General features: G+C 37.3%; 12 protein-coding genes, 2 long non-coding RNA genes and 1 pseudogene across 16 annotated transcripts; 5 read left to right on the top strand and 10 right to left on the bottom strand.

Annotated features, from left to right (window-relative positions):
* The first annotated feature begins 28,203 nt into the window (after positions 1-28,203).
* Positions 28,204-29,553, top strand: LOC125468718. Its single transcript, XM_048564981.1, has one exon. It carries the CDS (start codon positions 28,204-28,206, stop codon positions 29,551-29,553), a length of 1,350 nt encoding a protein of 449 aa, XP_048420938.1.
* Positions 29,554-34,414: 4,861 nt separating this feature from the next.
* LOC125468738 lies at positions 34,415-36,836 on the bottom strand. Its single transcript, XR_007251125.1, has 2 exons — positions 36,370-36,836; positions 34,415-34,911 (listed from the first exon to the last, which is right to left on the bottom strand). It is a non-coding gene; the product is annotated as an uncharacterized LOC125468738 (long non-coding RNA).
* A 1,594-nt stretch (positions 36,837-38,430) lies between these two features.
* On the top strand, positions 38,431-40,726 carry LOC103948441 (peptidyl-prolyl cis-trans isomerase FKBP20-1). The gene is made up of 6 exons (XM_009359475.3): positions 38,431-38,588; positions 39,064-39,200; positions 39,337-39,470; positions 39,557-39,636; positions 40,144-40,236; positions 40,395-40,726. Exons 2-6 carry the CDS (start codon positions 39,092-39,094, stop codon positions 40,543-40,545), a joined length of 567 nt encoding a protein of 188 aa, XP_009357750.1. The 5' UTR covers positions 38,431-38,588; positions 39,064-39,091; the 3' UTR covers positions 40,546-40,726.
* Positions 40,727-42,714: 1,988 nt separating this feature from the next.
* On the bottom strand, positions 42,715-45,784 carry LOC103948442 (E3 ubiquitin-protein ligase SDIR1). Its single transcript, XM_009359476.3, has 9 exons — positions 45,489-45,784; positions 44,940-45,082; positions 44,660-44,714; positions 44,524-44,576; positions 44,176-44,404; positions 43,907-44,021; positions 43,707-43,752; positions 43,403-43,528; positions 42,715-43,003 (listed from the first exon to the last, which is right to left on the bottom strand). The coding sequence occupies exons 2-9, from the start codon at positions 45,015-45,017 to the stop codon at positions 42,878-42,880; spliced, it is 828 nt and encodes a 275-aa protein (XP_009357751.2). The 5' UTR covers positions 45,018-45,082; positions 45,489-45,784; the 3' UTR covers positions 42,715-42,877.
* Positions 45,785-47,252: 1,468 nt separating this feature from the next.
* On the bottom strand, positions 47,253-49,152 carry LOC103935634 (aspartic proteinase PCS1). Its single transcript, XM_048565731.1, has one exon. It carries the CDS (start codon positions 48,895-48,897, stop codon positions 47,608-47,610), a length of 1,290 nt encoding a protein of 429 aa, XP_048421688.1. The 5' UTR covers positions 48,898-49,152; the 3' UTR covers positions 47,253-47,607.
* A 7,799-nt stretch (positions 49,153-56,951) lies between these two features.
* On the bottom strand, positions 56,952-58,865 carry LOC125468897 (probable E3 ubiquitin-protein ligase RHC2A). Its single transcript, XM_048565583.1, has one exon. It carries the CDS (start codon positions 58,670-58,672, stop codon positions 57,470-57,472), a length of 1,203 nt encoding a protein of 400 aa, XP_048421540.1. The 5' UTR covers positions 58,673-58,865; the 3' UTR covers positions 56,952-57,469.
* Positions 58,866-68,695: 9,830 nt separating this feature from the next.
* Positions 68,696-70,962, bottom strand: LOC103942961 (glycerol-3-phosphate acyltransferase 5-like). Its single transcript, XM_009353159.3, has 2 exons — positions 70,179-70,962; positions 68,696-69,737 (listed from the first exon to the last, which is right to left on the bottom strand). The coding sequence occupies exons 1-2, from the start codon at positions 70,749-70,751 to the stop codon at positions 68,811-68,813; spliced, it is 1,500 nt and encodes a 499-aa protein (XP_009351434.2). The 5' UTR covers positions 70,752-70,962; the 3' UTR covers positions 68,696-68,810.
* Positions 70,963-78,291: 7,329 nt separating this feature from the next.
* Positions 78,292-85,874, top strand: LOC103942960 (pumilio homolog 1). Its single transcript, XM_048564939.1, has 9 exons — positions 78,292-79,208; positions 79,956-81,433; positions 81,525-81,666; positions 81,815-81,922; positions 82,406-82,618; positions 82,778-82,888; positions 84,059-84,253; positions 85,061-85,235; positions 85,415-85,874. The coding sequence occupies exons 1-9, from the start codon at positions 78,606-78,608 to the stop codon at positions 85,456-85,458; spliced, it is 3,069 nt and encodes a 1,022-aa protein (XP_048420896.1). The 5' UTR covers positions 78,292-78,605; the 3' UTR covers positions 85,459-85,874.
* LOC103943010 (thaumatin-like protein) lies at positions 85,614-87,250 on the bottom strand. The gene is made up of 2 exons (XM_048564940.1): positions 87,052-87,250; positions 85,614-86,923 (listed from the first exon to the last, which is right to left on the bottom strand). The coding sequence occupies exons 1-2, from the start codon at positions 87,110-87,112 to the stop codon at positions 86,235-86,237; spliced, it is 750 nt and encodes a 249-aa protein (XP_048420897.1). The 5' UTR covers positions 87,113-87,250; the 3' UTR covers positions 85,614-86,234.
* Positions 87,251-91,601: 4,351 nt separating this feature from the next.
* On the top strand, positions 91,602-95,321 carry LOC103942959. Of its 2 annotated transcripts, none has more exons than XM_048565859.1 (5): positions 91,602-91,748; positions 91,939-93,744; positions 94,320-94,521; positions 94,625-94,821; positions 94,918-95,321. In XM_048565859.1, exons 2-5 carry the CDS (start codon positions 91,950-91,952, stop codon positions 94,995-94,997), a joined length of 2,274 nt encoding a protein of 757 aa, XP_048421816.1. In that variant the 5' UTR covers positions 91,602-91,748; positions 91,939-91,949; the 3' UTR covers positions 94,998-95,321. The 2 variants fall into 2 exon arrangements, with proteins under 2 accessions (XP_048421816.1, XP_048421817.1); XM_048565860.1 differs by having other exon boundaries at positions 91,619-91,748; positions 91,948-93,744.
* A 594-nt stretch (positions 95,322-95,915) lies between these two features.
* LOC103943009 lies at positions 95,916-100,433 on the bottom strand (annotated as a pseudogene).
* Positions 100,434-107,274: 6,841 nt separating this feature from the next.
* On the top strand, positions 107,275-108,031 carry LOC103943008 (LOB domain-containing protein 33-like). The gene is made up of 2 exons (XM_009353194.1): positions 107,275-107,553; positions 107,648-108,031. Exons 1-2 carry the CDS (start codon positions 107,275-107,277, stop codon positions 108,029-108,031), a joined length of 663 nt encoding a protein of 220 aa, XP_009351469.1.
* A 14,664-nt stretch (positions 108,032-122,695) lies between these two features.
* Positions 122,696-123,976, bottom strand: LOC125468906. The gene is made up of 2 exons (XR_007251256.1): positions 123,436-123,976; positions 122,696-123,342 (listed from the first exon to the last, which is right to left on the bottom strand). It is a non-coding gene; the product is annotated as an uncharacterized LOC125468906 (long non-coding RNA).
* A 5,582-nt stretch (positions 123,977-129,558) lies between these two features.
* On the bottom strand, positions 129,559-131,350 carry LOC103942958 (AT-hook motif nuclear-localized protein 15). Its single transcript, XM_009353156.3, has one exon. It carries the CDS (start codon positions 130,525-130,527, stop codon positions 129,592-129,594), a length of 936 nt encoding a protein of 311 aa, XP_009351431.2. The 5' UTR covers positions 130,528-131,350; the 3' UTR covers positions 129,559-129,591.
* Positions 131,351-137,739: 6,389 nt separating this feature from the next.
* Positions 137,740-143,225, bottom strand: LOC125468734 (ARF guanine-nucleotide exchange factor GNOM-like). Of its 2 annotated transcripts, XM_048565053.1 has the most exons (3): positions 143,047-143,225; positions 141,832-142,801; positions 137,740-141,682 (listed from the first exon to the last, which is right to left on the bottom strand). In XM_048565053.1, exons 2-3 carry the CDS (start codon positions 142,564-142,566, stop codon positions 138,005-138,007), a joined length of 4,413 nt encoding a protein of 1,470 aa, XP_048421010.1. In that variant the 5' UTR covers positions 142,567-142,801; positions 143,047-143,225; the 3' UTR covers positions 137,740-138,004. The 2 variants fall into 2 exon arrangements, with proteins under 2 accessions (XP_048421010.1, XP_048421009.1); XM_048565052.1 differs by having other exon boundaries at positions 141,832-143,225.
* Between the last annotated feature and the right edge of the window lie 413 nt (positions 143,226-143,638).

Here is a 143,638-nt window from a genome sequence, read left to right as displayed (position 1 = left end):
ATTCTCTTAATTTAATTAGTTAATTTGTTTAGATTTCTCTCTCGATCTTGCTTAAAAGTTGAATGAGTTTTGGTTGCTACTTGGTTGTTGTTAATTGTTTTGGTTTATATTGTGTTTGTTTTTTAGTTTTATGTGGGTAGTGGTCATAAGCACATGTAACTCACATGGAGATAGATATTTATCTCTTCCCACTTGATCAAATTAGACAAGGATCTAAATGTAATTTAATCACCATTAGAAATAAAATCTTGCTATGTTTATACAATAATACCAATCTTCCCAGGCCAGAAGCATATTCTTGAACTTCTGATAAATAGATATTATTCTTAATCTAATTAATTAAATTGCTAAATAGGATGCGACCGAATAGGACAACATATAAATGTTAATTAATTTGAAACAATCACATTGTTACTCAGTCAAACAACGCTATAACTTTGTAGAAAACCATGTTCTGATATAATATATCTTGTAAATCCTGGATATATAAAAGATCATTATTATTATTATTATCCACTGTTGCAATTACTTTTCAAGTTTGCAAATATGCAAATCAATCTCAGGGTATACATATCTTTCGTTTAGCTGTTTGAGTTTTTCCAAGTTGATAGCATGCAGTAAGCATAAGCAACTTTTCTGTCAATCATTAGCCCTAATCACTAATTAAGCAGAAAGAAAGATAGCATGCCGAAAGATTTGAAGGGTATTATCATATGTTCCCTCATCCGATTAGTAACATGGCATAACTTAAGGGAGCTGCTAATGATTTTGGTGCCTGAAAAAGGAGGGTCCAACGAATTGTTTGCAACGTATCGAACTTTTGGTCCATGGAAAGTAATCAATGCAGGATTTCTTTGTTGTAATCAAGAAGAAGGTGTTGCCGCAAAAGAAGATAAAGATTTGTTCAAAGAGAGATTAATCAACTTGTTATTTGTGTGTGCGTTTAAAGCTATTGAATAAGTAGAAATCTCTGTTTGGGATTAGGTCCATGTGAGTGAAAGTAATTGATCTTATAAATATGGAGCGCAACTGAATCCACTTGGAGGGACACAACTCAATTTTTATGTAGGAGCTGGTAATGATTGAGTTTGCCGCAGAAAATGGTTCATGGAAATTAGGAGTAGTCTATGCAGAAAGTGTTGCTGCAAAAGCAGATAATAATGTTTGTTCATAGAGAGTCATCAATTTTTGAGTGTATAACCAATGAGTGGAAAAATTATATACATCTTTGTCTGGGATTTTGGTGCATGTGTGTTAAAGTACCACTAAATCAATCAATCAAGATTCCCAAAAAAAATCTGACTCTTGGAGGGAAGCAAAGGAAGCTTTGCTTTGCTGCTTCACTGAAGCTTTGACTTATAAACAAATAGTAAACTACGAAGAAAGTTAGGTTTCTCCATACGGAGAGTAGCTCAACGTATTTTAAGCCTATTAGGTCTCTCATGCCATCAACGTGGGACTCATTTTCAACACGCATTCTCACTTGTGAGGAATTTTTAAGCTTAACACATAGGACAACCTTCTCTGATATCATAAAGAAAGTTGAGGTTTTACCATAAACCCAATTGGCAATATTAGGTGTAGCATAACTTACTTATAAACCCATGCAATGTCCCGTTTCCCATCAATGTAAGATTCATTCTCCACAAACTAATGCCTGGCCTTAGAAAAGACAATGCGTTCTTGTTTCATAATTGGGAGGAAATTTGAGAATACTATGGGTTTGAGTACATTCAATTTCACCCCCCCCCAAGTGCTGCAGATACAGTCACTTCGTTGAATCTGCTTTCTTTTGCTCACTGAACCAAAGGTGCCTGCTTATGCTTTGGAGTGCAGAAATTGCAGTGTTTTTATTAGTTCTTATTGCTTACAACTGGATCAATTGTTTTGCCCTGGCTTCTTCAGAAAACTCTTGAAAAGTAATCACATTGCAAATATTGTCACAATATTGGCCACAAATATCGATGAATTTCATCAAAAAATAAATTAATAAATTGAAAAGAAGAACATGCAGCAAATCTTAGTGAGAATTGAATTAGGATCAGATGATACAATGAACATAGAAATTAAAAATTTTAAACAAATCATTGTCGTGATTATCATTAAGCCAGTAATCAACCTTGAAAATGAAGTTATCGGAATAGAAAAATTGTCTGCAATCGACTTAAATGATTTCCTGCTGATTCATATGTTAATTTAAGCAAAGATAAGTTAGTCATTCTCTTACTTTCTTTGTCTCTCTGTAAAAGATTTCAGTATCTACATAGCTAAACACAGCAGAGGAGGTAATGCTGGAAGCTTATTGACCCAAGACATATTTTGCAGCACTAATTAAGAGAGAATTATTAGTTTTTTTTTACTTGCAATGATATCTTTCTTGTTTTGTGGTAATCTGTATAGCAGACAGCTAAACAACATGAAGATATTATCATATATATATATATATATATATATATATATATTCCTATTCAAACAGATTAAGACTTCTAATCAAATCAAAACATTTCTGGTGCAGCTGCTGACTTGGCGGGTCACGGCAAAAGGAAATAGTAGGGGGAATTACTTGGGGAGGGGACAGCTAGGGTTTTACAAAGAAGGGGAAACCTAAATGAGTGATATCATATTGAATTGTAATGTGTTAGTTTCATTGATATCATAATAGTACAAATATATATTAGTCAATTGGTTTCATACATGAGATAATTTACTCTGATACCATAAAGAAAGTTGAGGTTCTACCATAAAACCAATTGACAATATGGAGACTAGCCCCACTTGCTTATAAGCCCATGCAAAATCCCTCATCTCTTCAATGTGGGACTCACACTTAACACGCCCCCTCAAGTGTGGCAAGTTTTCAAGTCAAACACGTGGACAACACAACGAGGTGACGTGAAGTGTGTGTGTGCTTATAAGTAAGTTGGGCTAGTCCCCATATTGCCAATTGGTTTTATGGTAGTACCTCAACTTTCTTCATGGTATCAAAGCAGGTTGTCCCACGTGTAAAGCCTAACGGCCACACGCAGTTCACGTCATCCCGTTGTGTTGTCGACGTGTTAGACTTGAAAATTCACCACACGTAAGAGGACGTGTTGAAAGTGAACTCGACATTGATGAGAGGAAAGATCTTACATGGGCTTATAAGTAAGTTTGGTTGCTTTCCATATTGCCCATTGATTTTACTATAAGACCTCAACTTTTTTCAATTAGATGTCGCGCTCATATGGTATAGATATGAACATCGACATGTTCCTTGTGACATGTTGTCATATAGAATTAGTACTGTCGCGATATGTTATATGTATGTATATACACACTTTACACATATTAAACATGTATGCTTTGTCCAATTCACATGTAGTAATAATAAGAAACCATATATAACTTCCGCATAAAATATTCAAAGATGTGATTTGCAACGATTAGGAGGAATGGCATCTTTAAACACCTGGCTATATTTATGCATGACTTAGCAAAAGATGATCTAAGAAGGGGGAACAAAATCTCCTTCAATATGATCATAATCAACCATAAGATCACGCAATTGTTAGAAGAACTAAATTAAAATATTATAACGCATTCACTTATATTAATCATAATTGTAAGATGATTTCTTGTTGCTCCACTTCATTCTCATTTAAGTTAATATGTTAACAAGTAGTCGACAGCAATATGAAAATAAGTTTTCATTTCAACAATAATATGGGGAAAGGTGTCTCATGTCCCCTTAGCATCATCTCTCTCTCTCTCTCTCTCTCTCTCTCTCCCCCCCCCCCCTACACACACACACACATAAATATATATATATATATATAAGTTGACTGAGTTTTGCTTGGTAGTTGTTTTAGTTCTTTTGTGTTATGTTAATCCCCGGAGCAATTAGTCGCTTGCATCTGGAGAGGTTTGGATTCTTTGGAACATGTAGCTCACATGGTGTCGTCTGAGATATTCTAATCTTTTCCCATTTGATTAGAATCTTAAGCAAATAACTAATGCAGCTAAGTAAATTCCAACTTGAACTCATGCATCATTAGGAAGAAATTCAATCTTCTTCTCGTAATTAATTTAGCTCATGTAAATTTCAGCACCCTTTGCTTCTGCGAAGTTAAACACTAAAACTAATTAAAGCAATAAAAGGAAAATGAATGCATGGGAATGTCCTTTGCTAGCTCGTGACTAATTCACTTTCAAACAAAAACACAAGAAAAGGAGGAGCGAGCATATGATGCATGATTATTTAGTTAAGTAACAATTATAAATAATTAATTAATCTGCTATAATATCGCTACACCAAAAACATTCATCAACTTCTGTTTAAATAGTATGATTCCAAATAGCCAAGTAGGACATGACCAAATCGGACAACATATATAAGTGCTAATTAACTTTAATCAATCAGAATATTTAGTCAAAAAATCCTCAAAACTTTGTGGATCAGTTAGAAATTAGACTATTCTGGTATATATGAGAGATCTGTTTATTAATTTTACAGTCTGCACAGCACTATGAAAATCAACCTAATGGTACGTATCGATCAGTATCTTTCATTTAGCTAGCGCTATGAAAATCAAACGCTTGGTACGTATCGGTATCTTTCATTTAGCTAGCTGTTCTTCCTGTTCCTAACTCCTCCTAGGGTACGTAGTTCCCAATTTTTGGCACTTTCCATACTTCGTGGGTGCAACATCAATAAAATTCGCTCATGATCAAGTTACAGCTGAGATCTTTCCAAGTTGATATATAGCATAAACAACTCCGGTGACATATATATGTCAATGATGAGCTCTCATCACAAGCAATAAGGAAAGATAGCAACACATTTGGAGCTGCTATTCCATTTGATTTTGGTAGAGGAAAAAGGAAGGATCAATGGATTGTTTGCAACGTATCGGACTTTTGGTTCTTAGCAAAGTAGTCTAATCAAGATTTGTTTGCAATAATCAAGCAGAAATTGTTGCTGGAAAAGACGATAAATGTTTGTTCAAAGAGAGAATCGTCAATTTGCATGAAACTAATCAATGAGTGGAAAAATAATCTCCTTCTGGGATTAGTTGCATGTGTGTAAAAGTATCATAGTGCAATGAAATCAATCTAAGAATTCCAAGAAAAATCAGCCCCTTGGAGGAAAGCAAGGAAACTTTGCTGCTTCACTGAATAAACAAATAATCAACTAATACGCCTGGCTTCATACAGATAATGTGTTTCGTCCGGTACATCCAATTCGGATGAAAGCTGACACTAAGTTGAGTACGACTCCGCGCCACCACCCACCCCCCCCCCCCCCCCCCCCCCCCCCCCAAAAACAAAGTGAACGCTTCAGTTGTTTAATTTGCTCTCTTTTTTTTGCTCACTGCGCCAAAAAGTTGCACTTCTTTTATTGGTAAAAACTAGATCAGTTGCTTCTTTAGAAAACTAATGAATCAAGTAATGACAACGTTGTCACAACATTGTCCACGAATATTGATAGTTAAATCAAGTTAAAAAAATGAAAGAAAAAAAAATTCCGTGATCTATAGAACAACATGCAGCAAATCTAGTGAGAGCATTTGCATCGAGTCTTTGCACATGATTTTTAATTATGTGAAGATACAAATGAACATGGAGATTCAAAATCTCAACAAATCATCGTCGGAATTATCATTAATTAAGTCACATAATCAACCAAGAAAGATAAGTTTTACTTATGCATATGGTATTATATATATCTGCAAGGTTAAACACAGCAAATCTTTTATTGTTTTGGGGTAATTAAAATTGTAGAGGTGTCTGCAATTTGTATGGCAGACAGTCAAACAACGTAAAGATACCAATTTCATATATGCATATATATAACTAAGAACTAGTACAGTAATCTATTTCTGTTCAATAAATAGAATAAAAATTTGGTGGAACGATCAGACATGCTAATAATTAAACAGAAAAATAAATATTAATTTGATGAGAAATGGAGACAACTGAGGATCATATCAATTAGAAAACTCTTAGCCAATTAAGCTTAATTTAGAGGGCAAGAGGAAGCAGATTAATGCATTAATCAAATCAAAGATTCCAACTCTGCATTTGTTAAATTGGCTCTTGGAGTACCATCCGCATGTGCATGGCATATTTGTACATAATTAAAACGTTTTTTGGTGATGAATACTTTTGACTGGCCTCGCGGCCCTCCCCACCATGTTAACTATTTTCCAAGTCAAATGATGAGGTACGCATAAGGTCCATATGAAAATAAATAAATAGATAAGAAAAATATTACTTGATAAATATTTTTAGAGTTCTAGTGTTCCCCCTCCCATTAACATGGCATGCTAGAAGGTGGCTGGTTTGGCTGCACTTTGTTTTGCAACTGTTGCATATTGTTTTTGCAGATATATCATATATATTATTTGGTATTAATTTTCAGACTTAATAAAAGACTCTGATAAGGGTTTTGTGGAATCACATATGACAAGAATTCCCTCTAAGCATCGGCAATTTATTCGTAATTTTTTTTTTTTTTTTTTAACAAACAATAGTATTTACATTAAGGGTGTGGGGGAGTGGGTTAAGTCTTACAATAGGCTTACCATAATAATGTGGTTTAACTTCTCCTTTGGCGAAAATCGAACTTAAAACCTTTCACTTACAAGTGAAGAGGAATATTACTAGACCGTGGTACTAAGTGATAATTTATCCATAATGTTGATATTGGAAAAATTGATAAGATATTGATAACATGTCGAACGTTTTGTTACTGAAATATTAATTATATTATCAAATAATGTTAATGGCAATTTATCGACAGTCCGGCCATTAATTAAGAACGGAATTATTGATTATAATTTTTATTTTACTCTTTCTCACTAATTTGCAGCTACCTTGTCCCTATTAATACTGTTTCTCATTCTTATTATTGGATTCAAAATTCAATACAAGAATCCAACGCACATGTTCAACAATTCGATCAAAAACAACAGCAATATACATAAGCACATCTTAGAAAAGAGGAATATATAAAATCTGTACCACTATTTCCCTCCACGAAAATTGAAAAGCTAGCATTATTAGTTCCCAAACCTTAAATTAAAAACAAAAAATTAAATAGTAACAGAAAGGACAAAGGACCGAGTAGGACAAACTGAGTTAATCAATTCTAAAACTTGATTAATCAAGTCTAATAAGGATTGAATTGACTAACCCATGATCCTAGATGCCCTCCTACTGGTTGCTGATTTAGGTTCTAGAATCTAGACATTTTCATTGGTTCTTATTCCATGTGGGAGGTATATGGCTGCATGCATGTTAGTACCTTTCTGAGCGGCGGCATGCATTAATATATAACAATTCTTATTATTTACTGGTTAAGTTAATATGTTTCATGGAAAAGCAAAACAAAGATACTCATGAAATCCAATGGAAGAAAAGCTTAAGAAGTATTTTTATAGCAAGCTGTTCCCCATTTCATGAACATGGCATGTTTAAAGAGGGGTTCTGCATGTATAACAATCAGAATGGTCATTGGTTATGGTACTTCTGCGCTTAAAAAAACTGATATATGTCGATATGTATTTTTTATTGTGTCGTTCATGTATTTTGTTATTATCTCATATTGATTGTGCTTAGCAAGATATAGAGTTTGACAAATTCACTCTAATGTGTCACTGTATATTAATTGAACGAAACTGTCAACATTCAATTTACCAATCATAAGTTCAATTATTTCTCAAAGTTCTTTGTAGTTTGTGACTTTTGAGTTTCAGGATATGTATATCATAATAAATACAATATGATTTACAATGCTATATATTGAGTTCAGCTTTATATTCTTCTAAGTACAAAGCAATATGGGATAATAACAAAGTACATGAATAACATACTTAGATAATTAACAATCAAGGATAATAATCGTTTATCAATATGAATGAGTTCAGTTGACCTTTTGTTGATGAAATAGTTGGAGAATGTACAACGTGGAGACATTCATCACTGTTCATACAGTAGCGAATGTAACAAGCACTAGCAGGTAAAGATTTTCATGTTTTGGCCATGAAAGGTTTTCTGAGACATGAGATATATATACAGAGAGAGAGAGAGAGAGACATATATATATATATATGCTGCTTATTCATGAGAAGTAGATGTAACTTTTCATACAGCATGAATATGTGAACACTGTTCGTCTACATGCACTTAACTTAATAACGAACTCGACCAATATGTATGAATACAATGATTTTGTTGTACACTAATATTAGGGTATATCAGCCCTTGATATTTGGGGTTCTATATCTAACCCTAAAATAAAATGAAGAACAAAATTACCAAATTGTTGAAATCAATAAAATTGGAAAATAAAGGAGTTTACCTATCAAACAAACTTCATAATGCACCAAATGCCCTAGTATTAGGGCAAAAAAGCCATTTCCTTGTATATTCAAAACAGTGTATTTTGCATTTAAATCGAGCTTCGGAGTGGAAGACTTTAGAAACTCAAAATATGATTTTTAGACTTACGCTTGTTAAACTGTTGTAAAATCTGATTCCCTAATTGTTCCTATAGATTTAGATTAAAAGTTTAAAATTTTGACTTCATAATTCGTATGGTGGTTGTATATAATCTATTTTTCTTAAACATATACGATCCATATGCATATGCATATTGGGAGAAAAAATATTATATAGACAATTATAAGTAATTTTAAAAAAATAAATAAATAAAACAATTGGTGGCAAGTCACGGTTATTCACTCCTTTCGAAAATCGGAAAGATTCACAGAGATATTTCAGCATTTCTGGCCACAAATTTAGCTTCCACACTAACCGATGATTTCAAATCCGAAACTTCCAGTAATTAGAGCTTACAGACTTTGCCGCAGCTTTGATTGACGTAGGAGCCGAGAAGGAATCATACGGTTTTTAAAATTTAATTTTCATGCCCTTAAAAATAAAAAACTAATCTCAAATCTCCAAATCCATGTTACCATTTATGTGCACGTGTAGGCAGCAGATCTTCTCTCAGATGAAAACGTTGACGTTTGACCAAAAAGTAAAGCCCAGGAGGGAGTTTTGGTCCGACCGACACGTGTGCAAAGGGCATGAGCAAACTCAAATTTTAACGTACAAACAACCGTCAAAACACGGCCCACTCCATGACACTGTTGCCATGTGCAGCATGTGATCGCACCCTATCCTTACTACTAAAATAATTAACCTATTCTCAATTTGCCTTGCACACATTTTCTTATCTAATTTTTTTTTGGAGGCATGGGCTTGTGGGGTAAACAAATCCGACCATTTTAAAACAAATCATTTGCCCATAAAACGAAAAACCCAAAATAAAAAATAAAAAAAATCTAACCACCACGATATGGTTTAATAGTTGGAGACGAATTTCAGGATTGTATTCTACACAATACGTCTTGGATTCAATTTATTGCGTTGGTGAATCACATGATGATGGCTAGTAAACTGAAATGCCTCTGTAAAAATCTTTGGACCCACACAGTACGTCTTGGGTTCAATTTATTGCGCTGGTGAATCACACGATGGTAGAAAACAAACCCACCCCAAAATTTTCCCACCCCTGCTTGCAACAAATAATCCCACATTTTTTAAAACGTTTTTTTCCACCCCGCTTAAAACCATTTTCCCTTTTTTAATTTTGAAAACGAAAAGATTTTGTTTTGTTTGAAAACAATTTAAAAAAAAAAAATGAAAACGCACCCATGGTGGCGGTGGCGGCGGATGGGGACCGCCACCGTAGCTAGCACCATGGGCGGGAATGTCCCAAACCCGACACATAATAAATAGGACCCACACGTCTTGGCAATTTATTGTGCTGGTGAATCATACGATGGTGGCTAGTAAACTAAAATGCCTCTATGAAAATCTATGGACCCATAAAAAGAATGAAATATCGTGACAAAACCATCAGCTGATCTTCTTAAAAAAGAAAAAGAAAAATTTAATATGTTACCAGTAGAACATTGAGACGTGATTGTAAATTAATTAATTAATAAAATCATCATTTACTATAAATGTGTATTATGCAAAGATAAAGAAGTAAAGTAGTTAAAGGGATGACATATAAAAAAAATTTAAAAATAAAAGCCTCAACCTCCTATGCCATTTATAATACAAATTCCTTTGTATCATTTACACTAGAAATTGTACATATGTTGTCTATAATCCATAAATAATAGTATAAAAGAAGGCTACATTGTAAGTGGTCGATTGTTTTAGTAGAAGGGATATTCTTTTTTAACTAATTGCTTCTTGAATTCAAAGTCATGTCCGCCTCTTAGTGTCATTTAAAGTAGTATTATCATTTGTAATAATAAAATTAAATGACTACATTGGACATATCATTTATGTGACAACTGATATCGTTATATATCAACGTAGCTCATATAAACGAATTTGAACCACATTATTGCTAACTCATTTAGGCTAAGCATATCCTCTTCCCCTTAGTGTAGATAATATCATTTGTTAGAAATTTAAAAAAAAAATTAAAAAAAAATAAATGAATGAAAAAAGAAGAGGTAGATCATATGGTAGGAAAACCTTCAATGACATTGTTCAAAGAAATCTTGTTTGAGTAAATTCTAACTCTTATAATATTATTCAACACAATGTATAAGGTTATATACAATAGCTATGACGCAATTGATGCTAAACTAACTCCTACAATTAAGCTAGCATACCACAAAATAGGAAAATATATTACAATTAATTTGATATCAGCTAGACTGATTTGTTACTTGAATCGTGCTTTTCCTTCTTTAATACCCCCATCAAGTTAGAGTGTATATTAATCACTCCTAACTTGTTGAGTAATACTGCAAATTGTGGGCAACCTAGCGCTTTGGTAAACAAATCTGCTAGTTAATGATGTGTTCAAACATGAGCAGTCTTGATCATTCCTTCTTAGAGCTTTTCACGAACTAAATGACAGTTGATTTCGATGTGTTTCGTGCGTTCGCGAAAATCTGGATTTGAAGCTATGTGGAGGGCCGCCTGATTGTCACAATGAAGCATAAATAGCTGCAATTGTTTGACATTTAAATCAGCAAGTATGTATCTCAACCAGGTGATCTCGCAACAAGTGGATGCCATGGAACGAGAAACTGTGGTTTGTTTCTTAGTCTTCCAAGAAATTGGTGAGTGACCAAGCAAGATGCAATATCCAGTGACTAATCTTCTAGTGTCTTTGCAACGTGCCCAATCAGCATCACAAAAGGCTATTAATTGAAGTAAGCTGGAGGCGGAAAGAAACAGCCCTTGTCCCGGTGTTTGTTTGATGTACCGCAGAACTTTATGTGTAGCAGCAAGATGTGGAATACGAGGTTTGTCCATGAATTGGCTAAGAACGTGTACCGCATACACCAAGTCAGGTCTCGTAATCGTCAAGTATATTAATCTTCCAACAAGTCTTCTATACACAGAGGCATCATTTAGTAGTGCACCATCAGTTTGCGTGAGTGTGAGATTCAGCTCCATGGGAAATTTCGTAGGCTTTGCACCAAGAAGGCATGTATCCTCCAAAATTTCTAGAGCATATTTTCGTTGTGAAATCGTAATGCCTTTGTCTGATCGTGCAACTTCTAAACCCAAAAAAAAATTTAACTTTCCAAGATCCTTAAGCTTGAACCATTCAGATAAGAAGCACTTTGTTGACTCGATTTGACGCAAATCGTTATCGGCCAGGATGATATCATATACATAAACAAGCAGCGCTGTGAATGAAGCACCTCATGTTTGGATTAACAATGAATAATCTGCTCGTGATTGATGATAACCAGCAGATTTAAGAGCTGTTGACAACTTCAAGAACCATTGTCTAGACGTTTGCTTAAGTCCATACAACGATTTGTGTAATTTTCACACTCGAGTCTCCCTATTTCATCCAAAACCAAGTGACAGTGACATGTATACATCCTCATGAAGGTCACCATGAAGAAATGCGTTATTAACATCGAGTTGGTGTAAATGCCACCCTTGGACAGCGGCAATGGCAATGAGAAGACGAACTGTACCGAGCTTGGCAATAGGGGCAAAAGTTTCACGGTAGTCGAGGCTTTCTACTTAGCTATAACCCTTCACCACCAATTGGGCCTTATAGTGTTCAATAGTACCGTCAGGATAGAGTTTAACCTTGTAAACGCATTTGCACCCAATGACCTTCTTGTTGGGTGGTAGTGGCTGGAGCGTCCAAGTCTTGTTGGCTTGGAGGGCATCGATTTCATGTCTCATGGTAGCTCATTCCCGTTCACTCATCCATGTCAATGAACCCAAAACATTTTCTCTAGCCATGCATGATGAACATTTTTATCCCTGCACGTGATGCATGAATAGGCTTAAATTGAACTGAATTTTGACTGAAAATCCAGTTCGACTAAGACTATAGTTGCAAGCATAATCACTAGTGTAAGGCTAGTTTGAGATTCCAACGCTTTTTAGAGAGAAAAAAAAATGTTTTGGATGTGATTTAAGAATAATTATATATAAAATAAAATAATTAATCGTTTGATAAACTATTTTAAAAGTGATGTGAGTATAAAAAACAATATAAAATTGTTTTATAATTTAATAAAAGTGATATTAGTGTGTGTGTGTGTGTGTGTGTGTGTGTGTGTGTAATGATAGATATAAACATGGTAGTGAGGGTGGTAGTAGTGACAACCGTAGCGAGGACCGTGATGGTGAGGGTGGCAGTGGTAGCAGTGACAACAGTAGCAAGGACCAAGGGTGGCAGCAATGGTGATGGCAACAAAAAAGGTAGGAATACGGTGGTGTCAATAGTGAGAGGTGGTGGTTAGGGTTTAGAGGTAAACAATGATATTATGGAGGATGGCAACAACAATTGTGACGGTTGTAATTATGTGGCATTGGGAACGACTGTCGTCATGATAGCAATGATAACGATTGTCGTCATGATGGCGATAGCAGTGATGGTCGTGGCAATGATAATGGTTGCTCGATCGTAATAATACAAGGAGAGTTATAGAAATACAAAGAAAGTTATACGTCGATCATAGAGAGTTCTACTTAAAGCAGTCGAATGATATTTCCCATCAGCTGACGAGACTTACGCTAGATTGCTGAATTCAATCAACGTGTATTTTGCATGCGGTTAAGCTGGATCTATTGATTCATCAAACCTTACCTGATGACACGTCGCTACAGGTGATCTCAAAGCCTTTTTTTTCATTCATCCAGCCATACAAAAGGACATATTTCTGGCCCCCGACGCTTACGTAATGTCACATCCCTACACAAGCATTTTAATTAATTTGTACCCACTTCAATTTACTTTTGAATAAAAAAAAAATAGTAACTTTTTTTTTATTTTATAAATCAATGAGAATTAATAAATATAAATTAACAAGAATGTGTAGAAGAAAAGAGAGTGTGTGTGGAAATCATTTCATAAGAAAAATAAAGATTTTAAAGCATCTACAAGCAACTATGCATACTCAAATTTATTGTGATGCGAACTTTGTTGTTGTACGCTTTGTAGCGGTTGGACAGAATTCCTCGAATGCTTGTTTATGGGTGCATTCTCTTCACGTGAAAGCTCAGTCGGCTTGGTGTTGGGATTGTCTTTCTTTTGTTTGTTCTATAAGTTCTTCGTTGTAATTTTTCTTAAGAAAAAATTACAAAATTATTTATGTCTTTTAATTCTAAATTTCGGGAAAAGGATATTTTAATTTAGAGAAATGAATGAATTGAACTCAAATGCAAAGTACGGACATATTAAGTTTTGGATCTTGGATTTAGCATGTGAAAGGAACCCAAAAATGCATCTGTCTTTGGCAATAAAGATGTTGGGGACTCTCAGATTTTTGTGGATCCCATAATATGACATAAATGGTGTCAAATTCACAAATTTTTAGGGTTCGTTGTCTCACACTATATAATTTTCTGCATTAGAAGAATAGACACAAACCATACATATGCACTTGAATCTTGTTTCTTTGTTTACATTTTCTGCATTATTTACAAATTATCATCAAAATTTATTATAAAATCTCCATTTTTCTTGATGTGTTATATCAATTGGCCAAATAAATGTGCTGATCTCCTTTCATGCAAATTCGAATTACCATTTTAATAAGTTCAAGTAGTATAAATACCGTCATCTAAAAATTCACTTTTCAACTTAACTTTTAGGAAAGGTGTGCCTCTTATTTGATCTACATTGGTTTTTTTTTTATTTTTTAAATTTATTATATTAGGAGAGTTCGATATTATCCCAACAATTTAAAAAAGAAAGAGTTTTAAATTAAAAACTCATGGAAAAAAGCTAACATCTTATCTACGTAGATGTTTTCACTCTATCTCTCCATAGATCTTTTTAGCTTTGTCCACAAAGATCTTATTTTCCCCAAACCCTAGAAATTCACAGTTTACTGTGCCAAGCTGAGATTTGCTGCATTTAAGTTCCCTTCCCCTCCTCTGTTTCACTGACCTAAACAAGTCCATGACGTGTGCTTTGGGAACCCACCACATCACAATAATATTATCTTCCTAATAAACAACCAAAATATATTATTAAAAAGCAACAAAAATTTCCCAAAATTGTAACTTTAGCAATAATATAATGTTATTCATATCATATTTTTGTACCATATTTTCATACTACTTTAAGTGATATTTGATGTAAACAGTTACATCATTTGAATTAATCAGATTTTTAAATTTAATTTATTATTTAATAAACTAATAATTAAGAAAAATTAGTTAATTAAATAATGATTGTGGTATACGAAAAATCTTTCTTCTTCATTTCCTTAGGTTTTACAAATTTTTCAAATGATGTGGCTGTCCACATCGGATACCATTCAAGGTGGTATAGAAATGTGGTATAAAAACATGCTATGAATAACATTATACTCATAATATATTCCCTAATTTTATAATCTTTACTAATTAATAAAACACTCATTATCAACCAAAATCCTATAAAATTACCAGTTTAACTTTCTAATTAAAACAATATGAATAAGAGTATGAGGTAGAAATGTAATTTCTCACAATCAAATTTTGTTGTTTTTATTTTTCAAAACCTCATCTACATATAATCCTAACATATATTTAATTAACATAATATAAAAAAATAAAAAATCTTCCCTCTCTCACATTCTTTATCACTCTCTTTCTCTTTCCTTCAATTTCAAAAACAAAAATAAAAAAAATTTCTATATGCTATTGAGATTAAGAAAATCAATTATGGTGGACCTCTCGAGGCACAGAAGGCCCCAGGTGATGCCCACTGCCACACTCATCTGCAACCTCCTCAGTTTTTCTCCTCCACCTCCTTATAAATACGAATCTCACTCACCATTCCTTCCCAAATTTACTCACAAAACCCCTCTGATTTTTCACTTGTGATCTTCTTTTTTTCTCTCTCTCTCTCTCTAAAAACCCAAGCGATCAGAATCACAAAAGATACCAGCTTTTTAGAGAAATGGCTTCTGTTTCTGTACCTGCTGCTGGCGGCAGTGCTGCTACTGCAAGCGCTTCTCATCACCATCCGCCTCCCTTTTACTTCGACGAGAAGTGGAAGCTGTCGAAGAAAGAAGCGTCGTCGAGATCGAGCCGTTCATCTTCTTCTATCCATCTCATGAAGAATTCATCGCGGTCGAATCGACGGTGCTCGTTTTCCAGAAAGTGTGCGAGGTTGGTGAAGGAGCAGAGAGCTCGGTTCTACATCATGAGGCGCTGCGTCACCATGCTCATCTGCTGGCACGATTACAGCGATTCATAAACAGAGGGAGAAAGGGGAGGTCTAGAGAGAGAAAGTCGCAATCTTTTGCCTGTGTTTTTGTTAGATCTTTCTGGGTTTTGTTTGCTGCAGAAAACCCAGTTCAGAGTCAGCTTTTTTTCTTGAGGAACGAGCAGGAGGAGAAAGATTTAATACTTGTACATAAATTTTTGCTCTGTTTTTGCTTTTATTGATTAGATTTTAGATTTTTTTTTTTTTTCCCTTTTTTTTGGCCTCTGAATCTCAAAGCAGATGAGATGGCTGCTTGAAAACCATGAGACATATTTCAATGAAAATAGAGCTTTTGAGGTCTAATTCTAATTTCTTAGTCTTCCCTTATTTTCCTTTTGATTTTCTTGCCATTTATGGTAAAGTTCTTGCTTTTTCTGGGCTTGGGCTAATCAGGTGATCTTGAATTTTGAGTTTGAAGTGATGGGGTTATGGTTGAAATATTTTATTTAGCATAATGAGAGGGGGAGATTCTTTTTTTCAGTAATTCAACTGTGTTGCAGGCTTTGTAGCTGATGCAATTGTGGGATGTTCTTCTAATCTAAGGATGAGGATTCACATGATCAAGAATGAGGATTCACATGATCAAGGAATGTGGACCGTTGAATGAAAATCTAATTGTTTATATTCCTTGATTATGAGGAACCTCGTCCTTAGATTAGGAGAGGATCCTGGTCCGCAATTGTGGATCTGGTGAGCTAGGCTGACACAAGTAGGATTCATTTTTCCTTGAATTTGTATTTTATTAAGAGGTGCGCTATTCACACATCTTATTTTACTTATTACACATTCTTAGTTAATTTTTATCTGTTGATCTTTTTCGATTTATTCGATTCAACGGCCAAAAATTAGAAAAATACATGAGAAGTAAAAAAATGCGTGAATATCACATTTCTTTTCTTAATTGTTAATGTGAATCATGGATGTTAGAGATTAATATAAAATTGGGAAATTCTCAGTGGAGGATGGACCAACATGGGAGAGAGAGAAGATAGAGAGGGTAGAACAACTCATGGATGACGGTGATTTTCACACTTCTAGTCTCTTCTCGTGTGGTTGTTTTTTGCTCTTGATTTTCATGTTCGCGAACATACAAGTGAAATTCTAAATTACGGAAAAGAAAATTCAAGGAGGAAATTTTGAATTTTTTCTCATATTACAATATGATGGTAAATTGTAAACTACTATAATTTGCAGACACAAAATCTCACGCTCGAACGTCTAGGAAAATTTTGAATTTAACGCAACCACAGTTCACTTTCTATATCAGAAAGCACGAAAGATGCCCTATTTTTCTTGCATTACAATTTAAATGTCGTACGAAATGTGGTAAAAAAAAGTTGTGTGCAACCAAAGCATAGTGCAATCAGCCTGTCACTTCTACCTCCCATGCTTCTGTAAGTAAAATGACCAATTTGCCCCTAGATATTTTAAATGTTTGACCAGTAGAGGACCACTTTGACCACTTATCTAGTATGGCTGGACAGGGGCAGTCTCGGAACCTTTTCCTGGCTTCATCGTTCGTATATATATTGCTATTCAGATTCCCAAACTGCTCTTCTAAACATGTGAGGGAGTCTGATTACCATGCATGTGCGGGGGCATTTGCGTCAATTCAGAAGTTTACAGCTGGCTTTGTTCCTAGTTTATTTCGTTTCAGTGGGGGTAATGATGTCCTCATGGATCGGACAATAATGTTATCCATACCATGTTTTTGTACCATATTTTTATATCATCTTAAGTGACATTTGATGTGGACAGCCACATCATTTGAATTAAGCAGATTTTTAAATTTAGTTCATTATTTAATAAACTAATAATTAAAAAAAACTAGTTAATTAAATAATGATTGTGGTATACGAGAAGTTTTTTTCCTTCATTTCATTGGGTTTTGCAAATTTTTCAAATGATGTGGCTATTTACATCATTTATCATCTAAAGTGATATAAAAATGTGGTATAAAAACATAAAATGAATAGCATTACTAAAACAGGTAATGTGCCAAATACCTGGTTTTGAGTTTGACATAATTTTCTAATACGTTGTGTATTTTGTGCATTAAGATTTTCAGGTGTTAAATCCGTAGTTAATGATTTAATCGCAAAAATTTAACATCTAAAACTCCTAACGTATAAGTTATACTGGGTGCAATATTTAGTGACCATGCTTTTGATACGGAAGTAATTCACACAAACAAGCATTAATAATAGAGAGGTTTAACAAAACACTTCTGGTACTGTTCACTTTTAACGAAAAACAACATTTATACATTTCCCTAATACTATTCACTGTACCTTTAAAAGGGGTTTTTCATTAAAAATGAAGTTTTTTTGGACTTTTCGTTAGTTTTCCTTTAATAATAATCTCCGCACACAACACAAGCACAAGCATCACCTGTATAAATCTGTTACAAAAATAGCATATACAAAAGTCCTATACTATAGTATACGTAATGTCACCGCTAGAAAGCAAGACCACATCAAACCACTGACAAACAAGACCACATTAAATCATCGTTGACAAGCGAAGCTACATCACATAATCACTCACAAACAAGGACGGATCCACATAAGGACCTGGGAGGTCCCAGGACCCGTCGGCGATCCTAAATCACTGCTATAAATTTTCCGAGGACTCCTCGTACTCGAGCATGAGGTCTGTGTAGGTTGTAGGTTGTAGGTTGCAGTGTCTGTCTTCTTCTTGGAGAAGATGACCGCGCACGGATAAGAAAGAAAATAGGGACCCTTCCTGTCTCTCTCCTCCTTGCTTCTACCATGGTCTCATCCGTCGGTGCCTCCCACTTCTCCTCCAACCTTTCTTTGTCGTCTAGTGGGGGCAATACATAAGCCCAAATTTCCCCAAATTATTTCAACCATCTTAGTAATTTTTCTTATGGGTGAAATTTCCTTCATAAGGTTAGTAAGATGGATATGATCTGTCATGGGTTGGTGAAATTTGGGTGTGGAGCTGCCATGGCTTCGGGAGAATGGGGAGGAAGGCGGTTGGTGGAGGTATGGCAGCTTTGTTCTTAGTGAGACAGAAGGTGGATGTTTGGAAACTAGTAAAAGAAAAAAATGGTGTGTTTGGTTAGAAAGATAGTGGGAGTTTGAGGAGAGTTTTATTTGACCGGTGTTTTAAATTTAGTGGTTCATATTAGATAATTAATAATTTAGGTACTCCCTAGTAACTTATGAAACCTCGTAATAGACGCCTGAATTATGATTTTATAATTTGTAATATTGTTTTGCATTTAATTTTTGAATAAAATGTATTATATTTAAATTTTCAAAGTTATTTTTGTTCATAAATTTTTTGACCTTTGTAATTAAAATCTCTCGAATTTAAAATCCTGAATCCGTCACTACTCACAAACGTGGTCACATCGAACCATGGGCCAAATTTTCTAATCAAGCAGGAAACTTGAATTAGAAAGTACCATGGGAGGGAGTGGCAAGTTGGCACACTGGCTGACAAGGCATGCCGAAGCAACATCTACATATGGTTCACACACTCAAAGTCTTTCCTTGATAAGAAAGAGGGAAAAACAAAGACAAAAAGCACGAATTTTGCTCTAAGTAGATAATTTTCCTTTCAGAAAAAAACACGAATATTGTTTCTCGTGTTCCTGTACACATCGTTTGAAAAGCAACGATGTTTACATTATATTTTGGGATAAGGATTGTATGCCCTTCCACTTCCAGTGCTCTCCTGTGTTTTTTTGTTTCTGTGGTCACGGTTAAGCTACATTAAAATTTTATATTGCTATTCATTTTTGTCTTATTATCTCTATAAAAAAAACAATATAAAATGTTAACGTTGCTTAACTGTGACCACAGAAAACAAGAGAGTACCGGAAGTGGGAAGGCAGACAATCCTGTGCTATATTTTGAGGTAGGGTTTTGTAAAATACTAAACCTAATCATAACTCATGCATTACCACCATTTCCCACGCTTCTTTCCATCTGCTTTTTTGCTATTTCTTAGGCTTTTCTCTTCCTCTATCTCTCTTTTTTTTTTTTTTTTTTTTTTGGTTCTTTTTTTCCTATCATTGTCTTTTATTATTGTTATTTTCTGATGGTTGTGTATGATCTATATATATTGGTCGAGGTGGTCAAAGAGAAAGCTTTGCTTTGCTAAAACCTTGATCCTTTTTATGCACTTTAATTAGAGGCAATCAAACAACCATCAATTCAAAAGATCATGCTTTATTAGGGTTTTGACTGTTAATCATTGGGATTTAGCTTGGCGTGCCGAAGGAGCCGAAAACGAACAAAAAGAAAAGGAAAAAAAGGATCTCGCATTGGACTATGGAGAGGTAATCCGAAGGACCCAAGAGATTAAACAAAGAAAAAGTGAGAATCAAATCTTCACACAAATCTAAATCTTTCGTATGATTAGAAATGCTAGTGAATTTTTGGATGTCCCTTGGACCATAAACTGAATGATTCGTCCTTTTTATTCCATTTCGTTAATTTTTGTTTTACCATACACATTTGATGTTGAAGCATTGTTTACTTAATATGAAAAGAGAACTATATGATATCAAAAGCTAGAGTTTTGCAGAGAATATGTTAGTAGTTTTAAGCAGTTCTTGCGTTTACTTGGTTCACTTGCACAAAATTGGTTAATAGCATTAGGCAAAATGTAATGCATGATAAAATGTATATATGTGCGAAAAGGATTGAAGGCTCAAATGTTCTATACGTTCATGCAATTTCATGCTAATTTAATTTATATTATATGTATTAGTAGTTAAGCAAGATTTTAATTAATTATCATGCCACGTTAAACAAACAATTCCACGCCAAGCAAAAGTGGTGCAGACCTCAAATGATAAGGGGAGAAAAAGTCTATATTCACAATAAAGCCCAAGTTGCTATGTCGCCGTTCAACACTGGAGAGTGTACGCAACTCCCTGCCAGAAAGTTAAAAAGTCATTCTCTGATGGCTGCTATGACTGCTGGACCTCAATTGCGTGACTTAAGTCCACCCCAAAAGATAAGAAAATCTTGAAACTTTATCTTTCACTGATTTCACTTCATTACTATAGGTTTACAGAGTCAATTGAATGTCTATCTTTAATGCATGAATTGCTCGATATACATGCAAAGCATGCTTATGATACAAATTGAGATCATGTTTGTAATTATATATGTCATGCCATTCATATGAGTTTTGATTGGAGTGTATTAATTTCTTTTGTCAAGGAAGTGCTTAAGCCTGCATTAATTAGTTCTAGACACTTACTTATCATGCCTAAATATCATTGAATAGTTAAGTACGAGACTTTCACTAGTAAAAAAAAAGTCTTGTGCGACAAAACACATATGTCGCCCAAAGTCACTTTGTGCGACGAAATTTTGTACGGTGAAAAACACATCGTCGTGCAAAGTTACTTTGCGCGACAAAACAACATTGTTGCACAAAGTCTTGCGCAATGAAAACACATCGTCGCACAAAGTCTTTAGAACAATAAATAATAAAAAATTTTAAATCTTTGCACGACGTAATTCAAATATTTCGTCGCCTAAACCAATTTATTTTTATTTTTTATTTTGTATGTATCTGATTGCAAAATAGGGGAAATCTGCCACATTAAAATTACCTTCGGGGAGGTCCGTTTGATATCCAAAAACTGCTCAGCAACAGTCGGACAAGTGGGGAATGTTGGGGTGAACCAGAAAAGTTTGGGTAAAGCCGGATCTAAATGTTGGCTGGGTAAGCCGAATCCATTAGTATGGAACATTTTCTTTTCCAAGTGAAATCCCCTAGTATATGAAAGAGTGAAAAAGTGCTTTCGTTGGTGTGGAATAAGAAGTCTTCGTATCTTAATGCATGTATTTATTTTATTCAGAGCTATTAGAGCGGGATCCACTTTTTGGGGAATATGAGTCGAAGCAATAACAAGAATATTTATAGTGGAACATCTTTCACAATCCCTTATAAATAAATAAAATAATTCTTATTTTTTCATAATAATTATTTTTTTTTATAAAATTATTATTTAAATAGCTGCAAGATAACATTTAAGAAATTGAACGGTATATATATTTATTAAGTAGCTTTAAATTTATTATTGTAGTTCGAATCGGGTTTTTGTTAGAAAAATAAATTATTGTAGTTCGGATCGGACTTTTGTTATAAAAATATATTTTAAATTGACGATCGAATTTGTTCATTATATTCATATAGGGTTAAGGAGTGTAGCTATAAAAAATCATCAAAATTGGAGTTGAAATAACCGTTAAATCGTGATTTTTCGTTTATAACTGTCGAAAAGTTTTGTCTCATTCCTTGATGTCTAAATGTTTGTTTTTTGCGATTTTTGGCGTATACGATCTCGAAGTATATACAAACAAGTTTGACGGTTGGATCGTTGAAACTAGTTTCGTAGAATGCGTATCCCATCAAAATAATAGATTCACTTACACTTAAGAGTTTATTTATACTTTCATCAAGTATGACATAAGATTTTGTGGTATCCACTAGTGTAAATATTTTAAATTGAAGAACGAATTTAGTCATTGTATTCATATAGCGTCAAGGAGTGTAGCTATAAAAAATCATCAAAATCGGAGTTAAAATAACCATTAAATCGTGATTTTTCGTTCATAACCGTCGAAAAGTTTTATCCCGTTACTTGATCTCTGAATGTTTAGTTTTTGTGATTTTTGGCGTATGCAATCTGAAAGTATATACAAACAAATTTGACGATTGGATCGTTAAAACTAGTTTCGCAGAATGTGTATTCCATCAAAACAATAGATTCACTAACACTTAGAGTTTATTTATACTTTCATTAAGTATAACATAAGATTTTTTGATATGCACTAGTGTAAATATTTTAAATTAAAGATCGAATTCATTCATTGTATTCATATAGGGTCAATGAGTGTAGCATCAAAATTGGAGTTAAAATAACCGTTAAATCGTGATTTTTCGTTTATAATGGTCGAAAACTTTTGTCCCGTTACTTGATCTCTGAATGTTTATTTTTTGTAATTTTTGCGTCTGCGATCTCGAAGTATATACAAACAAGTTTGACGGTTGGATTGTTGAAACTAGTTTCACAGAATGCGTATCTTATCAAAACAGTAGATTCACTAATACTTAGAGTTTATTATACTTTCATTAAGTCTAACATAAGATTTTGTGGTATCCATTAGTGTAAATATTTTAAATTGAAGATCGAATTCATTCATTGTATTCATATAGGGTCAAAGAGTGTAGCTGTAAAAAATCATGAAAATTAGAGTTAAAATAACCGTTAAATTATGATTTTTCGTTTATTCATATATATCAGTGTAGCTGTATACATGCATCACACAAACCAATTTATTTTTGTTTTATATTTTATTTTATATTATAAATTTTAAAATATAGTTATTTTCGTAAGTTTTTATTATTTTTTAAAAAATTTGCACGACGAATATCAATATTTCATCGCCTAACCGTTATTTACTTATTTTTTATTTATTTTTATATTTTATATTGTTAAACTAAATTATTTTTTTATTTTTTATTATTTTCTTTGCGTGACGAATGCACATTTTGTCACATCTCGACCCGGGCCCCAACCACATTCCAGGCTCGACTCCATCATAGCACAATATTGTCTGTTTTGGGCCTCGACCACACCCTCACGGTTTTGTTTTTGGGAACTCACACGAGAACTTCTCAGTGGGTCACCCATCATGGGATTGCTCTCGCGTAAACTTGCTTAACTTCGGAGTTCCTACGGAACCCAAAGCCAATGAGCTCCCAAAATACCTCGTGCTAAGTAGAGATAAGAATATGCATATAAGGCTCACAGGATCCACTCCCTTGGGCGATGTGGGATGTAACACATTTGGTCGCCTAAACCTTATTTATTTTAATTTATTTATATTTTAAATCGTAAAATAAAATTATTTTCTTTTTTATTATTTATAAGAATTATTTTTATAAATTTTGCACGACAAACCAATATTTTGTCGTGCATAATCCTTAAATTTGGATGGGAGCCAAAAATGGGATGTGGGAACTTAAAAAAAAAAAAAATTTTTTGAAGACTTTGTGCGATCAACACTTCGTCACGCAAAACTTTGCGCGACCAACACTTCGTCGTGCAAAGCTCTAATAATTTGGGTGGGCACCAAAAATGGGACGCGGGAAATTTTTTTAAGACTTTGCGTGACCAATATTTTGTCGCACAAAGTGATATGGCTTTTAAAACCAAAATAACTCCTCCACCATTTTCTCAATGTCTTTCTCTACTCTTACCTCTCCTCTCTCTTTCCCTCTCCCCAAATCCGACCCTCTCTCTTACACTCACTCCTCTCACTTAATCTCTCTTCACTATCTCTCACTCTCACTCACTCTCTCATCTCTCTCACTATCTCCTCTAATTCTCTCACACTCACTCCTCCCTCTCATTCTCACGCACTCTTAATCTTGCCAAAAGGTATATTCTCCCCAAATTTTAATTTTTTTTTCATTAATATGTGTATTTGGAGTTAGTTTTGAGTTTGGTGCAGGGTTTAGGGTTGAGTATACGATGAGGAGTGGAGTGTGGGGTCGGATTTGGGGTATACCAATTTTAGGGGAGATGATGCCAATTTTTTGTTATTATTTTTTGTTATTTTTCTATTATTTGACCATATATTTTTTCTGTAGAGAATCGTCGAGACTTTGATGGCTAAAGTTGAGGATTAAGAAGCTATCGTAACATATCCCCACCACTACCACAACAATAGACTTGTATTAGGATTTTATTATTGTACTTTGTTAATTTATGTGTACATTTTGAATATATTATATATATTGGATAATTTGATCACTATTTTTCATATGTAAGTTTATTTTGAATATGTCAATTTAAATTAAAGTAATTAAAAAAATAAAATCATACAATTAAATTAAATTAAAAAGGTAAAAATTTGAAAAATCTTGCGGTACCAAATATTTTGTTGTGTAAAAATCAATATAAGAGAAATAATAAAACAAAAAGTCAAAAACCTTGCGCGACAAAATATTTCTTTGCGCAAAATATTAAATTAATTTATTTTAATTAAAAAAATTTTAAATTAAAAATATTTTGTCGTGCAAAGTAGCTTTGCACAACGAAGATTAATTTTCATCGCACAAACTCTATCATCACGAGCTTTGCGAGACGAACCATGTGCGATCAAACTTTCGTCACGCAAGGTTTTGCAAGACGAAATTGTACTTTGCGCAACAAACTTATTTCGTCGCGCAAATTACATTTTCTAGTAGTGATTGCTCGTTCTATAGATGACTCCAACATAAATGTGACTTCACTAGGGACTAGCCCATTACTCTTACAATGGCTCTCTGCCTTAAGCTTCTGGAGCACATGCTGCCAATAAAATTAAACAAGAGAAGTTTCTCTCAAATTTTATTTTAGTTATAGACTATAGTTTCTTTCAAATAACTATGCATAAAGATTACTTACCCTTTATATAGGTTTATGCTTTAGATGTCTACCATCAAGAAAAACGAATTTCTTGACAAGTCCTTTTTAGTGGTTTCAGAACTCATGGCACTTGGGTGCCGAAAAACTCTTAAGCAATATCCTCCTTGAGTCACAAAATGGAGTAACGTTCGAGCAATTCGTCGCATTTTCTACCATGTCACCTCACCAACAATTTCCGAACTCAATCTTCAAAGCACCAGACCAATGAAAATTACAGACCCAACAACTTGGGGGCTCCGTGCCTGTACAAAAAATTCCAGCATGCTCATCTCACTCTTCTATAACAAGATCCAAGGACACCACCATTCTCGTCTCCTCTATCATTGTTGTTCACATGCTTCAGGTCCTTTTGGGACATTGACACCACGATGTCGTTGCCGCACTTGGCGTTTCCTGCAATATCGTTGGACTCCGTTGAACTATTGAGACTGACTAATTGCCTTGCCTTGCTATTTTAAACTGTTATATTTATGTTTTCTTATATTTTGTTAGCTTGTTATGGAAGACTGCACAAGCATATTGGTTATAATTTCTTGACGAGGAATAGTTTTTATCTCATATAGACTTGAAATAACACAACAATGTGATTGTAAGATTTTGCTAAAGACAAATGCTTATGAACAATTTAGCATATGTTTGTTGTGCATGCGCATGCATTAAAAGTTACCGACGCAAACTATTTAAATGTAAATTTTTATTACTGGGGACCAATTTCATTAAAGGCCGGTAAATGAAGTTGGTCCAAAGAGCCATAGGAAGCTTGTACGAGATTCTTCACACTTTGCAATTACAAAAGCTGACCCACTCTTATCCTTTCTTTGGGGCACTCTATCATTAAAACCATACTAAGTACTTCTAGTACGACATTTGGAACGAAAATGATAAACACATTATTTTTAGCTCTTTATATAATTTTGTTTGATGTTATTCGTCGTTTTTATTTGCAATCCAATAACGGTAAATAAAGAAAAGTTACCCAAGCATTGTTGATTATGCTTTTCCCAATCCAAATTCCTAAACATAATATCCAAAGTGTAATTATCAGCAATTAGCATGGCTTTGATTATGCGCCGGTAGAAGAAGAACAATCGGGAGTGAAACTGCGTTTGGTCAACCGTCACATCACGCACACGCCAGCCTGAAGGACATGATCAGCTCCGTGGGAATCTGATCGGAACATAAGTTAATCAATACGTTACGTCCTGTCAACAGATAATCATCCAAATCACGCTCTGCGCTGTGGAAAGAAATCTCTCTTTTAAAAGCCTAAAAATCAAGTGATTTAGGTTTTTGAAATTTAATCTAAAGGTTAAAAACAGAGAAGTTAATAAAAAATTTTAAAAATTATAATAATTTTTAACCATTTGATCAAATTTCAAAAGCTCCGATCATTTGATTCTTGAGCTTTTGAGGAAGAGATCCGGAGGATCTCTCTCCCTACGCCATTTTGGACTGTTGCTCACGTGGAGCTTCGTCAGGACCCCACAATCATGCGGGAGAGGAACTCCTACTTGGGTTTTGACTCTCTACCATCTCATTAACTACAGTTTTACCACAAATATTTGATGTTGAAGCATTGTTTACTTAATGTGAAAATAGAACTATATGAAACCCCCAAAAAAGTTGAAACTGTGATGGATAAAAATACTTGTGGAGCGCCGTCGTCTTCTCCAACATCCACGAAGGCGGAGGATCCGAGGCCACTACTACCATCGCAGCTTCTGTTGCTGTCAGCACACGGGTGACTGTCTTTCGACCGTTGAACGGACGAGATTACTGCAGCCGGAGGATCCTGATAGAAGGATCCAGCGAGGATCTTGTTCCCTTTGTCGAGATCCAGACGGATCCGAGACTCCGATCCGTGGCAGGAGTACTTGATAAGTACACCAACTGAAGATGTAAACTCGGGATAGCGTTGTAGACCTGCGCTCGCCGGAGCTCCTTCCTAAATCTCGGATCCGAGCTTTACTACATTAGATCGGCAAAAGTACGGAACAGGAAAAAAAAAAAAAAAAATCTGCTTCCCTTTGCTCGTCGACCTCTCTAGACTGGATCATGTCCGACTAGTTTCCGATGAGGATGAAGACCATGGGTGAGTTCTGGATCTGACTCTGATCGCCCCTGCTGTTCCTCTTTTGGGTGCCCGATAGGTCGCGATCCAGACGGATCCGAGATTCCGATCCGTGGCAGGAGCAGTAAAGAGTAGTTAAGAGAGCAGGGTGAGGATCAGTTTGCTGCGTTATAACTCAAAACAAAGGAGTTCACTGCTGCCTTCCTGTCTCAGTAGTGGGGTGGAGTTCTGGATCTGACTCTGGTTGTTCAGCTAGCGGCAAGGCTGGTGAAGGACCCGATTTTATCTTGGCGAGTGAGATCGAGCGCGGCGTGGCTGTGGAGGAAAAGATTGGTGAAGTGAAGTCTATGGCTTGTGTCTGGAAGATGATGGCAGAGCCGATGAGGTCGCTGTGACCGGCTATGAAGATCTTAGCAGACTTGTTGGAGAGGAGGAAGACTATTATTTGGTCACGGGATTAAAGCATGGATTTGTGTTTGATTGGACCGGTTCTTTGTGTCCAAAAATAAGCCGTTTTCTGGTCATTTTTCTCTCCGGGTGTGAGAGTGTTTGCTCCTCCGTGAGTTCCGCCTCTGTGCGTGTGGTTACAGGTTAGTTTCGATCGTGTGTTTTTGTGCTTTTCAGGTTAAGATCTTGGGGTGTTGGGTAATTGAGGCTCTGAAAGCAGGATGGCGTGGGGTGACAGGGCCTAGGGTGTCGGAAAGGATCTGGGGTTTTTAAATTGGTGTGTTGTACTCCTCGAGGGTTACAGAGGCTATTGTGTTGATCTGATTGGGGGTTTTTACTTCTGTCAATTTGGGTTTGTGGGATCTGTGCACTTGGGGGTTTCTGCTATTGTGGTTTGTTTGGGGGGAAGGTGGAATCCGTCAGCTGGTATTCCAGTTGTGGTTCTGTTACTTTGGGATGGCGACAAGTGGAGTGGATGAACTGGTGGTTCAACTGAACCAAACACTGGAATTATCAACCATGGAACAGGGAGTCAAATTGGTTGGGAAAGTTCTTACGCCAAAACCATTGAATAAGTGGGGAGTCAGGAATATTCTAAGAGCGGCTTGGAAAGAATTGGGTGAGGTGGAAATAAAATGGGTAAGGGAGAATGTCTTTATTATTTCAGTCAAAGATGAACATGTAGCTTCAAAAATCCTTGAGCAAGTTCCCTGGGCAGTAATGAAAAAGGTGTTCTGTGTCGTGAAATGGCCTCCGGAGCTCGCTTTAGAGGAGCTGGAGCTGGATGCTGTTCCATTTTGGGTTCAAATAAGGGGAATTCCGCTGGGCTTAGCCTCTATCGAGAATGTGCAGCGTGTAACCAAAGAGGCTGGGAAATTTATAGCCATGGAGGATCCCGGACACGCCCGTGGTTTTGTGCGAATCAGAATCTTAGTGGATACGGAGAAACCACTATTCAAGGGATGCTGGATTCGAAGGGATTCAAATAAGGAAACCTGGGTGGAATTTCGGTATGAACGTCTTCAAGATTTTTGCTACAGGTGTGGACGGATTGGGCATATCAATACTGAATGTTCTGTTGAGATATCTGGAGATGGGGAGGTGGCGTATGGAGAGTGGATGAAGGCACCGCCGGTAAGGGAGGTGGCGATATCGACGAGAGTGGAGTATGTGAGCAGGGGGGAACGCCGACAGGCCGGGGCAGTGCGAGGATCGGGCATCGCGGCTGTACAGAATCAAGGTAGTTTACGGATGTCGAAGGCTCAAGGAATGGAGTGTAATCAAACCATGGAGTCAGGGGGAGCATCAAAGAGTCGAGGCACAGGTCAAAAAAAATGGCGTAGAAGAATGCGGGGGGAGGCAGAGGATACGTCTTCCTGCTCTGAAATGGAAAGCATTAAAACAGTGGGGGAAGGAAGGTCGGGCGAGGTCCAGGGGGGTAATAACATTCTGTCCACCCAGGATGAGGAACCTTTATGGGGTAGTAAAAGAAGTGGGGAAGTACAGGATATGATGCTAAATCAAACTCCTCAGAAAAAATTCAAGGGCCCGGATACGGAAGAGATTTACCAAGGAAGGGGGGCAGAGACAGGGAGGAGGTTAAATTGCAAGGAAGGAGAACTATCGGTGGATCGAGCGGGCCGTATGACGGGTGCAGATAAGGAAGAAATAAGTGAGAATCTTGGAGGACAGGAAGTACTGGAAGGGGGGTCGGATATTGCTAAAGAGAGGATGGTGACAAGGAAGGCGGGCAAGTTGGCTCGGGGCGGTGGCGGCTGGCCTTCTACAGCCGCAGGCCAGCCATGAGTTATATATTCTGGAACTGTCGTGGGCTAGGGTCGGACACGACAGTCAGGGCTCTCCATGGGCTTATTCGAAAAAAGAGACCCTCTATGATCTTTTTATCAGAGACTAAGATGAAAGATCATAGAATTCTAGGTGTGAGGAGGCGATTGGGTTACTTACATGGATTTGATGTTTCGCCAATTGGAATTTCTGGAGGGTTGAGTTTATGGTGGGAGGACAACCTGGAGGTGAATATTATCTTTTCGTCCAAGCATATTATTGATGCTGTGATGAGAATTAAAGGGCAAATGCAATGGAGTAGGATTACGGGTGTGTACGGAACGTCGTATAGAGCTGAGAAAAATCTATTTTGGGATTGGATGGTTAACCATTTTACCCCCACAGACATACCTTGGATTTGTGGTGGGGATTTCAACGAATTCCTATGGGATTATGAGAAGTCTGGAGGAGTTGAGGTCTTGTACAATAGACCAAGATTCTTAGAAGAGTTTCTGTCTTCCTCTCAGTTGATGGACTTGGGTTTCAATGGGCCAACATTCACGTGGAGAGGGCTGAGAAAAGGGGATTGGGTGGAGGAGCGATTAGATAGGGTCATGGCAAATGAAAAGTGGCAGCAACTCTGGCCGAACTCCCATGTTATGCATGAAACGGTTTTAGCCTCGGATCATTGCCCAATTGTTCTTAGTTCCATATCTGATGGGCAGAAAGGAAGGAAGATGTTCAGATTTGAGGCGTTTTGGGTCTCGGAGGAAGAGTGCAAGAAATTGGTGGAAATGAGCTGGGACCAGCGGCATCAGGGTAGCCCTGTGAATAGGTGGGTGAGATCTTTAAACGAATGTCGTCATCGTTTGAGCAGGTGGAATCGTACCAAATTTAAGGGGCGGGGTAGCAGGATCCATGATCTCCTTTCCCAGTTAGACTCACTCCAGCGAGACTGGGGTCCAAACTATGGTGAGATAAGGGAGATATCTCGGCAGATTGATGAGTTAAGACTCCAAGAGGAGAGTTATTGGTGCCAGCGATCGAGGGTTAAATGGTTGAGGGAGGGGGATGCAAACACTCAGTTTTTTCACTCTTCAACCCTTCAGAGGCGTAGGAGAAATAAGATTGTGAAGCTTAGGGATGAGAATGGGAACTGGGTGGAAAATTCGTCTCAGGTGCGTCATTTAGTGGATAATCACTTCTCTTCAGTTTTCAGCTCGGCAGGGGATCGTAACTGGGGGTCGCTGCTAGATTGCATTAATCCCTCGGTCTCGACAGAAATGAATGAGGCGCTAACTGCACCGGTTACGGAGGAGGAGATAAAGGAGGCTGCTGGTAATATGGGAGGTCTTAAGGCTCCTGGCCCTGATGGATTCCAGGGGATCTTCTATCAGACATACTGGGAGATTGTGAAGGAGGATGTTTCGGCTCTAGTCAGAGAGTTGCTTCAGGATGTTGCGGGTTCGAGATTGATAAATCAGACTAACATAGTCCTGATTCCCAAAGTTCCTAATCCGGAATTTGTGTCGCAGTTCAGGCCTATCAGCCTATGTAACTATTCATACAAGATACTGTCAAAGATTCTTGCTAACAGGTTGAAGGTATTATTGCCTAAAATCATATCGCCATCTCAGAATGCTTTTGTGGCGGGTAGACAAATTCAGGATTGCATTGGCATAGCCCATGAGATGTTTCATTATTTGAAGGGAAGGAAAGCCAAGAATAGATTTGAAATGGGGATTAAACTGGATATGCAGAAGGCGTATGATAGAGTTGAATGGGACTTTTTGGATGCGGTAATGGAAAGAATGGGGTTCAGCAGTAGTTGGAGAGCGATAATTAATGGATGTGTTTCGTCTGTGAAGTTCGCTGTTCTCCTAAATGGGCAGACTGGAGAGTCTTTTGCTCCCTCGCGGGGTCTCCGTCAGGGGGATCCTCTTTCTCCTTATTTATTCATTTTGGTGGGGGAAGTTCTTTCCAAACTGTTTCAGGGTGCGGTGGACCAAGGTAGGCTGGAGGGGGTGAAGATTGGTGGATCTGGACCCGTGATTTCTCATCTCTTCTTTGCGGATGATACCCTTCTGTTTTTGCGGGCAGATGTGAAAAACTGCAGGAACTTGAAACACATTCTGGACAAATTTTGTGTGGCGTCTGGGCAGAAGGTTAATTTGGAGAAATCCAGTGTTTTCTTTGGGGCAAATGTTCCGAAGGTGAACGCAGATCAGATGGGGAATGCCCTTGGTATGGCGGTGGTTAGCAATCCGGGGACCTATTTGGGGGTCCCTGCTATTTGGGGTCGGTCGAAAAGGCGTGGTCTTGCTTATGTGAAAGGAAGAGTAATGGAAAAGCTACAAGGGTGGAAACAAAGTACTCTATCTCGTGCTGGTAAAGAGGTTCTAATTAAGGCTGTTATCCAAGCTATTCCGGCGTACCCAATGTGCATTTTCAAATTCCCCGCCGCCGTTTGTCAGGAATTGGATGCGTTGGTGGCTGGATTTTGGTGGGGTTGCAAGGAGGGAGCCCAAAAGATTCATTGGGTCTCAAAGGAGGTTTTGGGTTTGCCAAAAGACTTGGGTGGTTTAGGCTTCAGAAACTTTATGGAATTTAATGATGCTCTGCTCGCTAAACAGTGTTGGCGGTTAATCACGGAACCGGACTCGCTGTGGGCTAGGGTGATTAAAGCCCGGTATTTTCCCCATTGCTCGATATGGGATGCAAAGAAAGGTGGTAGGGCTTCTTGGGCATGGAGCAGCCTCATCTGTGGAAGGGACGTGATCAAGGAGGGTTCCCATTGGCAGATTTTAGGCGGTCAGGAGGTGCGGGTGTGGCAGGATAGGTGGCTTCCATCCTTGCCTCTTGGACATCCGGTGCCGGTTGGCCAGGTTGCGGTTACTCCCAGTTTGAGGGTCAGTGCGCTTATCTGTTCGGAGTCGGGGCGGTGGAATCTTAGGTTTTTAGAGCCATTTTTATCGGGGGAGGCATTGAAGGCTATTGAGGAGACGCCTCTGGGGGATCTAAGTCGTAATGATAGGCTTATCTGGGATTTGAGTAAGAACGGATCGTATTCGGTCAAGTCGGGTTATAGATGGCTGCAAGGTAGATCAATGGCCAGGAGGGACAAGCGTCGGCCTTTTGTTCGTGGGGTTCCTAAGGAGTTCTGGAAGGGGATTTGGAAGCTGGAGGTGCCCCCCAAGTTGCGTCATTTCTTGTGGCTTACGATGCATAATTGTCTTCCTACTCGGGAAGCCCTGTACCGACGACGGTCCTCTCTGACCTCTACTTGTCCTATTTGCTGCTGCCATGATGAAACCATTGAGCACATTTTCCTTTCTTGCTCTTGGGTTGAGCCAATTTGGTTTGGTGGGGCTTTGGGGTATAAATTGGATCGTCTTTCTCTTCCGTCTTGGCTGGAATGGATTCAGAAGGTATTCTCTCCGAATTTATGCAACTTTGGAGATACAATATGGAGACAATCATATATTGTTTTTACCTGTTGGTGTATTTGGAAAGCTCGCTGTGATCTTGTTTTCAAAGGGATGTCTGTTAACCCTTTAAAAGTATTGGCTGATGTATCTGCGGCTATGAGCTCATTTATTGGTGCTAAGGCTATGGTTGGGGTGAGGGGAGGGTGTGACGGGAGGAGGGGTACCCAGGTGGCGCAGTGGTGTGCTCCGGCCTATCCTTTTGTGAAGATTAATGTGGATGCTAGTTGGTCCAAGGCCTCAAAGATGGGATTTGTTGGATTGATTGCGCGGGACATGGAGAGAAAATTTGTGGCTGCAGCGCGGTATGCTATTTCTGCTCCTTCTGCTGCTGCAGCGGAGGCTTATGCGTTGTTGCACGGGTGCAAGCTAGGTGAAGACCTGGGTGTAAGGTATGTAATTCTTGAGTCGGACTCCCTTGAAGCGATTAATTGTTTATCTAGCTCGCTGTCTAGGGGTAGTTGGGAGGCATTCCCGGTGCTGGCTCAGGTTAAACAGCTGGGGGGGAAGTTTCTTGATTGCCGATGGTCTTGGGTGCCCCGTTCTGCTAATGGCGTGGCTCACAAGATTGCATCGGGTAGTTTTACGGAGATGAGTGATGTCGTTTGGGCCGTTAGGCCCCCATCTTCGTTGGTCTTTGTATTGAATAATGACGGGCTACCTTGTCCTCATTAATTTGTTTTGGTGGTGTCGGGGGTGACGCTTCTACTTGGTGGAGGGGTCTTTGTGGTTTACCCCTTGTCATTGCTTGTTATTGTATGTTTGTTTGCCTCTTTGTAGGCCTTTTATGATATGGTAACTGGTGTTCAAAAAAAAAAATAGAACTATATGATATCAATAATCATCACATGCGTGCGGTAGCGAAGCCAAGAATTCTTGTGAAGAGGAGCCTCTCACAATGTAGAAGGAAAAAGGGTAGTGTCTATAAAATCACTAACCAAAATACCATATAATACGTATCCAACGTAATCATATTCATCTTCGAGGAGTTTTCACATTTTGAAACAATAACATGAAAACCTCATCATTTATACTATTGAAAGAATTATTGAACTCAATAGGGAGAATCAAGAAAATGTTTAGAAATCCTAACACTAAAGTAAGAGATAGAATAGAGTAGAAACGAATAAAAATTATAGACAATAATAGCGATTTACAAATCTTATCGTTACTTATTGAATAAGTTTGTAACTTTTTTTATTAGTTGAATGAATTTGGAATTTGGAATGACAAAAAATATGAAATCTGAAATTTCGAGAATGAGATAGGAAATAGCTCTCGAATCTCTGCATTGTAACGTGAAAGAAATCAGATTAGAGTGTGAGGCAAGATTTTTTTATTTTTATAAGTAAAAGTAAATGATGGGTTTGATTTTAAAGGTTTGATTTGTGATAAAGGACCATAACAAGAGATAATGATTGAATTTATCTGAAGTGTTGAACAATAGGAGGGTTTTACAGCAACAGAAATGGGTAGACAAACACACATATATATGTTTTTTTCAAGATCACGATAGGCCAAAGACCACCATGGTCCCTTGATGCCTCCGCCAGTGGTTATAAGCGGTTCATGCATTGTACAATTTACTTGGTTCGGATGCACAAAATTGATTAGTCACATTAGGCAAAATGTGATGCATGATAAAGTATAGATGGTTGTAAGATTTTGCCACGGACAAATGCTTATAATGCACAACTTAGCGAATGTTTGTCGTGCATGCAAAGAGGCATATCCAGTGCCCAGAGTTGGGTAGCTTGTACTGAGATTCGTGACACTTCGCAATTATAAACGCTGATCCACTCTTATCCTTTCTTTGAGGGCACTGATCAAGGTTTTTCCATGCCTTATGGGTCCATCATAAAAACTTTCATAAGTACTTCTGCTAGTATAACACCTAAGCGAAAACAATATCAAATGGCAAAATGAGAAAAATACATGTTTTTAGCTTCGCATACAATTTTTCTAGGTTTATAGTGTGTTCGTTTCAAACTTTGAGATCTTTAACAACTAACATCCTCCCGCTGACGCAGAAAAAGACTTTGCATTTTGACTCTTCTTGTTGTTTAATTTATCTAATTTGACGATTAAAAATAAATAAATAAAAACTGTGCGTCAAAACCGCTTTCCTGTCTAATACTATTTTCTACTTTTGTTTATACATTATGCAACCATATTAGTCACTTTTGTCATTTAAAAAACAAAAAAAACATGCGTTACATTATTTATGATTTTTATTGAGATTACCCAACCATTGTTCATTATCCTTTCCCAATCTAAATTCCTAAACACTAGCCTTTACGCGTGCAGAAGACATTTTTTGAATTACGACAATAGCACTCAAATTGAGTTCCTTTGTTTCCCATCATTTTCTCAGCAACCAAACAGAGAAAAATTGTGTTAAACTAAACAGGTAGCAGTTATGAGTTGGGCTTCATCTCTTTAAATTCGTAATATTTTTAACATGCATGTCCATCATTATTTCTTTAATTTGTTTTCGAAATGGGGTAAGATCATGTTGGTTTAAAACTATTGTTAACATGTCATCATTCAACTAACGTTCGTAAACCAAAAAGAAAAAAAAAAAAAAAAAAGAGAAATTGATGGAAAAATTATTAGTCTAACACTATAAGTTGCAAAATCTATATCGCCAAATTGTTTTGGCTCAATGATAAGAAAAGCCTAACATGACTAAGTTGTAGTGCAAAGAATCATCAGTCTGACTCCCTTGAATGATGAAAATGTTTATAATCACAAAGTTCTCTGAATTTGGAGAAGATATATCAAACAAAACAACGAAAAGTACGGAAAACTAAACCCAACCAAGTGGTTTTCTTAGAGCAAGAACTTGGAGCTAACACAAACAAAATCTATCAAATTACCAATATGCAATCAGTGAACAATTTCATAACAAAAACAGCTAAATAGACCCAAATGAGATTAAAAGTTAAGAATTCACCAAACCAATTGAAAATCTAATTCTAAAATTCCAAACACCCACCAAATGATTTCGAATAAAGTTCTAGAGTTGAATACATGTTACTGATACATAAGGGTATAAAGAATGAGAAGTAAAGTATGAAAATTTTAAAATGAAGGGCCAATCCTACTCTTTGGGAAATCACATTTTGAGCCTGGCTGCTTTTCAGTTTCACTCTACCCTTAGATTTGTTCTTCTTTATGGGTAGACTTTCCAACCAAACATCAGTTCACAGATATAATTGTCCTTGGGTACACCAACACATTCCAAAATCATATATATTCTCTAATATAAACTAATTCTTACCTAATTAACATGTTCAAATCCTTATTTTCTCATATGATTATGTACCAATAGGATTAGGCAAATCTTTACCTTTACCAAACTGATGTCTGGATGCACGTCATCCAGAATTTGATGACATTATACCTGAATCAGAAAATTAAAAAAAAAAGAAAAAGAAAAAAGAAAGAATTTGATGAGATTATACCGAATCAGAAAATTTGAAAAAACAAAAAAAAAAAAAAGGAATTTGATAACATTATAACTGTAAAACCCAAAAAATCAGTATATATCACTTCCTGTAAAACCCCTTCTTGCGGAGGCTAGGGATTTGGAGCCTCTGAGAGAGGTCGAGAAATCTGTGGAAGCAAATGGAAGGGCCCTGCTTTTCCATCTTTCTTCCGTTTCAGGATGAGCAACACACGTATAGCAGGAAGAAAATCCAACAAAAAGGCACACGGATGAGGACGCATGGGCAGCGTTGTGCACAGTGAAACAAAAAGCAGAAAAACAGAAGGAATAAGGTGGAGCAACGAGGGACACGTGGGTAAATTTACAAAATTACCCTTGTATTATCTTATGCATTCATTTTTTCTGTTTTGATTTTTTTTCGGCCGAGCGGCATTTTTGTCATATTCTTTTTGTCGAAGTCATGACATCAAAATTAACCTCCGGCTTTATATATAAAAGATATTTACTAAAAAAAATTATTATTAGCATTTCAAAAATCTCATTTAACATTCTAAACTTTCTTTAATTAAAAAGAAAAATACTCTTATAAAAAATGTAAAATGAAATTTTTAAAATGCTAATAACAATTATTGTCAGCGATGGGTCTGATTTATATGATGGTAGATGTAGAACACTCCGGCTTTATATATAAATATCTTTTACGTTTTGGTAAACTGTGCTGATAAGTAGCTTGGTTAACGGTCACATCACGGACACGCCACCCTGAAGGACATGATAGGCTCCCTGGAATCCGATCGGAACATAAGTTAATGAATACGTGGCGTCCTGCAGATAATCATAAAAATCAGGCTCTGCGCCATTTTGGACCGTTGCTCACGTAGAGCTTCGTCTAGGACCCCACGATCACGCGGGAGCAGAACTCCTACGTGGGTCTCTCCCGTTGCATGCTTCGTGCACAGGGATGGACCCAGAGTTTTAAACGCCGGTGGACTCAACTTTGAAGACAAGAGGTGGAGGGAGTGAAAGGAGAAAAAGCCTGATGTGGTGGGGTCTAATCTGGAAATTGGAGGAGTAATTTGTTTTATCTCTGCTCATGCTCATGCAGTATCCAAATCATCAATGTGAAATGAAAAGGGCTGGTTGTTCTTGTTTGTAACCGAACAGGAAAAAGAAAAGGACCGGTTTTGGGGCTAGAGAAAAGAGAAACGGCAGCTTTTAAGTTTTCAACATGAATCCAACTACCATTAGGACTTTTTTTGGGTAGGAAAGGGTTTTTCTTCGGATCTCTTTCTCTTAATTCATTAAGTTCAGAAATCGAAATCGTTGAAATTTGATCCAACGATTAAAGTTATTATAACTTTTTAAAGTAGGTTCCTGTTTGTAACCGTTGAATCAAATTTCAACGGTCCAAATCTCCGAATTTGGTGGATTAGGAGGATTTGGTAGGCATGATGTGATGAGTTATATCCAATTAAATTGGACTTATAATCAAACTGATGTTTGTCGTTTTGAATTGAACATAACTCAGCCGACGTTTGTTGTGTAAGAACGTAACTTGGATATAATAGGACAAAATAGGTTACGAATATCAAATAGAGTGAGTTATCTAACATGTCTCATGGTCTCCCACACTTCAACGTCGTCAAACAAATTCTAGCATGTTCTCTCAACTTCAGTGACAAATTAATATCAGGTTTTTGCATGTGTGGTTGCTGATGATTAAATTATTAACTAAGTGTTAATTAACGTACTTATTTTATTAATGATACATCATATCATTTATAATTTTGATCTAAAAAATTAATCTAATTGATCTCCTTAACATTAATCGTGGTACGGTAAAAACTTTGAGCGGTACTTTATGCTTCATCCAATTATACTTTTCCCATCATTTCAGCATCTGCTGAATCACACGCTACACGTGCGCGTGGGAATTTCATTATCATCATCGAGTCATCGTTATATAAAGACGCCATCTTTCCGCGTCGAGCGCATTCTTCATCAGACGCCGATGGCCACCGAAGCTCCCGGCTATACCACCCGATTTATCGTCTCCCTTTCAACCCGACGACCCGATTGCCCCTCTCCGTTTCCGAAGCTCCTTTATCGCCTCGAAACGGGTCAGTCCAACTCCAACTCTCTCACCCTCACTCCCAAAATTACTGATTTTTGTATTTTTTTTTAATTTTATTTTTTCTCACCTTGTTAATTTGAGATTGAAGTAATTGGTGGATTTTAGTTAAAAACCCTAATTTTATTAGTTTAGCTTCAATTACTTGTTAATTTCTGTTTAGAACAACAAAATTTAAAACTTTTGGGGGGTTTTTGTTTGTAATTGTATCAAAAACCCGCTAGGGTTTTGAATTTTTTTATTAATGTCTTGCAATTTATCATTAGTTAATGGAAATTCCTCTAGGGTTTTGAAATTTTTTATTAATGTCCTACAATTTATCATTAGTTAATGGAAATTTTTTTCCAAAGATACAACCTTTCTGGAGGGTTTTTTATGCTAAGTAATGATGTGGTGGATTTGCCTTTTTCATATCCATTGTATCATGTCATGGATTCATGTTTGTATGTCTATGACATGACCAGAACATTGAAGATTGCAACTGCTGCAGCCATGAGTGATGCAATTGATTTATCCGGGGATGGCGGTGTTCTCAAGAAAATTGTAAGGCGTGCAAAGCCAGATGCAATTGCTCCGACCCAAGACCTTCCGCTCGTTGATGGTAAGGGCTAGAGTGTTGTTGCTGATCATATTTATTTTTCGTCTGTGCACTGGGAACATTTTGTGATTAGGTTGAGTGGAAATACCTAACAAACTTATGTTCAATTTGTTAATAATCATATACATTATGTTGGCAGTTCATTATGAAGGCATTCTTGAGGAAACCGGCGAGGTCTTTGACACGACACACGAAGATAATACAATATTCTCATTTGAGATTGGGAAGGGCAGTGTGATCAAGGCTTGGGATATTGCAGTGAAAACCATGAAGGTTAAAATAAGCTTCTCTTTGAGGCTTTTTTTTGTGAATTTTTTAAGTCCCTTATTACATGTTTTCTCTTTTGATTGTTTCATCAGGTTGGGGAGATTGCTAAGATCACTTGCAAGCCAGAATACGCCTATGGAAGTGCTGGTTCTCCACCAGATATCCCACCCGGGTAATGCCTTTGTTCTATTCATTATTTTTCTGTCAAATTTTTTTTATTAAGGGACACTAGGAGTGCTAGTAGCTTTGTTAAGTTAAAAATATGTTTGCGCAGCGAGATGCCAAAACAACACTGTCCAGACATAATTATCTCCCAAATGTGGATAGTAAATGCTTATAGTAAACAATTGCATCTTAGTCTATGATTTAAGAGTTATTTGGTTGGTGATCTTCGATTCCCAACTATAAACCAAGATATTTGTTGAATAGATGTAAAATCTCCGGAAGCATGTTGAAAAGAAATGTACATAAATTCCAGGTGGTAAGACAAGGGAGGGCCTTGACGCTCGGTACTTGCCAATTTGTGCATTAAGTATTCTGGTGTATGACTGTATCCAAGTGTTCGTAAAAGTCTACATCAATTTTCTTGGTTAATCATGTTTTATTTCTTGTTACAAATGGTGTCGCTCTACAATGCCTTTGGAATTAATTCATCGTCCATTACAAATTACTCCTGCAGTGCAACCCTTGTATTTGAAGTGGAGTTAGTTGCTTGCAATCCCCGGAAGGGATTAAGTTTGGGTAGTGCTTCAGAGGAAAGGGCTAGGCTAGAGTAAGTCCATTTACTTTCATATTCTCCATAACTTATATTCCAGATACATAATGCAAGTCCTATTGTTACCGTTGAACTTTTTGTTGGTTCCATTGAGATCTACCAACTTTTTTGTAACCAGTATGATTGATTGAATTTTGTGTTGGTCCTCACAACAGAGAACTGAAGAAACAGAGGGAGTTAGTTGCTGCAAACAAAGAGGAAGAGAAGAAGAAGAGAGAAGAGGCCAAAGCTGCAGCCGCTGCTCGTATTCAAGCAAAGTTAGATGCCAAGAAGGGCGGAGGAAAGGGAAAAGGGAAAGCAAAATAGGCACTCGGTCGCAGACTCGAATATTTGCATGAGCTTGATCCTTCGTATTTAAGTAGCTACAATAAATAAATTTAATTCGCGAGTTAGACCGAACTGTGTCCTCCATAAATAAGTTATTTTCGGACCAGAAAAGATGTTATTGATGTGTTATTGAAATATGAGGTGTTGAATTATTACATAATCCATGCTTTTATTTATTTATGCTGAATTATTGCATTTCTTTACTGTGCTGCCTGGAATTAATCGGCCCGATTGAAATTTCCTAGATCGGAAATTCCGATTCTAATAATTTCCGGCTGCTAAATTCTTGACAAAAGTTCCAAATTCGGGAACTTTATGAATCACAAGGCTTTAACAAGGAGATTTCAATCAGATACACAAAACTTGTATTGCAAGTATCAATTTCTTCACCATTGAATGACAAGGTCTCGTAAGTCTTTAGATTTTTAGCCTCGCCTCTCAAATCATGAGTAATTTAGGAGACGCTGTTGAAGATGTAACCCTTCTGCCTGACCCCCTTCTGTGACTTCATCAAGTCTTCCTCTATCTATGGCAGTATCAAGCTCTCGAAATCCAGGCCGTTCAAGTTTATCTGCCTAGACATCTCAGTTACAGCAGCTGGCAGCGGAGTAGCATCTTCAGTTACACTTGATGTATCTACTGCAGAGGATACACTGCAAGGAGGCAGAACATTGCGTACATTGCATCCTCCTCGATCTACTTATAACTTCAAGGATGACATGGAGGTGTTCTACCCTCTAGTGGATGTTCATCCAATCACACGTACACTTGACAAGCTGTGGGATGCTGACAGATCAAACAAGGATCATTTGTTTGCTGATAAGAAGCCACCTTCATCACTTTTGTTTCCTTGGCCCGGTAGGATCTTTAGTTTTCTTGGAGGAAATGAATGCTCAATGTCGAAGTTCTGAATGATAATTTGTGTTATTCCTTGGTGCAGGATGACATACAATCGTTGTTGTTTGCACTATCAGATTCAACTCCTGCTCCATCATCCAAGAGTGAAGACTCATCCGTCACCCTTCCAGAAGCTTGGGGTTGTGAGAGATTTTCTGTAAGTATAACCGCCTGCGGCGTCTGTCATTCTCTTTTCCATCTCGCATTGGGAAGTGACCTCAGAAATCAGGTTCAATTTTATCTGGATTGCCAGAACGCATATCCTCCAGTGCCATGCTTATTATGTCCCCCCGGTTAACAAAGGCCTTTTGGGACAGGCTAAACCTTGATTCACCAACATCTTTGGCCTTTCCTCAAAGATTCAATCTAATTATGCAGAGAGAATTATCGCCACATCAAACTTCAACGACAGAACGTCCATGGCAGTGGGTTTGCCGGAAACAAATTAAGCAGCAGCTGAAGGCCGAGAAGAGGTGAACTGTCGAGTAGCTTGTTGTCCAAGTCAGACACATCAAACTGCCACACAATCAGGTGCTCTTCCACGCAAGAAGAAACTCTTGATTCTTTTCGGAATTCCACACAAGAAGATATTTAAATTTTAAGAAAAATTCATACGCGAGAGGTACGCATCTGTTATCTTCTTGTTCTTTTTTTAAGTTTCTGGAAAACCAAAAGCTGAGCTGATGAAGGAAGTTAAGCCTCTTCGGAAAGAATACCAGCAGCACCGGCAATTGCTTTGAGCGCCCGTGAAGATTGTTACTCTTTCTATTTTTTTTTTTTTGTGGATTTGGGATATGTATGTCGCTTCAAGAGTTATAATTTGCAATTTCCCCCAACACTGTATTACTAGAAAAGCCTTAGATTTATGAGTTTTTCAATTTTAATCCAATCACAAGCGCTAAAAAGGCCACGTTCGTAGGGAACGGAGATGTTATCGCTCTCCAAAAATTCATCCTGCACTCCTTGGTGAAAAATTAATCCAACCACAACAGCCACATGAATTGGGATCCTCTCCGGATCTCTATGTCTAGAGCTTATGGACAAAGAGATCCGGACTGTTGAAGAGAGAAATTCAGACCCTTAGTTTGTGTAAGGTGAGCCGCAAGATTGGCTAATAGGAGCCACAAGATTAAAAATGAGTGGTTGGGATCTCTTGGTCCTTTAGCTCTGGACACAGAGATCCGGAGAGGATCTCAATTCCCGCCATGTCATGTGGTCTACAAAGACCATTTTTTTATACGGATTTCAAAATACACAAAATTTGTTGTTTTGAGGGCATAATATATTCAGCCAATTCAATGCCTAAATGTCAACATAATTACAGCAATGCCAATGCTGGGCATAACCCTTGAATCTGATCCATCAGTGTGCCTAACTATGCAGGAAGGTACATCTACAAGTTACTCTGTTATAATTAAACCATGTAAGAAGCATCCGTTCCAGCTTCTCCATTTTCATGCCACCCTGATCCTGCTCGGAATTTACATACCGGACAGGTTCCCTGCTGCCTCAGCCATGGATCAATGCAACTAGCATGGAACTGTAGCAAAACAACAGAAAGAGACAATAATAAAACGAGATTTTAGAATACCAGAGCACCATTACATAAAAGTGTCTTCTATCACAACAATGCACCACACAAGGTTTGGAGTGCAAAATGAGACTCCTCTAGTCCAATTAGCTAGAGATGTGTTTTAGGTTCATAATTTGCATGAGTGAGAGAGTGTGCGGTGTGGGGACGTGTGTGCACGTGTGTGTGTGTATGTAGGGTCGAGCAGAACTAGATGCATTTTGTAGTTGGGACCAACCACACATTACTCCGTATCAGAAGAATTTCTTAGCAAACATTTTTGTTCAGCAAGAAATCCTAAAACTTGCAACTGAAAAATACAGGAAAAAGAAGCCTAAGAATGTCAAACCACTGAAAAGAGAACCGAACCTGATGCAAGCATGGAAGGCTGCGGATTAGTTCTCCCACAGTAACTTGCTCCAGGCAAACAGTACAAGTCAGTTCATCTTCCACTGCTTTTGTGCTCCCAACTGTGTCGACAGTTTCTTGCTTCTTCTGCAAAATAGAACAGAAAGATACAATGCCACAGAATAAATGCACTGCTATCATATCATACACAAAATTTCTTCTGGCTGTACTCATACAAAATGAAATGCAGGAATCTCTTTACTCTTATAGAGTGACAGAAGGGTGAAAAATACAAAAGGAAAGAGGGATAATATATAGCCAATACCTCAGCAGGTGCTGAAGATGAAGCTTGTTGCATTGATGAAGCACCACTGCATACAGAACAAAACCATGATAAAACAAATGTATTCAACATGAAAAGGCTAAACAACTATAATTCAATTCATTCTTCCATTTGTCTCAAAAATTCTTGGACTCTTTATGTCTAAATCAATCACTCAAGGAAAAAAAAATTAGAGAGCTTACATTTGAGGACCTGGCACCTTGTATTTATGGACCGGAAGAGCATTTATCTCTTCCTCACTCATAGAAGAAGCTGCTGGAACATTATCAGAATCCAGAGCTCGCAAAGTTTCATAATCTGGTATTAAACAGTAGAGTAATTTGGCATAAAACTAAAGGCTATAAAAAATACTAAGAGACAAAGCTATGGTTTGGCTAGTAAAATTTTTATAACAGCCATGAATGGGGTTTCAAGATGTAAAAATCATTTTCAGACACATTTAACCACTAACCTAGGTCATCAAATTCCCGGTCAAGAAGTGCAAGCTGAAGCCTGAGGCCTTGAAGGCGCCCTCTTGTTGCTAGGGCTATCGATGGTGGCATATGCAACCGCAATTCAGTATGGCCAAGAAGGCCACTTCCTGCTGCAACATGAGCCTGTGCTTGAGCTTGAAGTTGTTGACATGTTGCATACATCCTTAATGTTGTAGCCATCAAAAAGACACCAAGAACTAGCCAGAGCTACATGCATAAGTTTAAAAGAACGATGTTTAAATTTCTCATAAAACAACCTAAACGAACAGCAACCTGGACCAGTAAATGTAGCAAACCAATTTAACAGACTCAGAGAAAGACAATACCAGAAAATTTGGTGACATCTGGTGTGAGTTCAGTATCATGAACAGCAAAAGAACTGGCCATAAGACAACACATAAACAGATATCAGTACCAACCAACAAAATTACAAGACTATACAAAGGGTAATATTATAGGCACCTGTGACAAGAAAAGCAATTGAGTTGGAATTGACAGAGCGTGGTGGATGAACGCGCTGAGATAAAACAACCAATATCAGTACAAATTAATGAATAATAATAACTTTGCCCCTGTTCCCTAGAAGGTGCAATTAGGCCCAAAGGGTATTGGCAAATGAGAAAAATAGAAAATTGCATACACACTGGCCATGGATTAAAACATGAAATTCAAACCTCCACCCTTGAAAAAGGTCGAATTAGGGCCAAAGTCAATGGAAATATGTGAAATACAAGAAATGTACCACTGCACGCCGCTCTGTTATAAATTCCGGGAATCCACTTTCGATATCCGCCCTGGAACCCCGGAATACAAAACTCATGTCTGTAGAGTTCCAAAGCCCTCTCTGCTCAAACTATGAAGTCACTGACTTTCCAATTCACTGAACTGAAACACGCCAAGAAAACACATACAATCAGTAATCCTCATAATCCACACACAAAAAGAAGCAAAATACTGGTAAAAAGTAACTCAAGATTCCCAATTGACATGCAGTAAGAAAATCACCAGTGAAAAAAATAAAAAAACCAAAACCCAATTAATTCCAAATTCCTGATACAAAATCACAAATCAATAAGAACCCTAATCCCTAAATCACGTTCCCTTAGCTATGCAATTAACCACAAAAAATTATTCTTTGAACTTTAGTGATTCAGGTCGCAATCGAATGCTGTGAGAGATTAAGAATTACAGAGGCATATTAGAAGAAGCTTTCGTAAGCTACGATCAAGAAAATCAAAGCAATCAGAAAATAAACAAGGGACTGAGAAACGCGAATAGACAAAGGACTCACAGAAAAGAAACGACTTCGGATGGCTCAGATCACAAGAAACGGCAGCGTTTTTCACGAAAACGCCATGCAAGCGCTTCTTCGTTGGAAGAAAGGGAGCGAGTTGGAGCGTGCAGAGATCTGAGTCGACTCGGACGCGTTTTGCCGCTCCTGTCGGAACTGTTTGGTTTGTTTAACAACTCTACGAAGATTTTAGTTCAATTAGTGTTTCGCTACGACACCGTTTCCCTCCTGGTTGGTCTTTAACGGCTGCTTTGACTGCGAAATCTCGGAGACTCCTTTTCGGTTTCAACTTTCGGGCTTCCACAATCAGCAACCAGTCCTAAACGCACCGTTCTGATCAACAAGAAACCAAACAACACAACCAACCAAGAAACCAAAATTAGGTTGTCTATCAAAAGTGGTGAATTGTCATGTTCGTTACAGTGCGTTTACAATCTATTATGTTCAAGGTTTAAATCATTCATTCTCTCATTAATTTAAAATAATTGAATTTTCTTGAGGGAGCAATTTCAATGTAACAGGTTGAAAGAAGAAAATGAATTAGGTTTTCTATTGGTGAATCTCTTTCGAGTAAGTCCCTCTAGTTTTAAGGGCCTCTTTGGATTGATTGTGGCCAATTAAAATGGACTTGAGTCCAGTTTCTTGTTTGTTGTGTTAAAATGCAGATGGGCAAGACTGGACATGATAGGTTATGAATCACAATAGAATGAGTTATCTAACTTATCTTTATACATGAGTTACAAGTCATGTCTTACATGTCCATGCCAATCCTATTATATTCCTAAGGCTCAATCTCATCTAGCTCACCAAACAGACTCTAAGACTACGTCACCAATGTGACCACAACAATAAAACAAACAAACAACGTAACTCTAACTGGTTCTAAGATTACGTCACACATTTGACCATCATAATAAAGGCCGTCATAGATAAACAAAGGGAATTGTTATTGGTACTCCAAATTTCTCATTCTACACTACAAACTTTCTATACTTAGAAAGAAAAATACACTTGTAAGAAGTATAGAATGAGATTTTTGGAGTGCCAATAACACTTCTCTAAACAAATTCGCTTTGACTTTTGTTGTGGTATAAATAGGCCACATTTTGTTTTATTTATGATCACTAGGGGAATAGTTTGTTTATTATAGAACTTAAAAAAATATATACATAGGGGAAAGGGGGAGGGTTTCGAACCCAAAACATACAGAGAAAAACTCAACATCCTATCTAGTAGGATATTAGATCATCTGCATTGATTTTCATGACTTGATCATTAAATTTTAAAAACATATTTGACGAACAAGGGATTTAGTACATTGTGTATCAATTTCAATGAAAATTTGAGACTATGGAAATTGCATATTATCTTTTATCACATATGTAGGGTAAATTGAGCAAAACATGGGGGAGGGAGACAATTCAAGTGCAAATTAATGTATGATTTTATAATATGTGCAACTCTTGATAGATTAGGCACCCTTCACCATCCTCTTGGGTCCCACGGAAAATCCAAACTCCGCCGTTGGAGTTGGAATCTTGAAGAAATTTTTAGTTATAATGGGAACACGGATAGTGCATCATATGTTTTTATGTAAGTGATAAAAAGTTTTAATTTTTAAATTATTAACCTTTTAACACACATATCTCATTATTTATATAAAAACGTAATGTATCATCTTGTGTGAATGTCATACTGAAAAATCTTTTGGAATCATGGGCAATCGAACCCTGCAACATTCTACCCCTCCTGCCCCACCTGCTGTCACTAAAATACATCTTCATTGCCCAACACAGAGTTACAGAATCTCACTGTTAAAAAATTAAAATAAACTACAAAATTACTAAAACAGAAAAGTTAAACTATTCAAAGTACCACCTAATTTTTAATATTTACGCAAATCCCCATGACCACATAATATCTGAACAAAATGGGCCACCTATCTTAGTACCAACAACTTTGTTCGGCCCACCATGGTCCACACAATCACCCAATGAGACAAGTCTTACCCTTCACCACTCATGTCCGAGGACGTCATTGGTTTGAAATACCTTCACCTTATCGTATTGATTTGTAAGTCACCAAAACTTTGCCAGCTCAGACCCAGCCCGGGTCCCACTTAAGCACCTAGGCCAAGCTTTTGACCAGCAAGATCACACCTAACCTCAGCCACTCCCACCCTAGATTTCTCCAAATCAAATTCCATCCACAGGTTCTGCTGATGATAATGACCAATCACAAACGCCTCTATGCCCAGCAAGTCAGAGTTCCCATATGTGAAGCAATACACCTGATTCCCGCCCCTCACCATTCCCGCCACCCGATACAGCAGCCTCTCCCCCGACACGCTTATCTCGGCCCCCCGAAACATCAGCGTCACTGTCGGCAACTCGGGCAGGCTCGGCCGGTTCGTGGGGACTTGGAAACACAAATCCATCGCTCCTTGGAACACGAAATTCGGGTCGTCCAAAGTTTTCAGAACCGGTTTGGTCTGCTGAGCGAATTCGTTTTTCAGCGCGGTGTAAACCGGACCGAGTAGGAAAGTGAACTGGGTCCCCGAGTCGACCATTGTTTGACCCGCCCCGGTATGGTCCGGTACGAAAACCGATTTCGGGAGTGGTAACACCTTACCTCCAACCCGGATCCCTTCCAGCTGGACCGAGTACGCGACCCGGTCGAAGTACGGTAATGGTGTCGATATCTGAACCAGAGGGGTGTAATTTAACGGTTTGAGCCAACCGAATTTCGCTTCGCCGAAAAGCAAAATACCGGACGAGTCGCGATCCGATATGCAGTAGGAAAATTTCGGAAATCCCATCTGTGTTACGAAGGACAATGACCCGCGGTTCATGCCCATTAACCCGGTTGTCTTGGCGTCCTCGTCGGCGTTCGAACTGGACCCGGAATCCATGCACCCGAATATCGTACCGGGTTGGGCTGACGACCCGAGATTGAAAGTTTCCAATGCGAGGTTGCCTTCGATGGAGGAACCGTCGGCGTAGGAGAGAATGGCGTGGCAGAGCTTTTTCGGGTCGCAGGAAACGGGATTGGGGAAGTCGCTAGTCCGGGTCCGGCAGACAGGAGAGGAGCAGGGGACTGGGGAGTAGGACTTGGATGCGAGAGGGTTAAAAACAAAGTTGAAGTTGGGAGCTTTTTTGCAGCGGAGCCAGGAGAGCTCGCTGCCGGTGTCAAGGACCATGGTGACTTGCTGCGGCGGTGAGCCGACCGAAAGGGAGATTGTGAGGGTGACGTTGTGGTGGAAGGAGAGCTTGTTGGTGGATTTTGGGAGGTACCCTTGAGGGAGGGTTTGTGTTTTGAGGGGTAGGATTAGAGTTTCTGGTTTTGGAGCAGAGAAACAGAAGGTGGTGTGGAGTTGAAGAAGAAGAACGAAGGGTAGGAGAATGAGCATGGTTTTTGGTGAAACTACGAATTGGAGAACTGAAATCGAATGGAATGTATATTTTTTTTTTGTTGGATTTGGGATTTGAATGCGTTGGTGTTGCAGGGGAGTTTGAGAGAGCGAGAGTTTGTGGCGGGGTCTTTGTATTTGTTGCAGGTGTGCGTGAGTGGTGAAAGGTACGATTTTTGGTTTCTTATATGCTACATAATGTCTCTCTCTCTCTCTCTCTTTCTCCCAAAATTTGGTTTAAGAAAATTTATACATGCAAATCACATGATTATGTATTTGTACCTATAAAGAGATGTTATCTAATCAAAGTTCTGATTTTATTGCAAGGGGTTTGTAATTAATCAAGCTCTTAAGAACATTTACTTCCGTAATATTAAACGGTTAAAAGCATTAACTTTTTTAACCCGTATCCATTATATATATGATAAGGAAACTAAAAAACAACTGCTGATGTTAGGAAAGGAATGGGAAATTTAGGAACGAGTAAGAACTTTAAATACTTGGGGATACAGAAAATAAGGAATAAGTCTCATTCATAATTTTTAGGATATTGTATTACTAATTTTCTTAGAAAGAGACGATATTTTTCTTCTCATACTCATTACTGATAAGTAAACATATCTTAATGTATTTTTTATCATAAATTTGTAATAATATTAAAGCGCGCTTAAAAGCAGTTATATTGTAATTTGTATCCGAGAACTATGTTTCATTCCCTTCTCTCGTTTTCATTGTCTTTAACGTAATTCTTTCTCATACGTGCTTTTTGTCTTTGAAGGTATCGGGTTTTTGGTGATGGAGTCTTCCCTTTTCACGTACGTATGTTTTCAGGTTGAAGTAGGTGCATTCCTTTACTTATAATCTAAAATTGTTCGTATATAAAAATTGGTTTTTACTCTTCTGCTTTCTTTGCCTTGCATGAACAATTTAAAGGTCAAATTTTTATATTCTTACCTCCTAAATTTCTAATGTGAGGGCGAGTTTTAGTGCAACAAAAATGTTGTTTCTTTGTGATCGAAAGATTACGAGTTTAAGTCGTGAAACAACCTCTTTATAAAGCAAGAGTAAGACTGCATATAATAGACATTTCATCTGACCATATGCTTTGCTATTTGCTTGTTTATTACGAGCCATGAATATATTAGTAGCTAGACTGTGCTTAACCCTTCCCTTTCTGATTGATTAAGCTTCGAATCCAACAGCCCAAAAAGGTGATTAAACTTTGAAAAGAATTATTCACCTATTACTACTCCTAATAATCTTGTTCATAAATAAAGTTTCAAATCAAATCTCCTTATGGAGAAAGCATCACCTCAATTATGCTATGATTTTCTTCAATTTTTTCTGTACTTTGCACTAATCAAACAACTTATTTCCATTGTTCATGATTTTTTTTTAATAGTTTTTCATTTAATTTTTTTTTTGTAACGTTTTACCACTTTTTTTAGTTTTAGTAAGATATTCATTATTTTGGTAAATAATGACTAAGTACAAAGACGATAAAAACCCTTCAAGGATTTCAACTCGACCCAAAGGAAAAAAAAAGTATCCCACATGCGTTACTCTGTAATGTTAATGTTTTACTACTTTAGTTTTTTCTTCTTTCTTGTTCTACTGCAACTCATTGTTATTGTATTAATATGAAAATGAAAGTTAATGAATTTCAATTATCTCTCTAATCTTAATTAGATGAGCTGGTGATTAACAACCAATCTGACCTATGTGAGCTAGAGATTCGTGAATTGCCGACATACCCTTTGAGAAGGCATTATCTGGAAGGTACAACTGGAGACAAAAATGTATGTTGCTCGGAGATGAGAAACTTATATTATTAATTTAAGCCTTGACTCTTAAACCTTTTTAGTAGACAATTATTTGATTAACTACTGTTAAGTATGTATTATATTGTCAACCCGGCCCTAATATTAAACAAATGTTTGAACTTTCGGCATACATGTAAACCCTAGACTTTGGTCCTGAAGGCAGCCCCCTCCCTGGAACTGTTTATCAGTCAAATTAAGTGTCATTCAGAACCTTCTACTTTATTGAGAAATGCTTTATTGCATGACAGTCTTGACGTACCATATGCCATTTTAGTCAGTCAGTCAATCTAACTTCTTGTTAATTTGAGTCGCTGGTCATTTCAGTTATTATTCAAATTTATAATCTGAACTCAAAGTATAACACAACATATTATATTGTTAAATTGTTAATTTTGTGTTGTCTGAGATTGCCAATTTCAGCCACGGATCATAGCAGTTTTATTCCTATCTGATGTTATGTTTCATATTCAAGTTGCGGAGAATAGTTATGTTTACTAGTTAGTGGGATTATTGGACCAGTCATTTAGTGGAAAATGATTTTCATTTTAGATAAATCAAGTTATTGTTAGAATGTGTAATCTAAATTCTGAATACAATGACATAGTTACAAATCAAGTTATTTTAAGAATGTGTAAATGTATATATCATAATTGATGAATAATGATTGGTGTACCCAATTAGCTACCAAAAAGAAGATCCATGATGCATAATCTCATCAACAAGCTTGATTACCGCTTAATAAATATGCTGGTTCCCACACGGATTAGGGGTCAAAATCTTCAAATAATGTGAAGCATACTAATACCAAAAAGATTGTGACTGAAAGGGAATCGTGCGCGTTCTCTGATGATGTTTACCTTCCCATCACAATACCTAGGCATGCAGCATGCTTTGACAGCAACTATGACAAAACTAAATGCCTCACAGGAAGGACATAGCTGCGATCGATGATAATCTTCAAACCTAATAGTTTGAAGGCTTTCAAGTTACGTGCATATATATTATCAAGTCAAGCACTCAAGCTTCCATGGCCAACCACATGTCCCTGTGTGCGTCCATCAACTTGTTTTTGTTCTTGTCCATTAGCTTAGTTACCCTTAGGGACCATCTACATTGTCAATGCCAATGAAAGCGCCCTCACTGTCTAGAGTTTGAAGTTTTCTTCGTTGAATGCAAAATACCAAAAATTATTAGCATACATGGGCAAGTTGATTTGGAAATATTTCAAAAGTCTTCAACTCCTTAATTCCTAGACAATGGGACAAAGAGTTGCCACATAATTGGAGGAAATTTTAGCATACAAAGTGAGAAAATTTTAGGGGAATTTCGTTAGAATTCAACTTTTCATTATTTCCTGTAGATTATCTTGTATGTTATAATATTAAACTATGAATTAAGATGATTGAATGTTTAAGATGATATTAAACTGATATTTGCATTTACAATTTGTGCATTATACGCATTAGACAAGATATGTATGGTTATCAAATAACATGTCAGATATTCGACAAAAAAATTGAACTTTAGTATTTATATTATGAGAATAAAAGCTTCTAGTATCCATTTTTTTAGCGATCTTTAACGAAAAGTTTCCGGTATTAATCATTTTAACAAAAAATCATATTTTTACATTAAAAAGTCAATCATAGTACTATTCATTTTATCCTTTATTTTGTCATTATCGTTAAATCTCAAAATTTTCAAGTTATTTTCATTAGTTTTTTTTTTTTTTTTTTTTTTATAAAGAAAAAGAAGGTCAAAGTACGTAGGTAAGTTGCTTTTGATTATTCTAGTGAATTTGAGGTCACTAAAGATATTATCAAAAGCAAACATGATAGTTACTTGTGTGATTGAATAATGATGGTTAGCTTTAACAATGCTAGAGAGTTGGAGGAGTCAATAGAACTAAACAGTTGAATTAGGTATGCTTTCTCAATCAATCAGACAAACTCAAGGGACAAGAGAGGAAAGATATGTTGCATGCAAAGCTTTTATATACGTGACGTGAGTTGCATTCTTCCTCAGTGGACGACTCTTTTTCAATTTCCAAGTGCAAACGCGGTTTGGCAATCGGTCACCAACTAATTTGTTCTTTCTCCAAGTTTTGTTACTCTTAATTCTGAATAAAAAGAGTACATTGCATTGAGAGTGTGAATTTTACGCCGAAAAGTTTAGAGATTTTGTATTGGTATATTATAAGGAATCGAGTCCTTTTTTCAGATTATAAATTAAATTTAAAGTGAAACCTCAACTTTTTTTATGCTTTAGAATAAGTTGTCCAAGATAGTAATAGCGTCGTCTTGCCCACACATGAGTGCGTGAGTTAAAAAATATTGAAACTTCAACTTTCTTCATGTTGTTAAAAAATATCTGACATGTTATTGGCTAATTAGTTTTTTATTAAAACTTCATCATATTGAAAGTGTGACTCCTACAATGGGATCTCTCCCACTATTTTCTAATTTGCCAATTAATTTTAAATTGAAACTTCAACTTTTATCGTGTCATTATAAAATATCTTATGTTTCTTGGAATAACATAAAAAAAAAAAGGACAAATGAAAAAACCCCTAGTCAAGGATTGAAATGATAATGTTACAATTATTATAAAAGATCTTATTTTGTTTTCATAAAATCACATCTTCATGAAGTGTTGTGTTGCATGGGAGAAATAGTGTTATATAAATAATGACAGTGTAGAGTATTTGCCCACCATATCTAATTTTATGGGGTTGTTGACATTAGGTTTAAAAATCTATGGCTTAACTTAAAATTGATTAAGTACCAACCGACTTTGACGAAGTATGAAAGTAATTAGCTCGACCATGATGTCCACCGTCTTCAACCAGCTTGTTAAATATTGCAGTGTCCCACATTTCTTTTATTGAATGACCATTGCTGTTTCGTCTAGCACGAAAATGAAATTCGAACGATCTCTTTTAAAATTGAGAAGATAAGTATCAGTAAGTAAGGTCATCTCCAATAAAAAAACTGGCCAGACGGCTCGTTTTAGCCCTATGACTATCCAAGAAATTAATATTTTAATGAACAGTACATAGCCATATTTGCTTCCATCTCCAACCGAGGGCCAAAGGGCTATAGGATTCGCTTTAGCCCTGTCACAAAAAACCATCTCCAACCGAGGGCCATAGGGCCAAACATAATTTATTATTTAAATTTAAAAACTACAACAACTTAAATTTTAAAAACAACAACTTAAATTTAAAAACTACAACTTATATTTAAAAAAGATAAATTAAATTTAAAAACTACAACAACTTAAATTTAATATCCATAATCAACAACTTAGGTATTTATAGGGAAAAAAAATAGAATTTTTAAGAATTAAAAAAAAAAATTTGGCCCAAAAAATTAAAAAAAAAAAAATTTTGAATCCAACGGTAACTGGAGTCAGCTAGCCGTTGGATTCAAAAATTTGTTTAAGAATTGTTGTCAGATATAACCGATAGGATTAATAACAATGTTGTCAGTTATATCTGACAGCAATTCTTAAATTTCTGGCTAGCCCTTTCAGATTTTGTGGGGCTCATGAGCCCTTTGGCTTAGCCCTTGGTTGGAGACAGTTTTTGGGCTATTTTCAGCCCTCTGGCTCTCTAGACCTTTGGTTGGAGATGGCCTAAGAAACACGATTAACGAATCGGTCTAAATAGAACTTTCCAATCAAAACTTGACTAATGTTCTAGGCCTAGCCAATATTAAGTAGGGCGTCATTAACCGTGGTTCGCTATCAGTTGTTAAGAAATTTTCATTGTGCTCGGAATACTAATGGCACACTATGTGTTGTTATTATATGAAAATCCAATGGTCTTATTTCCATTTTTTCATATTTTGTTTTGCAGGGTTGTCAGTAAGTAGAGGAATCATCATAGCAGCAATTCTGGCAGCAGCTGCCTTCACGCTGCTCTCTCTCTCTTTGCTGCCTATGCAGGCTATGCAAAATTGGCACAGATTAAACAAGGTACAATTCCCCTTCTTTAGTTTTTCTAGGTGATACTCTCTTTAAACTAATTTTAAGACTAAAGTTAAAAATTCAAACTCGAATGCATAAAGAGAGCGTATTTACACTAGTCAATGTGGCTGCGGCCACGACTCGGAATTTAGATTTGTATTTTATGAGATTTCATACTAGATGTTTTAACGTATGCCATGTTTTGTGAGTCACATTATTTATCCAGAGCTTAGCAATGCAGGCCTGGCTGCAACATGCATCAACGAGTACTCTAGCTTGAAGTTCAAGTATGAAACCCTCGAAAAGGTCACTAATTATTTTTTAAGTTGTTAATTTTTTAACATAATTATTTCACCACTTGTTTGGTGACACGTAGTGTCCCATCATGTGTTTCTAGCACACTCAAAATCGAGTCTGATCCCAAATTCCCAGAACAACCTTGCATAATACTGAAAGCCCACAAATCGACAAGGGTTGAGGGCAGATGGGCTAACTCTCTTTTCTGAATTATGAGAAAAGGGTTACGGGTTGCCGTGGGAAAACTCTTGGCCCCTTTCCCATACAAGTGAGAACAGAGAAGGGAAGCAGAAATTGGGAAAAAAATTGAACCTCTCAGGTATTCAAACAAATACAGGTTTCAACGAATCTCTTACTACAACTAGTCAAACAACTCACACGTAAGGCGTCTTACGACAATTTAATCAAATGAGTAAATGCGTGAGTCGCTGAATGCGCGACAAGAGTTGATGGATATTTGTTATGTAACTAAAATCTGTCAACTCCTATCTAACAAGAGATTTTTCAGTGTGATCAGTACACGGAGTGGTACAACACGTGTTATTATACAAATGATGGGATACGTATGTTAAAAAGTTAATAACTTAAAAAATAAAGTTTTCCACAACTTCTATAAAAATACGTGGTGTATCATCCGTGTTCCCGTTAGTAATATCCACCCAAATCGAAATAATATCCATCCAAATCGAAATATGTCCATCCAAATCAAAATATGTGGCCGAAGACAGAAGGAACTGAAACAACACAAATCAGCGGAGGATCGAATCAAATCGAGTTCCAAATCCCTTCAAGATATTTACCGGTTTCGATGGGGATACTGTTGGGACCAAAATAGTTAAAAATTTCAGGTACAAGTACGTCCGGCATTTTCTATGATTTGTTTTTTGAGTAAATTGTAACAATGATCATTCAACTTTAATCAAATTGAAGTAATGTTCCCTCAACTAAAAATTCATTACCATTGGTCCCTCAACTCATCAAAATGTGTACTATGATCATTTTAGTCAACTTCGTCAAAATTTTGTCAAAATGAGTTATGTTCCATTGCTAGAATTGGAGTCCCTCAACTCTTCAAAATGAGTTATGAGAGAAATTTCCAAAAATCCATGAATCAAGAACTGGAAACCATAGTTTACTACATGAGAGATATGTTTTGAAACCAATGTATAATCTCAAAGGTGTCATCGCCCTTGAATGCTGCCATGTGTTTAAAAATTACGATTATCCAACAAATATTTGTCATGCAACGTCACGCGCATGAGAGTGTATCTAATACTACAGTCATCGATGACAGAACTTGAAAGAGAAAAAGGAGATCGAGTGCATCAATCAACGTTTATCCAACCCCAAAGAGGGAATACAATCCTATTCAGATTCTTTTGTGAGGATTCCAGGGATCATTTTTTCGTGTTTGCTTATCGTACATCGTGCGGCCATAAATCATTTTAAATTTTTTATATTTAAAATTGAATACAAATCGTACCTGACGAAAACTGACTGCATGATCTATGATGAGTGGATACAATAAAGTGATCTTCGAGATCCTCACAAAAAAAATCCGAAGAGAATCCTTATCCCAAAAGAGTAAGGGCAAAAAAAAAGCCTGAAAACCCAACTAAGCCTCAACAGTAAAAAGTGACCGTTTCCCCACTTCCCCAGTGGGAAAATTTGAATTATCAAACGCAGCATTGTATTTCTAACTTGGATAGTGAAAAAACCTTATCTTTTTTCTTTTGTCACTGTCCTATGGAGTTCATTGGCAACCGAGTCACCGACAAACGTACCCTCAATCTTTGTCACTCATTTGGAACACATGCCAAATCCAACAAGATAAACCAACATTTCCATATTTCCAATGTGATTTCGGCAAAGAATTATTCCGGAATGATTCCTAATTGTGATTCCAAGTTCGCGTATGACATACGTCGCATATCAAACAGTAAATTATGAGACTGATTAGTCGTGTATAGTTAAACTATTATATATATTACATAAACAATATTGCATACATTGTCGTATGGTAGAATTTACCGAACAAAAAATGGTTATACCTTAGGCATTATACATTTTTTGAAAAAATAATGACAGGTACTATGCTAGGAAGTAGGAAGGGAGTATTATGAAAATAACAAACTGAGTCTACCTAAAAATTACAAATTCATGAAAATTGAAAGACGTTTTTAATAGAATACATCTATGAAAAAGCACCAAATCTAAATTCTGATTTTAGATTTCAGTCCCTGAAAACTTGAAATCTCAACTGGAGGTCCTTCTCCATTTTTTTCTGCTTTTCTCTTGGATTTTACTTTAACTAGCTTTAGTAATTTCTTGGGGATTTTCAGGCCCTTTTCCCACAGCTCAATTAAACGTCAATTAATCGGCCAAATCGTGAGCTCAAAAGGTCCTTCACATTCACTCGTTTTCCCCCCAATATTTACAGCACGAGTGAATCAACCAACGGAAACGACTACATTTTCCACGTGTCACCATCTCACAATACCGCTATTCACCTCCATAGACCAAGTCCTCCGCCGCCTTGGCGTCGACGTCTCCGCCGGTTCCAATTCCATAAACCTCAGTCTTTGATGACTCGTCGACGGAGGGGGCGTCGGCGCCCCAACCCTCATTTCCGAACCCGAAACCAAACTCGCTGCCGACGACCCACCCCCGTTAAAACAACCAAACAGATTCATAAAAAACCTCCTCAACCCACCGCTCTGTCTCCGTCTTCCACCATTTCTCGTCCACGAAATCCTCCTCGGAGCTCCGCCGCCGCTAAACCCGCCGTCCATCTCGGTATACACCACCGGCAGCTCTCTCTCGGCGCCTCTTCTCCCCCCGCTATATCTCCCCACCGCGAATCCGCCCCCAGGCAGCCTCCAGATCATAAGACCCGCGTTTTCGTCTTCCTGCTGACCCGTCTCGGGCGACGAATCGGCCGGCAGCTCGTGTCTGCATACAGGACACGAATTCCGGAGCGCAAGCCACGGCAGTATACAGTCGGAGTGGTATATATGTTTGCAGGGCATTTCCCGAGCTTCCGTGCCTACTTCGAACGCTTCTTTGCACACGGCGCAGTGATGCTCCGCCGTTATGTGAGCGTCGTCGAGTTTGATCGTCGGCATCGAATCAATCGCCAATCTCGACGCCGATCTCTGCTCGCATCCGCCGATTCCATTGATCTCAATCTGCGACAGCTGTTCGAGTAGGCGGTCGAACCCGGACCCGAGTAAAAACTGGGACATGCTTGCAGGCAAGGGCCGGAGCCCCGAGCCGCTGCCGTCGTCGTAAAAAAGGTCGAATCCGCGGCCTTCCTCGATGGTGGCGGCGTTGTCCGCCGTTGTTCCGCGGAGGACGATGACTGGATTGAACGGTGAGCGGTCGCCGTTGTTTCGTCGAACTCTTCGAGGTCCCGAAGGACCGGAAGCGGTATGATCCGGATTGGAACCGGAGCCATTGTTGGCTCCAACCATGTACATCGCGGCAGCTGGGAACCTCCTGCTGCGGCGCGAGTCCACGTTTCCGAAGCGGGTCGGGTTGTTGATCTCCTCCACGAAGCCACTCTCGCAGTCCGGGCACAACACTGAGGAAGATACGGCGGAGACGGTGGAAGCGTCGGCGTCGTTGAAGACCCTAACGAAGCGGCTACATCTGTAGCACCAGTAAGACGGCGTCGCCGCGGACATGGAGACGGCCAATCAACGCTCTCGAGATCGGAAAACAAAACACTGCCGCTGAAAGTCCGAACGGGATCGAATTTTCGCAATCGTAAAAGCCCGGTTTGGGAAACGGGAAAAGAACAAAACGCCGAGAGAAAAATATATAAAGGGTTTCTTCGGAAGGTCAAATTTGATATTTTGCGCGTTGAAAAGACGAGGACGAAAAAAGATTTATGGTGGTATTAACGGCAAAACCGCGTCGTCTTTGTTAGCGTGGTGAGGACGCTGTAACTCTCCGACACGTGGGGGGTTGATCGGCTGAGCGCATAACGACGTTTAGTAGCGTTAGATATCAATCGATCGAGTTTTGGAGGAGACGACGCGTTTCCAAGTGGAAACGGAACGGAGTTTCGGAAGCCGCGGGAAGAAAGGGCTGCGCCGTTTTTCAGTTGTTAGTTGAGCTATGCGAGCTGGTGCGAAAAGTTAGAGGCTTCTTGTAAATAGGCCGACGTGGCAAGACTTTTCTTATTTTAGATTTTTTTTGAATTTATATTTATTTTTCTTTTCCTATTTATGGGAAAACGTGTTAGGTAAATGAAACAAATTAAACTCTCTAATAAGACAAAGAGGAGAAAATTTTGATTGTAACGGAAACATAGTTCGTACATTACGTGTTTTTATATAAGTGGTGGAAAATTTTGTTTTTTAAGTTATTAATTTTTTAACATACATATCTTATTATTTATATAGTGATACGTAATGTATTACCTCTTGTATTGATCACACTGAAAATGTCTTGACAAAGAGTTAAAGATACAAAAATAATTAGATTACTTGTCTCACATGGCTTTTGGGCTTTTGCCCATATCTTCAAATTAGCACATTGTTTTGATATTTTTATGTTTACTATTTTTATTTTTATTTTTGGAATAAAAGAGAAGAAAAAAAATTGTCGTTCTCAATCCGACTCCATTTACTTCTACTCATTAGTTTATAAGATCGAAATAGAACTATTAGACTATCTCCAATGGTTGGGCTAAAAGCCAAATATTTTAGCCCTGAAAATTTAGCTTTTAGCCCATAAACAACTTTTCTGCTCCAACCGTTCTAGCTTAAAATTTTAACCCAAGATTATTAAAGAATGAACTTAGGCTATTTTTTTTTTAAATTAATTTTTTTTAAATAAATATGTAGACTATCGTAAATTAATTTTATGAACATTTTAATCTAAAAAATTTTAAATTCCGATAAATATTGGGTGGAGTCCACTCCAATTTCTGGGCTAAATTTTGGGAGGAATTTGGCCTTGGTTTAGCATTTAGCATTTAGCCCAAATTTCCCCCTTAGGTTGAAGTGGGTTTGGGGGGGAATTTTGGGAGGTAATTTGGTTTTTAGCCCACCATTAGAGTTTGTCTTAGACTAATGAAATATAGACAACCATAATTTAGAAATTTTAAATTGAATTCTTGTTAAAAATAAATTTGAATTAAATTATTATAATTAATTTATTACGAATTTAACCACTCACTCACGTAAACTAAAAAGTTAGATCTAAGTTGTTATGAAGTCACTAAGACTCCCTTCCATCTCTCTTTACAAACCGTGTGAAATTCTCTCTAGTTTCTTAATATGCAATCACCCTTGCAGTTGGACCTAGCCTTTGGCCTGGGTTCTAGTGGCTACCTTGTCAAATCTTCTTCCCCTTTCCCTCATTCTCTTGTTTCCTTTCTCTTTTTTTCACTTTTTCCCAGAGATTTTTCTCAGCTTTCATGAGCTCTGTTTCCAATTTTTTCGTGAATTTGTCACACCTTTGGGCTTCATGTCCCTCCTCTCCTCCCCTCCCTAGCCTATGGCCGTTACTTTCCATACTCAAAACTCCACCTCCCTCACCTTTTCCCTCTGCCTCCCTTTGTTAGTGCAAAATTGGCAATTCTTGACAAAATGCCTGACTTTCTAATAACTTAGATTTGTTACACATTTTCAATTGTAATTGTTTAAGTCTAAGGATGTCTCTCACACTTTTGATGCAAAGATGTTACGTAAACAAGATACTTATTCAGGTACGTTTGCACGTATGCATTCAACTACATTCACCTGTTATCTCATGTTATTGTATTTGGAATAGGACTCTTGACCATTGTGTGTTTTATCTCTTTTAAATGACTTATCATTTCTATATTAATTATTAAAACACACTTTCAAAACAATCTGATTGCATTGGGACTTATCTGATTGCATGTTGGTGAGAGTCATCTGATTACATGGATTGCGTTCTTATGGTTTGCATCATGGGGTGATTTGAGTCTTTATAAGAGATGTCAGAGTCCTGTAGAAGTCAAGCCGCATATGCATGAATATTTGGTTCTTTGTTAAAAGCATCGGCAGCAGCTTTGTGTTTTGAAAAGATGAAAAATAATTTTTATGTTGTTGCCATCTTGTGGTTTCAATAGCATGCGTGTTTAAAGAGAAAATATTGTTTTCATGCTATTTTCATTTTAAGTTGTTAATTGAATGTCAATTATGAAAATGTGTTTTGTGATTTTCGTAATTGATTGTTTTTCAAACAAACACTTCATCATATAAACATTTTGCATGATTGAGTTTGTATCTTGCAAAGTTCGAGGAAAAGGTGATTGACGATCGTGTTAGTATTGTGCCACTTCAACTTGAAGAATGACGAAAGATCGAATAGCAAAGCGCGAAGACGAAACTTCCAACTAGTATGGTTGTCTAGTTGATGAGTTATTGTAAGTATTTATGTATTCTTTCTTTCTTAGTGCTTGCTGGCTTGCTAGCCCGAGGATTTTCCCAATGGTGGGTTTTGCCTCATTAAATCCTACATCATGTGCATACTCCTTATATTTATTCTGACTATTTGTGTAGGATTTAGTTTGCATAACTGATTAATTTAAACCTTAATTTGGATTAGTTTTAAGTTGGAATTTATTAATATTTCTAGGTTAAATTAGTACCCATCCTAGGACTTTCAATTAGCACCAGAGCAGGTCACTATATATATTTAGTGAGATCTGTTGGATCACTAGGATGAATCATACAATGGGGTCGATATCCCATCCACCACACTTTGCAGATGACAACTACGTTGCATGGAAGGCAAAAATGAAATCATTTCTTTGGGTGCTTAACGACAAAGTGTGGCTTGCGGTTGAAGAAGGTTGGGAACCTCCAACAATTAGAGAAACCAAAGGCGAAGAACAGTCTTCTGTAAATGTTTCTATGCTTAAGCCTAGAAGGGAATGGAGCGAAGATGAACGCAGCTCCAGCACATTCAATGAAAGAGCATTGAATGCGTTGTTCACTGTCGTTTCGCCTGAGCAATTTAACTACATAAGTAAATGCACAACGGCGAAAGAAGCTTGGGATATTCTTGAAGTTACTCATGAAGGTAACTTCACTGTCAAAGAATCCAAGCTTCAAAATCTCATCACAAAATTTGAAAATATCAAAAATGCTAGATGATGAGAGTTTCTCCGACTTTTATGCTAAGCTTAGTGTAATTGTCAATGGTTGTCACAATCTTGGTGACAACATTCTAGAACATAGGATTGTTAAGAAAATTCTAAGATCTCTTCCTTTAAGGTTTCATGTGAAAAGGACAGCTATAGAAAAATCAAGAGATTTAAACACTTACAAGTTGGAACAATTAATTGGATCACTATAAACAAATGAATCTGACTTCACTGAAGTTAAGAAAGGAAAAAATGTGACGTTCAAAGTCAATAATGAAAAAGTGAATGAGGATTCATTTGAAAACTTGACCCAAGATGAATTTGCTCTTCTCACCAAACAGGCAAGAAAATTTTTGAAGCTTAGAAGTTCCAGGGGACGTGAACATCGAAACAATTTTGATTCAAACTCCAAAGTTTCTTGTTCTCGAGATGTCTCTAATGGAAATTCCACTAAGTTTGTGAAACTTGGTGAAAAGAAAAGTTCAAATGATAAAGACAAGTGTTTTGAATGTCAAGAGTATGGACATCATGCTCATGAATGTGCCAACACTCTTAGAAAGTTGAAGGATGAAAAGAACAAGGCTTTAACCTCCACTTGGAGTGATAGTGATTCAAAAAAAGAAACAGCATCTGAAGATGATGACGAAGTGGTTGCGTTTATTGGAATTCTTGATGGATATGAAACTGATGACTCGGAAGTTGAAGAACCTGATTCCATAGAAGTCTTACAAAAATATACTGCACTTTATGATATCAAACAATCTGATCATGTATATCGATTGAAAAAAGCTTTGTACGGTTTGAAACAATCTCCTAGAGCATGGTACGAAAAACTCTCAACTCATTTGTTACAGAAAGGATATACTCGAGGAGCTGTTGACAAAATCTTGTTCGTTAAAAGAATCAAGAATGATGTAACGATAGCTCAAGTATATATGGATGATATAGTGTTTAGTTTAACATCTGACATCCTTGTAAAAGAGTTTACTGAGGTTATGCAGAGTGAATTCGAAATGAGCATGTGTGGGGAACTGAATTTTTTCTTGGGATTACAAGTCAAACAAGTTGAAAACGGTATTTTTGTCTTTCAAACAAAATATGCAAGTGAGCTAGTTAAGAAGTTTGGTTTGAATTCTACAAAAACAATCTCTAATCCTATGGCAACAACCACAAAACTTCACAAGGATCCAAATGGAAAAAGTGTTGATCAAACACTTTATAGGAGTTTGATTGGAAGTTTATTGTACCTTACTGCTAGTAGGCCTAATATCTTTTATAGTGTCAGTGTTTGTGCACGATATCAAGCTGATCCAAAAGAATCCCATCTGGAAGCTGTCAAAAGAATCATCGGGTATGTGAGCGGCACGGTTGATTTTGGATTACACTATTCTTTTGAAACCAATTATGAAATTGCTGGATTTTCAAATGCCGATTGGGCAGGAAATGCTGATGATCGGAAAAGTACTTTTGGATGATGTTTCTATGTTGGAAATAATCTTGTTGCTTGGCATAATAAGAAACAAAATTGTGTTTCTTTATCCACTTCCGAAGCCGAATACATCGCTGCTAGTAACTGTTGTACACAATTGCTTTGGATGAAGCAAATGATTAGTGATTATGGCATTAATCAAGGCACTTTTTCTGTTTTCTGTGACAACACTAGTGCTATAAACATCTCCAAGAATCCTGTTCAACATTCTCATACCAAACATATTGACATTCGTCACCACTTTATTCGTGTTTTAGTTGAAGAAAAGGTTTTAATATTGGAGTTTATTGCCACTGAACATCAACTTGCAAACTTGTTTACTAAGCCTTTAGACACTCATCGTTTCGAAACTCTTCGAAAGGCATTAGGAATCTGTCGTGTTCTTTTCTTTTTTACTTAGTTGTTTTTTTTTTTTCATAAAAAATACGCAAAAGAAGTCCAATTTTTGTTAGTCTACAAAACTTTTGTCTACCGCATTATCTAATTCGTGCTAAACATAATATGTTCTTGCTTTGGTGGTTGATACTATATGTATGTTTTCTGATTAAACATGACTACTTACCTGCACCTCCGCACCTTGTGAGCTTTTGAGCCTCCAGTTAGTGTATGCATTTTTCACACACTTTTAATCGATTCTGTGTGCTCTATCTTATGTGATTTTTAACTCTCTAGAACTTGCTTTGCGATCTCTCGAGGCTTTGTATCGCTCCTTACTCTTCTTTTGAGATGAACGTAAGAATTACAATTTTTTTCATCATATACACCAGTGCCTTATTAATTTTTCCCTGTCCACATTATTGAGCCTCTCCTTCAGTTTATATTCCCTGCTTCAATTCTTATACTCTGGTTCTCACCTCAGTTGCACAATCCAAGCCAGTTGAATCAATATTTTTTTTTTGGCGAGAGTCCGAGATTGTTTCACCATTGCAGACCAAATATTGTGATGACAGAAACTTTCCAAGTCAAGAAAAGCTACCTAATAATAAAAAAAAAAAATCAAGATTCGTGTGTATGACACACATGGTAGTTGTTTATCTCATAATCCATACCCTCTCGGTCATTTGCTCTGATCTGCCGACACTAGGCCGGATATGGTTGCCAAGTTTGATTCTCTCCTTCATGTTCCTTCCCCCAACCAGCACATCGAATTTCCCTTGAGGCCAAATGTTTTGCGGTTACAATTAAAGTAAGGGTATTTTTACATACCCCTTAGCCTCACCTTCTATCCATGTGTTACTTTGTTTATATATATTTGCAGGGATTGGTGAATGGGTTTTGGATTCGGTCACTGTCTCTTGGTTATGCATCCATGGTGAAGAAATTTGGATGTGGTGTGCTTTTGGTTGCAGGTTTAGTACTTTGGTGTGGCGATGGGCGGAGCCAGGATTTTTTTCTTGGGTGGGCTAGCTGAAAATAGTACCATAAAATCATATGTTTATTTTTTTGCTTATATAAAATTATGTAATAATCAATATAAAAGAACAACAATACAATATGAACTATTCTTAAAATCATAACCCTAACCAATAAATTCAAGGATCGTATAAATAATTAACCTACTAATTAAATCAAGAATAAGTAAATAAAGTGATTAAGAACGTACCAAAGGTGACATTCATTGGAAAATCGCAACAGAAAGTAAGAAATTGTGGAGATAGAGATTTAATTGTGGATTTAAAAAAAAAAAATTCTTTTCTTGAGTAAGAAGCACAAAGGCTAAATTACATATGGTAAATAGTCTTTTTCTTTAAAGAAGAGGATAAAAGGGGACCATAAATATTACTAATTTATAATTTTTAGCATAAACGTATTATTTACTACATATCCTCTACTAAATATACATTAAATAATAATACGTATTGAAATTGAGTAGGCTATAAGCATAAGTTTACAAAAGAATAATTCGATTCACAAACCCATTTTTACGTCCAACACAGCCTTATTAATTTTTTGTCTATGATAATTTTCAATTTATTCGATCCCAACAACTAAAAATTGAGAGGGGTGTGTGAGCAGTAAAAATGAGTGCATGGATAACAATACTTTTACAGAAAACCTCCCTGAGTCCCTGGGCTACAGCCCACCTTAGCCTTGTGGGTGGCTACACCGTCGATGTCTTGGTCGGTTTCACCACTCGATCATTTTCTTTAATGTTGTAGCTTCGGCAGATGTTGCCATTACTTTTGTGGTGATGACGGCGTCGGACGCTACTTTGTGCGGTTGGAGATTATGGATTCGGATTTTTGTTTTGCTTATTTAATTAGGTTGAGCTTTTATGTATCTGATTTTCCCCAATGTATTTAGAGTATTTTACCTTCATCTGTGTTAGCCTGTAACCTTCTTTCGATTTAACGAAGTTTACATTTTAGATCAAAAACAAAATAAACCAAAAAAAAAACCACTCACTCTCTTGGAAGGTAAAGATGGGCCTAAATGGGCGAGCTGGAGTGACAAGCGGCTCGGCTGAGGATGCGAATGTGTTACGGCTAACTAGCTGAGTCATGATTTGAACTAGTTCGTTGTCCAACACGTCATCATCATCACTTCGTCACATCGCATGCTTCTTTGTCTTATTTTCATTGAATGCCTGCGCTTTCCATTCATACATTCATTTTGTATTTTAATTAAAGAAAACTAGTAAAAAAAATTTGAAATTTTTTAATTTTAAAGTTAGATGTAAAATTAAAAGTAAAATGAATAGTATTATAATTAATTTTTTTAGTATAAAGATATAATTTTAGTTAAAGTAAACAGTATCAAAACTTTTTCGTTAAAGTTCCTTTATTTATATCGTATTGATTAGTGGATCAAGTAAAAATTATTTTAACGAAAAGGCATCAGAAAATTGTAAATATTTTACAATATTCCAGCAATTAATGGTCGGTTTGTTCAAATTATCAGCATCAAAAGAACTCGTCCCACAGTTGCAACCAAAACCAGAAGAATCTGGCGTTTTCAATTATTCTCTGTAACCCAATCGAAACCCTGGTTCTGAATTTCTATATAAATTTCTAAGCAAATTACTCAAAGCATTTTCCTAACATTTTTTTGTTACTGAATAATGTATAAATGATTTGACGATATATCATGGAAACATCCTTTTAAATTTTTCATACATCTCTTTATTTCTAATCAAATAGAATCAACCGTCACATTCAAACAAGGATGTGTAAGAAACTAAATAAGATGTGTGTTTATCATTTCCCTATATCTTAATCCTGTTAGAAATAGATCAAATTTAGAATTTTACAATTTATCATAGATAATATTATTAGTCATAATAAATCAGTATAGAGTAATTTTATTTGATTTTTGACTATACAAAATTGATAACAAAAAGGCTTGATGTGTAATTTTTTGTATGTGAATATATTTTTCTTTATAAAAATGAACACTAAGTTCAAGTAAATTGCGGATAAAGATATTCGAACTTTAGTGCAAAAATGACAAGCCAATTCATAATTTTCGAGTCCTTATTAAGAATAACCCATTTTATTGAAATAGGTTCGATTCCTTGAGTTTAGGATTATTATTTATTTTTATTATTTTTTTCTTCTTCTTCATGTTTTAAACACAATTCATAATTTTTTTTATCTTATAATCAACCCATATTACATACTAATTGTATTATGTTTTTGTACATTTTATCCTATATTATGCAGGTGAGTTTATGTTAATTTTAGTATTTTGTTGGAAGTTATTAGAAAGATTGAAAATAAACTCATTTTTAAATATTCAAATTAAAAAAAATGCATGAAATTAGAATGTTTTAATTTAGTTTTAAAATTTTAAAATGAGATACAAATACTAGTGAAGAAAAGGGAACTTAACCTAGTAGCTACTCAGTTCTTTGACGCAAATTTAGATGTCCTAATTTTTTTATTCAAATTTGGACTGAATTTTAAAGGAAGTTTACAAATAAAATACAAAACAATGTTTTTGTTACGACATTAATTAAAAAGAAAAATTAATGAAAAGGATTTGAAAACTTTGAGTTTTAACGATAAGGACAAAATAAATGGTAAAGTGGATAGTAACATAATTGACTTTTTAGTTTAAAAATGTGATTTTTCGTTAAAGTGAATAGTACCAAAAACTTTTCGTTAAAGTTCTCATTATTTTATAAATGGAAGAAGTGATTTTCGCATACATTCTCTTTTCGGTGTATATGATTGTTTATTTTTATTTTCAATTAAGAAAGAATCATGGTAAAAAGAGAAAAATTATTTTGGGTGCGGACTAAGCCCAAGAAATAAAATACTAGCTAACAATATCACGGCCCAAGGTCTGGCCTACTGTATAATCCTCCAAAATAACATCACAGGGCTTTCAGTCATATAAAAAAATCATGCATAATATAACCACTAATCACAGTAAATATCATTGATCATCAATCACAAAAACAGTAGTCTGAGAATCACATTCCACTTCCAAATATCTACAGCCTGAAGAAAGTAGCCTAACTTAGGTATAAACCTATGCAAGGTCATTGTAACCACTAATCGTAATATAACCACTAATCAAAGTAAAGATCGTTGAGGTTTCACCGTAAAACCAATTAATAATATGAGAAGCAGTCTAACTTAGGTATAAACCTGTGCAAGGTCCATCCTCCATCAATATGAGATTCATTCTTAACACGACCTTTCACTAATGGCGAATTTTCAAGCCTAACACATAGATAACACAACTAAGTGATATGAAGCGTGTGCGGCCATTTGTCTTCACAAGTAGGACAACCTGCTTTGATACCATGAACAAAGTTGAGTTTCCACCATAAAACCAATTGACAATATATAGAATAACTTAACTTACTTATAAGTCCCTGTAAGGTCCATCATCTCATCAATGTGAGATTCATTCTACAAAACAACCTTCATCCCAAACAAGTTGAAAATAGAAAAAAAGAGAAATTGGCAACCAAACACCTTATCAAAGAGGTTAATTACAACAAAAAACCCAAAGTAAGCACATGGTTAATTTACACCCAAACAAAATCATCATATACTTTAATTAACAATTAAAAAAAATTCCCAAAATCAGTTAAAAACAAAATGATCAGCATTTACAATCATATACCTTATTGAACAATTCAAGAAATAATAATTAATTAACCAAATATAAAAAATAAAATTACAAATTAACCCCGACGAAATTAATATTCATTTGTACATCCACGTACGGCGGTCCTAGAAACAACGAAATCTTATTCTTTCATTGTCTTAGGGTTAAAGATGCTCACCATCTTCTTAAACTGATCGACAAACGAAGTATACGAAACGGTACCATCATTCCCTGCAAGCACTTTGTACTTGTCCTTCCTTGTGAAGTTGGTGCACTCAAAGCCTAACGTGGAGGCCAAGATTCTTTGCACGTAATTTGCAACATCATGAGGGCTTTTTCCAGACGAACACGTGGCTTCCACAGGCAACTGGTTCAAGAACGTGACTTCGTAAACTGGCCTAGGGTTCATGAAGAAGAATATGGGGTCCAAAGCTTTCCAGCCCTTGGCTGTCGTTGCATGGAAAAACCCTACCCTGTAGTTCATGGCCACCGGGACGATTCGGTTTGTAAGCTCAGCAAAGAGTGCACTAAACCTCAAAAGAAAAGGTTCACGACACGTCGTTCCTTCGGGGCAAACCACCAAGTCCCCTTTGGTTAGTTCACGCTTGATTCTCTCAGCATCGACGTGCCGAACACGAGTTAATCGAACGGTGGGGATTGGGGATAAGAGCTCTGATAGTCGAGAGATAGAGTATGTGACTGCTGGAATTCTACGTTTAAGTACGGTGGAGAGTATAACGGGATCCATTAGGGTTCGGTGAGTGCAGACGAAAAGCACGCCGGAGTTTCCACCGGAGAAGGGCGGTGGGGGTTTGCCTTTCACAATGACTTTACCCCCAAATAGTTGAGACATGTAGGGTATAGCCCTCATCGGCAATATCAGTCCCATGAATAAGCGAATGAAGGCAAGTGAGATGCCTAGGGGCATCCATAGGAGGATTAAGAGAGCGGTTGTGGGCGTAGGGCGCTTGACTAGTCGACCGTCATGGAAGATCACTGGGAGTGGTCGGAGGACTTGCTGCTCATCATGCTTTTTGTTGGTGATCATAAATGGTGGGTGGATTTCTTTCTGCAGAGACAAGCCATGCAGGCATAATTAATTTACTGCATTAGTACGTACGGGACCAAATCAATTTACTTAATTATTTAGCATGCACCATTATGTTATATGGAGGCAGATTCTCTGCCCTCCCACTTCCCATGCCCTCCTGTCTATGTGGTCACGGTTAAGCCACGTCAACATTTTATATTACTATTCCTTTTTGTCTTATTATCTTTATAAAAAAACAATATAAAATGTTGACGTGGCTTAACCGTGACCACACAAAACAGAAGAGCATAAGAAAGCAAGGGAAGTGGGAGAGCAGAGAATCTGCCTCCATGTTATATATGTGCTACTTAAGTTGATAATGAATAAAACAAACGGTTCAGATCCTATACTTGTAATGTATCACATCAGTTGTTAATAATGCTATTCATTTCTCATATATATATATATATATGTACGTACCTTGCATAGGGATAAAAATGAAGAACCAGATGATGAAGTCCGTCCCAACCCTAACGTCGGTTGTTCCTCATCCACAAACAGATTGGCCACTCGGTTGTACATGTTAATTTCACCTTTAACAAAGCCGGTTGCAAACCCAAATCGGTTTACAATAAGCTCACTACCAATAACTTCATCAGCTCTCAAATGCTCCTTAACAAACCTCTCCACCATAATCCTTGGCATCTTAGTCACCACAACTCTCCTATCATACGAGCTAAACACTTTCCAAGCCTCCATATCTAAATCATCCATGTAAAACTTTGGCAAAACCGCTCTAGCCACGGACTCAATCTCTGATTCTGGAATACCAAAAACAGCCACAAAAATCATCAGCCTATGCCCGGCTTCCTCCATACCTATCATCTCCAGAAACCGAATAACCGGCCACATCATTAACAAGGCGGCAAACCGTATCAAACCCGTCGCCTCAAATGCTACCAACATGAAGTAGGAGAAGGGGTCAGGATCCCTCAGAAGTGTTCCTTCGAGCTCCGAGACGATAGACTCCATTGAGCTAGTAATTGTTTGCATTTGTTTTTCTTCGCTTTCTTGTTCTTCTCGGTTTGGGATTAATTAAGCTAAGGATCATGTGGTTATAAGTACCATATTTGGCTTGGGTTATGAATATTTGACTGGTTAGAACAATGTAGGAATGAATCAGTTTATCAGTTTACAACAACCCTAATTACTTTATAAGAACTTTTGTGATCAGTCTTTCTCACTCTAATTCGATCTCTTTACTTTTGCGTTTTTGAGGTGGATGTAGCTGCAACGAAAAAAGTATTATACGCCATGTAAATACACACAAAAGATGGATTACTTAACCCCAACAACTTTGTGACGTGGACGTTTAATTTGTGATTCAAAAAGTCCATCTGTACACACCTAATAGTAGGTCTGACTTGGTGCCTTTAATTAGGTCACTTACTTTTAACATTTTACAGCGTACGTGATTAGTGTTCACGTTATTCGATCAATCTTCGTATATAAGGCTTGCAAAGAGTTGTGTAACGATGGTTTGGTCACCCCACGTTCATGTTGCATGGGGAATTAAGACTCCAATTACCCAATATAGCTGTCTGATGAGGAAATTTCTGCGAAATTTCGGTTTCGATTGTCTCTTTTGGTTTTTTTTCTACGTTTTAGATTTTGATGTATATAGTTTTGTATGGCATTTCCTTGTTCTTAATAGAATCAACGGAGTTTCTTCTTTCCCCGTTAAGAACATTGTACGAATTTCCTTCGTGCCACTCAGTATTATGGTTTGATTGTATTCCTCTTCGTTTAAAAGTGAAAGGTCTTAAGTTCGAATTTCTTTGATATCGAAATTAGGCTGCCCATTGTATGGCTTAACCGAACTCTCCCTCTCCTAATATAAAAATATTGATGTACCAAAAAAAAAAAATGGAGATTTCGTTATAAAGTTTACATGGACATAGTACAAAGATCTCAGAGATGTAGGTTTACAATTGCCTTAGAAAATGAGGGAGAATAATAGCAAAACGACATACATTAATCATACTTACTTCGCATGCTTAAAGGTTTTCGTTCGGATCCAATACAAATTACAGAAAAACAAGTGGAACATCTCATATACTTTGTTTTGACAATATTTGACTTTCATGGCCCGTGGCAGATTTAAAATTTGAAACTTGGGGTTCCCATGTTAAAGGTCCAAATTTTTGAGACAGAAATATAGCGCTAATAGCTCAAATAAATTTCAGGTTATTTAAGGATGTATTTTATCAAATTAACACTTGTTGGGTTTGTGTCAATCAAATTATGTTGCGGATATGTCAACATATATTGATATTTATCGAAATAATCTGATGAGTGTTATCAAGACCGTTTGTCGAGTGTTGTTGATGCAACTTGTAGAGTGTTGTCAAGCTATGCTTAGCAGACATTACATTAAACATTTGGAGAACACAAAAAAACTCGTACCAAACATTTAGAGGGTTCCCCTAAGACCTTAACGTGCTTGTTTCCCGTCCTCCGAATATCTGGGACAACCTTAGTCCCAGTATGCATGTGCCCTTGTTCATGCGCGTCCATGTATCACCAAACAAAAAAATTTCTTCTATGATCGGTGTGAACAGGATAAGGTTGAGAACTTCAACATGTGAGTTAAGGAAAGCTAACTCTGGTTAAAAGTCAAGTAAAAGCGAGAGGATTCATATCCTTGGAAATTGTTCGGCAATGGTAATTAACAAATCTTTAATATCTTCAATATCAAGTTTTTGTGTTGATTAATATGTTAATAAATCAAATAAGATCGTAATCAATAAGGAAAACATATCAAATTCGCGTGGATCATACCTAATAGATCTCCTACAGAAAGTCGAATCACTTGTTAAAATGAATTGGGTAAAATCTCCTATTGATCCTTAAATCAAGCAACACATGCATATATGCAAAGCAATTAGCAAAGCTTGCAAGAAAAATCAATTCAAAGTAGGTTAACCAATCTAGCCATTTGCCGTCTCCGGCTTTCGTGCAATCAAGTATATATGCTGCTAATCAAGGTTAATTCGCTTTATTGACAAGGAAGATTTCTGCTCCAAGTTAGTTAAGGTTGTTTTGAATAGATAATGAAAACCAACCTTTCAGTTTTAGCAAAAAGAATATACATATTGTGTGTTATTGTATTAGTTTCTCCGCAACAGTATGCAATTGTGACGAATATGTTATAGTGTGTCTAACGGCTAAAACTATGTGTACAAGATACCCTGGACAACACTAAAAAATCACTAATCACATACCCAATTTCAATTTGTATCCATACTTTTGAGTTGTCACAAGCTACAATCACATGCTTCGGCATAAACCGATACACGTACGTTGTTTGGCAGGTAGATGCCTTTCGATTAGCCTAAAGAAGTGAAACCATATAATTAGGATAGTGCCATCCACACACCTCTTTTTTTTTACCTCTCATACACCCTCTTGCTAGATCAAACGAATTGAAAAAAAAAATCAAATAACATAAATTTAGTAGAAAGCATGTGAGAGGTAAGATAATGTGTTTGGATAGAACTACCCTACAATTAAGTTCAATTTCCCAAACCCAAAATAGGCCCAACATAGGTAGATCAGGCCTTAAAGAGGAAATTTTTTAGCCCAACTCACCAAAATGTTGAAATGGCTGAGATCTTTTGGGGTTCTGGTTTTAGGGTTTGTAATCATTGTCCGTTAAACAGAATGGGGAAGCATGCAAGTTGATGTATGATGACCTAAACGAAACTGATGACATACCATAGAACAACAAGAACCACAAGCTGGTCATAGACAGCTGATAACAACGCTATTGTTAGCAGGCATGATTTATATTTTCAGTTACATTGCAGATATTCGAACGCTTGACCTAATTTAATCCTTCTTTTTGTTAGTAGCATGATAGCATGTATTTCATCATATTTTTTTCTGTCCCAAATTGTGTCCTCTATTTATATAGACATGCAGATAATTTACTAATAAGTGGAACTCCCCAAAACCCATATCTGCAAGTGAATGGATATTTACTTTTTTCAAATAAGATCTTTAGCATAGTTCACTGCCGTCTTGAAACAAAGGCAATTCGGTGCAACTAGGTATTGTTGATGCACAAAATCAGTGAGATTTTGGAACAATATAAAGTGTCATATTTGTGACATTCGCAAGATTGCTCCGGTCACCCAATGAGGATAATATGTAAAGAGATAGAAATATGGAAGCAAACACAGGATTTACGTGGTTCACCCTAAGTTGGGCTACGTCCATGGGGTAAATAAGTTCTCATTAACAGTGAAGAGTTTACACAATACATAAGTTCAACCATAATCATCATTAGTGAGTTCTAATGACGAGTTTAAGTACAATAATAGCATTAGAGATTAATTGTAGGAGAAATGTCTTCTTTTATAGTTGAGGAGAGTCTCTGGCTTCTATCCGTGGTCGATGTGAGACTCTAAGAGCTTTATTTTGATGTTTGACTCGTGTCGAGTTGTGATGGGCCTCTTGGTTGGAAAGAAACTATTGTGATTCGGCAGGGTGTCTCAACACCAATCCTTTAGTGGGTCCCTGAAGGTATGTAGTTAAATGGTACTCGGTAGCTTTGTGATTGGTGAAGTGTGCTCGGTAGCTCGAAATTGGTAAAGTATGGTACAAACATGCATGAATACATACATTTTTCTTACCATCTGATTTGATTATGGGGCTGCGAGTTGATTGGTGCTCGGTAGCTTCGTGATTGGTGAAGTGTGCTTGGTAGCTCGTAATTGGTGAAGTATGCTACAAATATGCATTAATACGGAAAATTTTCTCACCGTCTGATTTGATCATGGGGCTGCTACTGAGTGACTTGTTGTAGTCTCTTAGGCCATTTCCAACCGAAGGGTCCAGAGGGCCAGAGGGCCGAAAATAGCATGAAAACTGTCTCCAACCGAGGGCTAGGCCAGATGGCTGTGGAATCTAAAAGGGCCCCACGAAATCGGAGAGGGCTAGAGGGCTGGCTGCTGAGGCTGGCCAAAATTCAAATTAATCATGTCGGTTAAAACTGACAAGAATACATTCATATTATTTAGTATAAATGTATTATTGTCGGTTATGTTTTAACCGACAGGATTGATTTGAATTTTTTTTTTTGCAGTTTTATTATTATTTTTTCTTTACGAAAATTTTCCTATAACTTCTATTTTTCATTTTTTTTAAATTCTATTTTTTTCCTATAACTTTTATTTTACAAAATTTGTAGTTTTTAACAACATTTAACAAATTATTAAAAACATTTCTAGTTTTTAATATTTGTTAAAAAAACATTTAATAACATGAAACTTAAACAACATTTAAGTTGTAGTTTTTAAATAATAAATTATGTTTGGCCCTATGACTCTCGGTTGAAGACGGTTTTTTGTGATAGGGCTAAAACGAGCCCTCTGACCCTCGGTTGGAGACGGAAGCAAATATGATCATGTACTGTTCATTAAAATATTAATATTTTAGAGAATCTTGGAGGGTCAGAGGACTAAAACGAACCATCTGACTAACCATCGGTTGGAAATAGCCTTATATTGCTCAAATAATGAAATCGCAGGAAATCGGCAGACGGGTTCGAAAGTCGGATGCTTTCTAATGGGACGGAGCACAAGGGCAGAGTTAATCTTGAACAGTCACATATACCTATCGAAAATCGTTCGTCTTTTTTGACAATCTTAAGTAACCCAACTTCCACCAAAACGCCGACGATGGTGACTGGACCTCGTTGTCCTCTTCCACCGATGCGACTGCTACGTGATAGCAAACCAATTTTTCTTGGTTTCCAATAAAGTTTTCAGTTGAACCACAACAGTCGGTTTAGCAGTTTAGCAGATCATGACATTATACAATTTGAGATATTTTTTATATCCAAGTGTTTTTTGTTCAATGACATGTATTATTCCGCTTCATGTTCCCGAATCTCTCACATCCCACGTGACCACCTCAATAAAATTCTCTTTTTCTCTTTTGTGAGCCAATCAGAATGTGACACTTCACATTTACAAAGTCAAAAGGAAATTGTTGTAACCTGTTATCTGCCACTGCCCTTGTTTTATCATATATATTTTAAATCAGAAAAACCAGGTGCACCGAAGAAAAATTAAAACCATGTAAAAGAGTGAACTAGCTAGGTCGTTACTTTTACTTTTCATATTTCACCAACCTTTCAAATCAACAAAGATCACAATCACGTCAACATATCTGCTAGGTTGAAATTGCTCGATTCCTAGGCTCAAGGTTGAAAATCTAACTAAATGATTAAGATAAGATTAGAGATCGATGCATGAGCGTGTAATATATTTATATACTATATACATTATTGACAGTAAGGTAAGCAATGAAAAGATCATTACCGTATGCAGTTACCTACTATGGATAAGCACGGGAGATATGGTTAACCATGAATTGCGCTTGCCAAATTTCGAGGTTATGCCTCACCTTCTCATCTATTCTTTTTATGTATATATAAATCTATTCCTTCGATTTCTTTACTAAAATATTCGTATATCTGCAGCTGAGTTGACGTTGAAAATCGGGAATATAAAAGATAATATAAATAATTGAAGTGTTTTATTTATTTATTTATTTTGCTTAAACAGATAAGGGAATTATGCTAATACAAATTTCTATATTTATTTTCTGGGTAGTAGTCGTGTTTAAGTATAATTAAGGCACAAGATTCTTAGGGTTTTAACCCATGAACTGCAGACAGAAAAATAGTTTATATATATGATAAGAAGGTGCGTAGACTAGTTCGTGATAGCGATCATGTAGAAGAAACCACAGACAAGTCAAGTCAGGTGACCCTCTCCTAAACGAAAGAAAGAATATGATATGAGATGATGGATGAAGTGACTCACTGAACGGCATCGTTATCCACTGTTTCTGCAAAAATATTGTAAATGTAAACGAACTGTGGCTGACATAATCACAAAACTAACATTGTCACAATACGTAATACGTATGCCCTTTCTGTACTTTCTTCTTCTTTTTTATCAGTGCTTTTTTCTGGTCTATATATATATAAGAAGAAAAAGAAAAAGGCATCTTCTTTGCCCATGGTTTGGAGAAATTTTCAATGTAACGGGAGTAGTACATTACATGTTTTTATGTAAGTGGTGAAATTTTTAATTTTTTAAGTTATTAGCATTTTAACATATATATCACACCATTTATATAGTGACACGCGGTATACCACTCCGTATGTCGATCACATTAAAAAATCTCTCCATGATTTGGGGTCTTGGTGGTAGGGCTGGTAGCTAGGGTTTTGTTGCGTCGTGAAGTTTATATTTCTGTGGGTTTTTAGAGGGTGGCAGAATTAGTGAAGGTTTAAAATAAGTTAGTCATCATTCCATTTTTAAATTACGTTGATATATGCTAAAATTAGTTGAGTTTTTATATTCAATAGGCCGAGTTGAGATATATTTTATCATTCTAATTACTAGGAAAGAAGTGGAAAAATCTTGAAATTTCATTTAACGATACTTATCTTCTTGATGTTGAAGGAGGGTATTAAATTGAAAATTTCATCAATGTCGATCATAAAAAACCAGTCATGAGCAATTAGTCTAGGGGCATTTAGTTTCTATTTGATTAGAGAATGTCTCAATAATTTGGATAGATGCGACAACAGTAAATATTTGTAATGAAAAAAAGAAGTTAAAAGCGTGTGTATTGAAGAATTCTTGTGGCCTTATTTGTTACCTAATTAAAATCTCTCCACTATTATGAATGTGCCAAACATGTCATTCAAACTTTCAAAGAGTAATTGCCATGTCCTCCTAATGAACGAGATTTAGCGACTCTTACTGCAATTAGGTATCACACCTTCAACCAAGCAGCCATGTTCCGCTGGGTTCTCAAAATCAAACTAGGATGATTACTGAGATGTGTTGAATTCATGGTTTTAAGCTTGGAACCTCGAACGCAACTAATAACGCGAAAACACCACATTTTTGTACCACAAAATATCAAACCCAGTTTTTTGAACAAATACATGCAGATGAATGATTCAAAATAAATAAGTACTATTGTCGAGAAAAAGTTATGCAACAAGTTTTTTGAGTAGAGATTTGTTAATATGCTTAGAATACGGAGTGATACACCACATGTCATTATATAAGTAGAGGGAAGTTTTATTTTTTAAGTGTTCCTCCACTTGTATAAGTGTAATGTCATACGGTGTACCACTCTATATTCCGAATACATTAAAAAATTTCTAATCGGTTGAGATGTTTAGTAAGGTAAAGCCGTAACTTGACCTAACTCATCATTATATACTTCGTAAACTTGAATTGCAGCACTGTAACGTAGGAACAATTGTACCCATATATGCAATTTACTAATTATTTTTAATTTTAAAACCTTGAACTAAACTAATTAATTTATGCCGAGTAAAAAAAAACAAAAATTAATCCCAAGAAAAAACAGGCAGGAGGGGCTGCGGTAGTCGATGAATAGAACCCTAAAGGACCTCTTTGTTGGAACCAAATCCTGGCCGTCATTTCTCGTATCCAACGGCTCAGATTCCTCCACCGCTCGTGCTTATCATTGCCTCTTTCTCACTTCACTGTCTCCCGTCTCCCTTCTCTCCTTCGTCAAAAAATGGCTGAAAACATATTTTTGATCATCTAAGCTTTCGATTGTCGTCTCACTCACCACAAAAATCTACACTTTAAACTATTCTTTTCAGCAATTCTGAGAAATGGGTTCGTAGTTTTTGATGGAGAAAATCACTTTATCCGATGTTTTGGAGCATTCACATTTGTTTTGTAGCCTAAACCCGAGCTGAAAGTTTCAATTTTTGTTCACTTTTCAGTGGTTTTTATTCGATTTTTTTATGATTGTTGTTGTTTTTGATTGTATGATATGGTCTCCGATACTTATTCGATGATGTCCGACATGTCTATGAAATCGATGTTGAAAAGCGGCGAGTACAATGAAGATTTGAGCATGTTGATTCGCGAACAGAGGCGCCAGCACGAAGCAAGTGAGCGGGAGAAGGAACTGAATATATACAGAAGTGGGTCGGCGCCGCCTACCGTGGAAGCTTCGTTAAACGCGGTCGGTGGCTTGTTCGAGGCGTCCTCGCTGTCGGGTTTCACGAAAAATGACAGCAAAGGGTTTGCAACCGAGGAGGAGCTTCGCGCCGATCCAGCTTATGTGAATTACTATTATTCCAATGTCAATCTCAATCCACGGCTTCCGCCGCCGCTCCTTTCAAAGGAGGACTGGCGTTTTGCGCAGCGGTTGCAAGGCGGAGGTGGAGGTTCGGCGGTGGGAGATAGGAGGGTAGGTGGCAGGAGTGGTGGTGAAGGGTCACTTTTTTCTGTGCAGCCGGGGATTGGAGGGAATGAGGAGAATGGTGTGGCGGCGAGGAAGGGTGCTGCGGAGTGGGGCGGTGATGGGTTAATTGGGTTGCCGGGGTTGGGACTTGGGAGTAGGCAGAAGAGTATTGCAGAGATTATTCAGGTTAAGTGTTAGTAAAGTTTTTTTTTTTACTGGTTTATATGATAGCTTGTTATCTTGAATGTTGAATGTTGTTTGCCTTAGGATTATATGTATTCATGTTAGTTTTCTTGTTGTAATAAAGTTTGATGAGCTTAAGCGTATTGGAGTATCAAGTGATTAGATGTCATCTCTAATTTGTGTTTTATAAAGGCTTAGTCTTTACGTTTCTTCGTTGATCTTTTTGCTTATGTTTTGTGTTTTGACCATCATATGATGATCACTCGATACCTAGCTCAGCTCCTCTAAGTAGGGTGCGCCTTGCGGTTATCCTGATGAAATGGAACAAGTCAATCATTACTGCCCTTGATAGGGTTCTCTAAATCGTTAGCCGATGAGACTAATTCCATGAGATGGAAGTGCTCATTGGGACGAGAGATTGAACTAGTTCTCCTGATACTGGTTCAAGTTGTTTTAATTTATCAGGTTATTTGCTGTAGACACTGATATTGAAAGTGGAATTGTTTTTCAGTAATGCTTTTATCTTCCTTTTTAGTTATAATTTTCATTCTGCATAAATGTTTCACCAGTAAAATATAAAGTTAATTGGAATGGAAACTCTTTCTGCTTAAGGTATTTGGATGTAGTGGTCTTTTTGTTGTGCGCTTGTTTTTCCTGGTTAAGTTTGATTGTCTGCTACAAATTTTGCAAAATATAAATTGAATTTGTTTATCAGATATGCTGTCTAAAACTCTTGATATTTTAATGCAGGATGATATACATAACACAAATGTCTCAAGGCACCCTTCTCGTCCAGCTAGCCAGAATGCGTTTGATGTTGATGCTTCAGATACCCAGTTTGCCCATTTACCGGGAATGTCAGCTGTTCAGAACGGGGGTTCATCCAGTTCTCACACATATGCTTCCGCTCTGGGTGCTTCATTGTTGAGAAGCAATACACCAGACCCTCAGCTTGTAGCTAGGGCTCCTAGTCCTCGAATTCCACCAGTTGGTGGAGGAAGGACTTCCTCCATGGATAAAAAAGTTGGCAATGGTCAAAACTCATTCAATGGTGCCTCGCCCAATGTGAACGAGTCTGTAGATCTGGCAGCTGCTTTATCTGGTATGAACCTGTCAACTAATGGTAGGATGGATGAGGAGAATCATGCACGATCACAAATTGATAATCACCATAACCGTTATGATATGCAAGGTGATCGGAATCATAATAAACAAAATTCGTACTTGAATAAGTCTGATTCTGGGAGTTTTCATCTGCATTCTGCATCCCAATCTTCTAACAAGTCTTATCAGAATATGGCAAGAGGCAGTGGATTTGGTAGGGATCTGAATAGCCCTTCATATATGTCCGATGATCTAGTTGATATTAATAATCCTGCTGTATCTTCTGCGAACTCATACTTAAGAGGACCTGTGCCAACTCATCATGGCCGAGGAAGCTTACACTCCCACTATCAGAATGTAGACAATACCTCATTTCCGAACTACGGCTATTCTGGTAGTCCTTCGTCTCCATCCATGATGGGTAGTCCCCTTGGTAATGGTAGTTTACCACCCTTATTTGAAAATGCTGCTGCTGCATCTGCAATGGGTGGCTTGGACTCTGGAGCATTTGGAGGTATGTCTCTAGGACCAAATCTGTTGGCAGCAGCCGCTGAATTGCAGAACATTAGGGTTGGAAATCATGGTACTGGGAGTGCTCTTCAGGTTCCCATGATGGACCCATTGTATGTTCAGTACTTGAGATCAAATGAATATGCAGCTGCACAGCTTGCAGCCCTTAATGATCCCACAAAAGATAGGGAAGGCATGGGTAGTATGTACATGGATTTACTTGGTTTGCAAAAAGCTTATTTGGGGCAATTTCTCTCACCCCAAAAATCACAATTTGGTGCTCCCTACGTTGGCAAGTCTGCTAGCTTGAATCACGGTTATTATGGAAATCCAGCATATGGGCATGGGATGTCTTATTCTGGAACACCATTGGGTGGTCCCCTTCTTCCAAACTCTCCTGTTGGACCTGGTAGTCCTGCCAGGCACGGTGAGCGGAACTTGCGCTTTTCTTCTGGGTTGAGGAACATGGGTGGAGGTCTCATGGGAGCTTGGCACTCCGAAACTGGTGGAAATTTGGATGAAAGTTTTGCGTCCTCTTTACTAGATGAGTTCAAAAGTAATAAGACTAGATGTTTTGAACTTTCAGAGATTGCAGGGCATGTTGTTGAGTTCAGGTAAATATTTGTCGCTGTTTCTTTAAAACTTTGTGCCTTGTATGTTTCCAGATATCCACAACTTAATTCACTCATATAATACCTTGAACAGTGCCGACCAGTATGGAAGTCGGTTTATTCAACAGAAACTTGAAACTGCCACAATTGAAGAAAAGAACATGGTTTTTGATGAAATCATGCCGCAAGCCCTATCTCTTATGACCGATGTGTTTGGTAATTATGTGATTCAGAAGGTACCATTTCCCCTTAGTTTGATTTGCCTTTATGTGCTATGTGTTCTGTGTATTAGCATGTCCATGATATGCAGTGGTTTAGTGCCTGAATGAAAATAAGTTTTGCAGTTTTTCTTTTATATGTCTGACTTTTGCACTTTGAGTTCAGTTTTTTGAACATGGAACTCCAGCACAAATAAGAGAACTTGCGGACCAGCTCACCGGGCATGTGCTGACCCTTAGCCTTCAAATGTATGGCTGTCGAGTGATCCAGAAGGTATGTATAGTTAGTTGACTGAAGACAGTAACTAATTTATCATATTGATATTCCCTTGCAAGTTTTACTATCTGGCTATCATACAAACTTAGAAGGATTACCTTCTACATATTTGTATGTGTTGCAGGAGACAAGATAAGTATCTAACCTAATATGTTTGGGGGTATCCCTGGAAATTATTTGTTAGTAAAACGAACAAACTTTTTCAGTCTCTTAAGAAAACTCCATTTAATTTTGGGTTTTCTCAAGTTTGAATTTCATGAGTCACAACAGTTGAGCTCATTGTTCTTGTACTTCCTGGGAATCGGAATACGACCTAGTAGATATAGATCATCTAAGATTTTAGAGAAAAAACATAGGTTTCTTACTTTCATAATTATGTAGATTCTTTTCTTTTTTAGGTTTCGAGGAAAAATAAATGGTTGATGATATCTATCAAATCACCAGAACTTGGCTTTCATGTGCTTTCATTTTGCTGTTCAGGCTATAGAATTTGTTGAGCTGGACCAGCAGACTAAAATGGTAGCTGAACTGGATGGTCATGTTATGCGTTGTGTTCGTGATCAAAATGGCAACCATGTTGTTCAGAAGTGTATTGAATGTGTACCTGAAGATGCCATCCAGTTTGTTGTTTCAACTTTTTATGATCAAGTTGTGACACTCTCAACTCATCCATATGGTTGTCGTGTCATACAGGTTAAGAACCTCTGCTTTCTGACTCACGCCTTCATACTTTTGCATATGCCTATTGATCATATATGTTGGATATGTTGAAGATAAATGATTTTGAATGCAACTATTGCCATTCTAAATGGTATTGCCATTCTAAATGGTATAGTAACTTTGATTTGATAGAGAGTTTTGGAGCACTGCCATGACCCCAAAACGCAGCAAATAATGATGGATGAGATTTTGCAGTCCGTTTGCATTTTGGCACAAGACCAGTATGGAAATTATGTCGTGCAGGTTTGTTTCATTTCTAAGAAACTTTTGTCACTCTACCTTCTTATTGTTAAATAAAATGAGCCCACAGTGGTTAGATGGAATCTGTTGTGAAGTATCTAACAGACCTCTTAATTTAATCGACTAACTTTCATTGTTGGATGTTATTTTGGTTCTTATTTTATACAGTATAGAGGTTCAAATTTGATTTCTCTACATTCTGGTCTCACCTTAAGCTCAAATTTTTTTGGGCTCTTCATGAATTTGTGACTTCACTTAACCTGTCAATAAAGTTCCGTATCATGCTAATAATGGGACTGTTAGTGTCCATCATGTTCATTCTGTGGGCGTGATTCCAGCCTTTTCATCAGTCACAGTTCAATTTAGCCTGGATTTGGAGTGTTAAAAAGAATAATACCCCATTGGTGAGATAGGGTTCTTGATATTAGTATCAAATAGAGCTCTCTATTTAAATGAGATGATTTCAGCTCCAGTCCACCCCTCGCCCACCAATTTAGTGTTTTCATTTTTGTTTTCTTTGAGCTATGTTTATACACCTTACTTGGCTTATTGATTGAGTTTATGCACCCATACTTGATTGTTTCCTGGTGCAATTTATTAACTCAATACGGTTTTGTTTGCATTTACAATGAGTCGAAAGACAAATAATATATTTGGTGATGGATCTGTGGAAGTATAGTTTGGTAGATGCTATTGTTAATTGAACCGTAATCACATGCTTTGAACTGTTACTCAGAGAGTTACCTCCCTGCCTCTGGTTTTGTACCAGAGCCATTACATCAGGTTGATGACATAATATTTTTTTAAAAGAGGTAATAAATGTTTTATACCTTTGGTCCTTTGTGCTTTATAAACTTGCTGTAGATTTCAGAATAGGTTTGCATAAGCCAACTCAGAAACCGTAAAAAAAAAATTAAAAAAAAAAGGCTGCCACTACAATTGATCCAATGTCCCCTAAGTTGGTAGCTTGACGTTTACCTCAAGGACGTGCATGTAATAACTGGTTTCGTGAACTTTCTTTTTTTACTTATCCCAGAAAGGAGTTGTGGATACTTTAAATTGTGGTTGAATTTGGAAACAACAATATGTAGCCTTTGCTGTATAAAGTAAATTATGTGTTTTGTTCTTCGTTTACATTGAACTCAGTTTAACTGATTGTAATTACTTTTACAGCATGTGCTGGAACATGGAAAGCCACATGAACGGTCATGTATAATTAAGGAACTAACCGGGCAGATTGTTCAAATGAGCCAGCAAAAGTTTGCGTCGAATGTCATAGAAAAGTGTTTAAGTTTTGGAACTCTTGCTGAACGGCAGGCCCTTGTAACTGAGATGCTTGGTACCACTGATGAAAATGAGCCCCTTCAGGTTTGCTGGTTACTATAAACTTTTTAGTGCGGTCAATGTCCTCTTTCATTGTATTATAATTTTCTGTATTTTTTATTTATTTATCTTTACTGCTTTTCTTATCTCAATGTGCAATCTTCTAATAATCGGGTCAAGTTTGCGTATTTGGGTTTCCCGAACTAAGTGGGATCCTTTTCAAAGTGCTGAAGAGAGTCGATGTCTCTAACTTTTGGGGATTTTATGATAGTTACAATTTGAAGTAACTTATCCATACACATCCGAAGCTCTTATGATTACTTTTATTATGATTATGCTGTTACCTGAAATGATGGTTTCTTAGGTTGAACTTTTGAATACTAGTGAACTCGTTGGGTTTACTTCCAGTTATTATCTTTGATCAATAGCTATGATGTTGTCTGTTATATCTTATGACACATAAAAGTTAATTGTTGCCTCTAAAAGTCTCAACGACACTTTGCCTCATCTTTGCGAATCATTTGCTTTTTGATGCATCTAGCTGTTTAGGCAAATTATTTGGATCGTGTCCTTAGTATGTAATAAAGATTGAACAATGTGCTAGTAATGACTATTCAAAGCTTGAATTTGTTAATGCATATCATTTTCTTTTTTTAGTAACATTGCCGACTTTTCGAATGAGGTCGACAAACTTTTAAATTGTGATGGTTTTTCAGTTTGGTATTATCAAACTTTCCAAGTACTACGTGGTTTTAGGAAAATGATTTGCCAGGGATTGGTTTTTAAGACGGTAATATGCATAGACTAGGGTCTTTCAATATCCTTGCTTATTCTTGTTCTGTTTGAATTTAGGCGATGATGAAGGATCAGTTCGCAAACTATGTTGTACAGAAAGTGCTGGAAACTTGTGACGATCAGCAACTTGAACTAATCCTTAACCGAATTAAGGTTCATCTGAATGCTCTGAAGAAGTATACTTATGGGAAGCATATAGTTGCACGTGTAGAGAAACTTGTTGCTGCTGGGGGTACTTTTTCGCTATCTTATTACTTCTTTATACTTATTGATTGTTGTTTCTAGCATAAATAATATGATTTTCTAACGTAAGATGTATTGTTATTCCTCGTTCATGTTTGGATTCTTATGCTACTGATATATGAATCCGGGTTTTCTCAAATTGCTAACAAGGTGCTCAATCTTATGCAGAGAGGAGGATTAGCATTCTGGCTCCCCAGGCATCTGCTTCTTAGATGGGGCACGGGAACGAAGTTGTACAGCTAACTGAGGATAATGTGAGCCCCTCTGTTTCATACATGTCAAGTAAAGGCTCTGTCTATGTATTGAGATGGATAAGGCTCAACGGAAACAAAGATTGTTGGTTGTACTTCAAACTGTACATTGTTAGTTTGAGGATATACCTTAGAGTAGTCGCGGCTCAGACGGTGAACACACCTGAGGCCCCCTGCAGAGGAGATAAATTTAGTGTACAAGTTTTAAGGGTGTAAAAAGCGAGGCGGTAGTAGAATTTGTGGTCGTGACTGTACAAATGTTTTACCAGGTGGAGTCCTCCATAAATTTTTTTGATGTATGGCACCCTTTTCATTAGTTTTCCTTATTTTCTAATCAACTTTTTTTTATTCGAATAATTTTTCGAGTTGGGATTCCATTTACAGATTCATTATGTCATGCTGTTGTATGAAATCTCAAATGTTTCGTTTGCCCTTTAACGAATGTGCATCGATATTGTCGTAAATGCATCAACAACGTATCAATAAGTTTCATTAACTCATTTGCGACAATGATATCGATAGGTAATCCATGTCATACCAACAAAGAACAGACATCGGTTCCATACCGGACTAGATTCTAGTTAACCAAATATAGAAACTGGAGCCAGCAACAAATTTTTGTTCAGAGAAACTGAAACCACAATACCAAAGAACCAAAGTAATACATAGCAATGACAAGACAAGAAAACCCCACCAAACCTACCCAGCATTTTGCACTAGGGTTTGGTCTGCTCAAATCAACCATATTTAGGAGGGCAAAACGTAATGACATACCTAGGAGCCGAACAAGTCTTAAGCCCTGTAGATTCATCAAAGGCGTAGCTATAAGCCCTAGGACAAATAGCCTTAAAAAGATGCCCAAAAACAGTAGGCTTGCAACTCTCTGGGTCTGCAAACTCCCCTCTGCAGCAATACCGGTCCGATTTCCCGGCCAAGCAAGCGCTCTTGCACCCCACAACCCTACCTTGTTTCTTGACCACCAAGGCAAGCGGGCAGCAAACGTTCAAGTCAGCCTCACAGGCAGCAACTCCACACCCACCACCGCCACCACCACCTACTGGCCTCATCGAAACCGGCACATTGAAACCGTCAACCAAACTCACATCGTAGTAATGCAAGGCGGATTTCGAGGTTCCGAGTGTCATTTCAACGAGAGTGGCTGGAGGGACTCCGCCGAGTCCCCTGCATTGTAAGAGCCCGACACAATCACCCGTTTGGCATGTGCCTCTGCCGGTTTTTTCATCAAAGCAGCAGTCTTGCCTGCCCCATAGTCTGCCTGACCAGTTTTCAGGGACGTTAAGGACTTGTTGCTCGCCGCTGGAGAGGTGGAAGCCGCCGTCTTGAGGTGTTGTGTGGCCTGCATTGCCAAGGATTCCGGGCCATATGCTTTCCTTGCAGTTGTTCACTATGATGAGTTGAGTCCCATCTGCACACAACAATGCTATTTGTCAATCTAAATTTTACAGAAACCACCAAATAAGGAACGTTCAGCGTTCGATTCTCTCCGATGTAACCGAAAAATTTCGCATAAAAAAGGAGAGACAATTTGATCACCTGTGAAGGAGAGGGAGATGAGAAAGGAGAAGAGGAAGAAGATTTCAGGTGAGATTGGCATTTGTTCATATGAGCAACGGAGATGTGAGTTTGGTAACTGGGAGGCTCTTTTATTTACTCCGTGTGGAAAAGTGAAAAGGGGAAGGCTCCTTCTTTCTCGCCATCACGGAAAGGAGTGGTAACTTTACGAACAACTGCACATGCAATGGCGGTTTGCAAATTGCAAGAGTTCTAGATTTTCCTTCTTATTAAAAAGACTAGCAGATGCCCACACAGTGTAAACAATTTAATTTAATTTTTTTTATTTATTAAAAAGTGTGATTAGTTTTTAAAATTTAAAAAACAAATCAATTATGAAAAAAATGAAACAATGATGGAGCAGTTTCTTTTAACGCCGGTATATTTTTTTATTTTTATTTACTTTTTAATTTCATAATAAGGCATGCTATGTTTACATGGTTGTGTTATTGGCGTACAAAACAACAAAATTTTTGTGCAGGTAATTACTAACTTTCTCATGATTTCCATTTTTGTTCAGTTTTGGTGAGAGGTTAGAATGGTAATATGATACAATTTTGGTTGATAAACATGATTTCATTAATAGGTAATTTGAATGAGATTGATATTTATTGAGGCATTGCATGTGAGTTAAACGAGTTGATCAAAACATTACGCTTGTATTTTTGCATTTAAATTCCAATTATTCTTTCTATAAATCTGAGTAGTTTAGTCTGTTAAAAAAAAAAAGCTACCAAGGTATTTGGTACCTTTTGAGATAATTCGAAAAGCTAAGGAAGCCATCCTACAAAAGCTTGAAGGAGGATGACATGATAGTTCAACATAACCAATGATGCTTTCCACTTTTAGAATAAGTTTATCCTTTTTTGTACTAGAGTCCCTTTACAATAGCAGTTCTGTTCATGTGGATTGGATCTGTGAGCGTCATGAAGCTTGTCTATATAAAAAGAGGATTGCTTATTAAGTGAAAAAAAAGTGAAGAGATGATGTTTGGGAAATAATGCGTTTGAATAGTTCCAATAAGGAAGTAGGTTCGGAGAAAAAAAGAAAAAGAAAAATATTACATGAAACAAGTGCATTTCTTTGTTTTTTATTCATTAATTCTTTGATCTATTTAATCCTGAAACTACAACAATAATGAAGATGTGCATGGTGAGAGGGAGTGCAAAAATCACTTCTCTCTAGTCATGTAACATCCCACATTACCCAGAGGAGTGGATCATGTAAGCTTTATATGTAGATTCTCATCTATACCTAGCACGAGACCTTTTGGGAGCTCACTGGTTTCGGAGTTAATCGGAACTTCGAAGTCAAGTGAGTTCGCGCGAGAGTAATCCCAGGATGGGTGATCATTTGAGAAGTTCTCGTGTGAGTTCCCAAAAACAAAACCGTGAGGGCGTGGTCAAGGCCCAAAGCGGACAATATCGTGCTACGGTGGAGTCGAGCCCGGGATGTGGTGGGGGCCCGGGCCAGGATGTGACAATTTGGTATCAAAGCCAATCCCTGGCCGGAAGTGTGCCGACGAGGACGTCAAGCCCCTAAAGGAGGTGGATTGTAACATCCCACATCGTCCAGGAGGAGTGGATCTTGTAAGCCTTATATGTATATTCTCATCTCTACTTAGCATGGGGCCTTTTGGGAGCTCATTGGCTTTGGAGTTCATTGGAACTCCGAAGTTAAGCGAGTTTGCGCGAGAGCAATCCCAGGATGGGTGCTCATTGGGAAGTTCTCATGTGAGTTCCCAGAAACAAAACCGTGAGGACGTGGTCGAGACCCAAAGTAGACAATATTGTGCTACGGTGGAGTCGAGCCCGGGATGTGACAAGTCATGTGTCCCATGTACATGGAATGAAAAATATAAACACATAATTGAACAATGTTATAGCTTTTATACATGTTTTCTCACTTGAAATGTGAGAAATCATGAATCAGGGAGCAAAATAAGGAATCAATACAGATTAATAAGTTGATTGTAGAAATTGAATTACTGATTTAATGTTACATTTGGTATGTGGAAAAAAAAATGTTGGGGAATGGGAAAATGTTGCATTTCCCATGCATAGTAAGTTCAGGCTTGAGAAATGATTTTCCGGCCTATAGAAAAATTGGGATAAAGTGAATCCTTCCACCCCCTTGGTATTCACTTTCTTTCCTCAAGGAAAAAAAAAACATTAATTGGTATCTTTTTACAACAAATATTGTCACATCCCGGTCCGGGGCGGATCATTTCTCGGCCCCGCTCCACCACCGTAGCACGATATTGTCCGCTTTGGGCTTACCATTCCCTCACGGTTTTGTCTTTGGGAACTCATGAGCAACTTCCCAGTGGGTCACCCATCATGGGATTGCTCTAGCCCCCTTCTCGCTTAACTTCGGAGTTCCTACGGAACCCTAAGCCAGTGAGCTTCCAAAAGGCCTCGTCTTAGGTAGGGATGGAAATATACATTTAAGGATCACTCCCCTGGGCGATGTGGGATGTCACAATCCACCCCGCTTAGGGGCCCGACGTCCTCGTCGGCACACACGCGGCTAAGGTTAGGCTATGATACCAATTGTCGCATCCCGGCCCGGGGGGGATCATTTCTCGGCCCCGCTCCACCCGCCGTAGCACGATATTGTTCGCTTTGGGCTTACCATTCCCTCACGGTTTTGTCTTTGGGAACTCATGAGCAACTTCCCAGTGGGTCACCCATCATGGGATTGCTCTAGCCCCCTTCTCGCTTAACTTCGGAGTTCCTACGGAACCCTAAGCCAGTGAGGTCCCAAAATGCCTCGTCTTAGGTAGGGATGGAAATATACATTTAAGGATCACTCCCCTGGGCGATGTGGGATGTCACAATCCACCCCGCTTAGGGGCCCGACGTCCTCGTCGGCACACACGCGGCCAAGGTTAGGCTCTGATACCAATTGTCGCATCTCGGCCCTGGGCGGATCACTTCCCGGGCCTGCTCCACCACCGTAGCACGATATTGTCCACTTTGGGCTTACCATTTCCCAGTGGGTCACCCATCATGGGATTGCTCTAGCCCCCTTCTCGCTTAACTTCGGAGTTCCTACGGAACCCGAAGCCAGTGAGCTCCCAAAAGGCCTCGTGCTAGGTAGGGATGAGAATATACATTTAAGGATCACTCCTTTGGGCGATGTGGGATGTCACAATCCACCCCCCTTAAGGGCCCGACATCCTCGTCGGCACACACGCAGCCAAGGTTAGGCTCTGATACCAATTGTCGCATCCCGGCCCGGGGCGGATCACTTCCCAGGCCCGCTCCACCACCGTAGCACGATATTGTCCACTTTGGGCTTACCATTTCCTAGTGGGTCACCCATCATGAGATTGCTCTAGCCCTCTTCTCGCTTAACTTCGGAGTTCCTACGGAACCCGAAGCCAGTGAGCTCCCAAAAACAAAACCGTGAGGGCTTGGTAAGCCCAAAGCGGACAATATCGTGCTACGGTGGTGGAGCGGGCCTGGGAAGTGATTAGCCCAGGGTCGGGATGTGACAATTTGGTATCAGAGCTTAACCCTGGCTGCGTGTGTGCTGACGAGGACGTCGGGCCCCTAAGGGGGGTGAATTGTGACATCCCACATCGCCCAGGGGAATGATCCTTAAATGTATATTCCCATCCCTACCTAGCACGAGGCCTTTTGGGAGCTCACTGGCTTCGGGTTCCGTAGGAACTCCGAAGTTAAGCGAGAAGGGGGCTAGAGCAATCCTATGATGAGTGACCCACTGGGAAGTTGCTCGTGAGTTCCCAAAAACAAAACCGTGAGGGAATGGTAAGTCCAAAGCGGACAATATCGTGCTACGGTGATGGAATGGGCTCGGAAAATGATCTGCCCCGGGCCGGGATATGACAAATATGAGGGAATGGTAAGCCCAAAGCGGACAATATCGTGCTACGGTGGTGGAATGGGCCCGGAAAATGATCCGCCCCGGGCCGGGATGTGACAAATATGTCCTCATTGACAATTTAAAATGTCCATTAGATCCCAAAAAGTGATAATATTAACATCATTTTTCATAAATTCTTTTAGCGTACTAAACATAACCATGTGAAACTCACTATAAACGTGTTAGTAAATACTTCAAAAGTCATTAACTGAAGTAATTTCAAAACCTGTGTTTCATTAAATGCTAGAAGTTCATAATCAAAATAATTTTGATACCCATTTGACGTAAATAAACATCATTAATTCTAGTTTTGTATTCATCAATTAATGTGACTTGCAAACTGTACAAAATAAAAAACTACGAAAAGTCAGCCAAAAATTTTACATACTAAACAATGTAATTAGTGAAATTATTTTTGAATTGAACAAAATAAAGAAATTAAAAAAAATATTGTTAGACAGAACGAAATAGAAAACCAGACTTAACTACCACGAATCGCCGGTTCACTCAGTTTCCCGCGGCGGCCGGCTCGAGTTTAGAGTACAATCACGGCTCGTCAGCCAGGCAACCGGAAGGTTCGGTTTCTCGTTATCCAAAACCGCTACAACTAATACCTGACCGGGTCTTTCGGACAAAAAAAACCCAAAAATTCTAAATAATGGCCAAAATAACCGGTTGAGCCAACCCTAACCGGTCCATCCGGTCTCCTCGCCCCCCTTCTAACCTCCCTAACTCGGTTCTGTTTCCCTTCCTCTCTGTTTATCTGGAAGCATTCAAACCAGAAACAAGTAAGCTCTCTCTCTCTCTCTCTCTCTCAATTTTAATTCAATTAATTTAATTGAGTGTATTATCTGCTTCATTTGGTTGCTGGGTTTCTGTTAATTATTTGGTTTAATTCTAATTAAAGAAGAAAGAAGAAAGTTCATGTCTTTGTTGTAATGGGTTTTGGCATTTTTGCATAAACTAATTAATTCTCAGAGGTTTTAGCCATGGCGTCGGGTCTGGTAATGGAGCCCGTGCCGATAACATCGCAAAAACACGACCCCGCATGGAAGCACTGCCAAATGTTTAAGATTGGGGAGAGGGTTCAGCTCAAGTGCATATATTGTAACAAATTGTTTAAGGGTGGTGGGATTCATAGGATTAAGGAACACCTTGCCGGTCAGAAGGGTAATGCTTCAACTTGTCTGAGAGTTCCGCAAGATGTTCGGGCTCAAATGCAGCAGAGTCTAGATGGGGTTGTGGTGAAGAAGAGGAATAGGCAGAAGCTTGATGAGGAGATTACTAACATTAACCCCTCACCAGGTGAGGGGGAATTGATTGCTGTTCAGAATGATGTGAGCAATGGGGTACAGTTGATTGGAGTTCCCAAAACGCTTGAGCACAAGGGGTTGTTGGGGAATCAAGAAGGAATGACAAGTGGGAGGAGTTTGGAGAGAAGGAAAAGGGGGAGAGGCAAAAGTTCTTGTGCAGGACATAGTGCTCTTGTTGTTAGTAATAGTGTTGCGTTAGGTCCTCCAAAGGTGAACAATTTTGTTCACGAGGCAATTGGAAGGTTTTTGTATGATATTGGGGCCCCTCCAGATGCAGTGAACTCTGCATATTTCCAACCGATGATCGATGCAATTGCTTCAGGTGGTTCAGGGGTTGTGCCTCCTACGTACCATGATATTCGCAGTTGGATTTTGAAGAATTCAGTTGAAGAAGTGAGGAACAATATTGATAAACATAGGGAAACATGGGGAAGAACTGGTTGTTCAGTCTTGGTCGATCAGTGGAACACAGAGTCAGGTAAGGTTTTGCTAAGTTTTTTGGTGTACTGTCCTGAAGGAACAGTTTTTTGGGAATCTGTGGATGCATCAGACGTTATAAATTCATCGGATGCCCTTTACGAACTGCTTAGGAGAGTGGTAGAAGAAGTTGGAGTAAAAGATGTGCTGCAGGTGATTACTAGTGGTGAAGAGCAATGTATGGTTGCAGGGAGAAGGTTGACTGATACTTTCCCTACGCTATATTGGACTCCATGTGCAGCTCAGTGCTTAGATCTAATGCTCGAAGATTTTGGTAACATTGAGTGGATAAATACGGTCATTGAACAAGCAAGGTCCATTACAAAGTTTGTGTACAATCATAGTGTAGTGTTGAATATGGTCAGAAGGTCTACTTTTGGCAATGATATTGTAGAACCAGGCGCCACTCGCTTCTCAACAAATTTTACAACACTAAAACGACTGGTTGATCTAAAACACTGTTTACAGGTTATGGTTACTTCACAGGAGTGGATGGACTCCCTATATTCAAAGGAACCGGGGGGACTGGAGATGTTAGATCTTATTAGTAATCAGTCATTTTGGTCCTCATGCATCCTAATTGTTGGCCTGACAAATCCTCTCTTGCGGGTTTTGAGAATGGTTGGTAGTGAGAAGAGGCCTGCAATGGGATACGTGTATGCTGGAATGTGTCGGGCAAAAGAAACAATTAAGAAAGAACTCGTCAAGAGAGAGGAGTACATGATATACTGGAATATCATAGATCAACGATGGGAACAGCATTGGTGTTCTCCTCTTCATGCTGCAGGCTTCTACCTTAACCCCAAAATATTTTATAGTTTCGAAGGAGATATGCATGGTGATATCCTCTCACATATGTTTGATTGCATCGAGAGATTGGTTCCTGATACAAAAGTCCAAGATAAAATCATCAAAGAGCTAAATTTGTACAAGAGTGCTGCTGGAGATTTTAAAAGGAAGATGGCAATTAGGGCTAAGGACACTCTGCTTCCTGGTGAGGGCCTAATCTTTTCGATTGTTTTGTTATTTCTAACTTCTGTATCATGACTTAGCTCGCAATGATTTAAGTACTAGCACATTCAAATAAAGAAAAACTAACTAAAAGTCCTCAAAAACTTTAGTTTTAATCAAAATGACAAAATAAAGGTCTAAGTGAATAGTACCAGGAGTGACTTTTTAGGCTAAAAATGTCTTTAACGTTAAAAGTGAACAGTACCAGGAGTGTTTTATTAAAACTCCCTTCGAATAATCCATTCGATATACATTCGTGCATGCTAACTGCTAAGTGAGATAAATATTGCTGTTCCAATTCAAGTAGCATATATGACAATATAAGCATTTTTATGTATTAGATCAATTCAAGCCTTCAATTTTGTTTACTGCCAGTAAAACGGAAGCTCTTTAATCTTTTGGGTGTATTTGGTGTAACCACGATGCCAAATTACCTTTCTTCCACATATTGAAAGTATTCTTGGAACAGAAACTGAACTTGTCATCATTGTGTTCTGTTCTTTGTTTTTGAACCTCTCACGTTTAGCTAAATTTATCCACAATGTACTTTTGTCTTAGCTGAATGGTGGTCAACATATGGAGGAGGTTGCCCAAATTTGACACGCTTGGCAATCCGAATTCTCAGTCAAACTTGCAGTTCGATTGGGTGCAGGCGAAATGAGATTCCTTTTGAGAAAGCACACAACACAAGGAACTGCCTTGAGCGTCAACGTCTCAGTGACCTTGTCTTTGTTCAGTATAACTTGCGACTGAAACAAATGTAAGCACAAAGCAATACTGTTATGGAATTAAGAATGGCGGTTTAAAAATAGTGGGGAGAAATTCCTTTCCTTTTGCTAATAATAATTTTTGTTTCTGCACAGGGTTGGTAAGAACAGCGAACAAGATGTTATGGATCCTATATCATTTGAAAACATTAGCGTGACAGAAGATTGGGTTACTGGGAAGGACATGTGCTTAGATGACAATGGTAGTTTCGATTGGATGGAACTCGATTCAACCTCTGCCAGCACAATGCTTTTAGGGCCGTCAAATGATGATGCCGATGACTTGGGCTCTGGTAATTTTATACTTGGAAGTGGACAATTGCTAAAAATTAAATGAGCTTTGTTCTTAATCACATTGTACACTGATTAACCTTGTTCTATATATGCAGGTTTTTATGATTATGAGATCTTTAGTAGAGCAAAACACGGTGAAGAGGAAAATGTTGAAGACAATGTAGAAAATCATTAGAGCCTTATCCATGAGTAAGTTATCGACATCAAGGACCCATGGTTACGAATCATCGCCTTGTAGTTTGCAGCCGAGCAGAGGAAGATGTAGTTAAGTAGATCTGCATGCCGTGTCTGGAAGATTTTGTAGCCTCCACACAGGTAGTTTTCATTTTTAGAGTGTAGTGCATTGTAGCTGATAATTTTAAGCAGATAGTTTGTAGCAACTAAAATGTTGTTAGAAAGATGAAATTTCCAATCTAGTTCTCGTCCAGATGAAATGTAAAAGTATTAGAAAATCTGTTCACTCTATCTTGGGTAAATTTAAAATTAAGCTGGTTTTATATGTGCTATGTTTCATACTACCAGTTTCTTTGAGATTGAAGAAGAAACGGGGTTTTCTACAGTACACTTATGCATGAGGTGATACCAATTAACGCAGCAGAACAATAAGAAAATCATTTAAAACTTAAAACACACCAAGAACACGACCTCTAAAAATATTATTAGTCGTATATCATGTTATTGTCAAAATTATTAAGCCATGTAAATTCCGCGTCTAACACACCAGTGCATTGTAGAACTTTTGAAGAAAACGAAGTCCTTTTGGACTTAAAAATATTGGATATTGCAGCTGCCTTATGGTATTTAGAGAATGTGACAATGTATCTTCCTTGTTTAAATAAAAATTTCATTGCAAAGATTTTTTTAATTAATTTAAGATCGGAGTCTACTCCCCTTCATTATGTACATTCGAACATACTTTTTAGTTTTTACGCTACAATAACATACTGTCAATTTCCGCGGCCTACTTTCTCCTTCGAAATAACATCGTAAGAGAAGATGTAGGGTTCTTCTAATCCTTTTGGGCAGTCATCTAGCAGCCCGGTTAGGTCCCAATCGGTATTTGGGCAGACTTGCAGCGCAAGTAACAATCCTTTTACTCCCAAGACTTTTGGTTTTGGCTCGCAAATAGGGAGTTCCACGTTTGGAGGAACTTCAACTGGTGTATCTGGCTCGCAAACGGGGTGTTGTTCCATGTTTGGAGGAACTTCAACTGGTGTATTTGGTGCAACTCAAGCTTCTTCACCTTTTCCTTCCTCCACAACTTTAGGTCATCAATATCGTCACCAACTTTTGGAAATATCAATACAACGCCTACTTTTGGAGGAACTTCAACTTCTAGTCCTTCATCTTCACCTTTCGGTGGTTCATCTGGTTTTGTCAGAAGCCCATGTTTGGAGCATTTCGGTCCAAACCTGCTCAAACAAGTCCTTTTGGTGCTACCACCACCCCATCCTTTGGTGCCGTAAGTGGTCCGGCCTCTGGTGCTACCCTCCACCCTCCGATTTTGGTGTTATAAGCACCCCAGCTTTTGGAGCAACAATTTCCCTTCTGACCTAAAAAAGAAAATTGAATTCCCTAATTCTGATCCTTCTGAAAATCAAACCTAGCTTGAATCAATCATATGGTCTTACATGTTAAGATTAAAATTTAGATATGTGAAGGTATAAACTAGTGAAATTTATAATTTCACATTCGGGTTCATATTAACCAAAGGAAGAAAGTCCATGGGAGAAACGATAGAGATATAAGGCAGCACAACAAGACTAAATACAAGATTACACTACACCAATCCAACATACGAAGACAATGCAACAACATTAATTGTTTACCCTTAACATCCTTACAAAAGTGCTTCTCTCCTCCCTCCCTCCCTCCAATTATAACCTAAAAGAAAAGGACTTAAATGTGTACAAGCAACTTCCATCATCACTCCTAGCCGTTGGATCAAAGTTTTCTGCAGTTGGATCAGTACAACCTTCAGGAACTGGAACATTCACTTGCTGCGTTGCTTTGCCTGCACAAAGACCAATTATAAAACCTTTAATACACACACATATTTTTTCTTTTTTTTTGGTGAACCCTTATACATTTTGTAAATTTACCAAATCAAGCTAATGGATGCAAACCTCCCAGAGGATCTCTGAATATCAAGGGATCTAACCGTAGAATGTTCTATCTGTCCATAGCATCTGAGTTGGCATCACCAAGAGCAGCCTCGCTCAAGTACTTATCAGCCAATTGAACTCTCTTCACATTTTCTTGCTCTTGGATAAGCATGTTTCCGAGGAGCTTTTCGATTGTCATCTTCGGCTGCTCGAAAGTTGAGGGTCCTTTCTTTGAGTTCACAAGCTTCTTCCCAATGCCCTCCACGCCAACACCCGAAATCCACTTCCTCACTTCATCGTCGTAAACCCTAGCCCTCGAGGCACCAAAGAAATCTGCAAAATCATGACAGAGGGTCAGAATGACTATCTGATAACACAACATGTCAAATTGTATGATGACATGACATACAATGTCTGACTATCTGATTATATAACGTGTCAGGCTGTTTAAGGTACAGGAAAAACATTTAGCATATAGATTGGCCCGGGAAGGTGTCAACAAGCTTGACAATGTCTTCCTTAGCAACATTGTCACTCCTGAAGATCCCAATGCAGACTCCAATGCAATCTTCGCGGGTGGAAGCCCAGTAGAACTTCTCCATACGGCCGTCACGGATGAGAGGAGCGTACAATGTTGAGAAACCGTTACTGGTGACAATGATTGGGACACGGGGGTTCTCCTCCTTGTTGGACATACCCGGGAGCTGGACGTTTGTCGGGTTATCAGCAATGTTCATGAGGGTGGCACTAACCATTTGGTTGTTGACCGTGTATTGGGTGGTTCCACCAAGCCGACCAGCTCCTGCATCAAGATCGTTGATGAAGAGTGCACACATTTTACCCTTCTTGATAATGTCGGCCGCTTCACGGTACCTTTGCCTGATCAGCTTCGCGGGTTCTCCTGTGTTTCCACTTTCCAATTCATTCTCCGGCACTCACCATGATAGGGCCGAAAAAATGCCATCAAAAAGCTAGGCTGAGTAAGAAGCAAACTTATCTGACCAAGTGACCATAAACTAGTTAGTTCAGTTTTTAGTTAAAAAAAAAAAAAAAATTGGGAACCAAAATATCAAGCCAAATTTTGAAAACTCATTAAAGTAATTTTCATTTACCAAAAAAAAAATATCAGTTCTAAGAAAACAGTTACTAAAGAAAATTTCTGTTTAAATAAAAAAAATTGATAACAAAAGCGAAAACTGGAAAAAAAAAAAAAAAAAAAAGTTATCAAACGACTCCTTAGTTACTTAAATTTCCGATGTTGACATTTCGAGTCTAATACATGGATAATTTAACTTGACCTTTGCCTCCCCAAATACCCAAGATGAGAGGAACCTGCAAACAAAATTAAGTGATGATTCAAGTTAAGTTCCTGCAATTAATATATTTTTGGAAGAAACTCATAGTAAAATCTTTGATAGTGATATTTACCTGATGTTAGGAAGGGTCATGTTGGCAAAGTTGTACCTACTCAAGAACCATCTTGTTACCATGTTAACAGCTGTAATAACCCGAAACTTGGAAACCATTATATAGGTCGTGGATTTGGCAACGTGAAATATTCATAAGAACATATATGATCTATGAACTTACCGTAGGAGTTTTGACACCCTTCTTGTCCCACATCGGGCAACAATGGTTTTTCACTAGCTTTTATATAGGCTTATTCATTCTTCTTAGTAATTAGAACTTAGACTATTTGGAAATGAATTAAAAGCTTGGGCCTTATGGTTGTGTGAATTAGGCTTGATGATTATACTATAGTTGTGTGAATTAGGTTTGATGATTATATTATAATATTAATATTAATTAATCAAGACAAGGGGGCACTTGGGGCCAATGAATTAAAATTAATCTGATCAATTAGTTTTAATTTCGAATTAAGTTTTTAATTAAATTAATTAAAACATTTTGATTAATAGACACAACTCTTTGGAAAGAGTTGTATAGCTTCAAATACATTCAAAACGTGTTTGAAGAGGTATGAAAGAGCCTATATAACTGGAGTCTTTAGTTCCATCCAGAGAGTAAACACATAAAGCAATTCGCTAGAATTCTATAATCCAATGCAGGTTGTAGAATTAGGTAGTTGTATCCTGGTCGAGCAGACGTTGTAGAACCACAAGCACATGAGTGGGACGGAAATACTGTTCGAAGGACATAGCGTTTGTGTTAGCCTCTACCTTCAATTCATTCAAGTTAATATCATTTTAATTTTTTGTACTTATCGTGTAATTGCATTCTGTATTGCAAGTATTTTTGAATAATAAAGTATAAGTATTTCAGTTCTGTATTTCTGTTATTTTATTGTTTCTAAATTGTTCTCCAACAATTTACTAAGAATAAGGAATAAGCTTATATAAAGGCTAGTGAAAAACCACTGTTGGCCAATGTAGGACAAGAGGGGTCTCAAAACCCTCAAAACCAATTGGCAATACGAGGAGTAACCCAAAATCATATAAGCACATAACAAACCTTGTCCCTCATTGATATAGGACAACTGTCAACCCGCCCCCGCACGTGTGGCGGATTTTCAAGCATACATGTGGACAACAGCTGGGTGACATGGAGCGCGTGTGGCCATTTGGCTTCACACGAGGACAACCCGCTCTGATACCATGATGAAATTGAGGTTCCACCATAAAACCAATTGACAATATGAGGAGTAGCCCAAGATCATATAAGCACATAGCAAACCTTGTCCCTCACCGATGTGGGACAACTCTCAACACCTGGAAGAGGGAGTCCACCGTACCCTTTCCTCTTGTGATGTCTTGTTGGTCATCGGAGGTGTCGAAGGCAAGGCCTCTCCATTTGTCCTTGTTGGCTTTTCTTCTTCCACCTCCGCGACAATCCTGAGGCTTCCGGAGGAAACCTTGGAGCTGGTGAACCTTGAGTTCACTTTCTTCAACGTGCTTCCCAAAAAGGTTGAGCTTGGAACTGAAGCACTGCTGCTAGAGCCATTCAGGCTCAGCTGCATTAAAGTGCAACCAGTATTATTGTGATCAACTTCCAAACTGATCACAAACCCATGCCTAATTGTTTCCCAAACTCACATAGGTATGAATAACTTCTCTTTCCCAAAATATGAATATGAAGTATTTATTAAGTTGATTCTTGGTTATATATGTAGTTTGGATTCATAGGACAACATAAGTATTTATCTGGAAGACTTGAAAACATTAGTCTGACAGAACATTACCCTAAGTAGGTAACTAAAATATAATTAATGACAACCAACCACTGTTTAGCTTCTAAGCAGGAGATTGTACATACAACACACACAAAAAAAAAAAAAAAAAAGAGTTATGCCACAAAATAGGCGGAAAAGGTGTACTACCGGTGCTCGGTTGACAGCTCCAATGGTAGAGACAGCAGTGGCCATGATCTCCGTCAGATCAGACGGTTGTTTTCTAGTGTGAGTAACAGAGAGGAGGGGGCACTTCCGGTTGCCTGCAAGCACAGTATGCTATTCTTGTGTTTTGGAGGGAAAAGAAATCAGAACTGGTTTGTACTTATGGTACTTGTTTTTGAGTGCAAAGAATTTGAAATCGTTTGGATTTGCTTGTTGAATGGTTTGAGACCATAGAATCAAGATTGCCTTGATGACACGTGTCAAACAAGGAGTGCATGGAAACTCAGTCATTTGACTCATTTCTTGGCACTTGAGGTTAGTGTTTAAGCTCTCTTCTTCTACACAAAAAATTAGGCAATTTTTGTAACAAGAAAAAGTAAAAATTAGACAATTTATTGGCTACAGAATTAGAAGAGACTGGAAAAGCCCATGTCTACTATTGTGGGGTTTTATTTTGTTGTTTTCTTATAATGGAAATGCATGGAGAGATCTAGCTAATTCCGGTTGGAGGTTACGGAACAGAGTCATGTCCAAATTCTTTTGGCTTGGGTTCCTCCTCCGTCTAGGACCTTACGTTAAATGTGAATGGTGCTAGGCTTGGTTCTATTGGGGTGATTGAAACTGGAGGATTAATTAGAGATTAACACAGTGATTGAATCACTGGTTTTATTGCTAAAAAAGCAGTTAGGGAATTTCACATCTTATCGTGAAGGTTGATTTTGCTTTGGTGGTCTCTCACATTCATGGTTCCCCTAGCCTTAATCATCCTCTATGCGGTCTTGTCTCGGATGCAGAAGTTTGATAAAAGAGAATTGGAGCTGCAATTTGCAGCATGTTCATAGAGAGCGTAATTTTGTAGCTGACGGGTTAGCTAGCCAAGTTGGGTTTAAATAGCGCGATGAATTTTCAACAGCTTGCGAAGCCTCCTCCTTGTTTAGTTCAAACTCTTTCCGATGACTGCTCTAGCGTCGCTAGAGCTAAACTAGTTTTTCCTTAGTGTTTTTTCTCTCTCTTTTCTTCCATGTTACAGAAAAAAAAATGCATGGAGAAATAAGGTGCACCATGAATAAAATTTGTGACTAGCAACAATTCATTTCCTTAAAAAAATGGATTTGTGGAAGAATTTTAACAAAAATGTTTGTGTTATGCTAGGAGCCTAGAGCACAAAGTTCAGTCAATCAAAATGTTTACAGAGTCCAAGGCCTAGATCAGATCATATTGGGCTGGCTATTTTGTTCCTATGAGCTAGAGTCATGGCCTCATAAATCTACACTGATAACAATCTCTAAGGGCGTGTTTGTTTGCCCTTGTTAAAGTTCACTGGACTGAATTGCTTTGCTGAGACTACTAATCCCGTGTTTGATGCGAACTGGACTAAACTTAAATGAGACTACGTTGGACTCGTTCCGATTAAGTGCTTCGCTAGTTCGTCCTAGTGAGACCCCCCAAAAAGCATGGGATTCCTAATCCCGTCTCCAACATCATTTGCACACCCTTGTCGTCTGCAACTCCGACTCCCTTACATGCCCAGATCTCAAACCCACTGCCTAAATCTCAAAATCAATACCTAAAATTCAAAACAAAAAAAATGCAAAACCCCCATAATTAAGCACCTGCAGACGAATCCCCCATACAAATTCAAAAAAAAAAAAAGGAAAAATCACCAGAAAATTTTGAGATTTCCTAGAAAATTAGTGAAGGTGTTAGGTGGGCCTCCAATAAATCCTCTGCGGGGAGAGTGGATGAGGAAAAATGGGAGAGGGAGGGAGAGAGTGGGCAGAGGAAAATAGGGAGAGGTATACAGAGAGGAAGAGAATTCTAGAAAAATGGTGAAACAGGATACAAAGAGGGAGAGACTGGTCGAGGAAAAGGGGAATGTCTTAAGATGATTTTAGAAAAAAAAAAGAAAAGATATTGGGTATTAGATAGAGATGATTCTAGAAACAAAAAAAATGATAAATTCATAATAAACTATTAATAAATAAAGATTAAATAACATAGTATTTGAGTCTTTTAGTTATCCTGCTTCTTAGTCCGACATTGCATTAAGTTAGTTCAGCTTAATCTAGTCTGAGCCAGTCCAGTTTAGTCCCTGAAGCTAGTACAGTCTGAGATAGTCCAATGCAACAACGCACCATAAGAGTCCTAACCTGGTCCATACCTCAAAACTATTGACCATTTCACTCATTAACACGACATAGCACAATTTGATTGTGCAGATAAAACTCATCAAACTAGTACAAGTGGTGGATTGCTTGCAATCAAACCTTCCTTATCTCTATAGTGTATATTTTTGTATAATATCACTTGCAACAAAAATAAAAACTCTTCCAACAAGCTAGTAACTTCATACGGCTTTAACCACTTATTTAAACCTACTGCACAACATTTTTTATAATCTGAACCGACAATTCTCTAGGTTATCAATGAAAAATGATCTGGGCAAGTTTCATTAAAATTGAGCACCATCATTCAGTTTTCTGACTGCGACCTGATAAATAGATAACAATAAAATTTACAATAATAGTTAAAGGGCTAAATATTTCCGATTGAGTAAATTATTGTAAGAAGGATCTATCAATGAGGACCAACAAAATGAATGATTCAAATCAAGAGACCACTTTGTGGAGCGGGCTTAAACGAGTGATTAGAGTCGTATTAAATTATTAATTAATTAGCGCTTAAGCAATGTTTTTTATGCAACCTTTTAACTCGTTATCACGACCACACATCTCAATTTCACAAGTAGAAATCTTTAATCATATGAAGACATATATAGACTATTTCAAAATTTCACTCATTAAAACGACATGAGAAAACCTATGTTCCATTCTAATCCTGTATATTAATTGGGACTATATATAAAGGAGAAAACTTATGTTTGTCAGTTATAATACTAATATAAGTATGATAAATAATGCTACTTTTACCACATTATTATGGGAGCATTTTTCCTCATCATCATAACTATGGTGTATGTTCACCATACACCTGATCATCTGCCATATGTCATTTCATATAACTCTAGTTAATTTTCATCTTAAATGTTACTTTTCGAGTTTTGAAAAAAAATTAACTAAGGTTAAGGGAAAGGACACATGACAAATGATTAGGTGTATGGTGAGCATACACCATATTTTATGGTGGTGAGCGAAAATGCTCTCCATTATTATATCATATTATTCATCACCTTATGCGGCAATTTACATGGACATGCCACATCTTTAGTTTTAATTTTATTATCTGTATAATTTAAACACATTCTTTTAAATATATATATATATATATATATATATATATAATTAAAAAGCCTAATTAGAATTGATTAGGTCTCACGTTCCGTTTTCCAGTCCCTCTCACGCCCAATCTCCTCCCTCCTTCCCCTTTCAACCTTCAGCAATCTCCATTTTTTTGTCAAATTTTATTTCATTTATAGTTGATCATATTTGTTTTTCTTTTCATTGTCGTAAAATAAGGGTTAGCTAATCGTTTCATTGAACAATGCCTTTATGTGCATATTTGAAAAATTGGAGGAGTCAAAAGGAACAAGTTTTCTATCAGATGAAGGTTATGGGGTCACTATCCTTGAAAAATCCTCAGATTTGTTCTGCCATTGCTTTGCTAGCCAATTATTGAAATGGGGTGTGCTATCCACACATCCCTTTTTACTTCTCACACACCCCTTGTTAATTTATGCCCGTTGATCTTCTTCAATTCATCCGATCTGACGGCTGAAAACTAAAAAGGTGTGGGAGAAGTAAAAAATGATGTGTGGATGTCACGCCCCTATTAAAATTAATTGTGCTTTCTTCTTCTTTCTCAATTGGCCTTTTGTTTATTTTTTAATTATGTTCTTTCTATTTGTTCTAGAAAAGACGAGGAAGGAGGATGAAGAAGCACAAGAATCCAAGACAATTAGAGGAACCTTAAGGAGGGAGGAGGAGATTGAGGATCACAAAAAGAGTATTTGAGGACGACTGGGCGAGAGAGGGAAAAATATAAAAATTGAAGTGTTTTAATTCAAATTAATATCTGTTTCCTACCAAAAACTAATAAAAATTAGTAAAACCTATATAGAAATCCAAGTATACTGTAATTAAGTGATGTGTATGTCCAACTCAGTCGCCACATAAGGTGGTATAATAATGTGGTAAGAAGAGCATTATTGAAGTATACATCACTGTTGTAAAAATCCCCACCTAGGAGCTAGGTGGCTGGCCACCACCCCGATTAATGCCTAGGCGTTTGAAAATTAAGAAAGAGCACCTAAACCTGCTAAGGCGCCTGCATAGGCCGACTAGACACTCGCCCAGACCCGCCTAAGCACCCACTTAGGTTGCAACTCAATTAGACAGAAAATAGATATATTTCATTTTGCATTTTATTTTTTTTCAATAAATTGTAAGAGACTTGTTGAATACTTAAATGAACACACATTATATGTTTGTTCCCAATGTTTTCATTATGTTCCAATACTTCATAATATATATGTCATTCTATTTTGTAGTTTACGATGAAATTATATATATATATATATATAATGTATAAACTGACACTTATTTACACAAAATATAATAGATTTACTTAAATCTGCCCAGTCCGCTTAGGTGCTCGCCTAACCGCCTAGGCACTAGACCTCAGCCCGCTGCCTGACTAGCGCCTAACGTTTTTTTAGAACCTTGATAAGAATATTGGTCCTTTTTAAGTTTTTTCCTTGCCGTTTATTTAAGATGGTTAGTCACACAACATAAACATGATATTGAAAACAAAAACTGATTGACATACACAACTTGTAACAAACAGAGACGTTATTAAGAAAAATTACGTTCATGTCTTACTGAAACCATTTGCTGTTGAATATGCAGGACAAGAAAGAAAACGCAGCGCGCAAATTAACATATAGAAAACCTGGAGCAGAGACGTGGGCTAGTCAAGGCAATGTGCTCCTGCTCTACACCCAAGTTTGAATCTCCTTTCCCGTTGTTTAGATTAATTTAGCGTAGAACATCCTTAGTATATATAAAAATTAAAAATAAAAACATGGAAAAACTGGAAACCACACTTCTTAATCCAGATGACTCACAAAACCACATACTTCCCAATTCCCATGATTCTTTTAACTTTAATATCTTTTTTCTTATGATTAAATACTCTTAAATACTCTCAAGACTCAGTAGTGTGCGGTGGAGAATTAAAATGAAAAACTGTGATCAACTTGATTACTTCAGTTGATGACAGCTCAAATGTTTATCAAGAACACAAGGGAAAAAAAGGATTCACATGCAGCAGCCTTAAAGCCAGAAACTATGGCATTAGGAACAAACAAGCACAAACAGACACCAAAAAAATGTGAGCTAAGCTAGCAAACCCTAGCTAGCTACCATTGCAGCTGGGTAAAACTAAAAAGGATCGATGCATAATTGAGCCATGATAGGGAAAGACACTTTCATCGTTAAACTCGAAACCCGAAAACGGAAAGTTCCCGCCCCACCATCCCCCTCATACATTCCTTTCTCATGCATCAATTAATTCTCACTCGACTCCAAAAGGAATTTCACAGTTGTGAAATGTGAAATGACAGAAAGCAGAAAAGTTCATACATTTTGTTGAAAATAGCGTTTTGTCCCCTCCAGCTTACTCTCTCATTTGCCCTAATATTTCTGCTTTTATAACCTAGGGTTTGTGGGGGGCTTTTAATTAAGCACTTATTACAACTCCTTGCCGAACACAGGAGATAGCTAGGGTTTGTGGGGGGATTAACAGCTTGCTATTTTTGAAGCTTTTTGTGGTGTTCCGGAGACAAGAACAGTCATCTTAGACCGGCCCGCCAGGAATTAAGTGGCCAACAGCCAACCTGATAATGTAAAATTAAAATATAAACATGGGGACTTAAGACGTCGTATTATGGATTTAAAACAAGGTTAATAATGGAGAATTGAATAGCATAACGACAATTAGACGCCATGAGTCACAGGCTCTATATTCAATCCCTATGCTAGGAAACTAGGGTTAATTAATTAATAAGAAAACTAATCTCATTAGTTAAGGAAAGAATGACATAGCAGAAATCCACCAACCCCATCATTTGATTTTGACTCAAGGTATATTATAATTTGCAACAAAGTATTTTTTTCATGAGCTCCTCATGCACTGGCTTATCGACTCGTCAAATGGCTGCCCTAGTAAGTGGAATAGAGGAGAATTCCATGGCCATCTACTACTAATGAACTTTTAGTAGAGTAAAATAGTTTAATTACATTAATGAAGGTTGTAGAAAAGTAGTTCAATTTGATATTTGCAGCCCTGAAATTCTGACTAATAATGGCTTCTTTTTTCTTTTACAATTCGATATTCTAAAGTATTCTAATTTACATAGAAAAAGATTAATGCGACAGCAAGGAAGTGGAGATCTACTACTCTAGCCAACTGTTAGAACCCACATTTGCTACAGAAACAAGATTAACTAAGGTTATCTCTATGGATCGAACCCTTTTAAGTTTAAAAAGTTTCTTACCCCTTCTCATACTTGACCTAATTAAGTTTATTTTGGGCAAGATATACTTTACATATACGGGAAAGAAATGTATGGCTATTGTACTTGTCTCTACTAGATATTCAAGAATAATGTACTCATTAGAGCTATATATGATTCTCATTTTCCAACTTATGATGATAACGATTAGGTCTTCCATCAAGTATATTGGACTCATTCTTGAAGATTCTTTAAGAATAAGGACCCTTAATTTAGAGGCATTAATTAATCAGGAAATGCTTACCCAATTTGAGATTGATGATGTACCCCATAAAGGAGACCCAAAAGAACAATAGCTTTCACTAAAGTGAGGATGTCCTCTTTAGAAAACAAAAGGAATACTTGACCCTTCCAAGTGATGGCTATAAAGACAATCTAAACTTTGGATAAGAACCAGTCAATTTATAGTACCACCTGAAAAAAAACCTTGTCATCACAGGTTTAGTACTAAAAGCTTAGGACTATGACAGGATTAGGTTTTTCATGTGGAGCATGCAAATTCCTACGGCGAAAATGCACAAGCGAATGCGTGTTCGCTCCTTACTTCTGCTATGACCAAGCTGCAGACCACTTTGCAGCGGTGCACAAAGTGTTTGGTGCAAGCAATGTGTCCAAGATGCTACTACACTTACCGGTACAAAATCGAAGTGATGCTGCCATCACCATGTCTTACGAAGCGCTAGCTCGAATGCACGATCCTGTGTATGGATGTGTCTCACAAATCTTTGCACTCCAGCAACAGGTTTCCATGCTGCTAATTTACTCCAAACTTCTCACTTACACCTGTCAATACATAATTTTGTGCGCGCCATTGATCCATCAACCTTTCCTTGCAGGTCGCATACTTACAAGAGGAGATCGAAACTCTTGGGAACCAAATGGTTAATTTTGCAACTTGCCATCCAAGTAATAGCAGCAACACATTCACTGATCAGTTGCAAGTACTTTCACAAAATGGTGCTGTTGACACACAACATATCCAGAACCAGTTACCAGAACTACCAATATTTCCACACATAGGAACTGCAGCTGCCAACCAAGGGTTTAATAGTGAGATGGATATAGAGATGCCTCCTGTACATGAATGGGAAGAAGTGAAGTTATTTGGTGATCACTCTACACCTGATCCTTTAAAAAGATTTCTTGAAGGCATGGAGCAAGACATGTTGGGAAACAATGCATGGTCAAATGAGCTGCTACAAGGGATTTATATTAATTAGCTCTCAGAAAAATGCAGGAGCTAGTTCAATACGAGCGTAGGTTGACAGGAGAAAAACTTATTTGCAACTAGAGATTTATTCCTTTGTCTCTATCTCTCACAATCACGTGAGTGTGAGATAAAAAGCAAGTGGATAAATCCTCGTGTTCGTGCTAGAATTCCGTATAGGAAAAGGCAAATGTTCTACTAGTTTGTTTCTTCTCCTTTGGTTTTTGTTAATCGATTCAGGTTCTGAGTCGTTGAACCTTCTTAGCTTGAATATGTAAAAACATCCTTGCATTGCATCAGTTATGCGTGGCTACCCTATTTTTACCTTTTCCAAGATCATATTCAGCATGAAACCTTTATTATGTTTTATAATACCTGCGCCAAACTTTTGTAGTCAGTTGAGAGTGAGTATCATTAGGACTCTGATTACGGGAGTGTTGAAAGTTGATTTCAACTAACTAATTAAAGCACTTTTTATAGTGTTTGACAAAAATAAATCTAAGTGCTTTATGAAATTAGGAGTTTTGAGGCCTTTGAGGAAGCACTAAGATGTTAATGTTTATGAAATTAAGAGCACTTCCATCCGTTTTACTATTGTCCAGGTAGGTAATGGCAGTTCAATGATGTTACTGTTCATTTAAAAAAAATATATAATTGTTTTTGTGCAACTCTATATGTTTGCCATTGCCATGGCGAAAAGTAATGGCCTTGGTGCACAATAAAGTTATTTAATAATTAGCGAACATGTTAGAGTATTTTTTGTTTTGGAGTGAGAAAGATGGTTGGGTGTTTATAAAAGAAAAATATTATATATGATGTTGTCATATTTAAAATAAGATTGTGATTGTGTAAATCTTAGTGTATTTAGGGATATATTTAAATTTTCCTTTTAGCAGTTAATATCCTATTAGAGTTGTAATTATAAAATGGTAAGGATTTAACCTATCATACTACTATAAATAAAGGCACAATGGGATGATAATACAACACACACCTCAAAATTAAATCTCTCTCTTTCTCTCTTATTGCAGCCGGCCTCCCTCTCTCTATTCCCTAGAATAGTTTAGTCAAATAGGCCTACAACACGTTATCAGCACGCTCTTACCAAAAGCTAAGGAACTGAAGGATCGTAGGAGGAGGCTCTATTCTACAAAACTCAAAGCCTTTTATTTGCTTTCTGCCAATAAAATACGCTTAAAATAAAGGAAGATATTTGAAACACGAAACACGAAAACATTCCCTATGATGCATGAACCCCTCTATGTTTATATTTTCCTTCCGATATATATATCGTATATGTTTCATATATTTGTCAATATATATATATGTGTTTCATGCATTACATAATTATATTGCTACGTGGAATCTGAGAGTCAAAGCATATAAATAAATTAGAAGCAATTTAGGGTTTTCAAACCCTAGTTATGTCAAAAAAAAAAAAAAACAATTATGGAAAACTCTACGGCACGACCACCGCACTAGCCTGCAGCCCAACCGCGTGGAGCACGCCACCAAGATGATGTCGTTTTGACGTCTAACCCATGGTTGCAACCCGTTAGGCTTGTCGCAAGCAAAGACAACCTGACCTCCTTGGCCTGGGTTTGGTTCAGATTGGGTCTACAACACCAGCCCATCTACTAGCACGCCACGTAGCCGTTTGCTAGGCTCTACCCTCGCACCCATGACCCATCACCAGCAACCCATGTGTTGCTGGGCCTGGTCCTGCGTCTTTGGCCCACCTACAACAAGCTTGTTTCACTTGCTGGGCTTTGCCTATGCCTTGGCCCATTTGCTAGTAGCCTTATGCTGCTGGGCTTGACTTACCCCAACCCAAAAACCAGAAACCCACCTTCGGCTAGGCTTCCCCACACCAACCCGCAAGCCAGCTTTGGGCTGGGCTTGATCCGTGCATGGTTTTTAGGCCCAAACCAGCAACTTTTGCTACTGGGCTCACCCAAATCCCTCGGCCCGAGGCCTGTAGTCTTCCCCGTGGCCCTATGGTCTGTAGTCGTGCTGCAGGGCCATCCCTACATCGCAGCTAGCCCATTTTTGGCTGGGCCGCATTACCTTTTTTGACCCAACGCCAATTTAAGGGACATGTCAAACTTGAACAAACTCGATTTCACCGCTCTGGAAGTATCTGGAAGAAACTACCTGAAATAGGTATAAGATGTGAAGCTTCATCTTACTGCAAAGGCTATTAGAGCCACCATCGAGGCACATACCGACGACAAACTTGTCGACGAAGCTCAAAAAATTACTGCAATGATCTTCATTTAAAGACACATCCATGATGCACTGCAGACCGAGTACCTCGCTAAGGAGAACCCACGCATCCTCTGGCTTGTTCTGGTCGACCGTTTTGATCACTAGAAATACATTTACTTGCATGAAGCAAGACACAACTGGTAGCATCTATGCTTCCAAGACTTTAAGTTCATGAATGAATACAACTCTGAAGTTTGTAGAATCTGATCACTGCTTAAGTTTTGTAAAGTGGACTTAATCGAATCAAATCTCCTGAAGAATACCTATTCGACCTTCGATGCCACAAATATTGTCCTACAACAACAATATAGGGCACATAAGTTCACCAAATTTTTGGATTTGATCTTTGTTTTACTTCTCGTTGAAAAATAGAACCAGCTTTTGATGAAAAATCATCAAGCTCAACCCACTAGCTTCAACGCCGTGCCTAAATTGCATGCAACCAATTGTAGCAGCCACAAATGATGCAAAAATCGTTGTGGCCGTGGTAATGGGCTGCAAGCCCCACCACAGGCCCAAGGTCAACAGAGCCAAGGCCCACCCAAGGGAGGAAATTTGACCCAGAAATGCCAACCCATTACCCCTAAGGCCCCAAACTTCAAGAACATGAGAAAAGTTACCGTTCAATCAGCTTCCACTAAAATGGACATGTGCTACCGTTGTGGATCAAATGATCATTTCAAATGTTTGCAGAGCTACCCTCGAGGCCATTGCCAAGTATCATTCCAATCGTGAGTCTAACTTTGCACATGTGGATCATCCCAAAGATGCTACTACATCCATGGAGATATCAGATTTTCAAGAGGAATCAACTCTTATGGGCGAATAAGTTTTTATTCTTCTAGACATGTTTTTAGGGTGTTTTACCCCTAGTGGCCAAACCCATTAGGAGTGGCCCATAATTTCTTGGTTTATGATTTAATTTTTGGACAATTTTTCTAAGTATTTGGAATAATTTATTTGGTTTTGGTTTGTTTTGAATTATGGATAATTGTTTTATGGATATTATTTCTCGAATTGATTAATTGAATGAATGGAATTATATTTATGCATGTGAGCAATTCAATCAATTTATTTCTAGGTATGTCTAATGGGGAAGTTAGTTGTCTGGCTAATAGTGCTACCACGCACACCATATTGCGTGAGCGACACTATTTTACTAACTTTGTACCTAAGAACGCACATTTGACAACTCTCCCAGGCTCATCCAACCTAATTGAAGGATACAAAAAGGCTCGTATCATGTTGTCCAATGGTACCGTCTTAACCATTAAAGAGGCCCTCTATTCTCCACATTCGGGAAGAACGTTGCTGAGTTTTAGAGATATTCGAGATGATCAATATCATGTTGAAACAACTAAAGACAATGGCTCTGAATTTCTTTGTATCACTTATTATGAGTATGGCCAGAAGCGTATTCACGAGAAGTTGGAACGTCTCCCGAGTGGGTTGTACATAACAACCATTCAAGGCATAAAAACCCACCATGTGGCGGGCCCTGTGCCTGAGTTCTAGAGCACTTTACTATTTTGGCATGACTGTATGGGACATCCCGAACATGACATGATGCATCGTATCCTCAAATCATCATATGGGCATCATTTACCTCCTTACGTTGGATTCCTGCCATTCAAAACATGTTCTTTAGGGAAGTTAGATACTCAACTCTCAATTACAAAGATTATTCACAACCATCCTAAGTTTCTTCAGAGGATTCAAGGGGATATTTCTGGACCTATCCAACCAACATGCAAACCATTTATATACTTTATGGTGTTTGTTAATGCATCAACACGATGGTCACATGTTTGCCTGTTGTCCACACATAACGCTGCATTTGTGAAACTTCTAGCACAAATTAATTAGCTAAGGGTTCACCACCCTTATTATCCAATCAAGTCGATTCGACTGGATAACGCTGCAGAGTTTACGTCACAGACTTTTGACGATTATTGCATGTCAGTAGGGATTGAAGCGGAACATCATGTACACCATGTTCACACCCAAAGCGGCCTGGCAAAAGCTTTCATAAAGCACCTTCAATTGATAGCTCAGACTTTGGTTATGCGAACCAAATTGCTGATATTTGCATGGGGCTATGAAATATTGTACGCAGCTATGTTGGTCTGCCTAAGGCCCATAGCTACCCAACCTCATTCACCGTTACAATTGGTTACTAGATACGAGCCTGACATCTCGTATTTACGTGTCTTTGGGTGCGCAGTCTATGTGTCAATAATGCAACTACGTACCAAAATAGGTCCTCAGAGAAAAACGAGAATCTATGTCGGTTATGATTTGCCATCAATTATTCGTTATTTAGAGCCCTTGACAGAAGATCTCTTTACCACACATTTTGCGGATTGTCACTTTGATGAAATAGTTTTCCCGTCATTAGGGGGAGATAAGCATGCTAACGTTCTTGGAGAACGCCACGAATTGTCGTGGTATGTTCCCACTATGTCTCATCTAGATCCCCACACTGCCCAATCTGAAACTAAAGTGCAACAAATTATAGATCTTCAGATTGCTCAAAGTATGCCAGATGTTTTTACTGACCTAATTAAGGTGACAATATCACATATACCTGCTGCAAACGTACCTGCAAGGATAGACGTACCATGTGTAAGTCGTAACACTACCTGGGAAGGTCGGACCGTCCCCGAAGGTGGAAATGCCACAACTTCCACGTGGTCTAGTACATTGGTGGCTAGCCAATCATCTGCTCATAACCTTAAGTGTGGCAGACCCCTTGGTTCAAAGGATTCACAACCTCGGAAGAGGAAATCAGCACCAACTAGTGACCCTAGTTTGAATCAGACCATCACTCACTCATCTGTTCCAATGCATAAGGTTATTCTAGATTAAAATGATGTCTTAGATGAGATAACCCGACCTCCCGAGAATCACGACCTACTACGCAATATTGGATGAGGTTTGGAATCAGAATGAGATGATCGTCGATGATGCATTTACATACACAGTAGCTACTAACATCATGCTTAGCGATGACATTGAACCAAGTTCCGTTGATGAATGTCGACGTCAAACAAATTGGTCAAACTAGAAATAAGCAATCCAGGTCGAACTCGATTCACTTGCGAAATGTAAGGTGTTTGGACTTATAGCTACTACTCCATCACATGTGAAGCATGTGGGCTACAAATGGGTTTTCGTAAGGAAGTGTAATGAGAAGAATGAAATAGTGCGATACAAAGCACGCCTTGTAGCGCAAGGCTTTTTCAACGCCCTAGGATTAATTATGAGAAGACGTATTCCCCTTAATAGATGTCATAACGTTCCGCTACATAATCAGTTTGGTAGTTTTTGAAAAAACTGAATATGCAGCTTATGGACGTGGTAACCGCGTATCTCTATGGGGATCTAGATACAGAAATCTACATGAACGTTCCAGAATGACTTCCATTGATTGATTCAAATAGTTCTAGACCACGAAACACTCTCTATTAGATTGAGGAAATCACTTTACGGATTGAAACAATCCGGCCGGATGTGGTATAACTGTCTGAGTGAATATAACAAGTCAGGGTTATGTGAACAACGAATTATGCCCATGCGTGTTCATAAAGAAGTCACATTCCGGATTTGCGAGTGTTACAGTTTATGTCGACAACATGAACCTCATCAGAATTCCTGCAGAGCCTAAGGAAATTGCCATTCACTTGAAATCAGAATTTAAGATGATGGATCTTGAGAAAATTTAATATTGCCTCATCTTGGAGATCGAGCATTGTTCGAAAGCAATCCTAATGCATCAATCGAACTACACCCAAATGGTGTTGTGACGTTTTAATGAAGATAAAGCGAAATCTTTGAGTACTCCTATGGTCGTTTAGACTCTAGATGCTAAACAAGATCCCTTCTGTCCAAATGAGGATGAGGATGAGATTTTGGAGCCCAAAGTTCCATACCTAAGTGTAATTGGGGCTTTATTATACTTGGCTCAATGCACTAGACCCGACATCTCATTCCCTGTTAATTTCTTAGCTAAATACAACAATGCGCCCGCACCCAGACACTAGAATGGTGTTAAAGACATTTTCCGCTACCTCAAGGGTACAATGGATTTGGGCTTGTTCTACACCCACAAATCCTCGAGAAGTGCCACCCTCTCAGTTCTCGGGTTGATTCTGATTACGCAGATGCTGGATATCTGTTTGACCCATATAGGGCACGTTCTCAAACATGTTATGTCTTTACCATTGGAGACACTGCTCTATCTTGAAGGTCTACCAAGAAAACGCTAGTTCCGGCTTCTTCGAACCATGCTGAGATTATTGCCCTGCATGAAGCATCGTGTGAGTGTTTTTGGTTGAGAGCAATCATGGAACATATTCAAAACACTAGTGGCCTTACTTCTGTCATTGACCTTCTACGACGATCTTTGAAGACAATGCAGCATGTATGAAGCAGTTTAAGAAGGGATACATAAAGGAGGACAACATCAAGCACATATCGCTGAAGTTCTTTTATTCTCACCAGCAGCAACAACATCAGAACACTGAAATCAAGCAAATCCATTCGCAGGACAACCTAGCCGATCTCTTCACCAAGTCATTGCCCAAGTCTACTTTTCAGAAGCTCGTCCAAGGAATCGATATGCGTAAATTATCTGAGTTGAATTGTTTGTAGTTCTCTTATTTAGAAGTTATATCTAACTCAGGGGGAATATCCAGAAGCATACTCACTTGATTTTAATGTACTAGTTTTCCTACGATTAGGAGCATTTTTCCGACTAGGTTTTTGCTACCTAACGAGGTCTTGATGAGGCACCCATCATAGGATGATCATACTTCGTTGAGTTCATTACTTTTGTCCTCTTTGACGTTTGTTTTAGACATTATGCATACTTCTCACTTTTCTCCTTAGTTTATGAGTTTTCACCTACCTTGAGTTTTACCATAGCAAGATTTTGTGAGTTTTACTACCAATGCATACTTTCTTTAAATTTGAGACTCGCATTCGCCCGTTGTGCCGCCGACTTCATCAACTATTCTACCTTATCTGCTGAAGATCTGATGCGATGTTTTGTTTAAGTATTTACACACTCAAGGAGGAGTGTTGCAATCATATTTAAAATAGGAATATGACTATGTAAATCCTAGTGTATCTAGGGATATCTTTGAATATTCCCTTTAGTAGTTAATATCCTATTAGAGTTGTAATCCTAAAAGCGTAAGGATTTAACATATCCTACTACTATAAATAAATGCACAATGGGATGATACAACACACACCTCACAATTAAATCTCTGTTTCTCTCTTATTGCTGCCGACCTCCCTCTCTCTATTCTCTAGAATAGTTCAGTCCAATAGGCCTACAACAATATAATATTTTTGTATTGTTATAAATAGTGTTCTCATGTTTTCTTAAATTTTCAAATTGTTTACAATTTTTTTTTAATTTTATAAATTGCATATTATAGAATCGTTCGACCTTCTGACTGTTGAAGATTAAACAACAGAGGATAAGCCACATGGAAAAGCTTTTGCTGCTTTGTTGTATTAAAGCCATGCGGGCCCCACGATAACAAAAGTTATTGGCTTCACTTTCTCTTCAATGCTAGACAAAAAAAAAAAAAAAAAAAAAAAAAAAAAAAGCCAATAAGATCCTCTCCGGATCATTTTGATGAGGATCCTGAGGATCCGTGAATCATGTATGTTCATCGTACATCGTGTGGTCAGTTTTTGTCAAATACTATTTGTGTTTAATTTTAAATAAAAATATTTAAAATAATTTCTAATCACACGATGTACGATAAACGGACAGGATTGACGAATTCCCGGGATCCTCACAAAGAGAATCCGGCAAGGATCCAGATTAAAAAAAAAAAAAAAAGCATGGTTAACATCACAACGACGTTAGCATTGCCAATTGACACAACCACAAACAACCATCAATTGGGTAAGCAGTCGAGATCTATGAGTCCCACGAATTGCCCCCCATTTTTGCAATTGGTAGATCATTTTTTGTCCGGCAATATTTGTGCGTGCATCGCTGGAAGTACTTTAATTAGTGATTTCATAATAGTAATTCCACCCGTTGGAGGAGGGTAAGGGCAATGATAAGTAATTGTCAATATGAAAAGTAATTACATTTATGCAACTCCACCTGTTAGGCAAAAGTAAGGGTAATTACTATTCACAAATATATATTTTTTGCATTTTTATGCCTTGTAGTGTGTTTAAGTATGAATTACGTTAGTTTGTTATTTGAAAATAAAACTTCATGTTTAACTCCAATAATTTAATTTCAAATACAAAACAAAACATAGCATTATAACAAGCATAATTAATTAAAAATAAAAGGCAAATCCTAGCGTACTAATATAACCAAATACGATATTAAAACAATATTATTCTCAATAGCCTACAACCTAGGGCATCCAACGTTAGATATTGTGCTTTGAATTTACTCGAAAAATTCTGCATGAATCTTCTTCCACATTTGTCGCATACTTACCTCATTTCTCGTGATTAGGTTATGAGCAACACGCACCCAAGCCTCAAGCAAGGAAACGTTTTCCCTGATAGTGAAAATATTTTTTTTTCTTTTCTATTTTTCCCATTTTCTACTGTTGGATTGATCCTAACCATTGATTTCCTTACTCATCTAAAAATTAGACGCACCAGGTCGTGCCACGTGACATACTGATCATATTTTCAATTTCTTTTACTGTTGAAAACCCAACGGTCCAGACCATTAGGCCTTTGAAAATTCAACAGTTGTGGCCAAACCTTGCAAAGAGCCATTGGGCTCTGATTTAAAGAAAAGGTGTGAGACCTACTTTTTGGTTGCTAACGCCATGCTGACATTGCCCTAAGCTAGCAGATGCAAAGCCTGGCAAAGAAAGACGGGCATTCAAAAGGGCTTGGTGGAGCCTAACACTTGTGAAATTAGGTACTAGGTGGAATATCCAGCAAATAAAAATTTAAGTTTGCACAGTAGACTAGTCAAATGAGCTAGTCAACTAGCTACAAGTTAGTTAGTGATATAAAGTATAGTTGCAAGAACAAAACTTAACTAACCAATACATTCAACTAATCATAGTTTGTCCAGATTAGTTTCACAATAATAATTTATAAGCTTGAACACATTTACAAATCAGTTCATTATGCAAACAGCAATGACAAAGCAATTATGAATTAAAGTATGTCGGATTGACTAGTCAAGCTCACTAGTCAACTAAGTACAGATTCATCAGTTAATCAAACGCAATTCTACAAATCAAACTTAGTTCACTACAAGTTATCCTAGTCAACAACAATTCAATTCATTGCTCATAATATGCAATGTAAACTTAGTCTAACACTATCAAATAAGAATTCATAAGATGCATGAAACATATGCAAGAAAATAAGATATGTGGACAAGCTTAAAAGACAACAAACACAATAAATTTTTGGCCAGAAAAACTCACATCTGGGTTAAAAGACTAGGGACTCTCCACTGAGTCCTATCCACTAGTATAATCAAGGTTCATACAAAGACCATACAAGCTCAATTCCTAGATCCCTATCTACGGAGCAGTTTTACCTTTGTGCCACATTGCCTTACATGAGGTGGATTTCTTCAGTCTTCACGAAATGGCAGCTCCTTTTGAGCTCTTCACCTTGTGGCACCAAAATAGTGTTGTCTCCAGTCTCCACAAGATGATAGCTCCTCTTGAACTCTTCACCTTGTGGCACGGAGAACAACACACAAACTATGGGTTAAAAAATTGGGGACTCTCCACTGAGTCCAATCTACTAGTATAATCAAGGTTTATACAAAGATCATACAAGCTCAATTCCTAGATCCCTATCTACGAAGCAGCTTTACCTTTGTGCAACCTTGCCTTACACGAAATGAATTCCTTCAGTCTTCACTAAGTGTCAGCTCCTCCTGAGCTCTTCAATTTGTGGCACCGAAATAGTGTTGTCTCTAGTCTTCACAAGATGGCAGCTCTTCTTGAACTCTTTACCTTGTGGCACCAAGACCAACACACAAACTATGCATGTGATGATATGGCAATGATATGCAGATCTAAGTTCGAATGTCTACTCAGTTTCACCAGTCAAACACTTGAAAGATGAAATTGACACAAATCCAAAAAAGATGTCAATTTGAATATTTGAGACTTGAAAAATTGACCTAAAAACAAAGATCAAAATCACAAATACAATCTACCCTGATATGCAATGATGTGGGTATTTAGTGCATGAATGTGATTTTGTGGCTAAGGTTTTCAAGTAAGAATAAAGAGGCAGCCCCAAGCTGAAAATAACTCTTTCATGAAAATGTAAAACTCCTAGCCAAAACAAATAAGCATATAAAATGAATTTAAGCAAGCAATTTTTAAGGCTTTTTAGCCAAAATGGTCCTTGAGATTTTCATAACACATAACTTTGGTCCCTAAGATTTAAAATCAATAGAAGTTGTCTCTGAGATTGTCCATCATCCATTATTTTAGTCCTTCCATTAAAAAATTCTATTAAGTGGTCCCTGAGCTTTTTAATGGAATGACCAAAATGATGGTTGGTGAACAATCTCAGAGACCAAAGTTATGTGTTATGCAAATCTCAGGGATCAAAATTATATGTTATGCAAATCTCAGGGACCAAAGTTATGTGTTATACCCTTAACTTAACGGAGTTTTTTAACGGAATGACCAAAATAATGGATGGTGAACAATCTCAGGGACCACTTCTATTGATTTTAAATCTCAACAACCAAAGTTATGTATTATGCAAATCTTAGGGACCATTTTAACTAAAAAGCCCAATTTTAACGATAGATTTAGAAATATTCGATGAAGAACATTACCTATAAAATATGTTTAATGCTCCTAGGAGATTTGGGATGAAGATGAAAATAAGGCTCTAAAAAACTTTTCCAATCTCAAACCTCAAAAACCAAATGAACCCTAGCATGATCTTTAGAAAGAGAGGCATGGATATTTCAGATAAAGGGAGCAAGCCAAGTCCATAAACAATCAGGAAAGATCTAAGGTTAAAATCACTCTTGGAAAAAAGTGTCAGTTGACCCATGTGGGTTGTCTTAAAGTATGTGCCCAGCAAACTGACAAGCAGCGAGATATTTTGACAAGATAGAACCATTAGACAAAATGAATTGGAAATATTAGCATGAAATGCACATGTATGAACAAACCTTTAATGTGAGAAGTTAAGCTCTTGAAATGAATATTTCTAGCAGTATGATCCCAAAAGAAGCATTTTAACCCTAAAACTATGTAGAACATGTGTGGTACAATTTAGAAGAATTAAAAAGGAAAGCCAAACAATAATTATATACTTCAGAATAATCTCCTTTGGCTTTCCTTGACAAAATACCCCAAGCCTAAAACTAATTTCATTCAACCACACTCGAGAGATGAGCGAAGCAACAGATCATGTAAAACAACAAATCTTGACAAGAACAAGTGAAATTTATCATGGATAAAAAGCTTGCAAGATATAAACACAACTAAAATTTTTCTCTCCCATTTTGTCATGGTAAGACAAAGTTAAGGCAGAATATCACAATTCGCCCTCCATTATTTGGACCGTTGTAGGAAATTTGGTGGGTTTGGCACATTAGAGAATAGCCCTTGCGTTTGCTTTTCTTGGACTGCTGAAATTGCTCTAAAACGCAAACGCACATGAATATGTGAAAAGCCCTTAAATTTTTATTGAATGTTTTTTGTTTTTCATTTCTATCAAAAATGTCATTGTCTGGATAAGACAATAAACATAAAAGTTAGACAACAATTAGAAGGAATTCCTAAGTACTTTTACAAGGGAATTACTGATAATTTCGGAAGCAACTTTTATCTCATATTTTTTTTAGTAAATTGTATCAATAATCCTTCAACTTTAATTAAATTGGGGCAATGGTCTCTCAACTAAAAATTCATTACAATTGGTCTATCAACTCAGCAAAACGTGTAATTATAGTCATTTTCGTCAACTCCATCAGAATTTTGTCAAAATGAGTTATGTTGGAAGGACCATTGCTACAATTGGCTTAAAGTTGAGGGACCATTACTCCAATTGTGCTAAATTTGAGATACAATTTCTCCAGTTGGATTAAAGTTAAGAGATCATTGATACAAATTTTCTTATTTGATTTTTCATATTTGCTCCTTGATTTAGTCTCACATGCATGACACATGACTCATTTTGACATAGTTGACAAAAAGGACCATAGTTGCACGTTTTGATGAGTTGATGGACCAATGGTAATGGATTTTTAGTTAAGAGAGCATTGCTTCAATTGAAGCATAGTTGATGGATCATTACTACAATTTACTCTAGTCTTTTTTTTTATACAAATAATATGATAAGTTACATTAAAATCATCTAAACTGCAAGAATGAGAGAGTTTAAATTCAAAACACAACGCAATGAATTTAAGAGAAAAATCTTACCCATCAAAGCAATCCACTATTTGCCACCTTTTAAATGTGTTGATAATTACATCTAATACAAAAGTTAGAAGATGCTTTAATTTTATAATAAGTCCTTTTTTAGTCCCCACTAGTACGATCTCATCAAGTAAAACAGAATTCTTTGGGTAACAAAGGCACATTCCTTTTTTTTTTTTTTTGGAAAGTAAACTTGGAGGAGAAGACATCACTATAGGTTTTTTGTTGTTTATTCTATCTCTGGGCAAGGATAGGGTTTGCCCATTTACTAGTTAATGATCTCTTCTTGGAAGAATCTGTGGTTTTTAAATTGAATAATGCTTGTGTTCCCTTACGAAATAACTTACTTGTTCCCTCACCTATGATTATAATTTGAATCATTCATTCTCTTTATCATCATCTAAAGATTAGATGTGCAAAAAATTATTCAATTTAGAGATCATTTAGCCATCTATCTGTGTCACCAATCAACATTTTTGATAACAGGTAGCTAGCATTCTCATAATGAATTGTTCATTTGTTTGATGCACATGAATGACTAAATGATCTCCAAATTGAAGGAATTTTCTCATATACGATCTTTAGATAATGATAAAGAGAATGAATAGTTTGGATTATTATGTTCGTCTGGTGAAGATACGTTAATCATAGATGAGGGAACTAGGAACACGAGCATTATTCATTCTAATTCTCCTTTATTCAAACTGCAATTCATCATTGAGAAAATAACGAATTTATATACAAAATGCCTCAATCGTACCAACACGTAATAACTAGGAGTGTGCTAAACTATTAGTAAAGGTGGAAACTACAACATTGATTTTCCCATCTACTATTTCGACCAATAGGAATATTCTTCTTCAGTTGTAAATTATAAGTGAGATATTTTATATTTAAATCCCGTGAATAGTAAATAAGTGAATAAGCGTCTTTGTTTACATTCCTTCTGAGTTATTTGGCCTGTAAATCAACCTCAAAACCAAGGTTTCCCTTAGTACTCATTATTGTATTGGATTTTCATTAGGAGATTGAATGAGATGGGATAGCACTAGATTGGATAGGACAATTTTAATAAGGAAAATTTTATTTGAACCCATGTAACCTCTCTCTACACCCATATTGATTTTTATTAAAGAATTAATATCTCTTTAAACCCAGAGTTATTACCTAAACTATCCTCCCAAACCCAATTCAAAATGTAAAATGATCCTTAGACCCATTTATAGCATTTTCCATGGCTACAAATGCAACCTCCTTCATGTTTCCATGGTCGCCATCCTCGACGCATACACATGGTCTCTCTCTTTCTCATCACCAACACCAAGTAGTTACAGTAGTTGTGCATCAAATTCAAGCTGTTAAGTGTTTGATGCTCCAGGGATGTTAAGTCTACAAACGGAGTTTTTAAGAAATGGGTTGTGTAATGGCGTGAAGAACGGGCATGCAAGACCGAGATGGCGGCCAAGAGGTCTAACAGTACCAATGGTTGTTGGAAGCACTAATGATGAAGCTCAAGTGTTTCAATTTTTTTTTGGGGGGGGGGGGGGGGGGAGAGAGAGAGAGGAGGGGGAAGTGGCTTCATCTCAGAATGGACTTGGGTACCTCTGGAGTAAGGTTTGCACTGAACGACATGCAAAGGACTATTCATGCTGAATGAAAGAGAGAGTACTCTTTGTTTTTTTTTTGCTTTGAAAAGTTTCACAAACACCAACTTTTCAATTATGTGTTATACGATGCTTGCTTGAACAAATCTGACCTCAGTAGCCTTATAGTGCATTGAAAGCTTGCAGTTGGAAACTAACATTTTTCTTTCACCTTGTCTGGTTGCAACTCCTTATCAACAGCTAATGTTGCACAGTCGATAGAAGCACTTTCCTTGGACTGAAAAAAACTTGTTTTTCTCTATAAAAATTATAGGATTTTAGCTGAAATGAACATAAGAAATCATGGTGGAGTTTAATTATAGTGTGTGGGATTATTGATAAATTTTGGTTTTATTATTAATTTCATATTATACTTGATGGTAATTATACAATGAGATTAAAAAAAACAATTAACATCTATAATTTAAGTTGAGGGTAAAAAGAGATTGCAGGGTTTAAATAAAATTTCCCATTCTAATAACCATACAATGTTAATATTTTGCATAACATAAGATTAAAGAGGTGTCTTCATTGAACAATATCATTTGAAGTTGCGTTTTGATACCCTCGGTTCGGTCTTCAAGTGCTAGGTCCTAGGTCGGTGTCCAGCTTAGTTAGGAGGTCTTGGGTCCGAAATTTGAGTCCAGAGTAATAAGATTGAGCCTTAAGTGCTAAACATAAGATTACATTAACGATAATCCAATACTGCTGCTTATGGCCACCAAATGGTTTCCGACTTACATAAATGAGTGCAACACCATCGTAACGTCCTGATAGCGGTACCTAAATGCTGGTTTGGTATGGGATACTAAACCAAAAATGGCATATCAAATTCCGATCCGAAAATTTTCAGGACGAAAATCTCATGACCGATCCCGAACCGAAATTTCGGGATTCCCGAAATATTTTCGGTATTTCGGAATTTCCCGAAACCGAACCTGCATCAGAATCCAAATCATCTAGATTGAAATTGAAATCATCCGAACCTGCATTAAAAATCCAAATTGAAATTGGAGACAAAGTGACAGTGAATCAGTGAAGATTGATGGTCGAGAAAGAGACAAAGTGAAGAGATAGACCCGAGCCCCCAATTCGAAACCCTAACTTTAATTCGAAATCCCACACACAGAATCACTGGAGAGAACCGGAGGTGGGGATGAAGCCGTGAGGTGTGGTGGTGGCCGGCGTGGAGAGAGTTCATCGGAGTGAGATTATCATACAGTGGGTCGCTGCTGAGGCTTCGAATCCAAGAGAAAGAAAGAGAGCGTCTGAGACTGAGTGAAGGAAGATGAGAAAGGCAAAATGAGATGAGAGAGAGTGAGTAAGGACGTTTGTGGGTTAGGTGGTGGTGGATTGAGTGGAAGGTGCCGGTTTCTAGGTTGTAGAGAGAGAGAGAGAAGAGAGAGAGAGAGAGAGAGAGAGAGATAGACAGAAAATAAAAGAGAGATAAAGGGTTAGGTGGTTTACGGGTTGTAATTGTAGAGAGAGATGAGACAGAAAATAAAAGAGAGATAAAGGGTTAGGTGGTTTATGGGTTGTAATTGTAGAGAGAGAGGGTTCTTCTGTCTTTAGAAAGCAAAAGCACCCGTGACCCATCCCATTCCCATGTGTTTGATAAGACTTTTGTCAGCACGCCACAAACTTAAATCATTTTAATAATATAATAATAGCCTATTGCACATTCCAACATATATATATATATATATCCTAATTAATAAAATTTTATTTGTCAACCAAAAGATGATAACAAGATAAATTAATTTCTATCACATAAAAAAATAATGGACAATAATGTAATTTCATATATCCAAATTTTATTATTTTTTATTAAAGCATCACTTATAGGAGATGTTAAAATACCTCCAATATTAAAAAAAAAACCTCTCACTCCCCCACGTTCTTGCTCTCTTTCTCTCTCTCCTTATTTTCTAAAAAAATATGTTCATACAGACAAAGTGTGTAAGCAAATGTTATATATATAATATTTAGTAAAATTCGATTCGAGACTAGAATACGGATTATTTCAAAGTGTGAGACCGAATCCCATACCAAACAATTCAGGATTGATTCGATTCCAATACCAAAATTTTCGAGATTTTTTGTTCTGTATTTTTTCGGTTCAGTTTTAATATGATTTGAAATTTTCGGTATTTTTTTCCAACTCTCATTTCATGAAAATCCTTCCCCAAAAGGACTAATTGAATGATGTGACTTTGTATGTGTACGATTGAGACCGGCGTAATCTATACGGACCAAGTCTACCTTGATAATGCGACCGAGAGAAAAAGGTTGGGCTGAATAATAACTTTATTGTTCCAGTCAAGCCTGAACTAAATCCAACCTACCCCTGGATGGATCCAACCAACATCTTTAAAGGAAATGTCAAAATGTGCATATCAGTTATAACAGTGAAAAAAGATCCACGAATATTCTCCAATTGAAATGTCAAATCTTATGTGGCGATGACATGAATTGCATCAAAAGAGGTAGCTGTTAAATTTGACAGCAGTTTCAAATGTTTTTTTAATAATTATTAAACGTATCTTATTAATTTTTAATTAGTTTAATCATTTATTACAATTAATGTTGAGTTGAACAATCCAATTATCCTACTTTTTTTCTTCTTTTCAATCAAGGAAGGTAAACAGATTACAGATTAAATTGTAAATATCCTTTATTAAATTTTAATTAGTTTAATAATTTATTTTATAAATTAATAATTTAATTTGACATATCAGTTAGAGAACAAGATTTTAAAAAATATCAAAATGCCACATAAACTGTCAAAATTTAAATTTTATGTTCAAAATTTAACATCCCTTTTTAAAATAGTCGTACTTGCATCAACTTCTCGAAGCTGGTGGGACGCACACTTTCTTGGGATACTCAACCAACGACTAAGTGCACTTTGTGTTTGAGGTAGGCAAGAACTGTGCCAACTTTCTCGCGGTTTGTGTATATGAATTTCATTCGCGAATTATGTAACACTGTAATGGTGTTATGGTGGGACTCTCAAAGGCTCACTGGTCACAGTTGGTGGTGATTTTTTTTTTTTTTAAATTCTTTATAACATGATAATTTAACATTAATTTATGTATTAATATTATAAATGATTGTGAAAAAACATAATGTGTTATAGGGTTCATAGAGAGTCCTCCTTTTTAAATGGTCTCTCTAACATTTCTCTTGTTAATATAATGGTATGAACCTGATTTGTAATAATGGTATAACATTGTTATAGTAATGATTTTAACTTTTTATATAATTAGCCACTTAGTACTACGGTCTAGTGGTATTCCTCTTCACTTGTAAGTGAGATACCTTGGATACGATTCTCGTCAAAGACGATTTTGAACCACATTATCGCTAGCATATTGTGAGGCTTAACCCACTTTCCTACCCAGTAGGCTTAACCCACTGCCCCACCTCCTTCGTATACAATCAATGCATTACAGTAAAGAATGAATGCATTTTTATTCAACTCAAAGTTTCATGCTTAGTATACCAAGTTTCATCTATTTTCAAATATCAAACTCATAATGACAAATTCTAATGAGACTCTTTTAAAGTGAGACTTTTTATAGACTCTTTATCACCTTACTGTTTAACATCAATTTTCATGCCAATCTTATAAAACATTGTGGCAAAAACATGAGATGACACAGAATCCATAGAAAATCCAACTTTTGAGAGAGTCTCCTAAACATTTTTCCCTCAAAATTTCCAAATCATGGAAGGCCTTGTAAGCTCAACTAAAAAGATTGGCAATACCCAAACGCACAAACGAAAACATACAATGCTAGCAACCTTCTCATTTTAATTTCTCATCTCTGTAAGTGTTATATGATATCCAAATCTTCTATTTTCCAAATTACTTTTTAAAAGTATTTTCTACAAAAAGAAGTAACTAAATTCAAATTCAATTAATCATCTCCCTATTATTATATAATAACTAGACCCATCTCAATATTTTAGTTTCTCACTCACATTATAATCTCATCTTTGACAAAAAAATTAAAAATTTTAAGTGCTATTTTTCCATCCACTATTACTCCTAAAATAACCTCTAATATATATCTAAATTATTTTGTTAGAATAATAAATATTAGAGTGCTGATAAGCCTACCGTTAAGGCCTTCCTTCCCGATTTTTATTTCAGTTAATATTTCAAATTTTGGTCAGTTCCTATATCTCTAACTGATTGCAACTCTTCTTTCCCTCTCCACCACCAACGCAACCCCCTTCCAAATCCCACGACTAAGCCTCATACCGAATTCCCAAAATCTCATCCTCATCTCCCATTTCCAAATTCGCAATAATCCGATTCCACTCGTCCAAACCCAATTTCTTCTTCTGGTCTCTCATTTCATTTTTCAAAGATTTAGGTCATTATTTTATTAGTAAAATGTTGTGAATAACTCTTATATGTGATTAAACTAGAAAAGTAGAAAATGTTTTTTTCTTTTTGGAAACAATGAAGAAAATGTTTATTTAAAAGAATTGAGACAGTTGCAGTGAAATGGTGAATAGACAAAAGATTTTTTTTTTTCTTTTTTTGCTTTAGTCCTTAAATATTATTTTACATGAGGTAAATTGATATTAATTTATTTATTAAAATGTGGGTAAAAAGAATAGACAGGGGTGAGTTTATCAGCATTTTATAATAAATAGGCCATTACGTCCTTTTTTTTCAGCATTATAACTAAATAATAATTAAACACTAAAAAGTGTTAACTTTGTTAATCGGAACATTTTAACAATTTCTAACATAGTAGATGATGCTTTATTGCAGTGGCAAAAAACGACTGTACTTTTGCGCTCTGGTGCAAATTCTATCTCATTATGCCTTTCTTTCTTAACAACTAACAATTTGACTCACTAATAACATCGTTTGTAAAAAACATAAAATTTCTAGCATGGTTAATTTGTTGTAGTTACTCATTAACAAAGATGTAAGAATAAACGGTTCTGATCATAAACTAAAATCGTAAAAAAAAAGAAAAAAAAAGAGAAACGTTATTAAAAATAGTCCAAATCAAAGATTGCTAGTCCAAATCAAAGATTGCTAACATCCACATTCATAGCTGACTTTCGTACCCCTTTTGGACTTGCACACCCCTCTTTAAAAGTTCTTAAGAGGGATACGTGGAATGTGTTTATCCTTTTCCTTCGATGTATTTCGAGTCCTAACACATGACTCAGTCATCGGTCATGTTCCTGCGGTGTACATTTATTTCCTGCATGTTCAGTCAATTCATGCTGATCCAGAAATAGAAGAAAAACACCATGACGCTGCATTTTCTTTCAGAAAGTGCACATGCAGAAGTCAATTGAATTCTTGGAGATGTTAACTGCTCCTTATCCTGTCCTTAATTTTCAATTTGATTTACCAACTTGGCGACTACCATACTCTTGTTTAACCACCCTTGACCCGGACCAACATTTTTTTCCTCCTTCGGAGGGGGGAGTTGGTGAAGAACCAAAAAAGGAAAGTACCCCAAAATTATAGCGGAATATATGCCACTGATCGTATTTTATAAGAAAGTCAAAACGCATAGCAATGTATATATGAGTAGTTTAGAATACCGTTATAATAACATCCCCATTGTACATATTTGGGAGATGATAATCTCACAACACTTTTTCTCCTACACCTCTCTTTACTTCTAAGCACCTGATTTGATAAAAACATGATTAAACAGAAATGCGTAGAAAGACATCGGGCGTATAGCCATCATTTCCCTATGAGCTAACAAAATTCCGTGTCAAATTTCCAAATAATGCAAATTGACTATCATGCATTGACATTAGTGAAATTTTCCCACCATTTTTTTTCTTGACGTCACCTAAATAAATATTATAAATTAAACAAAATAAATCCTAACAACTCACTTCTTCTAACAAATGGCAATATACTCCAAATAACTTGATGAGCTAAAACAGTCAAGTCTGGCGACCAACACCACCAATTATTTCTTTCACCACTTGTTTAAAGAAACAAGTGTCAGGAAAAAAGGAGAATGACAAAAAACAAAAAGATCTAATTCTAAACCAAACACCATCTCAAATTCATCTAAAAAATTATCACATCCAATTGTACCAATGATCCAAAGTTTCTTGTTTCTCAAACATTACTTGATCAATACTGCAAACATCAAAGGAAAGCACATACAATCATCTGAGTAAATTCTATTAAACAAAAGGCATGTAAGTAATTTACAGACCCTGACGTAGCCAAGTTGACTAAAGTTCTCCCTACTCAAATTCGAATCCTCCTCCCGTAGTTTAATTAGAATACTACTCGACATGCAATCAATTTGGATGATTGGGAACTGTCATCTGTGAACTCCCTATTGTCTCCATAATCCTAAAGTCTCTAAACAACTTAACTAAGAACTATGGCACTATATTATTCTTCATATATGAGCATATCCTTGTATAAACAAGATGTTTCTCGTGGATTAAAGAGGAATCAATTATGTAAACAGTTCTCTTAGACCAAACAGGAAGTCTCTACACACTGTCAAATCTGTCGATCGACCCATCAAATCATACAGCCCTAAACCCTAAAACCTGGCAAGCATAAAGGCAACGATACCAACCTGCTCTCAAGTTATCTCCCGTCCAAATAAATCTCAATGATACTCCTGTCGGAGCATGCACTTAACTGGAAACTCGACTTTCAATAATTATCCATGAAACGACATTTTTGGGAAGATGCCGATGACAATATGCAGAAGATCAACGGTTGGCATACATTACTGAATTTAACGGTGCATACACGCTTAAGAATTCATAATCCATGGGACGTTATTGAGTGAACCGGAGACACTAAAGCAATGCATAGAAAGACTCTTGGAAAGCTTACCAATAACGAAGAATTTTCACAAACAATTTGCAATGGAAATTTCAATAGCTCCAAACCCCTCCATCTTCTTGACTATTTCTTCTTCTTTCCCCCTACAGATAATTAAACGAAAGATCGAACGAACAAAATACATTCATATGATCCACCGGTTTCGAAACAAAGCTACTGATAAAGAAAAAGTAAATAAAACCTAACATCAAAACTACAGACTTGAGATATAACAAGCAAAAGATATAAACAAAATAGATCTCCTACCTTTGCTTGCTGCGCCTATAAGAGCTGCCAAAACATATTTTTGCACAAAACCAAAAAACAAGTCAGTGATCACACCAAATCTCTCTTTTTCTCTCTCTAAATCTTTGTTGTCTCAGTAAGATGGAGGTCTCGGAGGGGGAGGACCCCAGAAAACATCATGAGGGATCTGACCGCCATTCGCAAGTAAATTCGGAGGCAGATTGTAAACAGCCATTGCACTAGCATTCTCACCAACACCTCGAGATCCCGAATTCACACCTGATTGCTGCTGTTCCTGCGGTATCTGCATTCCTCCTTCTCCACCTTGCTCTTCCTCGAGTGGCAGCCTTTCATATGTTGCATTTGTGAACGTAGCTGCAATAACAATCACCGGACCAGAAGCCACCAATGCTCCCATCACGGTGCCTCCCACCACCTGCCCCTGGCCGCCCGCCAAGTACACGGTCAGTCCTGTCGCGCCAGGCGGTGATGGGGCAGGTAGGAACGCCCCTGACAACGATAGAATCTCAAACCTTCCGTGCAATGTAATCACTCCAGTTGGCGCTGCTGGTTGCCGAAGAGTTACATTAGCGACAATGCCGCTGCCGCTCAGGACAGAGACGCCTCTATGCCGTCTTTGAGAAAAGGTGGCAATGCTGTCTACAATGTCGCTGCCGCTGCTGATTTCCAAAACGTGGCTTCGGAGAGCGTTGGGGCTCTCTTTAGTGATGACAACGGGCGGTTTGGGCTTGTTTTTGGAACCAGGGGGGCGGCCACGCGGCCTCCGGTTGCTACTTCCTGGCTCGAGGCTGTCATGGCTGCCGCTACCGGTGTTAGGGCCCTGATCATCGCCTTCCAGGTCATTGTTGTCCCGACCATCTTCGTGGTGCTTGTTGTTCTGCTTGTGAGGGCTGGTGCTGCTGTTGGTGGGAGTAGTGGTGGTGTTGTCTTGGTCGTCGAGTTGTTCCTCGGTGTTTCTGAGGTGGAGAGACGGCGGAGTCGAGGAGATTGAATCCACATGACCTCCTCCGCCCATGGAAACATTTCCAGCCCACCATCGATTCGCCATGGCCTTATAATTAAATCTTGGGAAAATATAGAATAAAAAAAACCTAGAAAACAAAATCCAAATCCGAGCAAGAAAGGAAACAAATCCAAATCCGAGCTCTTGCTTTTACACTCTTTCTGTTTTTGGATGCATAACGACAACCACGGTTGAACCACCTATCTAGCTAATTAAGGAAGGTAAAGATAAAATCTTTATCTTCTCTCTTTAATATTGCACCTCTCTCTCTCTCTCTCTTCTTCTTCTTCTTTGTTTGCTTGCTTGCAGGAGCAGATTGAAAGATCTCTCTCCAATAAGCAATATAAAAACAATCTCCAAATCCAACAGATAGAATCCAAAAACCTTGTCCCTTTTCACAAAACCCACCTAAACCCAATCTCCTTTTTATTACTTGAAAACCCTAAAAGCTAAAAACCCAGAAATATTAGATCCAACAAACCCCATTTAGAATCCAACAACCCTAACCCTACTTGTTCAAAAACCAAATCCAACCTCAACAATCTTCATAACCCACCACCCAAAATACCCAACGATTCACATATTTGAGCTCACAACAGTAAAATATAAATATATATATGTATATTTTTGGGTACCCACAAAGTGCATCCCTTGTGTTCTTCTCTGATAAGCTTTTTGAGTTTGAGCAGCTTCTAGCTTTTCTTCTTTCTTCCTTGGAGCTTGGTTTGCTTTGCCCTCTCTCGAGTCTAATCAATGGGAAATCTTGGGTTGGCCAGTACGAGCAAACTAACCCAAAGATTTTGTTTCTGTGGTTGGGGCCTCTTCTCCTCTGTATTTTCAGTCTTATCTCTCCTCTTTTCTTTCTCGTTCTCTCTCTCTATTTCTACTGCAAGACTGCACCTTTTTACCACTTTGGGGGCTGCGGGGGGGGCGTACGTTAAGGGTCCCAACGCTCCCTGGCGTACGATAACATATCTTTAAACTTGTAAAAACAAAAACAAAACAAAAACAAAATAAAAACAAAACAAAAAAATTATGAGGGAAAAAGAAAAAGGCGGTTTTGCAGAGAGTACCTGGTTTTTTCTTGTCCCTCCGGTTTTGCCTTTACAAGTTCCGAGCTTCCAAGTTGAGTGAGATTTTAATCCTCTACAGTCATCACCAACTGGACTCTCCAACCGCAGCCAACCACCAGGAAGAAAAAAAGGCATCTTTGTACATCGAAATTACCGTTGTGCCCTCATGAGGTGACGTGCGGGAATTTGATTTGACGTTGAGAAAGCAGGGATGGTGGAAAGGTGCAGGGCAAGTGTGCAAGCCAAGGTTAAGAATTGGAGTTTATCTCTCCTTTTTTGAGTTTATACAGACGGAGAAGAGAGAGAGAGAGAGAGAGAGAGAGGAGTGTAGGGTAACGTGCGCTTGGAGTAGTGGGAAGTCGTCATTGTCTGCGAGTCGCGACACGGTATCGAATGCCAATGTCTGAAAACATCACCGCCAGAAACCGCGACCGATGACCCATACTTAATGCCGTCTCCAGTCATGTAGGAAGCTTCGAGAATACGGAAAAGGATCCTCGCCGGATCCTTTTCTTACGGATTCTAGAAATTTCGTGATCTCATCCGTTGATTGTATATCGTACCATCTATTTTTGTTAGATACTATTTATATTTAATTTTAAATTTTAAATTTTAAAATAATTTATAATCGCACGATATACGATGAAAAATATTCGGCGAGAATCTTTTCCCAAAGAATACCGAACACCAGTTTTATCCACCTCCAATCATACCAGCCTAAATTTTTCCAATCTCACGTGAAATGAAGATGTTGAAGCCCGTCGATACCTAATAAGAAATGTCAAATGACGACAGTTCGGTTAATGTAACAATTTAATGTTTTATGTCCAATTTTATGTTTTTTTAATTAAATTGTTAAATATTATCTTATTATTAATGCAAATCTTAATGGTTGTTTTTACTTAAAATATTGTTGAAAGGTTAATAGAATAAAGGACTTACTATTAATTAGTGAAAAATAAATTTAACGTTGATGTTAAAGACAATCAACAGTCGATAGGCTTAAGGGCTTTATGTATTTAGCCTTAAACTAAATTTAGCCCTGGTTTTTTTCAGGCCATCTCTAAGTTAAATCGAGAAAGGGATCATATGATGATCCATTTCATCTAATCTTTCTTATTAAATAATCTGGACTTTTGAAATTTGATACAACGGTTACAAACAAGGATCCACTTTAAAAGTTATAATAATTTTAGTTGTTTAATCAAATTTTAAGGACTCGAATTGTTTGATGAGAAGGATTAGGTGGAATGGATCTGAAGATGATCCCTTTCCGTTATATTGAGCCTTTAGCTATGTTTTAGTTTTTTTTTTTAATTAATATTTTAAATAATATTGTAGAATTAAATTTGTTTATCTCCCGCCATGTAGAGTCAAATTTTGTTATTTGGCTTGTGATACACATGTTGGGGCTGTTGAGGAGCTTGGAAGCCTGGTATACATAGTCTGTACTTGAATAACCTTTTATTTATTTATTTATTTAACAAACAATATTATTTATAGTAAAGTGAGAGAGTGAGTTAATCATTACAATGGATCAGCCATAATAATATGATTCAAATTCGCCTTTAGCGAAAAATGAACATAAAACCTCACCTACAAGTGAAGAATACTACTAGACAAATAGTACTAAGTGGCTATCCTTAACTAAACTTAGCCCTAATTCTTTTTAACAAATTCATGTTGGCACTGTTGCAGGGACGAAGCCAGAGATTTGTATGAGCGGGGGTATCCTCAAATAACAAAGTCACAATTAAAAATCTCAAGAATTTATTGAACAAAACACTAATATATTAATCCATAAAGTTTTTCATACAATATATTACAATATTCCTCGAATCGTTTTCATGTTTTGAAAACGTTGTATAACAATATCATTACCAATACCATTAAATATCTTTTTATATAAAAATAATCATGTTATCATTCATCCATTGATCTCTAAATTAGAAAGCTAAATTCTAAATTGAAATGCCAAAAACAAATTCATGAAGTAAAGTCGTATAGAATACCTTGTGGAGTAAAATTCTTGTGTTGAATTTTAATAATTGATTACTTGAACACCAACTGTCTATAACACTCCAAATTCAATTGAGTTTTGGTTGAATGAAAGGGGAGGAAAAATCTGGAGACGTTGAGGACTATAATTGCTTTGTCATACGTGGTGTGATGAGTTTTTTACGGATTAACGATCTAGGGTTAGAAAAACGGGAAGGCACAATTAAATTAATTCTTAATTAAATTATTATCAGATAGGGCATTTGGATCCAAAAACGGTAGACTAATTTAGCTGCCTACCAATTTTTTTAATTATAATTTAATTAGGGCTGGTTATTGAGAATTGAAACCCAACTATACATTTTTTTTAAATGAGTGGGGGCTGCTGGAGACAAATTTTGCAAATTAGGGCTAAAAATGACATAATCTTTGGTTTGAGATGGTCTTCGTATATTTGTTTTGGCCCTTGGTTGAAACTAAAAATTGCGTGTAATTTTATTTACTGGAATGGCCTACATTGTCAGACGAGTCATATGACTTGTTCGTCTTTTAACACAAAAATTTAAGATCCGTTATCCAAATATATTAATGAATTCAACGATTTGTAACATGATCTGAAAAAAGTCAAAACCCTTATATTACATTGCAAATTGTAAGAAGAAAAACCTCGAGTTGGGCAGCTAATCAAATCAAATAATGTTGAATTGTCATTGTCAGTTACTTGCCCCTATAGTTTCACCATTAATATTGTCAAAAGTGATATCAGTAGTTTTGTATCCAAACAATGTCAAAATGTGAGTGCGAACCTAGAAATAGGCCGAATTTATTTTAAAGAATTTTAACGAAAAATTTATAGTACTGTTTATTTTAATAAAAAATTATATTTTTACATTAAAAAATTAATGTTAGTACTATTCATTTTATCTTTTATTATATCCTTATCGTTAAAACTTAAAGTTTTTAAACTTTTTTTATTAGTTTTCTTTTTATATTACTCTTCAATTTGAAATAGCAAAAAAAAAAAAAAAAAAGAAAGTAATTTGATGGTTGAGTAGCACAACTTTAATATATCCCATTATACCAAATGATCAGGATTATTAACCAATTGGTTCAACTATCTTACACCAATTTTTAGATGCTTCGGGTTTAGTTTTTACTTTAAAAAGGCGAATTCCTTTTTTTTTCAAGCTTCAAAATTCAAGAACATTTTAATCACTTACTATTCAATTTTAATTTTGAAGAAATAAATATGTATCGTAAAATTTATGGGGGTTTTAACTAAAAATCTACAATATTGTTTACTTTAATGAAAAATCATATTTTTACATTAAAAAGTCAAATCTAAAATTATTTATTTTATTATTATCGTTAAAACTTAAAATTTTCAAATCTTTTTCGCTGCTTTTTCTAAATTTTATTTGGGGTTCGTATGTCGAGTATTTCGTTTTGTTGGCTTTACCAATGTTAAGCCTAATGTGACAGTCCTAAGCCTAGGCCTAGGTAATAGCTACTGCGGACACTCCATTGGAAAGTTGATGTGGGCTTATGAACAAACTTTGGCCACTGATATGTGACAGGTTTTTACCGTTTTTAAGGACGCAACTTACCTTCTATTGTTCTACGTACTATGTAGTATCTCCTGAGTTGTTGTGAATGAATTTTACATTAATAGAAGGATAAATTTTACGTAAGTATATAATAATTTAAGCTACTTTATATATTATCAATTAGTTTTTATAGTACAACGAATTTTACATTAATAGAAGGATAAATTTTACGTAAGTATATAATAATTTAAGCTACTTTATATATTATCAATTAGTTTTTATAGTGGATTCTAAATTTTCTTTATAATATCATGGTAGGTTGGTTCACAGGTGAAAGTCAACGGTCACATGTGCTCCAATGTTTAGACTTGAAAATTTGTCATACGTGTGAAAGGTGTGTTGAAAATGGATCTCACATAGATGGGAAGAGAGACTTTACATGAGCTTATAAGTAACTCGAGCCACTTTCTATATTGTAAATTGATTTATAGTTAAACCTCAACTTTCTTTATAAGAAAGTAGGAATTGAATAATAAAATTATATTTGTTATGCCACGTGAAAAAAAAAACCATCGTTTTTAACAGAGGTAACAATCTGATTTACAAATTAAAAAGAGAATTGTTATCAACATTTCAAAAATCTTATTTGGCACTCCAAACTTTTTATAATTAGAAGGAATAAAACACTTATAAACAGTGTATAATAAAATTTGGAATGCTAATAACATTTTCCATTAAAAAGTAGCAACTGATCTAGTATATTTATAACGCTACTTGCTATTTCTTTAAGTTAGCAATTTGGTTTCGACTATATATTTTATTTAAAGATTTTAAGATAAATTTAAGATATAAATATTTCAAAATAACAATTAGAATATGGTGAGTTAATTGAAGAATGAGTTGACAAATAGATGAACGAAGGACAATTTATAAGAAATTTTCTCTAACTTCTTTGGGGGAGATAGTAACTAGCAACTAGCATATGACTATGCACATTGTGTGTTTGAATATTTTTTATTTTTGTTTTTAAAAGAGAAAAAAGGGAGAGAGAACGAGGGATTGGAAAGAGAGGTTTTTGGTTTTTGTTTTTTGTTTTTTATTTTTTAATATTAGATATATGCTAAAATCAAATGTATGTGAGCTTCAATAAAAAAAATAACAAAATTTGGTTTTGTGAAGTTATATTGTTACTCATCAACAATTTTTTTCTGTGATAGAAGATTAATAATCTTTTCATCATCATTTAGTTGACAAAGAGAATTTTAATAGGTAGTGTAGATTAGTATATCCACATTTCAAATATTAACCCATGTTTACATTTTTACCCCTTATGTTTTATTCAGGATAGTTTCTAAAACTAAGTCATGAAAGTTTTTATCCTCACACGAGATTTTGAAATTGCATCAGTTGATATTTTATCTATGTTCGGTGCATGTCAAATGTTAGACTTCTTTATAGACTACGGAGATGGAAAAATCATATTTGCATATCAAGTTGTGCATCTAATTGTCGTTTTGGAATACAAGACGTCGATTTGAAGAATAGCTAAAAGTAAAACTTCATGATTATTGTTGACTATTGTTGGTTAACATAGTGTAAATGTGACTTCTAAATCAACACAAAAATTACATAAAACAATAAAAGAAAACTAAAATTTTGAAAGTCAGAAAAGCGATTGGCAACGAAAGAAAATAATTTTGACGCTAAAATCAAACTACTTTACAAGTTTAGAGTCCGTCTGATAATCATTTTAGTTTTTAGCCAATTTCTTGCACTGACTTGATCAACAAATTGCAATTCATCAACCTGAAAATATCAATGTCAAACACGAGCACAAAAAAAAGTTTGACGCCGGGTAAAAGTACTAGTTAGAACTAGCAATCTCAAGTTCTGTACATTGTAAACAAATCAAACAAAAATATTTCACCACTCTGGCAAGAAATGAATCCTTCCCTTCCAGATTTTCTCGACATAACAAAAAATTGGGGTGTGGGGAGTTAAAAGAGGGGCCTAAGTACCCTACTACGAAACACGACATATATGATCATCTTCAGACAACAAAGTTATAGAGACGGCGTAGAGAAGAAGACAGTATATGAAGGAAGTTGAAGATGAATACTAAGATAAAGTTTGATCCGTTTGGGTTTTCCCCGACCACCGTGTATAGCAGTTCCATCTGTGCTAAATCCCGAGTCTTGCAACTCTAAGGCCAAAATTAAGAGGTAGCCTGCCAGAACATGACCGCCTCCCTCTGTACTACTAAATGGTGACGACCATGTGTGCTTACTAATCTATCTATTCTATTAAGAGAAGAGGGTTCGTCAACTTTTTGCCCTCACTTTTAAATACACAAGGTTGACATGAGGAGGGTAAAATAGTAATTTTGTATATTTTGAACTTTTCCCCCCTTTTTTCTATTTTTCCCTCACATTTGATACACAGTAAAATGGCAAAATAGTAATTTTATATCAAAATATTTACATAAGATTAAAAAAATTGCCCCTTTTTCTTCCAATTTTACCCTCACTTTTGAATACACAATGTTAACATGAGGAGGGCAAAATAGTAATTTTGTATCTTTTGAACTTTTCTCCTTTTTTTCTTTTTTCTTTCCTCACTTTTGATACACAATATTTACATAAGAAGGGCAAAATAGTAATTCTATATCAAAATATTTACATAAGATAAAAAAACATGCAATTATTAAGAGAAATTATCTTACTATCATTTTTTTCATACACGTAAGTGAAATCATGATGTTTTTTGGATAGTTTGAATGAAGTGAAGTGGTTGCGCTTGAGGAAAACGTGAGAGGAGGTGGACGGTTGTTCACACACACAGTGTGCTCATCTGCTAGTATACCTTAAAGAAAACAGATCCGGTTCCAATGACTATACAACATTTTTAACCGCCACCGCTAGAACCTTCAGCAGGAACGGTTTCAGTTGGAAGCATGGTGCCCGTTGCATCAGAGACTCGCCCTGATTCACCCTGCTTAGTCTCTGACTGCTCCAAAATCGGATCACGGGAAACTTCAGACTGCAAGGATGGAGCAATTTTATTTACATGCAGCCATGTCAACTCCCACAAGCTATCATCTCCTACGTCACTTTTGTCCACAAGAACTCCCCTTAAAATCATTACGATTAAGGTGTTCTTAAGTAGCTCCGGCACTTGGTCCCGTAGCTTCTCACATTTTCTCCCTCCAACTTTCACCTGCATATAATTTTCCATTCGATTGAGAACACCCAGCCATAGTTTGCTGAAGGTTGTTAACTGCGATAGCTCGGGTAGTAACTCCAGAAAAACTTTGGACAAGAGCTTCAAGGCTAGGATAAGCGTGCCTTCCATGTAGCGGTATTCCTTTGGGGAGTGTCCCTGTGCAATTTCAAGCAAGTCATCAAGCATTGTGAAGATCACCGTGTCAAAGCACTGTAACCACAGGCCATGTGGAAGAGGAATCCCATCCACTCCAGTCAAGCACTTCCGTAACATGGACAAAGCATGGTTCCTAACCTCTTCTCTCTGGTCCAAACAAACTTTTCTCAACCCCTGAACAAGCCGCAACCACATTTGCCCAATATCCTGAGACATTCTCACAGCTTCTTCCTCATTCATAGATTGGTTAGCATCAGAGGCCCACCTTGATAAACAATCAATAGAACCTGCCATAAGATCCAGTGCGCACACAGATCGCTCCACCTCTCCAACACGAGACTCAGCAAACTGCCTTGATGCGTCAACACAGAAAACATAATTGGCAGGCAACAAATGAGCTCCTTCAGACATAATGAAGAACAGTGCATCGAACCCAGCCTCTGAAGCTTCTGGGTGCGGAGCAGTAATGGAGAGTAGTGATGTAGTTATGCGCCACCCCAATTGTGATCTTATGTGAGAGGCATTTGCTTTCACAAGGCGACCAACTTCCTGCGTAATTTGCTCACAGTATGCATCCGCAACCCGAGCATCAAGCTTCAAAACAAGTTGCAACGATCGCAAAAGATCATCAGCAAGGTCCTCTTTATAGGGAAGCAGCCGCTGGCAAATCCGAAGAAGTCCAAAAACAGCCTTCTCTACCAGGGCACAAGGCATCACGGTAGACTGAACAATGTTCGATATGTGCTCATACACAATCTGCCAAAGAAGCATAATCCTATCCCTGTTATTTAGGGTAACAGCTATCAGCAACTCCAAACAGAAAACTGCAGTATCTTCATCCTCAGGTGAGCTGCTCCCTTTCTGGGGTCGTCCTCCAGCCCAGATGAGTGCCCGTGCAAGCTGTAACAGGGATTTAGCCTGCAGAAACTTGCTCTCCGAAAATATGCTATCAATGTGGCACTTTTGAATTGTCTGAAGGGTGCGCTGATGAACCACAAGTTCTTCTTCAGTAGGCTGTGATCTCGGCTCCTCAGTGTCAAGAGATAATAGCTGAGTAAACCGGCCCATCAATCCATAGGATTTCCTAGGAGTACTCAGAGGGGGCATAGGAACAGATGACAGAGAATTGGTTATGGCCTTGCCATGACCTGTGTCAGCAGAAAACTCAGAATCACCAGCTGCTTCACCAGCCACAAAAGCCGACAGAAGACCAAGTTTGTGTAATCTTAAGATACAGTCAAGAACATTTCTCCAGCCTGTGCGAATGTGATCACCATATGTATTGGCAATCGTGAAAACCGTCATTGTTGACATTCTAGCTTTTGGGTCATCACCAAAGGCTAAAACAGGTTCCTCATAAGATGATGAGTTTAAAAGGGTTGTAAACTTACAAAGAGACACAACCAGATCGTCGAGCACATCTTCAAAATGATAGCATGCTGCAATCTTTGCAACAGATAAAAATCCATCAATGCATTTTTGGTAAATCTCTTCGTGTTCTGCATGATCAAATACCACAGAAATGGCAGCAATTGTGGGGCCTGACATTATAGCAAACATATCCTGGTCAAGGTAGGCTCTGGTATCGGATTCAATGAATGGAGCATTCTTCTTAGATTTGTGTATTAAATCAATCCAACGGCTTGGGTTCATTTCAGGATAACCAGCACCTTGTTCTGGAGTTGTGCGGATCTCATTCTTGCATGTTGAGTGGTAAAGCTCTGAAAGGAATTCTCGAGGTAAATCATCACCTCCATTGATGTGTCGATTATTCCGAATGAAATCCTCCTCTGTCATCTTCTTCTTCACCTGAACATTGTGCTGGTCTGTGTTGAGCAATATAATTGAATATGATAACAGGAGAGCAGAATCCTTGTTAGCCAGAATTTGTGGTGATTGCTCATAATATCTCTCTGAGAATGCTTCAAGCACCCTTTGTATTTTTTGTGATTCTCCAGGCAATCGAAATGTCTCCAGAAACAGTCGCAGTGCACTATCCAAATGCATGTCTTGGAAATCAAAGGTACCAGCAAATTTATTAAGAACCTGAATACAAAACTCATCATGGTTTCCCAGGAAATCCCCAACAAGATTCTTGTCCAACCCAGCAGTGTACCTGAAAAAACAGGCCACACTTTCAGGATCAAGTTTGTCAGGCAAGAGATGGGTTCCTTGGAGGAACTCCAGCCCTTTCTTTGGGTCATGGTTAAAATGATCAGCTCCAATCATTAGTCCTCTCTTTATGTGCTTCCTTCGGCGAACAAATGGAACCCAATGAGTTGGATCACTGTAGTTGTCACATTTCATCAACCAGAATGCAGTATACTCATCAAGATTCATAGGGGGAGCTTGAACAGCACTAACTGAGTCATTCCCTGCCCTCTCAGCCATTCCCTGAATAATAGCAATAAGACCATCCAAAGCAAGAATGTGAATTGAAGACAAAAGCAAATTAACAGGGAATGCACTCTTTGACAACAGATTAGCAAGCTCTTCAAAGACATTATTGCAAGTTATGTCACAATCTAAGTTCGCGTACATCTCCACCATGAAAGTTTTCTGCCGGCAGAAGTCCACAACAGACTCCATGGCAACCTCCTGCTGCTGATAAGAAGCCCCATACCTGCTTTGCACAAGCCTCAATATCACACATGAAAAGAAAGCCTCAAGCTGTAGCTTAAGTTCAGTGCGGAGATGGTGATACAGACTGAGGACAATGCTGCATACCATTGAAAGAATAAGTGGACTTGTTGATAGGCCAAACTGCATCAAAATTTGAAACAATTCATCCTGAACCAAACTTAATAACTTGGGGTGATGCCGAATGGAGGACCCGCCTAACTCTATAGCGCAATTAACCAAACCCAGTGCAAAAAGGGGGACATCTTCGTCAAAAGCTATGGTATTATACCTGGGACCCATTCCTATATGCTCAACCACATTTAACAAAGAACACAGGAAGTCAAATATTTCCACCATGCAGGGAATCCCAAATGGCTCAGCCATGAGATGCACGTCATATTGATCAGCCTCCTTCCTGCTAGAACCACCAGCTGTCTTTTCATCAATCCCAGATTCTACAAGACCTGAGGAAGCATGCAAAGCAGGATTTGTAGATAATAGATGACTATCAAACTGAGAAATCATGTTACCATTCTCCAATTGTCTACTCCCAGAAGCATGCTCATTATTTTGCCCTGCAATCTGCACAAGAAAAACACCATAAATTCGTGAATAAGAAAAGTATTTAAGACTGGACATCTGCAGGTTTAACTTGTTTCACTCTCGAGAATTAACAGATCACCTCTATGCTAAGACCCAATAATACTTGTCAATTTTGATATTAGAAGTACCTCTCCATTGATGGTATTGCTTCCATTTGGCAATGCATGTTCAGCATGGTGAACATCTGGAAGGTGTGAGAAAATACATCTAATAAGTTCATGCATTGTGTGGCGAGCTATCCGCTGCAACAACTCACCTTTTGTTCCCGCTTGATGGACAATACGGAAACATGTGTTCACTATAATGCAAACATGCTGATTGGTCAAAATAACAGATGCTTTACTCTTCATGCAAGCTAGAAGAACCTGCAGTATCTTCATCAATACCACTTCTTCTGATGCAGGATCAGTCACCTCAAATCGGCAGCCAGTGATTGCATCAACTAATAAGTGCATGGCATCTTCAACATTTAAGGAATTTTGATTGATTACATCAAGTGTTAAGATATTGTAAACAGAAGACAAAGCCACACCAGTAATTGGTGCACCAGTTTCATCCGACCTAATCACATCCAAAAATGGCCGGAGATACGCAGAAGGATTGACGGAATGCATATGGTGCTTCCATGAAAAGATTTGCTTGCGTAATGTCTTTAAAGATTGGATTAGAGGGTGTTCCAGCTGATCATCACCAGACAGATAGCGTCCTCCCCATCTTACATTCCTCCTCATAACCGCTAATACAGTGCCTATTTCTGAATTAATGATGCATGCTAAAGTAGCATGATTAGAATGCGTTGCATCACATTCCCCATGTTTTTCCTCAATTTCCTGGATTCCACTTTGCAGCTTCAGACGCCCCATCGTTCAACAGAACCCAGATTCTACCAGTATTTTCCAACTTCTACGACCGAAGCAAAGTAGCATATGGGTTATCGCATACTTTCAAGATCTACCAAGCTTAAATACTCAGTAGAAATCCAACAGATCAGCTTACCGGGCAATGAAACTCCCCAAAAGTTCATAACTATTAGCACCAAATTCGAACAATCACGACCGCCATGGAATCATTCAATGACATTATAAATCTTCATAAAACCTGAAAGTATTCGACAATTTCGATTCTAATAATAATATAATCCATATTCCAAAGACTCAAGATTTGATTCTAATTAGAAAATTTGAAACTAAACAAATGCTAATCAGCAGCTCCCAAAGAAATGGGAGTGAAAAGGAAAGTGGGGATTCGTAGTGATCTTTAGCATTTCGAATCCCACAGTTTGGGTGCCTCAGATTTGGGTGAGAACAGGAAAATCAAATTCCGAATTTCATATGGGCACTAACCCGGAAGATTCCCGCCCTTCGACGTGGACGGCGATCTCATGCCGGAAGCCTCTGAGTCCGGTTTCGCGGCGGTTGCCGGCTCTAATCGTCAAGTTCGGGTTCGACCCGTTCACCAACCACCTTGGTACCAGATGTCTTGGTGAACTGTATAACAATGGTTTCCGCTGTTTTGTGGGGCATAAAAATGGGATCTTCCAATATAATGTCTCTTCAAATGTGGACCGTCTGATTTCTTTCGTTTTTCATGATGCCCATAAAAAAAATATCTTTTTTGTTTAATACAAAGAAAAATTATTACCCTTCAAGATCAAAAGATATGTAGTAAAATCATAGAGAATTCGAACGTACAACAAATATTATCGGTCAAATTTGAGACTTCCAAGATATCAAACGAAAAATATTACTAAACTGTATATTAATTAGTATAAGAATTGTTATTGATATTTCAAAAATCTTATTTGGCATTCCAAACTTTTTATAATTTGAAAGAATAATACACAATAGTGTAGAATTAAATTTTTGAAGTGTTAATAACAGTTTCCACTAGTATTATGTTAATTTTGATTTATTCATAATTACGGCTAAAATTCAA

The sequence above is a fragment of a genome, unplaced genomic scaffold, assembly GCF_019419815.1.
Source record: "Pyrus x bretschneideri cultivar Hongxiangsu unplaced genomic scaffold, Pyrus_bretschneideri_v1 Contig4, whole genome shotgun sequence".
NCBI lineage: Eukaryota > Viridiplantae > Streptophyta > Magnoliopsida > Rosales > Rosaceae > Pyrus > Pyrus x bretschneideri.
This window is presented reverse-complemented; position numbering and strand designations above follow the sequence as displayed.

Excerpts from the sequence above, each read along its gene's own strand:
- LOC125468718 (XM_048564981.1), top strand. The coding sequence starts at position 28,204 with ATGGCGACAAGTGGAGTGGATGAACTGGTGGTTCAACTGAACCAAACA.
- LOC103948441 (XM_009359475.3), top strand. The coding sequence starts at position 39,092 with ATGAGTGATGCAATTGATTTATCCGGGGATGGCGGTGTTCTCAAGAAA. Across the intron at positions 39,471-39,556 it reads TTGCAGTGAAAACCATGAAG|GTTGGGGAGATTGCTAAGAT; the intron begins GTTAAAATAAGC and ends TTGTTTCATCAG. Across the intron at positions 39,637-40,143 it reads CCACCAGATATCCCACCCGG|TGCAACCCTTGTATTTGAAG; the intron begins GTAATGCCTTTG and ends TTACTCCTGCAG.
- LOC103948442 (XM_009359476.3), bottom strand. The coding sequence starts at position 45,017 with ATGAGTTTTGTATTCCGGGGTTCCAGGGCGGATATCGAAAGTGGATTC. Across the intron at positions 44,715-44,939 it reads TAACAGAGCGGCGTGCAGTG|CGCGTTCATCCACCACGCTC; the intron begins GTACATTTCTTG and ends GTTTTATCTCAG. Across the intron at positions 43,753-43,906 it reads AAGGTGCCAGGTCCTCAAAT|TGGTGCTTCATCAATGCAAC; the intron begins GTAAGCTCTCTA and ends TTCTGTATGCAG.
- LOC103935634 (XM_048565731.1), bottom strand. The coding sequence starts at position 48,897 with ATGCTCATTCTCCTACCCTTCGTTCTTCTTCTTCAACTCCACACCACC.
- LOC125468897 (XM_048565583.1), bottom strand. The coding sequence starts at position 58,672 with ATGTCCGCGGCGACGCCGTCTTACTGGTGCTACAGATGTAGCCGCTTC.
- LOC103942961 (XM_009353159.3), bottom strand. The coding sequence starts at position 70,751 with ATGCAAACAATTACTAGCTCAATGGAGTCTATCGTCTCGGAGCTCGAA. Across the intron at positions 69,738-70,178 it reads CATTTTTATCCCTATGCAAG|AAAGAAATCCACCCACCATT; the intron begins GTACGTACATAT and ends TTGTCTCTGCAG.
- LOC103942960 (XM_048564939.1), top strand. The coding sequence starts at position 78,606 with ATGGTCTCCGATACTTATTCGATGATGTCCGACATGTCTATGAAATCG. Across the intron at positions 81,434-81,524 it reads GGGCATGTTGTTGAGTTCAG|TGCCGACCAGTATGGAAGTC; the intron begins GTAAATATTTGT and ends TACCTTGAACAG. Across the intron at positions 81,923-82,405 it reads GCTGTCGAGTGATCCAGAAG|GCTATAGAATTTGTTGAGCT; the intron begins GTATGTATAGTT and ends TTTGCTGTTCAG.
- LOC103943010 (XM_048564940.1), bottom strand. The coding sequence starts at position 87,112 with ATGCCAATCTCACCTGAAATCTTCTTCCTCTTCTCCTTTCTCATCTCC. Across the intron at positions 86,924-87,051 it reads CATCTCCCTCTCCTTCACAG|ATGGGACTCAACTCATCATA; the intron begins GTGATCAAATTG and ends TGTTGTGTGCAG.
- LOC103942959 (XM_048565859.1), top strand. The coding sequence starts at position 91,950 with ATGGCGTCGGGTCTGGTAATGGAGCCCGTGCCGATAACATCGCAAAAA. Across the intron at positions 93,745-94,319 it reads TAAGGACACTCTGCTTCCTG|CTGAATGGTGGTCAACATAT; the intron begins GTGAGGGCCTAA and ends CTTTTGTCTTAG. Across the intron at positions 94,522-94,624 it reads AACTTGCGACTGAAACAAAT|GGTTGGTAAGAACAGCGAAC; the intron begins GTAAGCACAAAG and ends GTTTCTGCACAG.
- LOC103943008 (XM_009353194.1), top strand. The coding sequence starts at position 107,275 with ATGACAGGATTAGGTTTTTCATGTGGAGCATGCAAATTCCTACGGCGA. Across the intron at positions 107,554-107,647 it reads TCTTTGCACTCCAGCAACAG|GTCGCATACTTACAAGAGGA; the intron begins GTTTCCATGCTG and ends CTTTCCTTGCAG.
- LOC103942958 (XM_009353156.3), bottom strand. The coding sequence starts at position 130,527 with ATGGCGAATCGATGGTGGGCTGGAAATGTTTCCATGGGCGGAGGAGGT.
- LOC125468734 (XM_048565052.1), bottom strand. The coding sequence starts at position 142,566 with ATGGGGCGTCTGAAGCTGCAAAGTGGAATCCAGGAAATTGAGGAAAAA. Across the intron at positions 141,683-141,831 it reads GCAATACCATCAATGGAGAG|ATTGCAGGGCAAAATAATGA; the intron begins GTACTTCTAATA and ends TTTCTTGTGCAG.